The sequence below is a fragment of the Pleuronectes platessa genome, unplaced genomic scaffold, assembly GCF_947347685.1.
Source record: "Pleuronectes platessa unplaced genomic scaffold, fPlePla1.1 scaffold_71, whole genome shotgun sequence".
Lineage (NCBI taxonomy): Eukaryota > Metazoa > Chordata > Actinopteri > Pleuronectiformes > Pleuronectidae > Pleuronectes > Pleuronectes platessa.
The window spans coordinates 8,293-152,471 of NW_026518896.1; positions in this window are offsets into that span (position 1 = coordinate 8,293).

Sequence of the window (144,179 nt, forward strand, 5' to 3'; positions counted from 1 at the left end):
ACAGGAAAAGACAACTTAACTTAATGTCACGCACACAATAGTGAAGATTCTGTTAATTGTTCCGGCGCATTACTTACAAGTATTACTCTTATGACTGAAGATTACAGCGCGCATTTATGCCGACGCTGATACAGTCTCACCCTCACGCACACAGCTGTACGCTGGCTCTAGGGACGGAATAAAGGTTAATATTTGCGGAACGTTTTCTGAGTGATCTCCGTTGACATTAAAGTTACTTTCAGCAAACTCACCGCAACAAACAATTTGTGTCCGCACCTGCTGCGGCCACGCTGCACTTACTCACACACACAGGACCGGCAGTGGAGAGAGAGAGAGGGCGAGAGGGAGCGCTACGGTGTCCCTTAATAGACGTCGCCAAATCCCCGCAGCCTATAGGAATCACTGTCCTGTCGGATGAATTAAAATATCAGCAAAACGGGAAAAATAACACTGCCAAAACTCGAAAACTGTATTAAGAATTGACCCCTTACACTTGTAACGTGTCTTAAGATCTGTTGAGGATGTCCCAGCCAGGTTCGGGGGGTGGGTATCATTTGAGTTGAACCCATTTTTTCTCCTGTTTCTGGAAGAGGAGTCAGGATAGGAACATGTCTTTTGGTTCCATTAATTTCAGTAGTTAAGTTTAGGTTGTTCCCTTCAGGTTTTTGTGTTTGCTGCTTTGATGTTCGACCCTTCCAAATCTAAAGAGTTACCCACAAGGAAATTCTGGGACCGATCCCATCAGCGTCGCTTCCGTCATCGCTTTGCTCGTGTGTTTCCACAGGAGCTGATGTCCTGCGCACATGCAACTTCCGTCATACTCCCCGTAGACCGGCGGCAATGACACCGCGTAAAACCCACAGCGCGAGTGTGATGCGTTCTGTTGGAGTGTAACTCCCGCACTGTAAACAATTGTCATGTAAATTTATTTGTCTGTTTATTATTGTTTTAAATGAAATTCAACATAATTCAGCAGAGCGCGCAGACCGCAGAGAGCGCAGTGGCGCAGAGCGCACAGAGAGCGGGCAGAGCGCACAGGAGATCACTTACAAGAAATGAATAAACTTTCCAAATAAGATCCCAGAGTGGAGGCAAGGATCCACTGATGTGAGGGAAGCGGTCCGATTCTCTAAATGGATAAATACTACCGTGACCCCGGTGGGGGGTTCTGGACGATGTGTGCATGCGAATGGAAGTATGAGGAGGAAGCGAGGGTTCAGCGATTTCTATTCTCACACATTGTGTTATCCACAGCAGCAGCGGCAGAGTATCAGTGTATTTCCTTTATTAGTGACATCACAGCTGTCCCATAAGTCGCTCTTCACCTCCATCTCACTAACAAACACCTCGATGTCAGTGTCTGAAAGTTTTACTTCCTCTTCACATCGCTTGATGCCGTGCCTCCGTCAGGACTCGCGGTGGAAAACCATTGGTCAGCTTCATAATTTAATATTCGTGACGTGCTATGCATTGACCATTTATAGTAGAAATTGAGCGTGTGGAGAGCGGATTTGGAGTTCAGGTTTTGCGTGCGCACGGTTTTATAAATCGGAATTAGCTTTGGCTTACGCCATTTCCTGCTTTTGGGCATAAGCACACTTTTAGTAAGAATCCTACGCACTCTTTTATAAATCCATCCCTGCTCGGCCCACGCAACACTTCCTCACACACACAGGACCGGCAGTGGGGGGAGAGAGAGAGGGGGAGAAGGGAAGAGTTACGGGGTCCCTAAAAAGACTTCGCCGACTCCCTGCAGCCTATAAGAATCACCGTCCTGTCAGGAACATTAAAACATCAGCAGAAGAGGCTGTGATTTCAGAAATATACAATTTATTTAATACGTACCAGTCAACCATATTGCACATTCCCATAGAACAAAATAAAATAAAACAAAAAGCACAATAATCAAACCAATAAATCAGAAAGAAACTAAATTTAAATAAGGTCAAATAAGGCAGCCCTATAAAACAAACTTGTTGTAGTTAGTTCACACAATTTAAACCAGTTTATCAAAATGTTTGAAAACATTGACAATCATAAAACACATCATTATGTCATACCTTTAATTCATTTAAAATAAAGCAGGGATCCACGCCGTCCTTATTGTCTTGAGAGCAATTACTAAAACAGGAAAAGACAACTTAACTTAATGTCACGCACACAATAGTGAAGATTCTGTTAATTGTTCCGGCGCATTACTTACAAGTATTACTCTTATGACTGAAGATTACAGCGCGCATTTATGCCGACGCTGATACAGTCTCACCCTCACGCACACACACACAGCTGTACGCTGGCTCTAGGGACGGAATAAAGGTTAATATTTGCGGAACGTTTTCTGAGTGATCTCCGTTGACATTAAAGTTACTTTCAGCAAACTCACCGCAACAAACAATTTGTGTCCGCACCTGCTGCGGCCACGCTGCACTTACTCACACACACAGGACCGGCAGTGGAGAGAGAGAGAGGGCGAGAGGGAGCGCTACGGTGTCCCTTAATAGACGTCGCCAAATCCCCGCAGCCTATAGGAATCACTGTCCTGTCGGATGAATTAAAATATCAGCAAAACGGGAAAAATAACACTGCCAAAACTCGAAAACTGTATTAAGAATTGACCCCTTACACTTGTAACGTGTCTTAAGATCTGTTGAGGATGTCCCAGCCAGGTTCGGGGGGTGGGTATCATTTGAGTTGAACCCATTTTTTCTCCTGTTTCTGGAAGAGGAGTCAGGATAGGAACATGTCTTTTGGTTCCATTAATTTCAGTAGTTAAGTTTAGGTTGTTCCCTTCAGGTTTTTGTGTTTGCTGCTTTGATGTTCGACCCTTCCAAATCTAAAGAGTTACCCACAAGGAAATTCTGGGACCGATCCCATCAGCGTCGCTTCCGTCATCGCTTTGCTCGTGTGTTTCCACAGGAGCTGATGTCCTGCGCACATGCAACTTCCGTCATACTCCCCGTAGACCGGCGGCAATGACACCGCGTAAAACCCACAGCGCGAGTGTGATGCGTTCTGTTGGAGTGTAACTCCCGCACTGTAAACAATTGTCATGTAAATTTATTTGTCTGTTTATTATTGTTTTAAATGAAATTCAACATAATTCAGCAGAGCGCGCAGACCGCAGAGAGCGCAGTGGCGCAGAGCGCACAGAGAGCGGGCAGAGCGCACAGGAGATCACTTACAAGAAATGAATAAACTTTCCAAATAAGATCCCAGAGTGGAGGCAAGGATCCACTGATGTGAGGGAAGCGGTCCGATTCTCTAAATGGATAAATACTACCGTGACCCCGGTGGGGGGTTCTGGACGATGTGTGCATGCGAATGGAAGGATGAGGAGGAAGCGAGGGTTCAGCGATTTCTATTCTCACACATTGTGTTATCCACAGCAGCAGCGGCAGAGTATCAGTGTATTTCCTTTATTAGTGACATCACAGCTGTCCCATAAGTCGCTCTTCACCTCCATCTCACTAACAAACACCTCGATGTCAGTGTCTGAAAGTTTTACTTCCTCTTCACATCGCTTGATGCCGTGCCTCCGTCAGGACTCGCGGTGGAAAACCATTGGTCAGCTTCATAATTTAATATTCGTGACGTGCTATGCATTGACCATTTATAGTAGAAATTGAGCGTGTGGAGAGCGGATTTGGAGTTCAGGTTTTGCGTGCGCACGGTTTTATAAATCGGAATTAGCTTTGGCTTACGCCATTTCCTGCTTTTTTTGGCGTAAGCACACTTTTAGTAAGAATCCTACGCACTCTTTTATAAATCCATCCCTGCTCGGCCCACGCTACACTTCCTCACACACACAGGACCGGCAGTGGGGGGAGAGAGAGAGGGGGAGAAGGGAAGAGTTACGGGGTCCCTAAAAAGACTTCGCCGACTCCCTGCAGCCTATAAGAATCACCGTCCTGTCAGGAACATTAAAACATCAGCAGAAGAGGCTGTGATTTCAGAAATATACAATTTATTTAATATGTACCAGTCAACCATATTGCACATTCCCATAGAACAAAATAAAATAAAACAAAAAGCACAATAATCAAACCAATAAATCAGAAAGAAACTAAATTTAAATAAGGTCAAATAAGGCAGCCCTATAAAACAAACTTGTTGTAGTTAGTTCACACAATTTAAACCAGTTTATCAAAATGTTTGAAAACATTGACAATCATAAAACACATCATTATGTCATACCTTTAATTCATTTAAAATAAAGCAGGGATCCACGCCGTCCTTATTGTCTTGAGAGCAATTACTAAAACAGGAAAAGACAACTTAACTTAATGTCACGCACACAATAGTGAAGACTCTGTTAATTGTTCCGGCGCATTACTTACAAGTATTACTCTTATGACTGAAGATTACAGCGCGCATTTATGCCGACGCTGATACAGTCTCACCCTCACGCACACACACACAGCTGTACGCTGGCTCTAGGGACGGAATAAAGGTTAATATTTGCGGAACGTTTTCTGAGTGATCTCCGTTGACATTAAAGTTACTTTCAGCAAACTCACCGCAACAAACAGTTTGTGTCCGCACCTGCTGCGGTCACGCTGCACTTACTCACACACACAGGACCGGCAGTGGAGAGAGAGAGAGGGCGAGAGGGAGCGCTACGGTGTCCCTTAATAGACGTCGCCAAATCCCCGCAGCCTATAGGAATCACTGTCCTGTCGGATGAATTAAAATATCAGCAAAACGGGAAAAATAACACTGCCAAAACTCGAAAACTGTATTAAGAATTGACCCCTTACACTTGTAACGTGTCTTAAGATCTGTTGAGGATGTCCCAGCCAGGTTCGGGGGGTGGGTATCATTTGAGTTGAACCCATTTTTTCTCCTGTTTCTGGAAGAGGAGTCAGGATAGGAACATGTCTTTTGGTTCCATTAATTTCAGTAGTTAAGTTTAGGTTGTTCCCTTCAGGTTTTTGTGTTTGCTGCTTTGATGTTCGACCCTTCCAAATCTAAAGAGTTACCCACAAGGAAATTCTGGGACCGATCCCATCAGCGTCGCTTCCGTCATCGCTTTGCTCGTGTGTTTCCACAGGAGCTGATGTCCTGCGCACATGCAACTTCCGTCATACTCCCCGTAGACCGGCGGCAATGACACCGCGTAAAACCCACAGCGCGAGTGTGATGCGTTCTGTTGGAGTGTAACTCCCGCACTGTAAACAATTGTCATGTAAATTTATTTGTCTGTTTATTATTGTTTTAAATGAAATTCAACATAATTCAGCAGAGCGCGCAGACCGCAGAGAGCGCAGTGGCGCAGAGCGCACAGAGAGCGGGCAGAGCGCACAGGAGATCACTTACAAGAAATGAATAAACTTTCCAAATAAGATCCCAGAGTGGAGGCAAGGATCCACTGATGTGAGGGAAGCGGTCCGATTCTCTAAATGGATAAATACTACCGTGACCCCGGTGGGGGGTTCTGGACGATGTGTGCATGCGAATGGAAGGATGAGGAGGAAGCGAGGGTTCAGCGATTTCTATTCTCACACATTGTGTTATCCACAGCAGCAGCGGCAGAGTATCAGTGTATTTCCTTTATTAGTGACATCACAGCTGTCCCATAAGTCGCTCTTCACCTCCATCTCACTAACAAACACCTCGATGTCAGTGTCTGAAAGTTTTACTTCCTCTTCACATCGCTTGATGCCGTGCCTCCGTCAGGACTCGCGGTGGAAAACCATTGGTCAGCTTCATAATTTAATATTCGTGACGTGCTATGCATTGACCATTTATAGTAGAAATTGAGCGTGTGGAGAGCGGATTTGGAGTTCAGGTTTTGCGTGCGCACGGTTTTATAAATCGGAATTAGCTTTGGCTTACGCCATTTCCTGCTTTTGGGCATAAGCACACTTTTAGTAAGAATCCTACGCACTCTTTTATAAATCCATCCCTGCTCGGCCCACGCAACACTTCCTCACACACACAGGACCGGCAGTGGGGGGAGAGAGAGAGGGGGAGAAGGGAAGAGTTAGGGGGTCCCTAAATAGACTTCGCCGACTCCCTGCAGCCTATAAGAATCACCGTCCTGTCAGGAACATTAAAACATCAGCAGAAGAGGCTGTGATTTCAGAAATATACAATTTATTTAATACGTACCAGTCAACCATATTGCACATTCCCATAGAACAAAATAAAATAAAACAAAAAGCACAATAATCAAACCAATAAATCAGAAAGAAACTAAATTTAAATAAGGTCAAATAAGGCAGCCCTATAAAACAAACTTGTTGTAGTTAGTTCACACAATTTAAACCAGTTTATCAAAATGTTTGAAAACATTGACAATCATAAAACACATCATTATGTCATACCTTTAATTCATTTAAAATAAAGCAGGGATCCACGCCGTCCTTATTGTCTTGAGAGCAATTACTAAAACAGGAAAAGACAACTTAACTTAATGTCAGCCACACAATAGTGAAGATTCTGTTAATTGTTCCGGCGCATTACTTACAAGTATTACTCTTATGACTGAAGATTACAGCGCGCATTTATGCCGACGCTGATACAGTCTCACCCTCACGCACACACACACAGCTGTACGCTGGCTCTAGGGACGGAATAAAGGTTAATATTTGCGGAACGTTTTCTGAGTGATCTCCGTTGACATTAAAGTTACTTTCAGCAAACTCACCGCAACAAACAATTTGTGTCCGCACCTGCTGCGGCCACGCTGCACTTACTCACACACACAGGACCGGCAGTGGAGAGAGAGAGAGGGCGAGAGGGAGCGCTACGGTGTCCCTTAATAGACGTCGCCAAATCCCCGCAGCCTATAGGAATCAGTCCTGTCGGATGAATTAAAATATCAGCAAAACGGGAAAAATAACACTGCCAAAACTCGAAAACTGTATTAAGAATTGACCCCTTACACTTGTAACGTGTCTTAAGATCTGTTGAGGATGTCCCAGCCAGGTTCGGGGGGTGGGTATCATTTGAGTTGAACCCATTTTTTCTCCTGTTTCTGGAAGAGGAGTCAGGATAGGAACATGTCTTTTGGTTCCATTAATTTCAGTAGTTAAGTTTAGGTTGTTCCCTTCAGGTTTTTGTGTTTGCTGCTTTGATGTTCGACCCTTCCAAATCTAAAGAGTTACCCACAAGGAAATTCTGGGACCGATCCCATCAGCGTCGCTTCCGTCATCGCTTTGCTCGTGTGTTTCCACAGGAGCTGATGTCCTGCGCACATGCAACTTCCGTCATACTCCCCGTAGACCGGCGGCAATGACACCGCGTAAAACCCACAGCGCGAGTGTGATGCGTTCTGTTGGAGTGTAACTCCCGCACTGTAAACAATTGTCATGTAAATTTATTTGTCTGTTTATTATTGTTTTAAATGAAATTCAACATAATTCAGCAGAGCGCGCAGACCGCAGAGAGCGCAGTGGCGCAGAGCGCACAGAGAGCGGGCAGAGCGCACAGGAGATCACTTACAAGAAATTAATAAACTTTCCAAATAAGATCCCAGAGTGGAGGCAAGGATCCACTGATGTGAGGGAAGCGGTCCGATTCTCTAAATGGATAAATACTACCGTGACCCCGGTGGGGGGTTCTGGACGATGTGTGCATGCGAATGGAAGGATGAGGAGGAAGCGAGGGTTCAGCGATTTCTATTCTCACACATTGTGTTATCCACAGCAGCAGCGGCAGAGTATCAGTGTATTTCCTTTATTAGTGACATCACAGCTGTCCCATAAGTCGCTCTTCACCTCCATCTCACTAACAAACACCTCGATGTCAGTGTCTGAAAGTTTTACTTCCTCTTCACATCGCTTGATGCCGTGCCTCCGTCAGGACTCGCGGTGGAAAACCATTGGTCAGCTTCATAATTTAATATTCGTGACGTGCTATGCATTGACCATTTATAGTAGAAATTGAGCGTGTGGAGAGCGGATTTGGAGTTCAGGTTTTGCGTGCGCACGGTTTTATAAATCGGAATTAGCTTTGGCTTACGCCATTTCCTGCTTTTTTTGGCGTAAGCACACTTTTAGTAAGAATCCTACGCACTCTTTTATAAATCCATCCCTGCTCGGCCCACGCTACACTTCCTCACACACACAGGACCGGCAGTGGGGGGAGAGAGAGAGGGGGAGAAGGGAAGAGTTACGGGGTCCCTAAAAAGACTTCGCCGACTCCCTGCAGCCTATAAGAATCACCGTCCTGTCAGGAACATTAAAACATCAGCAGAAGAGGCTGTGATTTCAGACATATACAATTTATTTAATATGTACCAGTCAACCATATTGCACATTCCCATAGAACAAAATAAAATAAAACAAAAAGCACAATAATCAAACCAATAAATCAGAAAGAAACTAAATTTAAATAAGGTCAAATAAGGCAGCCCTATAAAACAAACTTGTTGTAGTTAGTTCACACAATTTAAACCAGTTTATCAAAATGTTTGAAAACATTGACAATCATAAAACACATCATTATGTCATACCTTTAATTCATTTAAAATAAAGCAGGGATCCACGCCGTCCTTATTGTCTTGAGAGCAATTACTAAAACAGGAAAAGACAACTTAACTTAATGTCACGCACACAATAGTGAAGACTCTGTTAATTGTTCCGGCGCATTACTTACAAGTATTACTCTTATGACTGAAGATTACAGCGCGCATTTATGCCGACGCTGATACAGTCTCACCCTCACGCACACACACACAGCTGTACGCTGGCTCTAGGGACGGAATAAAGGTTAATATTTGCGGAACGTTTTCTGAGTGATCTCCGTTGACATTAAAGTTACTTTCAGCAAACTCACCGCAACAAACAATTTGTGTCCGCACCTGCTGCGGCCACGCTGCACTTACTCACACACACAGGACCGGCAGTGGAGAGAGAGAGAGGGCGAGAGGGAGCGCTACGGTGTCCCTTAATAGACGTCGCCAAATCCCCGCAGCCTATAGGAATCACTGTCCTGTCGGATGAATTAAAATATCAGCAAAACGGGAAAAATAACACTGCCAAAACTCGAAAACTGTATTAAGAATTGACCCCTTACACTTGTAACGTGTCTTAAGATCTGTTGAGGATGTCCCAGCCAGGTTCGGGGGGTGGGTATCATTTGAGTTGAACCCATTTTTTCTCCTGTTTCTGGAAGAGGAGTCAGGATAGGAACATGTCTTTTGGTTCCATTAATTTCAGTAGTTAAGTTTAGGTTGTTCCCTTCAGGTTTTTGTGTTTGCTGCTTTGATGTTCGACCCTTCCAAATCTAAAGAGTTACCCACAAGGAAATTCTGGGACCGATCCCATCAGCGTCGCTTCCGTCATCGCTTTGCTCGTGTGTTTCCACAGGAGCTGATGTCCTGCGCACATGCAACTTCCGTCATACTCCCCGTAGACCGGCGGCAATGACACCGCGTAAAACCCACAGCGCGAGTGTGATGCGTTCTGTTGGAGTGTAACTCCCGCACTGTAAACAATTGTCATGTAAATTTATTTGTCTGTTTATTATTGTTTTAAATGAAATTCAACATAATTCAGCAGAGCGCGCAGACCGCAGAGAGCGCAGTGGCGCAGAGCGCACAGAGAGCGGGCAGAGCGCACAGGAGATCACTTACAAGAAATGAATAAACTTTCCAAATAAGATCCCAGAGTGGAGGCAAGGATCCACTGATGTGAGGGAAGCGGTCCGATTCTCTAAATGGATAAATACTACCGTGACCCCGGTGGGGGGTTCTGGACGATGTGTGCATGCGAATGGAAGGATGAGGAGGAAGCGAGGGTTCAGCGATTTCTATTCTCACACATTGTGTTATCCACAGCAGCAGCGGCAGAGTATCAGTGTATTTCCTTTATTAGTGACATCACAGCTGTCCCATAAGTCGCTCTTCACCTCCATCTCACTAACAAACACCTCGATGTCAGTGTCTGAAAGTTTTACTTCCTCTTCACATCGCTTGATGCCGTGCCTCCGTCAGGACTCGCGGTGGAAAACCATTGGTCAGCTTCATAATTTAATATTCGTGACGTGCTATGCATTGACCATTTATAGTAGAAATTGAGCGTGTGGAGAGCGGATTTGGAGTTCAGGTTTTGCGTGCGCACGGTTTTATAAATCGGAATTAGCTTTGGCTTACGCCATTTCCTGCTTTTGGGCATAAGCACACTTTTAGTAAGAATCCTACGCACTCTTTTATAAATCCATCCCTGCTCGGCCCACGCAACACTTCCTCACACACACAGGACCGGCAGTGGGGGGAGAGAGAGAGGGGGAGAAGGGAAGAGTTAGGGGGTCCCTAAATAGACTTCGCCGACTCCCTGCAGCCTATAAGAATCACCGTCCTGTCAGGAACATTAAAACATCAGCAGAAGAGGCTGTGATTTCAGAAATATACAATTTATTTAATACGTACCAGTCAACCATATTGCACATTCCCATAGAACAAAATAAAATAAAACAAAAAGCACAATAATCAAACCAATAAATCAGAAAGAAACTAAATTTAAATAAGGTCAAATAAGGCAGCCCTATAAAACAAACTTGTTGTAGTTAGTTCACACAATTTAAACCAGTTTATCAAAATGTTTGAAAACATTGACAATCATAAAACACATCATTATGTCATACCTTTAATTCATTTAAAATAAAGCAGGGATCCACGCCGTCCTTATTGTCTTGAGAGCAATTACTAAAACAGGAAAAGACAACTTAACTTAATGTCACGCACACAATAGTGAAGATTCTGTTAATTGTTCCGGCGCATTACTTACAAGTATTACTCTTATGACTGAAGATTACAGCGCGCATTTATGCCGACGCTGATACAGTCTCACCCTCACGCACACAGCTGTACGCTGGCTCTAGGGACGGAATAAAGGTTAATATTTGCGGAACGTTTTCTGAGTGATCTCCGTTGACATTAAAGTTACTTTCAGCAAACTCACCGCAACAAACAATTTGTGTCCGCACCTGCTGCGGCCACGCTGCACTTACTCACACACACAGGACCGGCAGTGGAGAGAGAGAGAGGGCGAGAGGGAGCGCTACGGTGTCCCTTAATAGACGTCGCCAAATCCCCGCAGCCTATAGGAATCACTGTCCTGTCGGATGAATTAAAATATCAGCAAAACGGGAAAAATAACACTGCCAAAACTCGAAAACTGTATTAAGAATATACCCCTTACACTTGTAACGTGTCTTAAGATCTGTTGAGGATGTCCCAGCCAGGTTCGGGGGGTGGGTATCATTTGAGTTGAACCCATTTTTTCTCCTGTTTCTGGAAGAGGAGTCAGGATAGGAACATGTCTTTTGGTTCCATTAATTTCAGTAGTTAAGTTTAGGTTGTTCCCTTCAGGTTTTTGTGTTTGCTGCTTTGATGTTCGACCCTTCCAAATCTAAAGAGTTACCCACAAGGAAATTCTGGGACCGATCCCATCAGCGTCGCTTCCGTCATCGCTTTGCTCGTGTGTTTCCACAGGAGCTGATGTCCTGCGCACATGCAACTTCCGTCATACTCCCCGTAGACCGGCGGCAATGACACCGCGTAAAACCCACAGCGCGAGTGTGATGCGTTCTGTTGGAGTGTAACTCCCGCACTGTAAACAATTGTCATGTAAATTTATTTGTCTGTTTATTATTGTTTTAAATGAAATTCAACATAATTCAGCAGAGCGCGCAGACCGCAGAGAGCGCAGTGGCGCAGAGCGCACAGAGAGCGGGCAGAGCGCACAGGAGATCACTTACAAGAAATGAATAAACTTTCCAAATAAGATCCCAGAGTGGAGGCAAGGATCCACTGATGTGAGGGAAGCGGTCCGATTCTCTAAATGGATAAATACTACCGTGACCCCGGTGGGGGGTTCTGGACGATGTGTGCATGCGAATGGAAGTATGAGGAGGAAGCGAGGGTTCAGCGATTTCTATTCTCACACATTGTGTTATCCACAGCAGCAGCGGCAGAGTATCAGTGTATTTCCTTTATTAGTGACATCACAGCTGTCCCATAAGTCGCTCTTCACCTCCATCTCACTAACAAACACCTCGATGTCAGTGTCTGAAAGTTTTACTTCCTCTTCACATCGCTTGATGCCGTGCCTCCGTCAGGACTCGCGGTGGAAAACCATTGGTCAGCTTCATAATTTAATATTCGTGACGTGCTATGCATTGACCATTTATAGTAGAAATTGAGCGTGTGGAGAGCGGATTTGGAGTTCAGGTTTTGCGTGCGCACGGTTTTATAAATCGGAATTAGCTTTGGCTTACGCCATTTCCTGCTTTTGGGCATAAGCACACTTTTAGTAAGAATCCTACGCACTCTTTTATAAATCCATCCCTGCTCGGCCCACGCAACACTTCCTCACACACACAGGACCGGCAGTGGGGGGAGAGAGAGAGGGGGAGAAGGGAAGAGTTAGGGGGTCCCTAAATAGACTTCGCCGACTCCCTGCAGCCTATAAGAATCACCGTCCTGTCAGGAACATTAAAACATCAGCAGAAGAGGCTGTGATTTCAGAAATATACAATTTATTTAATACGTACCAGTCAACCATATTGCACATTCCCATAGAACAAAATAAAATAAAACAAAAAGCACAATAATCAAACCAATAAATCAGAAAGAAACTAAATTTAAATAAGGTCAAATAAGGCAGCCCTATAAAACAAACTTGTTGTAGTTAGTTCACACAATTTAAACCAGTTTATCAAAATGTTTGAAAACATTGACAATCATAAAACACATCATTATGTCATACCTTTAATTCATTTAAAATAAAGCAGGGATCCACGCCGTCCTTATTGTCTTGAGAGCAATTACTAAAACAGGAAAAGACAACTTAACTTAATGTCACGCACACAATAGTGAAGATTCTGTTAATTGTTCCGGCGCAGTACTTACAAGTATTACTCTTATGACTGAAGATTACAGCGCGCATTTATGCCGACGCTGATACAGTCTCACCCTCACGCACACAGCTGTACGCTGGCTCTAGGGACGGAATAAAGGTTAATATTTGCGGAACGTTTTCTGAGTGATCTCCGTTGACATTAAAGTTACTTTCAGCAAACTCACCGCAACAAACAATTTGTGTCCGCACCTGCTGCGGCCACGCTGCACTTACTCACACACACAGGACCGGCAGTGGAGAGAGAGAGAGGGCGAGAGGGAGCGCTACGGTGTCCCTTAATAGACGTCGCCAAATCCCCGCAGCCTATAGGAATCACTGTCCTGTCGGATGAATTAAAATATCAGCAAAACGGGAAAAATAACACTGCCAAAACTCGAAAACTGTATTAAGAATTGACCCCTTACACTTGTAACGTGTCTTAAGATCTGTTGAGGATGTCCCAGCCAGGTTCGGGGGGTGGGTATCATTTGAGTTGAACCCATTTTTTCTCCTGTTTCTGGAAGAGGAGTCAGGATAGGAACATGTCTTTTGGTTCCATTAATTTCAGTAGTTAAGTTTAGGTTGTTCCCTTCAGGTTTTTGTGTTTGCTGCTTTGATGTTCGACCCTTCCAAATCTAAAGAGTTACCCACAAGGAAATTCTGGGACCGATCCCATCAGCGTCGCTTCCGTCATCGCTTTGCTCGTGTGTTTCCACAGGAGCTGATGTCCTGCGCACATGCAACTTCCGTCATACTCCCCGTAGACCGGCGGCAATGACACCGCGTAAAACCCACAGCGCGAGTGTGATGCGTTCTGTTGGAGTGTAACTCCCGCACTGTAAACAATTGTCATGTAAATTTATTTGTCTGTTTATTATTGTTTTAAATGAAATTCAACATAATTCAGCAGAGCGCGCAGACCGCAGAGAGCGCAGTGGCGCAGAGCGCACAGAGAGCGGGCAGAGCGCACAGGAGATCACTTACAAGAAATGAATAAACTTTCCAAATAAGATCCCAGAGTGGAGGCAAGGATCCACTGATGTGAGGGAAGCGGTCCGATTCTCTAAATGGATAAATACTACCGTGACCCCGGTGGGGGGTTCTGGACGATGTGTGCATGCGAATGGAAGTATGAGGAGGAAGCGAGGGTTCAGCGATTTCTATTCTCACACATTGTGTTATCCACAGCAGCAGCGGCAGAGTATCAGTGTATTTCCTTTATTAGTGACATCACAGCTGTCCCATAAGTCGCTCTTCACCTCCATCTCACTAACAAACACCTCGATGTCAGTGTCTGAAAGTTTTACTTCCTCTTCACATCGCTTGATGCCGTGCCTCCGTCAGGACTCGCGGTGGAAAACCATTGGTCAGCTTCATAATTTAATATTCGTGACGTGCTATGCATTGACCATTTATAGTAGAAATTGAGCGTGTGGAGAGCGGATTTGGAGTTCAGGTTTTGCGTGCGCACGGTTTTATAAATCGGAATTAGCTTTGGCTTACGCCATTTCCTGCTTTTGGGCATAAGCACACTTTTAGTAAGAATCCTACGCACTCTTTTATAAATCCATCCCTGCTCGGCCCACGCAACACTTCCTCACACACACAGGACCGGCAGTGGGGGGAGAGAGAGAGGGGGAGAAGGGAAGAGTTAGGGGGTCCCTAAATAGACTTCGCCGACTCCCTGCAGCCTATAAGAATCACCGTCCTGTCAGGAACATTAAAACATCAGCAGAAGAGGCTGTGATTTCAGAAATATACAATTTATTTAATACGTACCAGTCAACCATATTGCACATTCCCATAGAACAAAATAAAATAAAACAAAAAGCACAATAATCAAACCAATAAATCAGAAAGAAACTAAATTTAAATAAGGTCAAATAAGGCAGCCCTATAAAACAAACTTGTTGTAGTTAGTTCACACAATTTAAACCAGTTTATCAAAATGTTTGAAAACATTGACAATCATAAAACACATCATTATGTCATACCTTTAATTCATTTAAAATAAAGCAGGGATCCACGCCGTCCTTATTGTCTTGAGAGCAATTACTAAAACAGGAAAAGACAACTTAACTTAATGTCACGCACACAATAGTGAAGATTCTGTTAATTGTTCCGGCGCATTACTTACAAGTATTACTCTTATGACTGAAGATTACAGCGCGCATTTATGCCGACGCTGATACAGTCTCACCCTCACGCACACAGCTGTACGCTGGCTCTAGGGACGGAATAAAGGTTAATATTTGCGGAACGTTTTCTGAGTGATCTCCGTTGACATTAAAGTTACTTTCAGCAAACTCACCGCAACAAACAATTTGTGTCCGCACCTGCTGCGGCCACGCTGCACTTACTCACACACACAGGACCGGCAGTGGAGAGAGAGAGAGGGCGAGAGGGAGCGCTACGGTGTCCCTTAATAGACGTCGCCAAATCCCCGCAGCCTATAGGAATCACTGTCCTGTCGGATGAATTAAAATATCAGCAAAACGGGAAAAATAACACTGCCAAAACTCGAAAACTGTATTAAGAATTGACCCCTTACACTTGTAACGTGTCTTAAGATCTGTTGAGGATGTCCCAGCCAGGTTCGGGGGGTGGGTATCATTTGAGTTGAACCCATTTTTTCTCCTGTTTCTGGAAGAGGAGTCAGGATAGGAACATGTCTTTTGGTTCCATTAATTTCAGTAGTTAAGTTTAGGTTGTTCCCTTCAGGTTTTTGTGTTTGCTGCTTTGATGTTCGACCCTTCCAAATCTAAAGAGTTACCCACAAGGAAATTCTGGGACCGATCCCATCAGCGTCGCTTCCGTCATCGCTTTGCTCGTGTGTTTCCACAGGAGCTGATGTCCTGCGCACATGCAACTTCCGTCATACTCCCCGTAGACCGGCGGCAATGACACCGCGTAAAACCCACAGCGCGAGTGTGATGCGTTCTGTTGGAGTGTAACTCCCGCACTGTAAACAATTGTCATGTAAATTTATTTGTCTGTTTATTATTGTTTTAAATGAAATTCAACATAATTCAGCAGAGCGCGCAGACCGCAGAGAGCGCAGTGGCGCAGAGCGCACAGAGAGCGGGCAGAGCGCACAGGAGATCACTTACAAGAAATGAATAAACTTTCCAAATAAGATCCCAGAGTGGAGGCAAGGATCCACTGATGTGAGGGAAGCGGTCCGATTCTCTAAATGGATAAATACTACCGTGACCCCGGTGGGGGGTTCTGGACGATGTGTGCATGCGAATGGAAGTATGAGGAGGAAGCGAGGGTTCAGCGATTTCTATTCTCACACATTGTGTTATCCACAGCAGCAGCGGCAGAGTATCAGTGTATTTCCTTTATTAGTGACATCACAGCTGTCCCATAAGTCGCTCTTCACCTCCATCTCACTAACAAACACCTCGATGTCAGTGTCTGAAAGTTTTACTTCCTCTTCACATCGCTTGATGCCGTGCCTCCGTCAGGACTCGCGGTGGAAAACCATTGGTCAGCTTCATAATTTAATATTCGTGACGTGCTATGCATTGACCATTTATAGTAGAAATTGAGCGTGTGGAGAGCGGATTTGGAGTTCAGGTTTTGCGTGCGCACGGTTTTATAAATCGGAATTAGCTTTGGCTTACGCCATTTCCTGCTTTTGGGCATAAGCACACTTTTAGTAAGAATCCTACGCACTCTTTTATAAATCCATCCCTGCTCGGCCCACGCAACACTTCCTCACACACACAGGACCGGCAGTGGGGGGAGAGAGAGAGGGGGAGAAGGGAAGAGTTAGGGGGTCCCTAAATAGACTTCGCCGACTCCCTGCAGCCTATAAGAATCACCGTCCTGTCAGGAACATTAAAACATCAGCAGAAGAGGCTGTGATTTCAGAAATATACAATTTATTTAATACGTACCAGTCAACCATATTGCACATTCCCATAGAACAAAATAAAATAAAACAAAAAGCACAATAATCAAACCAATAAATCAGAAAGAAACTAAATTTAAATAAGGTCAAATAAGGCAGCCCTATAAAACAAACTTGTTGTAGTTAGTTCACACAATTTAAACCAGTTTATCAAAATGTTTGAAAACATTGACAATCATAAAACACATCATTATGTCATACCTTTAATTCATTTAAAATAAAGCAGGGATCCACGCCGTCCTTATTGTCTTGAGAGCAATTACTAAAACAGGAAAAGACAACTTAACTTAATGTCACGCACACAATAGTGAAGATTCTGTTAATTGTTCCGGCGCATTACTTACAAGTATTACTCTTATGACTGAAGATTACAGCGCGCATTTATGCCGACGCTGATACAGTCTCACCCTCACGCACACAGCTGTACGCTGGCTCTAGGGACGGAATAAAGGTTAATATTTGCGGAACGTTTTCTGAGTGATCTCCGTTGACATTAAAGTTACTTTCAGCAAACTCACCGCAACAAACAATTTGTGTCCGCACCTGCTGCGGCCACGCTGCACTTACTCACACACACAGGACCGGCAGTGGAGAGAGAGAGAGGGCGAGAGGGAGCGCTACGGTGTCCCTTAATAGACGTCGCCAAATCCCCGCAGCCTATAGGAATCACTGTCCTGTCGGATGAATTAAAATATCAGCAAAACGGGAAAAATAACACTGCCAAAACTCGAAAACTGTATTAAGAATTGACCCCTTACACTTGTAACGTGTCTTAAGATCTGTTGAGGATGTCCCAGCCAGGTTCGGGGGGTGGGTATCATTTGAGTTGAACCCATTTTTTCTCCTGTTTCTGGAAGAGGAGTCAGGATAGGAACATGTCTTTTGGTTCCATTAATTTCAGTAGTTAAGTTTAGGTTGTTCCCTTCAGGTTTTTGTGTTTGCTGCTTTGATGTTCGACCCTTCCAAATCTAAAGAGTTACCCACAAGGAAATTCTGGGACCGATCCCATCAGCGTCGCTTCCGTCATCGCTTTGCTCGTGTGTTTCCACAGGAGCTGATGTCCTGCGCACATGCAACTTCCGTCATACTCCCCGTAGACCGGCGGCAATGACACCGCGTAAAACCCACAGCGCGAGTGTGATGCGTTCTGTTGGAGTGTAACTCCCGCACTGTAAACAATTGTCATGTAAATTTATTTGTCTGTTTATTATTGTTTTAAATGAAATTCAACATAATTCAGCAGAGCGCGCAGACCGCAGAGAGCGCAGTGGCGCAGAGCGCACAGAGAGCGGGCAGAGCGCACAGGAGATCACTTACAAGAAATGAATAAACTTTCCAAATAAGATCCCAGAGTGGAGGCAAGGATCCACTGATGTGAGGGAAGCGGTCCGATTCTCTAAATGGATAAATACTACCGTGACCCCGGTGGGGGGTTCTGGACGATGTGTGCATGCGAATGGAAGTATGAGGAGGAAGCGAGGGTTCAGCGATTTCTATTCTCACACATTGTGTTATCCACAGCAGCAGCGGCAGAGTATCAGTGTATTTCCTTTATTAGTGACATCACAGCTGTCCCATAAGTCGCTCTTCACCTCCATCTCACTAACAAACACCTCGATGTCAGTGTCTGAAAGTTTTACTTCCTCTTCACATCGCTTGATGCCGTGCCTCCGTCAGGACTCGCGGTGGAAAACCATTGGTCAGCTTCATAATTTAATATTCGTGACGTGCTATGCATTGACCATTTATAGTAGAAATTGAGCGTGTGGAGAGCGGATTTGGAGTTCAGGTTTTGCGTGCGCACGGTTTTATAAATCGGAATTAGCTTTGGCTTACGCCATTTCCTGCTTTTGGGCATAAGCACACTTTTAGTAAGAATCCTACGCACTCTTTTATAAATCCATCCCTGCTCGGCCCACGCAACACTTCCTCACACACACAGGACCGGCAGTGGGGGGAGAGAGAGAGGGGGAGAAGGGAAGAGTTAGGGGGTCCCTAAATAGACTTCGCCGACTCCCTGCAGCCTATAAGAATCACCGTCCTGTCAGGAACATTAAAACATCAGCAGAAGAGGCTGTGATTTCAGAAATATACAATTTATTTAATACGTACCAGTCAACCATATTGCACATTCCCATAGAACAAAATAAAATAAAACAAAAAGCACAATAATCAAACCAATAAATCAGAAAGAAACTAAATTTAAATAAGGTCAAATAAGGCAGCCCTATAAAACAAACTTGTTGTAGTTAGTTCACACAATTTAAACCAGTTTATCAAAATGTTTGAAAACATTGACAATCATAAAACACATCATTATGTCATACCTTTAATTCATTTAAAATAAAGCAGGGATCCACGCCGTCCTTATTGTCTTGAGAGCAATTACTAAAACAGGAAAAGACAACTTAACTTAATGTCACGCACACAATAGTGAAGATTCTGTTAATTGTTCCGGCGCATTACTTACAAGTATTACTCTTATGACTGAAGATTACAGCGCGCATTTATGCCGACGCTGATACAGTCTCACCCTCACGCACACACACACAGCTGTACGCTGGCTCTAGGGACGGAATAAAGGTTAATATTTGCGGAACGTTTTCTGAGTGATCTCCGTTGACATTAAAGTTACTTTCAGCAAACTCACCGCAACAAACAATTTGTGTCCGCACCTGCTGCGGCCACGCTGCACTTACTCACACACACAGGACCGGCAGTGGAGAGAGAGAGAGGGCGAGAGGGAGCGCTACGGTGTCCCTTAATAGACGTCGCCAAATCCCCGCAGCCTATAGGAATCACTGTCCTGTCGGATGAATTAAAATATCAGCAAAACGGGAAAAATAACACTGCCAAAACTCGAAAACTGTATTAAGAATTGACCCCTTACACTTGTAACGTGTCTTAAGATCTGTTGAGGATGTCCCAGCCAGGTTCGGGGGGTGGGTATCATTTGAGTTGAACCCATTTTTTCTCCTGTTTCTGGAAGAGGAGTCAGGATAGGAACATGTCTTTTGGTTCCATTAATTTCAGTAGTTAAGTTTAGGTTGTTCCCTTCAGGTTTTTGTGTTTGCTGCTTTGATGTTCGACCCTTCCAAATCTAAAGAGTTACCCACAAGGAAATTCTGGGACCGATCCCATCAGCGTCGCTTCCGTCATCGCTTTGCTCGTGTGTTTCCACAGGAGCTGATGTCCTGCGCACATGCAACTTCCGTCATACTCCCCGTAGACCGGCGGCAATGACACCGCGTAAAACCCACAGCGCGAGTGTGATGCGTTCTGTTGGAGTGTAACTCCCGCACTGTAAACAATTGTCATGTAAATTTATTTGTCTGTTTATTATTGTTTTAAATGAAATTCAACATAATTCAGCAGAGCGCGCAGACCGCAGAGAGCGCAGTGGCGCAGAGCGCACAGAGAGCGGGCAGAGCGCACAGGAGATCACTTACAAGAAATGAATAAACTTTCCAAATAAGATCCCAGAGTGGAGGCAAGGATCCACTGATGTGAGGGAAGCGGTCCGATTCTCTAAATGGATAAATACTACCGTGACCCCGGTGGGGGGTTCTGGACGATGTGTGCATGCGAATGGAAGGATGAGGAGGAAGCGAGGGTTCAGCGATTTCTATTCTCACACATTGTGTTATCCACAGCAGCAGCGGCAGAGTATCAGTGTATTTCCTTTATTAGTGACATCACAGCTGTCCCATAAGTCGCTCTTCACCTCCATCTCACTAACAAACACCTCGATGTCAGTGTCTGAAAGTTTTACTTCCTCTTCACATCGCTTGATGCCGTGCCTCCGTCAGGACTCGCGGTGGAAAACCATTGGTCAGCTTCATAATTTAATATTCGTGACGTGCTATGCATTGACCATTTATAGTAGAAATTGAGCGTGTGGAGAGCGGATTTGGAGTTCAGGTTTTGCGTGCGCACGGTTTTATAAATCGGAATTAGCTTTGGCTTACGCCATTTCCTGCTTTTGGGCATAAGCACACTTTTAGTAAGAATCCTACGCACTCTTTTATAAATCCATCCCTGCTCGGCCCACGCAACACTTCCTCACACACACAGGACCGGCAGTGGGGGGAGAGAGAGAGGGGGAGAAGGGAAGAGTTAGGGGGTCCCTAAATAGACTTCGCCGACTCCCTGCAGCCTATAAGAATCACCGTCCTGTCAGGAACATTAAAACATCAGCAGAAGAGGCTGTGATTTCAGAAATATACAATTTATTTAATACGTACCAGTCAACCATATTGCACATTCCCATAGAACAAAATAAAATAAAACAAAAAGCACAATAATCAAACCAATAAATCAGAAAGAAACTAAATTTAAATAAGGTCAAATAAGGCAGCCCTATAAAACAAACTTGTTGTAGTTAGTTCACACAATTTAAACCAGTTTATCAAAATGTTTGAAAACATTGACAATCATAAAACACATCATTATGTCATACCTTTAATTCATTTAAAATAAAGCAGGGATCCACGCCGTCCTTATTGTCTTGAGAGCAATTACTAAAACAGGAAAAGACAACTTAACTTAATGTCACGCACACAATAGTGAAGACTCTGTTAATTGTTCCGGCGCATTACTTACAAGTATTACTCTTATGACTGAAGATTACAGCGCGCATTTATGCCGACGCTGATACAGTCTCACCCTCACGCACACACACACAGCTGTACGCTGGCTCTAGGGACGGAATAAAGGTTAATATTTGCGGAACGTTTTCTGAGTGATCTCCGTTGACATTAAAGTTACTTTCAGCAAACTCACCGCAACAAACAATTTGTGTCCGCACCTGCTGCGGCCACGCTGCACTTACTCACACACACAGGACCGGCAGTGGAGAGAGAGAGAGGGCGAGAGGGAGCGCTACGGTGTCCCTTAATAGACGTCGCCAAATCCCCGCAGCCTATAGGAATCACTGTCCTGTCGGATGAATTAAAATATCAGCAAAACGGGAAAAATAACACTGCCAAAACTCGAAAACTGTATTAAGAATTGACCCCTTACACTTGTAACGTGTCTTAAGATCTGTTGAGGATGTCCCAGCCAGGTTCGGGGGGTGGGTATCATTTGAGTTGAACCCATTTTTTCTCCTGTTTCTGGAAGAGGAGTCAGGATAGGAACATGTCTTTTGGTTCCATTAATTTCAGTAGTTAAGTTTAGGTTGTTCCCTTCAGGTTTTTGTGTTTGCTGCTTTGATGTTCGACCCTTCCAAATCTAAAGAGTTACCCACAAGGAAATTCTGGGACCGATCCCATCAGCGTCGCTTCCGTCATCGCTTTGCTCGTGTGTTTCCACAGGAGCTGATGTCCTGCGCACATGCAACTTCCGTCATACTCCCCGTAGACCGGCGGCAATGACACCGCGTAAAACCCACAGCGCGAGTGTGATGCGTTCTGTTGGAGTGTAACTCCCGCACTGTAAACAATTGTCATGTAAATTTATTTGTCTGTTTATTATTGTTTTAAATGAAATTCAACATAATTCAGCAGAGCGCGCAGACCGCAGAGAGCGCAGTGGCGCAGAGCGCACAGAGAGCGGGCAGAGCGCACAGGAGATCACTTACAAGAAATGAATAAACTTTCCAAATAAGATCCCAGAGTGGAGGCAAGGATCCACTGATGTGAGGGAAGCGGTCCGATTCTCTAAATGGATAAATACTACCGTGACCCCGGTGGGGGGTTCTGGACGATGTGTGCATGCGAATGGAAGGATGAGGAGGAAGCGAGGGTTCAGCGATTTCTATTCTCACACATTGTGTTATCCACAGCAGCAGCGGCAGAGTATCAGTGTATTTCCTTTATTAGTGACATCACAGCTGTCCCATAAGTCGCTCTTCACCTCCATCTCACTAACAAACACCTCGATGTCAGTGTCTGAAAGTTTTACTTCCTCTTCACATCGCTTGATGCCGTGCCTCCGTCAGGACTCGCGGTGGAAAACCATTGGTCAGCTTCATAATTTAATATTCGTGACGTGCTATGCATTGACCATTTATAGTAGAAATTGAGCGTGTGGAGAGCGGATTTGGAGTTCAGGTTTTGCGTGTGCACGGTTTTATAAATCGGAATTAGCTTTGGCTTACGCCATTTCCTGCTTTTGGGCATAAGCACACTTTTAGTAAGAATCCTACGCACTCTTTTATAAATCCATCCCTGCTCGGCCCACGCAACACTTCCTCACACACACAGGACCGGCAGTGGGGGGAGAGAGAGAGGGGGAGAAGGGAAGAGTTAGGGGGTCCCTAAATAGACTTCGCCGACTCCCTGCAGCCTATAAGAATCACCGTCCTGTCAGGAACATTAAAACATCAGCAGAAGAGGCTGTGATTTCAGAAATATACAATTTATTTAATACGTACCAGTCAACCATATTGCACATTCCCATAGAACAAAATAAAATAAAACAAAAAGCACAATAATCAAACCAATAAATCAGAAAGAAACTAAATTTAAATAAGGTCAAATAAGGCAGCCCTATAAAACAAACTTGTTGTAGTTAGTTCACACAATTTAAACCAGTTTATCAAAATGTTTGAAAACATTGACAATCATAAAACACATCATTATGTCATACCTTTAATTCATTTAAAATAAAGCAGGGATCCACGCCGTCCTTATTGTCTTGAGAGCAATTACTAAAACAGGAAAAGACAACTTAACTTAATGTCACGCACACAATAGTGAAGACTCTGTTAATTGTTCCGGCGCATTACTTACAAGTATTACTCTTATGACTGAAGATTACAGCGCGCATTTATGCCGACGCTGATACAGTCTCACCCTCACGCACACACACACAGCTGTACGCTGGCTCTAGGGACGGAATAAAGGTTAATATTTGCGGAACGTTTTCTGAGTGATCTCCGTTGACATTAAAGTTACTTTCAGCAAACTCACCGCAACAAACAATTTGTGTCCGCACCTGCTGCGGCCACGCTGCACTTACTCACACACACAGGACCGGCAGTGGAGAGAGAGAGAGGGCGAGAGGGAGCGCTACGGTGTCCCTTAATAGACGTCGCCAAATCCCCGCAGCCTATAGGAATCACTGTCCTGTCGGATGAATTAAAATATCAGCAAAACGGGAAAAATAACACTGCCAAAACTCGAAAACTGTATTAAGAATTGACCCCTTACACTTGTAACGTGTCTTAAGATCTGTTGAGGATGTCCCAGCCAGGTTCGGGGGGTGGGTATCATTTGAGTTGAACCCATTTTTTCTCCTGTTTCTGGAAGAGGAGTCAGGATAGGAACATGTCTTTTGGTTCCATTAATTTCAGTAGTTAAGTTTAGGTTGTTCCCTTCAGGTTTTTGTGTTTGCTGCTTTGATGTTCGACCCTTCCAAATCTAAAGAGTTACCCACAAGGAAATTCTGGGACCGATCCCATCAGCGTCGCTTCCGTCATCGCTTTGCTCGTGTGTTTCCACAGGAGCTGATGTCCTGCGCACATGCAACTTCCGTCATACTCCCCGTAGACCGGCGGCAATGACACCGCGTAAAACCCACAGCGCGAGTGTGATGCGTTCTGTTGGAGTGTAACTCCCGCACTGTAAACAATTGTCATGTAAATTTATTTGTCTGTTTATTATTGTTTTAAATGAAATTCAACATAATTCAGCAGAGCGCGCAGACCGCAGAGAGCGCAGTGGCGCAGAGCGCACAGAGAGCGGGCAGAGCGCACAGGAGATCACTTACAAGAAATGAATAAACTTTCCAAATAAGATCCCAGAGTGGAGGCAAGGATCCACTGATGTGAGGGAAGCGGTCCGATTCTCTAAATGGATAAATACTACCGTGACCCCGGTGGGGGGTTCTGGACGATGTGTGCATGCGAATGGAAGGATGAGGAGGAAGCGAGGGTTCAGCGATTTCTATTCTCACACATTGTGTTATCCACAGCAGCAGCGGCAGAGTATCAGTGTATTTCCTTTATTAGTGACATCACAGCTGTCCCATAAGTCGCTCTTCACCTCCATCTCACTAACAAACACCTCGATGTCAGTGTCTGAAAGTTTTACTTCCTCTTCACATCGCTTGATGCCGTGCCTCCGTCAGGACTCGCGGTGGAAAACCATTGGTCAGCTTCATAATTTAATATTCGTGACGTGCTATGCATTGACCATTTATAGTAGAAATTGAGCGTGTGGAGAGCGGATTTGGAGTTCAGGTTTTGCGTGCGCACGGTTTTATAAATCGGAATTAGCTTTGGCTTACGCCATTTCCTGCTTTTGGGCATAAGCACACTTTTAGTAAGAATCCTACGCACTCTTTTATAAATCCATCCCTGCTCGGCCCACGCAACACTTCCTCACACACACAGGACCGGCAGTGGGGGGAGAGAGAGAGGGGGAGAAGGGAAGAGTTAGGGGGTCCCTAAATAGACTTCGCCGACTCCCTGCAGCCTATAAGAATCACCGTCCTGTCAGGAACATTAAAACATCAGCAGAAGAGGCTGTGATTTCAGAAATATACAATTTATTTAATACGTACCAGTCAACCATATTGCACATTCCCATAGAACAAAATAAAATAAAACAAAAAGCACAATAATCAAACCAATAAATCAGAAAGAAACTAAATTTAAATAAGGTCAAATAAGGCAGCCCTATAAAACAAACTTGTTGTAGTTAGTTCACACAATTTAAACCAGTTTATCAAAATGTTTGAAAACATTGACAATCATAAAACACATCATTATGTCATACCTTTAATTCATTTAAAATAAAGCAGGGATCCACGCCGTCCTTATTGTCTTGAGAGCAATTACTAAAACAGGAAAAGACAACTTAACTTAATGTCACGCACACAATAGTGAAGACTCTGTTAATTGTTCCGGCGCATTACTTACAAGTATTACTCTTATGACTGAAGATTACAGCGCGCATTTATGCCGACGCTGATACAGTCTCACCCTCACGCACACACACACAGCTGTACGCTGGCTCTAGGGACGGAATAAAGGTTAATATTTGCGGAACGTTTTCTGAGTGATCTCCGTTGACATTAAAGTTACTTTCAGCAAACTCACCGCAACAAACAATTTGTGTCCGCACCTGCTGCGGCCACGCTGCACTTACTCACACACACAGGACCGGCAGTGGAGAGAGAGAGAGGGCGAGAGGGAGCGCTACGGTGTCCCTTAATAGACGTCGCCAAATCCCCGCAGCCTATAGGAATCACTGTCCTGTCGGATGAATTAAAATATCAGCAAAACGGGAAAAATAACACTGCCAAAACTCGAAAACTGTATTAAGAATTGACCCCTTACACTTGTAACGTGTCTTAAGATCTGTTGAGGATGTCCCAGCCAGGTTCGGGGGGTGGGTATCATTTGAGTTGAACCCATTTTTTCTCCTGTTTCTGGAAGAGGAGTCAGGATAGGAACATGTCTTTTGGTTCCATTAATTTCAGTAGTTAAGTTTAGGTTGTTCCCTTCAGGTTTTTGTGTTTGCTGCTTTGATGTTCGACCCTTCCAAATCTAAAGAGTTAACCACAAGGAAATTCTGGGACCGATCCCATCAGCGTCGCTTCCGTCATCGCTTTGCTCGTGTGTTTCCACAGGAGCTGATGTCCTGCGCACATGCAACTTCCGTCATACTCCCCGTAGACCGGCGGCAATGACACCGCGTAAAACCCACAGCGCGAGTGTGATGCGTTCTGTTGGAGTGTAACTCCCGCACTGTAAACAATTGTCATGTAAATTTATTTGTCTGTTTATTATTGTTTTAAATGAAATTCAACATAATTCAGCAGAGCGCGCAGACCGCAGAGAGCGCAGTGGTGCAGAGCGCACAGAGAGCGGGCAGAGCGCACAGGAGATCACTTACAAGAAATGAATAAACTTTCCAAATAAGATCCCAGAGTGGAGGCAAGGATCCACTGATGTGAGGGAAGCGGTCCGATTCTCTAAATGGATAAATACTACCGTGACCCCGGTGGGGGGTTCTGGACGATGTGTGCATGCGAATGGAAGGATGAGGAGGAAGCGAGGGTTCAGCGATTTCTATTCTCACACATTGTGTTATCCACAGCAGCAGTGGCAGAGTATCAGTGTATTTCCTTTATTAGTGACATCACAGCTGTCCCATAAGTCGCTCTTCACCTCCATCTCACTAACAAACACCTCGATGTCAGTGTCTGAAAGTTTTACTTCCTCTTCACATCGCTTGATGCCGTGCCTCCGTCAGGACTCGCGGTGGAAAACCATTGGTCAGCTTCATAATTTAATATTCGTGACGTGCTATGCATTGACCATTTATAGTAGAAATTGAGCGTGTGGAGAGCGGATTTGGAGTTCAGGTTTTGCGTGCGCACGGTTTTATAAATCGGAATTAGCTTTGGCTTACGCCATTTCCTGCTTTTGGGCATAAGCACACTTTTAGTAAGAATCCTACGCACTCTTTTATAAATCCATCCCTGCTCGGCCCACGCAACACTTCCTCACACACACAGGACCGGCAGTGGGGGGAGAGAGAGAGGGGGAGAAGGGAAGAGTTAGGGGGTCCCTAAATAGACTTCGCCGACTCCCTGCAGCCTATAAGAATCACCGTCCTGTCAGGAACATTAAAACATCAGCAGAAGAGGCTGTGATTTCAGAAATATACAATTTATTTAATACGTACCAGTCAACCATATTGCACATTCCCATAGAACAAAATAAAATAAAACAAAAAGCACAATAATCAAACCAATAAATCAGAAAGAAACTAAATTTAAATAAGGTCAAATAAGGCAGCCCTATAAAACAAACTTGTTGTAGTTAGTTCACACAATTTAAACCAGTTTATCAAAATGTTTGAAAACATTGACAATCATAAAACACATCATTATGTCATACCTTTAATTCATTTAAAATAAAGCAGGGATCCACGCCGTCCTTATTGTCTTGAGAGCAATTACTAAAACAGGAAAAGACAACTTAACTTAATGTCACGCACACAATAGTGAAGACTCTGTTAATTGTTCCGGCGCATTACTTACAAGTATTACTCTTATGACTGAAGATTACAGCGCGCATTTATGCCGACGCTGATACAGTCTCACCCTCACGCACACACACACAGCTGTACGCTGGCTCTAGGGACGGAATAAAGGTTAATATTTGCGGAACGTTTTCTGAGTGATCTCCGTTGACATTAAAGTTACTTTCAGCAAACTCACCGCAACAAACAATTTGTGTCCGCACCTGCTGCGGCCACGCTGCACTTACTCACACACACAGGACCGGCAGTGGAGAGAGAGAGAGGGCGAGAGGGAGCGCTACGGTGTCCCTTAATAGACGTCGCCAAATCCCCGCAGCCTATAGGAATCACTGTCCTGTCGGATGAATTAAAATATCAGCAAAACGGGAAAAATAACACTGCCAAAACTCGAAAACTGTATTAAGAATTGACCCCTTACACTTGTAACGTGTCTTAAGATCTGTTGAGGATGTCCCAGCCAGGTTCGGGGGGTGGGTATCATTTGAGTTGAACCCATTTTTTCTCCTGTTTCTGGAAGAGGAGTCAGGATAGGAACATGTCTTTTGGTTCCATTAATTTCAGTAGTTAAGTTTAGGTTGTTCCCTTCAGGTTTTTGTGTTTGCTGCTTTGATGTTCGACCCTTCCAAATCTAAAGAGTTAACCACAAGGAAATTCTGGGACCGATCCCATCAGCGTCGCTTCCGTCATCGCTTTGCTCGTGTGTTTCCACAGGAGCTGATGTCCTGCGCACAGGCAACTTCCGTCATACTCCCCGTAGACCGGCGGCAATGACACCGCGTAAAACCCACAGCGCGAGTGTGATGCGTTCTGTTGGAGTGTAACTCCCGCACTGTAAACAATTGTCATGTAAATTTATTTGTCTGTTTATTATTGTTTTAAATGAAATTCAACATAATTCAGCAGAGCGCGCAGACCGCAGAGAGCGCAGTGGCGCAGAGCGCACAGAGAGCGGGCAGAGCGCACAGGAGATCACTTACAAGAAATGAATAAACTTTCCAAATAAGATCCCAGAGTGGAGGCAAGGATCCACTGATGTGAGGGAAGCGGTCCGATTCTCTAAATGGATAAATACTACCGTGACCCCGGTGGGGGGTTCTGGACGATGTGTGCATGCGAATGGAAGGATGAGGAGGAAGCGAGGGTTCAGCGATTTCTATTCTCACACATTGTGTTATCCACAGCAGCAGTGGCAGAGTATCAGTGTATTTCCTTTATTAGTGACATCACAGCTGTCCCATAAGTCGCTCTTCACCTCCATCTCACTAACAAACACCTCGATGTCAGTGTCTGAAAGTTTTACTTCCTCTTCACATCGCTTGATGCCGTGCCTCCGTCAGGACTCGCGGTGGAAAACCATTGGTCAGCTTCATAATTTAATATTCGTGACGTGCTATGCATTGACCATTTATAGTAGAAATTGAGCGTGTGGAGAGCGGATTTGGAGTTCAGGTTTTGCGTGCGCACGGTTTTATAAATCGGAATTAGCTTTGGCTTACGCCATTTCCTGCTTTTGGGCATAAGCACACTTTTAGTAAGAATCCTACGCACTCTTTTATAAATCCATCCCTGCTCGGCCCACGCAACACTTCCTCACACACACAGGACCGGCAGTGGGGGGAGAGAGAGAGGGGGAGAAGGGAAGAGTTAGGGGGTCCCTAAATAGACTTCGCCGACTCCCTGCAGCCTATAAGAATCACCGTCCTGTCAGGAACATTAAAACATCAGCAGAAGAGGCTGTGATTTCAGAAATATACAATTTATTTAATACGTACCAGTCAACCATATTGCACATTCCCATAGAACAAAATAAAATAAAACAAAAAGCACAATAATCAAACCAATAAATCAGAAAGAAACTAAATTTAAATAAGGTCAAATAAGGCAGCCCTATAAAACAAACTTGTTGTAGTTAGTTCACACAATTTAAACCAGTTTATCAAAATGTTTGAAAACATTGACAATCATAAAACACATCATTATGTCATACCTTTAATTCATTTAAAATAAAGCAGGGATCCACGCCGTCCTTATTGTCTTGAGAGCAATTACTAAAACAGGAAAAGACAACTTAACTTAATGTCACGCACACAATAGTGAAGACTCTGTTAATTGTTCCGGCGCATTACTTACAAGTATTACTCTTATGACTGAAGATTACAGCGCGCATTTATGCCGACGCTGATACAGTCTCACCCTCACGCACACACACACAGCTGTACGCTGGCTCTAGGGACGGAATAAAGGTTAATATTTGCGGAACGTTTTCTGAGTGATCTCCGTTGACATTAAAGTTACTTTCAGCAAACTCACCGCAACAAACAATTTGTGTCCGCACCTGCTGCGGCCACGCTGCACTTACTCACACACACAGGACCGGCAGTGGAGAGAGAGAGAGGGCGAGAGGGAGCGCTACGGTGTCCCTTAATAGACGTCGCCAAATCCCCGCAGCCTATAGGAATCACTGTCCTGTCGGATGAATTAAAATATCAGCAAAACGGGAAAAATAACACTGCCAAAACTCGAAAACTGTATTAAGAATTGACCCCTTACACTTGTAACGTGTCTTAAGATCTGTTGAGGATGTCCCAGCCAGGTTCGGGGGGTGGGTATCATTTGAGTTGAACCCATTTTTTCTCCTGTTTCTGGAAGAGGAGTCAGGATAGGAACATGTCTTTTGGTTCCATTAATTTCAGTAGTTAAGTTTAGGTTGTTCCCTTCAGGTTTTTGTGTTTGCTGCTTTGATGTTCGACCCTTCCAAATCTAAAGAGTTACCCACAAGGAAATTCTGGGACCGATCCCATCAGCGTCGCTTCCGTCATCGCTTTGCTCGTGTGTTTCCACAGGAGCTGATGTCCTGCGCACATGCAACTTCCGTCATACTCCCCGTAGACCGGCGGCAATGACACCGCGTAAAACCCACAGCGCGAGTGTGATGCGTTCTGTTGGAGTGTAACTCCCGCACTGTAAACAATTGTCATGTAAATTTATTTGTCTGTTTATTATTGTTTTAAATGAAATTCAACATAATTCAGCAGAGCGCGCAGACCGCAGAGAGCGCAGTGGCGCAGAGCGCACAGAGAGCGGGCAGAGCGCACAGGAGATCACTTACAAGAAATGAATAAACTTTCCAAATAAGATCCCAGAGTGGAGGCAAGGATCCACTGATGTGAGGGAAGCGGTCCGATTCTCTAAATGGATAAATACTACCGTGACCCCGGTGGGGGGTTCTGGACGATGTGTGCATGCGAATGGAAGGATGAGGAGGAAGCGAGGGTTCAGCGATTTCTATTCTCACACATTGTGTTATCCACAGCAGCAGCGGCAGAGTATCAGTGTATTTCCTTTATTAGTGACATCACAGCTGTCCCATAAGTCGCTCTTCACCTCCATCTCACTAACAAACACCTCGATGTCAGTGTCTGAAAGTTTTACTTCCTCTTCACATCGCTTGATGCCGTGCCTCCGTCAGGACTCGCGGTGGAAAACCATTGGTCAGCTTCATAATTTAATATTCGTGACGTGCTATGCATTGACCATTTATAGTAGAAATTGAGCGTGTGGAGAGCGGATTTGGAGTTCAGGTTTTGCGTGCGCACGGTTTTATAAATCGGAATTAGCTTTGGCTTACGCCATTTCCTGCTTTTGGGCATAAGCACACTTTTAGTAAGAATCCTACGCACTCTTTTATAAATCCATCCCTGCTCGGCCCACGCAACACTTCCTCACACACACAGGACCGGCAGTGGGGGGAGAGAGAGAGGGGGAGAAGGGAAGAGTTAGGGGGTCCCTAAATAGACTTCGCCGACTCCCTGCAGCCTATAAGAATCACCGTCCTGTCAGGAACATTAAAACATCAGCAGAAGAGGCTGTGATTTCAGAAATATACAATTTATTTAATACGTACCAGTCAACCATATTGCACATTCCCATAGAACAAAATAAAATAAAACAAAAAGCACAATAATCAAACCAATAAATCAGAAAGAAACTAAATTTAAATAAGGTCAAATAAGGCAGCCCTATAAAACAAACTTGTTGTAGTTAGTTCACACAATTTAAACCAGTTTATCAAAATGTTTGAAAACATTGACAATCATAAAACACATCATTATGTCATACCTTTAATTCATTTAAAATAAAGCAGGGATCCACGCCGTCCTTATTGTCTTGAGAGCAATTACTAAAACAGGAAAAGACAACTTAACTTAATGTCACGCACACAATAGTGAAGACTCTGTTAATTGTTCCGGCGCATTACTTACAAGTATTACTCTTATGACTGAAGATTACAGCGCGCATTTATGCCGACGCTGATACAGTCTCACCCTCACGCACACACACACAGCTGTACGCTGGCTCTAGGGACGGAATAAAGGTTAATATTTGCGGAACGTTTTCTGAGTGATCTCCGTTGACATTAAAGTTACTTTCAGCAAACTCACCGCAACAAACAATTTGTGTCCGCACCTGCTGCGGCCACGCTGCACTTACTCACACACACAGGACCGGCAGTGGAGAGAGAGAGAGGGCGAGAGGGAGCGCTACGGTGTCCCTTAATAGACGTCGCCAAATCCCCGCAGCCTATAGGAATCACTGTCCTGTCGGATGAATTAAAATATCAGCAAAACGGGAAAAATAACACTGCCAAAACTCGAAAACTGTATTAAGAATTGACCCCTTACACTTGTAACGTGTCTTAAGATCTGTTGAGGATGTCCCAGCCAGGTTCGGGGGGTGGGTATCATTTGAGTTGAACCCATTTTTTCTCCTGTTTCTGGAAGAGGAGTCAGGATAGGAACATGTCTTTTGGTTCCATTAATTTCAGTAGTTAAGTTTAGGTTGTTCCCTTCAGGTTTTTGTGTTTGCTGCTTTGATGTTCGACCCTTCCAAATCTAAAGAGTTACCCACAAGGAAATTCTGGGACCGATCCCATCAGCGTCGCTTCCGTCATCGCTTTGCTCGTGTGTTTCCACAGGAGCTGATGTCCTGCGCACATGCAACTTCCGTCATACTCCCCGTAGACCGGCGGCAATGACACCGCGTAAAACCCACAGCGCGAGTGTGATGCGTTCTGTTGGAGTGTAACTCCCGCACTGTAAACAATTGTCATGTAAATTTATTTGTCTGTTTATTATTGTTTTAAATGAAATTCAACATAATTCAGCAGAGCGCGCAGACCGCAGAGAGCGCAGTGGCGCAGAGCGCACAGAGAGCGGGCAGAGCGCACAGGAGATCACTTACAAGAAATGAATAAACTTTCCAAATAAGATCCCAGAGTGGAGGCAAGGATCCACTGATGTGAGGGAAGCGGTCCGATTCTCTAAATGGATAAATACTACCGTGACCCCGGTGGGGGGTTCTGGACGATGTGTGCATGCGAATGGAAGGATGAGGAGGAAGCGAGGGTTCAGCGATTTCTATTCTCACACATTGTGTTATCCACAGCAGCAGCGGCAGAGTATCAGTGTATTTCCTTTATTAGTGACATCACAGCTGTCCCATAAGTCGCTCTTCACCTCCATCTCACTAACAAACACCGCGATGTCAGTGTCTGAAAGTTTTACTTCCTCTTCACATCGCTTGATGCCGTGCCTCCATCAGGACTCGCGGTGGAAAACCATTGGTCAGCTTCATAATTTAATATTCGTGACGTGCTATGCATTGACCATTTATAGTAGAAATTGAGCGTGTGGAGAGCGGATTTGGAGTTCAGGTTTTGCGTGCGCACGGTTTTATAAATCGGAATTAGCTTTGGCTTACGCCATTTCCTGCTTTTTTTGGCGTAAGCACACTTTTAGTAAGAATCCTACGCACTCTTTTATAAATCCATCCCTGCTCGGCCCACGCTACACTTCCTCACACACACAGGACCGGCAGTGGGGGGAGAGAGAGAGGGGGAGAAGGGAAGAGTTACGGGGTCCCTAAAAAGACTTCGCCGACTCCCTGCAGCCTATAAGAATCACCGTCCTGTCAGGAACATTAAAACATCAGCAGAAGAGGCTGTGATTTCAGAAATATACAATTTATTTAATACGTACCAGTCAACCATATTGCACATTCCCATAGAACAAAATAAAATAAAACAAAAATCACAATAATCAAACCAATAAATCAGAAAGAAACTAAATTTAAATAAGGTCAAATAAGGCAGCCCTATAAAACAAACTTGTTGTAGTTAGTTCACACAATTTAAACCAGTTTATCAAAATGTTTGAAAACATTGACAATCATAAAACACATCATTATGTCATACCTTTAATTCATTTAAAATAAAGCAGGGATCCACGCCGTCCTTATTGTCTTGAGAGCAATTACTAAAACAGGAAAAGACAACTTAACTTAATGTCACGCACACAATAGTGAAGACTCTGTTAATTGTTCCGGCGCATTACTTACAAGTATTACTCTTATGACTGAAGATTACAGCGCGCATTTATGCCGACGCTGATACAGTCTCACCCTCACGCACACAGCTGTACGCTGGCTCTAGGGACGGAATAAAGGTTAATATTTGCGGAACGTTTTCTGAGTGATCTCCGTTGACATTAAAGTTACTTTCAGCAAACTCACCGCAACAAACAATTTGTGTCCGCACCTGCTGCGGCCACGCTGCACTTACTCACACACACAGGACCGGCAGTGGAGAGAGAGAGAGGGCGAGAGGGAGCGCTACGGTGTCCCTTAATAGACGTCGCCAAATCCCCGCAGCCTATAGGAATCACTGTCCTGTCGGATGAATTAAAATATCAGCAAAACGGGAAAAATAACACTGCCAAAACTCGAAAACTGTATTAAGAATTGACCCCTTACACTTGTAACGTGTCTTAAGATCTGTTGAGGATGTCCCAGCCAGGTTCGGGGGGTGGGTATCATTTGAGTTGAACCCATTTTTTCTCCTGTTTCTGGAAGAGGAGTCAGGATAGGAACATGTCTTTTGGTTCCATTAATTTCAGTAGTTAAGTTTAGGTTGTTCCCTTCAGGTTTTTGTGTTTGCTGCTTTGATGTTCGACCCTTCCAAATCTAAAGAGTTACCCACAAGGAAATTCTGGGACCGATCCCATCAGCGTCGCTTCCGTCATCGCTTTGCTCGTGTGTTTCCACAGGAGCTGATGTCCTGCGCACATGCAACTTCCGTCATACTCCCCGTAGACCGGCGGCAATGACACCGCGTAAAACCCACAGCGCGAGTGTGATGCGTTCTGTTGGAGTGTAACTCCCGCACTGTAAACAATTGTCATGTAAATTTATTTGTCTGTTTATTATTGTTTTAAATGAAATTCAACATAATTCAGCAGAGCGCGCAGACCGCAGAGAGCGCAGTGGCGCAGAGCGCACAGAGAGCGGGCAGAGCGCACAGGAGATCACTTACAAGAAATGAATAAACTTTCCAAATAAGATCCCAGAGTGGAGGCAAGGATCCACTGATGTGAGGGAAGCGGTCCGATTCTCTAAATGGATAAATACTACCGTGACCCCGGTGGGGGGTTCTGGACGATGTGTGCATGCAAATGGAAGGATGAGGAGGAAGCGAGGGTTCAGCGATTTCTATTCTCACACATTGTGTTATCCACAGCAGCAGCGGCAGAGTATCAGTGTATTTCCTTTATTAGTGACATCACAGCTGTCCCATAAGTCGCTCTTCACCTCCATCTCACTAACAAACACCTCGATGTCAGTGTCTGAAAGTTTTACTTCCTCTTCACATCGCTTGATGCCGTGCCTCCGTCAGGACTCGCGGTGGAAAACCATTGGTCAGCTTCATAATTTAATATTCGTGACGTGCTATGCATTGACCATTTATAGTAGAAATTGAGCGTGTGGAGAGCGGATTTGGAGTTCAGGTTTTGCGTGCGCACGGTTTTATAAATCGGAATTAGCTTTGGCTTACGCCATTTCCTGCTTTTGGGCATAAGCACACTTTTAGTAAGAATCCTACGCACTCTTTTATAAATCCATCCCTGCTCGGCCCACGCAACACTTCCTCACACACACAGGACCGGCAGTGGGGGGAGAGAGAGAGGGGGAGAAGGGAAGAGTTAGGGGGTCCCTAAATAGACTTCGCCGACTCCCTGCAGCCTATAAGAATCACCGTCCTGTCAGGAACATTAAAACATCAGCAGAAGAGGCTGTGATTTCAGAAATATACAATTTATTTAATACGTACCAGTCAACCATATTGCACATTCCCATAGAACAAAATAAAATAAAACAAAAAGCACAATAATCAAACCAATAAATCAGAAAGAAACTAAATTTAAATAAGGTCAAATAAGGCAGCCCTATAAAACAAACTTGTTGTAGTTAGTTCACACAATTTAAACCAGTTTATCAAAATGTTTGAAAACATTGACAATCATAAAACACATCATTATGTCATACCTTTAATTCATTTAAAATAAAGCAGGGATCCACGCCGTCCTTATTGTCTTGAGAGCAATTACTAAAACAGGAAAAGACAACTTAACTTAATGTCACGCACACAATAGTGAAGATTCTGTTAATTGTTCCGGCGCATTACTTACAAGTATTACTCTTATGACTGAAGATTACAGCGCGCATTTATGCCGACGCTGATACAGTCTCACCCTCACGCACACAGCTGTACGCTGGCTCTAGGGACGGAATAAAGGTTAATATTTGCGGAACGTTTTCTGAGTGATCTCCGTTGACATTAAAGTTACTTTCAGCAAACTCACCGCAACAAACAATTTGTGTCCGCACCTGCTGCGGCCACGCTGCACTTACTCACACACACAGGACCGGCAGTGGAGAGAGAGAGAGGGCGAGAGGGAGCGCTACGGTGTCCCTTAATAGACGTCGCCAAATCCCCGCAGCCTATAGGAATCACTGTCCTGTCGGATGAATTAAAATATCAGCAAAACGGGAAAAATAACACTGCCAAAACTCGAAAACTGTATTAAGAATTGACCCCTTACACTTGTAACGTGTCTTAAGATCTGTTGAGGATGTCCCAGCCAGGTTCGGGGGGTGGGTATCATTTGAGTTGAACCCATTTTTTCTCCTGTTTCTGGAAGAGGAGTCAGGATAGGAACATGTCTTTTGGTTCCATTAATTTCAGTAGTTAAGTTTAGGTTGTTCCCTTCAGGTTTTTGTGTTTGCTGCTTTGATGTTCGACCCTTCCAAATCTAAAGAGTTACCCACAAGGAAATTCTGGGACCGATCCCATCAGCGTCGCTTCCGTCATCGCTTTGCTCGTGTGTTTCCACAGGAGCTGATGTCCTGCGCACATGCAACTTCCGTCATACTCCCCGTAGACCGGCGGCAATGACACCGCGTAAAACCCACAGCGCGAGTGTGATGCGTTCTGTTGGAGTGTAACTCCCGCACTGTAAACAATTGTCATGTAAATTTATTTGTCTGTTTATTATTGTTTTAAATGAAATTCAACATAATTCAGCAGAGCGCGCAGACCGCAGAGAGCGCAGTGGCGCAGAGCGCACAGAGAGCGGGCAGAGCGCACAGGAGATCACTTACAAGAAATGAATAAACTTTCCAAATAAGATCCCAGAGTGGAGGCAAGGATCCACTGATGTGAGGGAAGCGGTCCGATTCTCTAAATGGATAAATACTACCGTGACCCCGGTGGGGGGTTCTGGACGATGTGTGCATGCGAATGGAAGTATGAGGAGGAAGCGAGGGTTCAGCGATTTCTATTCTCACACATTGTGTTATCCACAGCAGCAGCGGCAGAGTATCAGTGTATTTCCTTTATTAGTGACATCACAGCTGTCCCATAAGTCGCTCTTCACCTCCATCTCACTAACAAACACCTCGATGTCAGTGTCTGAAAGTTTTACTTCCTCTTCACATCGCTTGATGCCGTGCCTCCGTCAGGACTCGCGGTGGAAAACCATTGGTCAGCTTCATAATTTAATATTCGTGACGTGCTATGCATTGACCATTTATAGTAGAAATTGAGCGTGTGGAGAGCGGATTTGGAGTTCAGGTTTTGCGTGCGCACGGTTTTATAAATCGGAATTAGCTTTGGCTTACGCCATTTCCTGCTTTTGGGCATAAGCACACTTTTAGTAAGAATCCTACGCACTCTTTTATAAATCCATCCCTGCTCGGCCCACGCAACACTTCCTCACACACACAGGACCGGCAGTGGGGGGAGAGAGAGAGGGGGAGAAGGGAAGAGTTAGGGGGTCCCTAAATAGACTTCGCCGACTCCCTGCAGCCTATAAGAATCACCGTCCTGTCAGGAACATTAAAACATCAGCAGAAGAGGCTGTGATTTCAGAAATATACAATTTATTTAATACGTACCAGTCAACCATATTGCACATTCCCATAGAACAAAATAAAATAAAACAAAAAGCACAATAATCAAACCAATAAATCAGAAAGAAACTAAATTTAAATAAGGTCAAATAAGGCAGCCCTATAAAACAAACTTTTTGTAGTTAGTTCACACAATTTAAACCAGTTTATCAAAATGTTTGAAAACATTGACAATCATAAAACACATCATTATGTCATACCTTTAATTCATTTAAAATAAAGCAGGGATCCACGCCGTCCTTATTGTCTTGAGAGCAATTACTAAAACAGGAAAAGACAACTTAACTTAATGTCACGCACACAATAGTGAAGATTCTGTTAATTGTTCCGGCGCATTACTTACAAGTATTACTCTTATGACTGAAGATTACAGCGCGCATTTATGCCGACGCTGATACAGTCTCACCCTCACGCACACAGCTGTACGCTGGCTCTAGGGACGGAATAAAGGTTAATATTTGCGGAACGTTTTCTGAGTGATCTCCGTTGACATTAAAGTTACTTTCAGCAAACTCACCGCAACAAACAATTTGTGTCCGCACCTGCTGCGGCCACGCTGCACTTACTCACACACACAGGACCGGCAGTGGAGAGAGAGAGAGAGAGGGCGAGAGGGAGCGCTACGGTGTCCCTTAATAGACGTCGCCAAATCCCCGCAGCCTATAGGAATCACTGTCCTGTCGGATGAATTAAAATATCAGCAAAACGGGAAAAATAACACTGCCAAAACTCGAAAACTGTATTAAGAATTGACCCCTTACACTTGTAACGTGTCTTAAGATCTGTTGAGGATGTCCCAGCCAGGTTCGGGGGGTGGGTATCATTTGAGTTGAACCCATTTTTTCTCCTGTTTCTGGAAGAGGAGTCAGGATAGGAACATGTCTTTTGGTTCCATTAATTTCAGTAGTTAAGTTTAGGTTGTTCCCTTCAGGTTTTTGTGTTTGCTGCTTTGATGTTCGACCCTTCCAAATCTAAAGAGTTAACCACAAGGAAATTCTGGGACCGATCCCATCAGCGTCGCTTCCGTCATCGCTTTGCTCGTGTGTTTCCACAGGAGCTGATGTCCTGCGCACATGCAACTTCCGTCATACTCCCCGTAGACCGGCGGCAATGACACCGCGTAAAACCCACAGCGCGAGTGTGATGCGTTCTGTTGGAGTGTAACTCCCGCACTGTAAACAATTGTCATGTAAATTTATTTGTCTGTTTATTATTGTTTTAAATGAAATTCAACATAATTCAGCAGAGCGCGCAGACCGCAGAGAGCGCAGTGGCGCAGAGCGCACAGAGAGCGGGCAGAGCGCACAGGAGATCACTTACAAGAAATGAATAAACTTTCCAAATAAGATCCCAGAGTGGAGGCAAGGATCCACTGATGTGAGGGAAGCGGTCCGATTCTCTAAATGGATAAATACTACCGTGACCCCGGTGGGGGGTTCTGGACGATGTGTGCATGCGAATGGAAGTATGAGGAGGAAGCGAGGGTTCAGCGATTTCTATTCTCACACATTGTGTTATCCACAGCAGCAGCGGCAGAGTATCAGTGTATTTCCTTTATTAGTGACATCACAGCTGTCCCATAAGTCGCTCTTCACCTCCATCTCACTAACAAACACCTCGATGTCAGTGTCTGAAAGTTTTACTTCCTCTTCACATCGCTTGATGCCGTGCCTCCGTCAGGACTCGCGGTGGAAAACCATTGGTCAGCTTCATAATTTAATATTCGTGACGTGCTATGCATTGACCATTTATAGTAGAAATTGAGCGTGTGGAGAGCGGATTTGGAGTTCAGGTTTTGCGTGCGCACGGTTTTATAAATCGGAATTAGCTTTGGCTTACGCCATTTCCTGCTTTTTTTGGCGTAAGCACACTTTTAGTAAGAATCCAACGCACTCTTTTATAAATCCATCCCTGCTCGGCCCACGCTACACTTCCTCACACACACAGGACCGGCAGTGGGGGGAGAGAGAGAGGGGGAGAAGGGAAGAGTTAGGGGGTCCCTAAATAGACTTCGCCGACTCCCTGCAGCCTATAAGAATCACCGTCCTGTCAGGAACATTAAAACATCAGCAGAAGAGGCTGTGATTTCAGAAATATACAATTTATTTAATACGTACCAGTCAACCATATTGCACATTCCCATAGAACAAAATAAAATAAAACAAAAAGCACAATAATCAAACCAATAAATCAGAAAGAAACTAAATTTAAATAAGGTCAAATAAGGCAGCCCTATAAAACAAACTTGTTGTAGTTAGTTCACACAATTTAAACCAGTTTATCAAAATGTTTGAAAACATTGACAATCATAAAACACATCATTATGTCATACCTTTAATTCATTTAAAATAAAGCAGGGATCCACGCCGTCCTTATTGTCTTGAGAGCAATTACTAAAACAGGAAAAGACAACTTAACTTAATGTCACGCACACAATAGTGAAGACTCTGTTAATTGTTCCGGCGCATTACTTACAAGTATTACTCTTATGACTGAAGATTACAGCGCGCATTTATGCCGACGCTGATACAGTCTCACCCTCACGCACACACACACAGCTGTACGCTGGCTCTAGGGACGGAATAAAGGTTAATATTTGCGGAACGTTTTCTGAGTGATCTCCGTTGACATTAAAGTTACTTTCAGCAAACTCACCGCAACAAACAATTTGTGTCCGCACCTGCTGCGGCCACGCTGCACTTACTCACACACACAGGACCGGCAGTGGAGAGAGAGAGAGGGCGAGAGGGAGCGCTACGGTGTCCCTTAATAGACGTCGCCAAATCCCCGCAGCCTATAGGAATCACTGTCCTGTCGGATGAATTAAAATATCAGCAAAACGGGAAAAATAACACTGCCAAAACTCGAAAACTGTATTAAGAATTGACCCCTTACACTTGTAACGTGTCTTAAGATCTGTTGAGGATGTCCCAGCCAGGTTCGGGGGGTGGGTATCATTTGAGTTGAACCCATTTTTTCTCCTGTTTCTGGAAGAGGAGTCAGGATAGGAACATGTCTTTTGGTTCCATTAATTTCAGTAGTTAAGTTTAGGTTGTTCCCTTCAGGTTTTTGTGTTTGCTGCTTTGATGTTCGACCCTTCCAAATCTAAAGAGTTACCCACAAGGAAATTCTGGGACCGATCCCATCAGCGTCGCTTCCGTCATCGCTTTGCTCGTGTGTTTCCACAGGAGCTGATGTCCTGCGCACATGCAACTTCCGTCATACTCCCCGTAGACCGGCGGCAATGACACCGCGTAAAACCCACAGCGCGAGTGTGATGCGTTCTGTTGGAGTGTAACTCCCGCACTGTAAACAATTGTCATGTAAATTTATTTGTCTGTTTATTATTGTTTTAAATGAAATTCAACATAATTCAGCAGAGCGCGCAGACCGCAGAGAGCGCAGTGGCGCAGAGCGCACAGAGAGCGGGCAGAGCGCACAGGAGATCACTTACAAGAAATGAATAAACTTTCCAAATAAGATCCCAGAGTGGAGGCAAGGATCCACTGATGTGAGGGAAGCGGTCCGATTCTCTAAATGGATAAATACTACCGTGACCCCGGTGGGGGGTTCTGGACGATGTGTGCATGCGAATGGAAGTATGAGGAGGAAGCGAGGGTTCAGCGATTTCTATTCTCACACATTGTGTTATCCACAGCAGCAGCGGCAGAGTATCAGTGTATTTCCTTTATTAGTGACATCACAGCTGTCCCATAAGTCGCTCTTCACCTCCATCTCACTAACAAACACCTCGATGTCAGTGTCTGAAAGTTTTACTTCCTCTTCACATCGCTTGATGCCGTGCCTCCGTCAGGACTCGCGGTGGAAAACCATTGGTCAGCTTCATAATTTAATATTCGTGACGTGCTATGCATTGACCATTTATAGTAGAAATTGAGCGTGTGGAGAGCGGATTTGGAGTTCAGGTTTTGCGTGCGCACGGTTTTATAAATCGGAATTAGCTTTGGCTTACGCCATTTCCTGCTTTTGGGCATAAGCACACTTTTAGTAAGAATCCTACGCACTCTTTTATAAATCCATCCCTGCTCGGCCCACGCAACACTTCCTCACACACACAGGACCGGCAGTGGGGGGAGAGAGAGAGGGGGAGAAGGGAAGAGTTAGGGGGTCCCTAAATAGACTTCGCCGACTCCCTGCAGCCTATAAGAATCACCGTCCTGTCAGGAACATTAAAACATCAGCAGAAGAGGCTGTGATTTCAGAAATATACAATTTATTTAATACGTACCAGTCAACCATATTGCACATTCCCATAGAACAAAATAAAATAAAACAAAAAGCACAATAATCAAACCAATAAATCAGAAAGAAACTAAATTTAAATAAGGTCAAATAAGGCAGCCCTATAAAACAAACTTGTTGTAGTTAGTTCACACAATTTAAACCAGTTTATCAAAATGTTTGAAAACATTGACAATCATAAAACACATCATTATGTCATACCTTTAATTCATTTAAAATAAAGCAGGGATCCACGCCGTCCTTATTGTCTTGAGAGCAATTACTAAAACAGGAAAAGACAACTTAACTTAATGTCACGCACACAATAGTGAAGACTCTGTTAATTGTTCCGGCGCATTACTTACAAGTATTACTCTTATGACTGAAGATTACAGCGCGCATTTATGCCGACGCTGATACAGTCTCACCCTCACGCACACACACACAGCTGTACGCTGGCTCTAGGGACGGAATAAAGGTTAATATTTGCGGAACGTTTTCTGAGTGATCTCCGTTGACATTAAAGTTACTTTCAGCAAACTCACCGCAACAAACAATTTGTGTCCGCACCTGCTGCGGCCACGCTGCACTTACTCACACACACAGGACCGGCAGTGGAGAGAGAGAGAGGGCGAGAGGGAGCGCTACGGTGTCCCTTAATAGACGTCGCCAAATCCCCGCAGCCTATAGGAATCACTGTCCTGTCGGATGAATTAAAATATCAGCAAAACGGGAAAAATAACACTGCCAAAACTCGAAAACTGTATTAAGAATTGACCCCTTACACTTGTAACGTGTCTTAAGATCTGTTGAGGATGTCCCAGCCAGGTTCGGGGGGTGGGTATCATTTGAGTTGAACCCATTTTTTCTCCTGTTTCTGGAAGAGGAGTCAGGATAGGAACATGTCTTTTGGTTCCATTAATTTCAGTAGTTAAGTTTAGGTTGTTCCCTTCAGGTTTTTGTGTTTGCTGCTTTGATGTTCGACCCTTCCAAATCTAAAGAGTTACCCACAAGGAAATTCTGGGACCGATCCCATCAGCGTCGCTTCCGTCATCGCTTTGCTCGTGTGTTTCCACAGGAGCTGATGTCCTGCGCACATGCAACTTCCGTCATACTCCCCGTAGACCGGCGGCAATGACACCGCGTAAAACCCACAGCGCGAGTGTGATGCGTTCTGTTGGAGTGTAACTCCCGCACTGTAAACAATTGTCATGTAAATTTATTTGTCTGTTTATTATTGTTTTAAATGAAATTCAACATAATTCAGCAGAGCGCGCAGACCGCAGAGAGCGCAGTGGCGCAGAGCGCACAGAGAGCGGGCAGAGCGCACAGGAGATCACTTACAAGAAATGAATAAACTTTCCAAATAAGATCCCAGAGTGGAGGCAAGGATCCACTGATGTGAGGGAAGCGGTCCGATTCTCTAAATGGATAAATACTACCGTGACCCCGGTGGGGGGTTCTGGACGATGTGTGCATGCGAATGGAAGGATGAGGAGGAAGCGAGGGTTCAGCGATTTCTATTCTCACACATTGTGTTATCCACAGCAGCAGCGGCAGAGTATCAGTGTATTTCCTTTATTAGTGACATCACAGCTGTCCCATAAGTCGCTCTTCACCTCCATCTCACTAACAAACACCGCGATGTCAGTGTCTGAAAGTTTTACTTCCTCTTCACATCGCTTGATGCCGTGCCTCCATCAGGACTCGCGGTGGAAAACCATTGGTCAGCTTCATAATTTAATATTCGTGACGTGCTATGCATTGACCATTTATAGTAGAAATTGAGCGTGTGGAGAGCGGATTTGGAGTTCAGGTTTTGCGTGCGCACGGTTTTATAAATCGGAATTAGCTTTGGCTTACGCCATTTCCTGCTTTTTTTGGCGTAAGCACACTTTTAGTAAGAATCCTACGCACTCTTTTATAAATCCATCCCTGCTCGGCCCACGCTACACTTCCTCACACACACAGGACCGGCAGTGGGGGGAGAGAGAGAGGGGGAGAAGGGAAGAGTTACGGGGTCCCTAAAAAGACTTCGCCGACTCCCTGCAGCCTATAAGAATCACCGTCCTGTCAGGAACATTAAAACATCAGCAGAAGAGGCTGTGATTTCAGAAATATACAATTTATTTAATACGTACCAGTCAACCATATTGCACATTCCCATAGAACAAAATAAAATAAAACAAAAATCACAATAATCAAACCAATAAATCAGAAAGAAACTAAATTTAAATAAGGTCAAATAAGGCAGCCCTATAAAACAAACTTGTTGTAGTTAGTTCACACAATTTAAACCAGTTTATCAAAATGTTTGAAAACATTGACAATCATAAAACACATCATTATGTCATACCTTTAATTCATTTAAAATAAAGCAGGGATCCACGCCGTCCTTATTGTCTTGAGAGCAATTACTAAAACAGGAAAAGACAACTTAACTTAATGTCACGCACACAATAGTGAAGACTCTGTTAATTGTTCCGGCGCATTACTTACAAGTATTACTCTTATGACTGAAGATTACAGCGCGCATTTATGCCGACGCTGATACAGTCTCACCCTCACGCACACAGCTGTACGCTGGCTCTAGGGACGGAATAAAGGTTAATATTTGCGGAACGTTTTCTGAGTGATCTCCGTTGACATTAAAGTTACTTTCAGCAAACTCACCGCAACAAACAATTTGTGTCCGCACCTGCTGCGGCCACGCTGCACTTACTCACACACACAGGACCGGCAGTGGAGAGAGAGAGAGGGCGAGAGGGAGCGCTACGGTGTCCCTTAATAGACGTCGCCAAATCCCCGCAGCCTATAGGAATCACTGTCCTGTCGGATGAATTAAAATATCAGCAAAACGGGAAAAATAACACTGCCAAAACTCGAAAACTGTATTAAGAATTGACCCCTTACACTTGTAACGTGTCTTAAGATCTGTTGAGGATGTCCCAGCCAGGTTCGGGGGGTGGGTATCATTTGAGTTGAACCCATTTTTTCTCCTGTTTCTGGAAGAGGAGTCAGGATAGGAACATGTCTTTTGGTTCCATTAATTTCAGTAGTTAAGTTTAGGTTGTTCCCTTCAGGTTTTTGTGTTTGCTGCTTTGATGTTCGACCCTTCCAAATCTAAAGAGTTACCCACAAGGAAATTCTGGGACCGATCCCATCAGCGTCGCTTCCGTCATCGCTTTGCTCGTGTGTTTCCACAGGAGCTGATGTCCTGCGCACATGCAACTTCCGTCATACTCCCCGTAGACCGGCGGCAATGACACCGCGTAAAACCCACAGCGCGAGTGTGATGCGTTCTGTTGGAGTGTAACTCCCGCACTGTAAACAATTGTCATGTAAATTTATTTGTCTGTTTATTATTGTTTTAAATGAAATTCAACATAATTCAGCAGAGCGCGCAGACCGCAGAGAGCGCAGTGGCGCAGAGCGCACAGAGAGCGGGCAGAGCGCACAGGAGATCACTTACAAGAAATGAATAAACTTTCCAAATAAGATCCCAGAGTGGAGGCAAGGATCCACTGATGTGAGGGAAGCGGTCCGATTCTCTAAATGGATAAATACTACCGTGACCCCGGTGGGGGGTTCTGGACGATGTGTGCATGCAAATGGAAGGATGAGGAGGAAGCGAGGGTTCAGCGATTTCTATTCTCACACATTGTGTTATCCACAGCAGCAGCGGCAGAGTATCAGTGTATTTCCTTTATTAGTGACATCACAGCTGTCCCATAAGTCGCTCTTCACCTCCATCTCACTAACAAACACCTCGATGTCAGTGTCTGAAAGTTTTACTTCCTCTTCACATCGCTTGATGCCGTGCCTCCGTCAGGACTCGCGGTGGAAAACCATTGGTCAGCTTCATAATTTAATATTCGTGACGTGCTATGCATTGACCATTTATAGTAGAAATTGAGCGTGTGGAGAGCGGATTTGGAGTTCAGGTTTTGCGTGCGCACGGTTTTATAAATCGGAATTAGCTTTGGCTTACGCCATTTCCTGCTTTTGGGCATAAGCACACTTTTAGTAAGAATCCTACGCACTCTTTTATAAATCCATCCCTGCTCGGCCCACGCAACACTTCCTCACACACACAGGACCGGCAGTGGGGGGAGAGAGAGAGGGGGAGAAGGGAAGAGTTAGGGGGTCCCTAAATAGACTTCGCCGACTCCCTGCAGCCTATAAGAATCACCGTCCTGTCAGGAACATTAAAACATCAGCAGAAGAGGCTGTGATTTCAGAAATATACAATTTATTTAATACGTACCAGTCAACCATATTGCACATTCCCATAGAACAAAATAAAATAAAACAAAAAGCACAATAATCAAACCAATAAATCAGAAAGAAACTAAATTTAAATAAGGTCAAATAAGGCAGCCCTATAAAACAAACTTGTTGTAGTTAGTTCACACAATTTAAACCAGTTTATCAAAATGTTTGAAAACATTGACAATCATAAAACACATCATTATGTCATACCTTTAATTCATTTAAAATAAAGCAGGGATCCACGCCGTCCTTATTGTCTTGAGAGCAATTACTAAAACAGGAAAAGACAACTTAACTTAATGTCACGCACACAATAGTGAAGATTCTGTTAATTGTTCCGGCGCATTACTTACAAGTATTACTCTTATGACTGAAGATTACAGCGCGCATTTATGCCGACGCTGATACAGTCTCACCCTCACGCACACAGCTGTACGCTGGCTCTAGGGACGGAATAAAGGTTAATATTTGCGGAACGTTTTCTGAGTGATCTCCGTTGACATTAAAGTTACTTTCAGCAAACTCACCGCAACAAACAATTTGTGTCCGCACCTGCTGCGGCCACGCTGCACTTACTCACACACACAGGACCGGCAGTGGAGAGAGAGAGAGGGCGAGAGGGAGCGCTACGGTGTCCCTTAATAGACGTCGCCAAATCCCCGCAGCCTATAGGAATCACTGTCCTGTCGGATGAATTAAAATATCAGCAAAACGGGAAAAATAACACTGCCAAAACTCGAAAACTGTATTAAGAATTGACCCCTTACACTTGTAACGTGTCTTAAGATCTGTTGAGGATGTCCCAGCCAGGTTCGGGGGGTGGGTATCATTTGAGTTGAACCCATTTTTTCTCCTGTTTCTGGAAGAGGAGTCAGGATAGGAACATGTCTTTTGGTTCCATTAATTTCAGTAGTTAAGTTTAGGTTGTTCCCTTCAGGTTTTTGTGTTTGCTGCTTTGATGTTCGACCCTTCCAAATCTAAAGAGTTACCCACAAGGAAATTCTGGGACCGATCCCATCAGCGTCGCTTCCGTCATCGCTTTGCTCGTGTGTTTCCACAGGAGCTGATGTCCTGCGCACATGCAACTTCCGTCATACTCCCCGTAGACCGGCGGCAATGACACCGCGTAAAACCCACAGCGCGAGTGTGATGCGTTCTGTTGGAGTGTAACTCCCGCACTGTAAACAATTGTCATGTAAATTTATTTGTCTGTTTATTATTGTTTTAAATGAAATTCAACATAATTCAGCAGAGCGCGCAGACCGCAGAGAGCGCAGTGGCGCAGAGCGCACAGAGAGCGGGCAGAGCGCACAGGAGATCACTTACAAGAAATGAATAAACTTTCCAAATAAGATCCCAGAGTGGAGGCAAGGATCCACTGATGTGAGGGAAGCGGTCCGATTCTCTAAATGGATAAATACTACCGTGACCCCGGTGGGGGGTTCTGGACGATGTGTGCATGCGAATGGAAGTATGAGGAGGAAGCGAGGGTTCAGCGATTTCTATTCTCACACATTGTGTTATCCACAGCAGCAGCGGCAGAGTATCAGTGTATTTCCTTTATTAGTGACATCACAGCTGTCCCATAAGTCGCTCTTCACCTCCATCTCACTAACAAACACCTCGATGTCAGTGTCTGAAAGTTTTACTTCCTCTTCACATCGCTTGATGCCGTGCCTCCGTCAGGACTCGCGGTGGAAAACCATTGGTCAGCTTCATAATTTAATATTCGTGACGTGCTATGCATTGACCATTTATAGTAGAAATTGAGCGTGTGGAGAGCGGATTTGGAGTTCAGGTTTTGCGTGCGCACGGTTTTATAAATCGGAATTAGCTTTGGCTTACGCCATTTCCTGCTTTTGGGCATAAGCACACTTTTAGTAAGAATCCTACGCACTCTTTTATAAATCCATCCCTGCTCGGCCCACGCAACACTTCCTCACACACACAGGACCGGCAGTGGGGGGAGAGAGAGAGGGGGAGAAGGGAAGAGTTAGGGGGTCCCTAAATAGACTTCGCCGACTCCCTGCAGCCTATAAGAATCACCGTCCTGTCAGGAACATTAAAACATCAGCAGAAGAGGCTGTGATTTCAGAAATATACAATTTATTTAATACGTACCAGTCAACCATATTGCACATTCCCATAGAACAAAATAAAATAAAACAAAAAGCACAATAATCAAACCAATAAATCAGAAAGAAACTAAATTTAAATAAGGTCAAATAAGGCAGCCCTATAAAACAAACTTTTTGTAGTTAGTTCACACAATTTAAACCAGTTTATCAAAATGTTTGAAAACATTGACAATCATAAAACACATCATTATGTCATACCTTTAATTCATTTAAAATAAAGCAGGGATCCACGCCGTCCTTATTGTCTTGAGAGCAATTACTAAAACAGGAAAAGACAACTTAACTTAATGTCACGCACACAATAGTGAAGATTCTGTTAATTGTTCCGGCGCATTACTTACAAGTATTACTCTTATGACTGAAGATTACAGCGCGCATTTATGCCGACGCTGATACAGTCTCACCCTCACGCACACAGCTGTACGCTGGCTCTAGGGACGGAATAAAGGTTAATATTTGCGGAACGTTTTCTGAGTGATCTCCGTTGACATTAAAGTTACTTTCAGCAAACTCACCGCAACAAACAATTTGTGTCCGCACCTGCTGCGGCCACGCTGCACTTACTCACACACACAGGACCGGCAGTGGAGAGAGAGAGAGAGAGGGCGAGAGGGAGCGCTACGGTGTCCCTTAATAGACGTCGCCAAATCCCCGCAGCCTATAGGAATCACTGTCCTGTCGGATGAATTAAAATATCAGCAAAACGGGAAAAATAACACTGCCAAAACTCGAAAACTGTATTAAGAATTGACCCCTTACACTTGTAACGTGTCTTAAGATCTGTTGAGGATGTCCCAGCCAGGTTCGGGGGGTGGGTATCATTTGAGTTGAACCCATTTTTTCTCCTGTTTCTGGAAGAGGAGTCAGGATAGGAACATGTCTTTTGGTTCCATTAATTTCAGTAGTTAAGTTTAGGTTGTTCCCTTCAGGTTTTTGTGTTTGCTGCTTTGATGTTCGACCCTTCCAAATCTAAAGAGTTAACCACAAGGAAATTCTGGGACCGATCCCATCAGCGTCGCTTCCGTCATCGCTTTGCTCGTGTGTTTCCACAGGAGCTGATGTCCTGCGCACATGCAACTTCCGTCATACTCCCCGTAGACCGGCGGCAATGACACCGCGTAAAACCCACAGCGCGAGTGTGATGCGTTCTGTTGGAGTGTAACTCCCGCACTGTAAACAATTGTCATGTAAATTTATTTGTCTGTTTATTATTGTTTTAAATGAAATTCAACATAATTCAGCAGAGCGCGCAGACCGCAGAGAGCGCAGTGGCGCAGAGCGCACAGAGAGCGGGCAGAGCGCACAGGAGATCACTTACAAGAAATGAATAAACTTTCCAAATAAGATCCCAGAGTGGAGGCAAGGATCCACTGATGTGAGGGAAGCGGTCCGATTCTCTAAATGGATAAATACTACCGTGACCCCGGTGGGGGGTTCTGGACGATGTGTGCATGCGAATGGAAGTATGAGGAGGAAGCGAGGGTTCAGCGATTTCTATTCTCACACATTGTGTTATCCACAGCAGCAGCGGCAGAGTATCAGTGTATTTCCTTTATTAGTGACATCACAGCTGTCCCATAAGTCGCTCTTCACCTCCATCTCACTAACAAACACCTCGATGTCAGTGTCTGAAAGTTTTACTTCCTCTTCACATCGCTTGATGCCGTGCCTCCGTCAGGACTCGCGGTGGAAAACCATTGGTCAGCTTCATAATTTAATATTCGTGACGTGCTATGCATTGACCATTTATAGTAGAAATTGAGCGTGTGGAGAGCGGATTTGGAGTTCAGGTTTTGCGTGCGCACGGTTTTATAAATCGGAATTAGCTTTGGCTTACGCCATTTCCTGCTTTTTTTGGCGTAAGCACACTTTTAGTAAGAATCCAACGCACTCTTTTATAAATCCATCCCTGCTCGGCCCACGCTACACTTCCTCACACACACAGGACCGGCAGTGGGGGGAGAGAGAGAGGGGGAGAAGGGAAGAGTTAGGGGGTCCCTAAATAGACTTCGCCGACTCCCTGCAGCCTATAAGAATCACCGTCCTGTCAGGAACATTAAAACATCAGCAGAAGAGGCTGTGATTTCAGAAATATACAATTTATTTAATACGTACCAGTCAACCATATTGCACATTCCCATAGAACAAAATAAAATAAAACAAAAAGCACAATAATCAAACCAATAAATCAGAAAGAAACTAAATTTAAATAAGGTCAAATAAGGCAGCCCTATAAAACAAACTTGTTGTAGTTAGTTCACACAATTTAAACCAGTTTATCAAAATGTTTGAAAACATTGACAATCATAAAACACATCATTATGTCATACCTTTAATTCATTTAAAATAAAGCAGGGATCCACGCCGTCCTTATTGTCTTGAGAGCAATTACTAAAACAGGAAAAGACAACTTAACTTAATGTCACGCACACAATAGTGAAGACTCTGTTAATTGTTCCGGCGCATTACTTACAAGTATTACTCTTATGACTGAAGATTACAGCGCGCATTTATGCCGACGCTGATACAGTCTCACCCTCACGCACACAGCTGTACGCTGGCTCTAGGGACGGAATAAAGGTTAATATTTGCGGAACGTTTTCTGAGTGATCTCCGTTGACATTAAAGTTACTTTCAGCAAACTCACCGCAACAAACAATTTGTGTCCGCACCTGCTGCGGCCACGCTGCACTTACTCACACACACAGGACCGGCAGTGGAGAGAGAGAGAGGGCGAGAGGGAGCGCTACGGTGTCCCTTAATAGACGTCGCCAAATCCCCGCAGCCTATAGGAATCACTGTCCTGTCGGATGAATTAAAATATCAGCAAAACGGGAAAAATAACACTGCCAAAACTCGAAAACTGTATTAAGAATTGACCCCTTACACTTGTAACGTGTCTTAAGATCTGTTGAGGATGTCCCAGCCAGGTTCGGGGGGTGGGTATCATTTGAGTTGAACCCATTTTTTCTCCTGTTTCTGGAAGAGGAGTCAGGATAGGAACATGTCTTTTGGTTCCATTAATTTCAGTAGTTAAGTTTAGGTTGTTCCCTTCAGGTTTTTGTGTTTGCTGCTTTGATGTTCGACCCTTCCAAATCTAAAGAGTTACCCACAAGGAAATTCTGGGACCGATCCCATCAGCGTCGCTTCCGTCATCGCTTTGCTCGTGTGTTTCCACAGGAGCTGATGTCCTGCGCACATGCAACTTCCGTCATACTCCCCGTAGACCGGCGGCAATGACACCGCGTAAAACCCACAGCGCGAGTGTGATGCGTTCTGTTGGAGTGTAACTCCCGCACTGTAAACAATTGTCATGTAAATTTATTTGTCTGTTTATTATTGTTTTAAATGAAATTCAACATAATTCAGCAGAGCGCGCAGACCGCAGAGAGCGCAGTGGCGCAGAGCGCACAGAGAGCGGGCAGAGCGCACAGGAGATCACTTACAAGAAATGAATAAACTTTCCAAATAAGATCCCAGAGTGGAGGCAAGGATCCACTGATGTGAGGGAAGCGGTCCGATTCTCTAAATGGATAAATACTACCGTGACCCCGGTGGGGGGTTCTGGACGATGTGTGCATGCAAATGGAAGGATGAGGAGGAAGCGAGGGTTCAGCGATTTCTATTCTCACACATTGTGTTATCCACAGCAGCAGCGGCAGAGTATCAGTGTATTTCCTTTATTAGTGACATCACAGCTGTCCCATAAGTCGCTCTTCACCTCCATCTCACTAACAAACACCTCGATGTCAGTGTCTGAAAGTTTTACTTCCTCTTCACATCGCTTGATGCCGTGCCTCCGTCAGGACTCGCGGTGGAAAACCATTGGTCAGCTTCATAATTTAATATTCGTGACGTGCTATGCATTGACCATTTATAGTAGAAATTGAGCGTGTGGAGAGCGGATTTGGAGTTCAGGTTTTGCGTGCGCACGGTTTTATAAATCGGAATTAGCTTTGGCTTACGCCATTTCCTGCTTTTGGGCATAAGCACACTTTTAGTAAGAATCCTACGCACTCTTTTATAAATCCATCCCTGCTCGGCCCACGCAACACTTCCTCACACACACAGGACCGGCAGTGGGGGGAGAGAGAGAGGGGGAGAAGGGAAGAGTTAGGGGGTCCCTAAATAGACTTCGCCGACTCCCTGCAGCCTATAAGAATCACCGTCCTGTCAGGAACATTAAAACATCAGCAGAAGAGGCTGTGATTTCAGAAATATACAATTTATTTAATACGTACCAGTCAACCATATTGCACATTCCCATAGAACAAAATAAAATAAAACAAAAAGCACAATAATCAAACCAATAAATCAGAAAGAAACTAAATTTAAATAAGGTCAAATAAGGCAGCCCTATAAAACAAACTTGTTGTAGTTAGTTCACACAATTTAAACCAGTTTATCAAAATGTTTGAAAACATTGACAATCATAAAACACATCATTATGTCATACCTTTAATTCATTTAAAATAAAGCAGGGATCCACGCCGTCCTTATTGTCTTGAGAGCAATTACTAAAACAGGAAAAGACAACTTAACTTAATGTCACGCACACAATAGTGAAGATTCTGTTAATTGTTCCGGCGCATTACTTACAAGTATTACTCTTATGACTGAAGATTACAGCGCGCATTTATGCCGACGCTGATACAGTCTCACCCTCACGCACACAGCTGTACGCTGGCTCTAGGGACGGAATAAAGGTTAATATTTGCGGAACGTTTTCTGAGTGATCTCCGTTGACATTAAAGTTACTTTCAGCAAACTCACCGCAACAAACAATTTGTGTCCGCACCTGCTGCGGCCACGCTGCACTTACTCACACACACAGGACCGGCAGTGGAGAGAGAGAGAGGGCGAGAGGGAGCGCTACGGTGTCCCTTAATAGACGTCGCCAAATCCCCGCAGCCTATAGGAATCACTGTCCTGTCGGATGAATTAAAATATCAGCAAAACGGGAAAAATAACACTGCCAAAACTCGAAAACTGTATTAAGAATTGACCCCTTACACTTGTAACGTGTCTTAAGATCTGTTGAGGATGTCCCAGCCAGGTTCGGGGGGTGGGTATCATTTGAGTTGAACCCATTTTTTCTCCTGTTTCTGGAAGAGGAGTCAGGATAGGAACATGTCTTTTGGTTCCATTAATTTCAGTAGTTAAGTTTAGGTTGTTCCCTTCAGGTTTTTGTGTTTGCTGCTTTGATGTTCGACCCTTCCAAATCTAAAGAGTTACCCACAAGGAAATTCTGGGACCGATCCCATCAGCGTCGCTTCCGTCATCGCTTTGCTCGTGTGTTTCCACAGGAGCTGATGTCCTGCGCACATGCAACTTCCGTCATACTCCCCGTAGACCGGCGGCAATGACACCGCGTAAAACCCACAGCGCGAGTGTGATGCGTTCTGTTGGAGTGTAACTCCCGCACTGTAAACAATTGTCATGTAAATTTATTTGTCTGTTTATTATTGTTTTAAATGAAATTCAACATAATTCAGCAGAGCGCGCAGACCGCAGAGAGCGCAGTGGCGCAGAGCGCACAGAGAGCGGGCAGAGCGCACAGGAGATCACTTACAAGAAATGAATAAACTTTCCAAATAAGATCCCAGAGTGGAGGCAAGGATCCACTGATGTGAGGGAAGCGGTCCGATTCTCTAAATGGATAAATACTACCGTGACCCCGGTGGGGGGTTCTGGACGATGTGTGCATGCGAATGGAAGTATGAGGAGGAAGCGAGGGTTCAGCGATTTCTATTCTCACACATTGTGTTATCCACAGCAGCAGCGGCAGAGTATCAGTGTATTTCCTTTATTAGTGACATCACAGCTGTCCCATAAGTCGCTCTTCACCTCCATCTCACTAACAAACACCTCGATGTCAGTGTCTGAAAGTTTTACTTCCTCTTCACATCGCTTGATGCCGTGCCTCCGTCAGGACTCGCGGTGGAAAACCATTGGTCAGCTTCATAATTTAATATTCGTGACGTGCTATGCATTGACCATTTATAGTAGAAATTGAGCGTGTGGAGAGCGGATTTGGAGTTCAGGTTTTGCGTGCGCACGGTTTTATAAATCGGAATTAGCTTTGGCTTACGCCATTTCCTGCTTTTGGGCATAAGCACACTTTTAGTAAGAATCCTACGCACTCTTTTATAAATCCATCCCTGCTCGGCCCACGCAACACTTCCTCACACACACAGGACCGGCAGTGGGGGGAGAGAGAGAGGGGGAGAAGGGAAGAGTTAGGGGGTCCCTAAATAGACTTCGCCGACTCCCTGCAGCCTATAAGAATCACCGTCCTGTCAGGAACATTAAAACATCAGCAGAAGAGGCTGTGATTTCAGAAATATACAATTTATTTAATACGTACCAGTCAACCATATTGCACATTCCCATAGAACAAAATAAAATAAAACAAAAAGCACAATAATCAAACCAATAAATCAGAAAGAAACTAAATTTAAATAAGGTCAAATAAGGCAGCCCTATAAAACAAACTTTTTGTAGTTAGTTCACACAATTTAAACCAGTTTATCAAAATGTTTGAAAACATTGACAATCATAAAACACATCATTATGTCATACCTTTAATTCATTTAAAATAAAGCAGGGATCCACGCCGTCCTTATTGTCTTGAGAGCAATTACTAAAACAGGAAAAGACAACTTAACTTAATGTCACGCACACAATAGTGAAGATTCTGTTAATTGTTCCGGCGCATTACTTACAAGTATTACTCTTATGACTGAAGATTACAGCGCGCATTTATGCCGACGCTGATACAGTCTCACCCTCACGCACACAGCTGTACGCTGGCTCTAGGGACGGAATAAAGGTTAATATTTGCGGAACGTTTTCTGAGTGATCTCCGTTGACATTAAAGTTACTTTCAGCAAACTCACCGCAACAAACAATTTGTGTCCGCACCTGCTGCGGCCACGCTGCACTTACTCACACACACAGGACCGGCAGTGGAGAGAGAGAGAGAGAGGGCGAGAGGGAGCGCTACGGTGTCCCTTAATAGACGTCGCCAAATCCCCGCAGCCTATAGGAATCACTGTCCTGTCGGATGAATTAAAATATCAGCAAAACGGGAAAAATAACACTGCCAAAACTCGAAAACTGTATTAAGAATTGACCCCTTACACTTGTAACGTGTCTTAAGATCTGTTGAGGATGTCCCAGCCAGGTTCGGGGGGTGGGTATCATTTGAGTTGAACCCATTTTTTCTCCTGTTTCTGGAAGAGGAGTCAGGATAGGAACATGTCTTTTGGTTCCATTAATTTCAGTAGTTAAGTTTAGGTTGTTCCCTTCAGGTTTTTGTGTTTGCTGCTTTGATGTTCGACCCTTCCAAATCTAAAGAGTTAACCACAAGGAAATTCTGGGACCGATCCCATCAGCGTCGCTTCCGTCATCGCTTTGCTCGTGTGTTTCCACAGGAGCTGATGTCCTGCGCACATGCAACTTCCGTCATACTCCCCGTAGACCGGCGGCAATGACACCGCGTAAAACCCACAGCGCGAGTGTGATGCGTTCTGTTGGAGTGTAACTCCCGCACTGTAAACAATTGTCATGTAAATTTATTTGTCTGTTTATTATTGTTTTAAATGAAATTCAACATAATTCAGCAGAGCGCGCAGACCGCAGAGAGCGCAGTGGCGCAGAGCGCACAGAGAGCGGGCAGAGCGCACAGGAGATCACTTACAAGAAATGAATAAACTTTCCAAATAAGATCCCAGAGTGGAGGCAAGGATCCACTGATGTGAGGGAAGCGGTCCGATTCTCTAAATGGATAAATACTACCGTGACCCCGGTGGGGGGTTCTGGACGATGTGTGCATGCGAATGGAAGTATGAGGAGGAAGCGAGGGTTCAGCGATTTCTATTCTCACACATTGTGTTATCCACAGCAGCAGCGGCAGAGTATCAGTGTATTTCCTTTATTAGTGACATCACAGCTGTCCCATAAGTCGCTCTTCACCTCCATCTCACTAACAAACACCTCGATGTCAGTGTCTGAAAGTTTTACTTCCTCTTCACATCGCTTGATGCCGTGCCTCCGTCAGGACTCGCGGTGGAAAACCATTGGTCAGCTTCATAATTTAATATTCGTGACGTGCTATGCATTGACCATTTATAGTAGAAATTGAGCGTGTGGAGAGCGGATTTGGAGTTCAGGTTTTGCGTGCGCACGGTTTTATAAATCGGAATTAGCTTTGGCTTACGCCATTTCCTGCTTTTTTTGGCGTAAGCACACTTTTAGTAAGAATCCAACGCACTCTTTTATAAATCCATCCCTGCTCGGCCCACGCTACACTTCCTCACACACACAGGACCGGCAGTGGGGGGAGAGAGAGAGGGGGAGAAGGGAAGAGTTAGGGGGTCCCTAAATAGACTTCGCCGACTCCCTGCAGCCTATAAGAATCACCGTCCTGTCAGGAACATTAAAACATCAGCAGAAGAGGCTGTGATTTCAGAAATATACAATTTATTTAATACGTACCAGTCAACCATATTGCACATTCCCATAGAACAAAATAAAATAAAACAAAAAGCACAATAATCAAACCAATAAATCAGAAAGAAACTAAATTTAAATAAGGTCAAATAAGGCAGCCCTATAAAACAAACTTGTTGTAGTTAGTTCACACAATTTAAACCAGTTTATCAAAATGTTTGAAAACATTGACAATCATAAAACACATCATTATGTCATACCTTTAATTCATTTAAAATAAAGCAGGGATCCACGCCGTCCTTATTGTCTTGAGAGCAATTACTAAAACAGGAAAAGACAACTTAACTTAATGTCACGCACACAATAGTGAAGACTCTGTTAATTGTTCCGGCGCATTACTTACAAGTATTACTCTTATGACTGAAGATTACAGCGCGCATTTATGCCGACGCTGATACAGTCTCACCCTCACGCACACACACACAGCTGTACGCTGGCTCTAGGGACGGAATAAAGGTTAATATTTGCGGAACGTTTTCTGAGTGATCTCCGTTGACATTAAAGTTACTTTCAGCAAACTCACCGCAACAAACAATTTGTGTCCGCACCTGCTGCGGCCACGCTGCACTTACTCACACACACAGGACCGGCAGTGGAGAGAGAGAGAGGGCGAGAGGGAGCGCTACGGTGTCCCTTAATAGACGTCGCCAAATCCCCGCAGCCTATAGGAATCACTGTCCTGTCGGATGAATTAAAATATCAGCAAAACGGGAAAAATAACACTGCCAAAACTCGAAAACTGTATTAAGAATTGACCCCTTACACTTGTAACGTGTCTTAAGATCTGTTGAGGATGTCCCAGCCAGGTTCGGGGGGTGGGTATCATTTGAGTTGAACCCATTTTTTCTCCTGTTTCTGGAAGAGGAGTCAGGATAGGAACATGTCTTTTGGTTCCATTAATTTCAGTAGTTAAGTTTAGGTTGTTCCCTTCAGGTTTTTGTGTTTGCTGCTTTGATGTTCGACCCTTCCAAATCTAAAGAGTTACCCACAAGGAAATTCTGGGACCGATCCCATCAGCGTCGCTTCCGTCATCGCTTTGCTCGTGTGTTTCCACAGGAGCTGATGTCCTGCGCACATGCAACTTCCGTCATACTCCCCGTAGACCGGCGGCAATGACACCGCGTAAAACCCACAGCGCGAGTGTGATGCGTTCTGTTGGAGTGTAACTCCCGCACTGTAAACAATTGTCATGTAAATTTATTTGTCTGTTTATTATTGTTTTAAATGAAATTCAACATAATTCAGCAGAGCGCGCAGACCGCAGAGAGCGCAGTGGCGCAGAGCGCACAGAGAGCGGGCAGAGCGCACAGGAGATCACTTACAAGAAATGAATAAACTTTCCAAATAAGATCCCAGAGTGGAGGCAAGGATCCACTGATGTGAGGGAAGCGGTCCGATTCTCTAAATGGATAAATACTACCGTGACCCCGGTGGGGGGTTCTGGACGATGTGTGCATGCGAATGGAAGTATGAGGAGGAAGCGAGGGTTCAGCGATTTCTATTCTCACACATTGTGTTATCCACAGCAGCAGCGGCAGAGTATCAGTGTATTTCCTTTATTAGTGACATCACAGCTGTCCCATAAGTCGCTCTTCACCTCCATCTCACTAACAAACACCTCGATGTCAGTGTCTGAAAGTTTTACTTCCTCTTCACATCGCTTGATGCCGTGCCTCCGTCAGGACTCGCGGTGGAAAACCATTGGTCAGCTTCATAATTTAATATTCGTGACGTGCTATGCATTGACCATTTATAGTAGAAATTGAGCGTGTGGAGAGCGGATTTGGAGTTCAGGTTTTGCGTGCGCACGGTTTTATAAATCGGAATTAGCTTTGGCTTACGCCATTTCCTGCTTTTGGGCATAAGCACACTTTTAGTAAGAATCCTACGCACTCTTTTATAAATCCATCCCTGCTCGGCCCACGCAACACTTCCTCACACACACAGGACCGGCAGTGGGGGGAGAGAGAGAGGGGGAGAAGGGAAGAGTTAGGGGGTCCCTAAATAGACTTCGCCGACTCCCTGCAGCCTATAAGAATCACCGTCCTGTCAGGAACATTAAAACATCAGCAGAAGAGGCTGTGATTTCAGAAATATACAATTTATTTAATACGTACCAGTCAACCATATTGCACATTCCCATAGAACAAAATAAAATAAAACAAAAAGCACAATAATCAAACCAATAAATCAGAAAGAAACTAAATTTAAATAAGGTCAAATAAGGCAGCCCTATAAAACAAACTTGTTGTAGTTAGTTCACACAATTTAAACCAGTTTATCAAAATGTTTGAAAACATTGACAATCATAAAACACATCATTATGTCATACCTTTAATTCATTTAAAATAAAGCAGGGATCCACGCCGTCCTTATTGTCTTGAGAGCAATTACTAAAACAGGAAAAGACAACTTAACTTAATGTCACGCACACAATAGTGAAGATTCTGTTAATTGTTCCGGCGCATTACTTACAAGTATTACTCTTATGACTGAAGATTACAGCGCGCATTTATGCCGACGCTGATACAGTCTCACCCTCACGCACACAGCTGTACGCTGGCTCTAGGGACGGAATAAAGGTTAATATTTGCGGAACGTTTTCTGAGTGATCTCCGTTGACATTAAAGTTACTTTCAGCAAACTCACCGCAACAAACAATTTGTGTCCGCACCTGCTGCGGCCACGCTGCACTTACTCACACACACAGGACCGGCAGTGGAGAGAGAGAGAGGGCGAGAGGGAGCGCTACGGTGTCCCTTAATAGACGTCGCCAAATCCCCGCAGCCTATAGGAATCACTGTCCTGTCGGATGAATTAAAATATCAGCAAAACGGGAAAAATAACACTGCCAAAACTCGAAAACTGTATTAAGAATTGACCCCTTACACTTGTAACGTGTCTTAAGATCTGTTGAGGATGTCCCAGCCAGGTTCGGGGGGTGGGTATCATTTGAGTTGAACCCATTTTTTCTCCTGTTTCTGGAAGAGGAGTCAGGATAGGAACATGTCTTTTGGTTCCATTAATTTCAGTAGTTAAGTTTAGGTTGTTCCCTTCAGGTTTTTGTGTTTGCTGCTTTGATGTTCGACCCTTCCAAATCTAAAGAGTTAACCACAAGGAAATTCTGGGACCGATCCCATCAGCGTCGCTTCCGTCATCGCTTTGCTCGTGTGTTTCCACAGGAGCTGATGTCCTGCGCACATGCAACTTCCGTCATACTCCCCGTAGACCGGCGGCAATGACACCGCGTAAAACCCACAGCGCGAGTGTGATGCGTTCTGTTGGAGTGTAACTCCCGCACTGTAAACAATTGTCATGTAAATTTATTTGTCTGTTTATTATTGTTTTAAATGAAATTCAACATAATTCAGCAGAGCGCGCAGACCGCAGAGAGCGCAGTGGCGCAGAGCGCACAGAGAGCGGGCAGAGCGCACAGGAGATCACTTACAAGAAATGAATAAACTTTCCAAATAAGATCCCAGAGTGGAGGCAAGGATCCACTGATGTGAGGGAAGCGGTCCGATTCTCTAAATGGATAAATACTACCGTGACCCCGGTGGGGGGTTCTGGACGATGTGTGCATGCGAATGGAAGTATGAGGAGGAAGCGAGGGTTCAGCGATTTCTATTCTCACACATTGTGTTATCCACAGCAGCAGCGGCAGAGTATCAGTGTATTTCCTTTATTAGTGACATCACAGCTGTCCCATAAGTCGCTCTTCACCTCCATCTCACTAACAAACACCTCGATGTCAGTGTCTGAAAGTTTTACTTCCTCTTCACATCGCTTGATGCCGTGCCTCCGTCAGGACTCGCGGTGGAAAACCATTGGTCAGCTTCATAATTTAATATTCGTGACGTGCTATGCATTGACCATTTATAGTAGAAATTGAGCGTGTGGAGAGCGGATTTGGAGTTCAGGTTTTGCGTGCGCACGGTTTTATAAATCGGAATTAGCTTTGGCTTACGCCATTTCCTGCTTTTGGGCATAAAAACACTTTTAGTAAGAATCCTACGCACTCTTTTATAAATCCATCCCTGCTCGGCCCACGCAACACTTCCTCACACACACAGGACCGGCAGTGGGGGGAGAGAGAGAGGGGGAGAAGGGAAGAGTTAGGGGGTCCCTAAATAGACTTCGCCGACTCCCTGCAGCCTATAAGAATCACCGTCCTGTCAGGAACATTAAAACATCAGCAGAAGAGGCTGTGATTTCAGAAATATACAATTTATTTAATACGTACCAGTCAACCATATTGCACATTCCCATAGAACAAAATAAAATAAAACAAAAAGCACAATAATCAAACCAATAAATCAGAAAGAAACTAAATTTAAATAAGGTCAAATAAGGCAGCCCTATAAAACAAACTTGTTGTAGTTAGTTCACACAATTTAAACCAGTTTATCAAAATGTTTGAAAACATTGACAATCATAAAACACATCATTATGTCATACCTTTAATTCATTTAAAATAAAGCAGGGATCCACGCCGTCCTTATTGTCTTGAGAGCAATTACTAAAACAGGAAAAGACAACTTAACTTAATGTCACGCACACAATAGTGAAGACTCTGTTAATTGTTCCGGCGCATTACTTACAAGTATTACTCTTATGACTGAAGATTACAGCGCGCATTTATGCCGACGCTGATACAGTCTCACCCTCACGCACACACACACAGCTGTACGCTGGCTCTAGGGACGGAATAAAGGTTAATATTTGCGGAACGTTTTCTGAGTGATCTCCGTTGACATTAAAGTTACTTTCAGCAAACTCACCGCAACAAACAATTTGTGTCCGCACCTGCTGCGGCCACGCTGCACTTACTCACACACACAGGACCGGCAGTGGAGAGAGAGAGAGGGCGAGAGGGAGCGCTACGGTGTCCCTTAATAGACGTCGCCAAATCCCCGCAGCCTATAGGAATCACTGTCCTGTCGGATGAATTAAAATATCAGCAAAACGGGAAAAATAACACTGCCAAAACTCGAAAACTGTATTAAGAATTGACCCCTTACACTTGTAACGTGTCTTAAGATCTGTTGAGGATGTCCCAGCCAGGTTCGGGGGGTGGGTATCATTTGAGTTGAACCCATTTTTTCTCCTGTTTCTGGAAGAGGAGTCAGGATAGGAACATGTCTTTTGGTTCCATTAATTTCAGTAGTTAAGTTTAGGTTGTTCCCTTCAGGTTTTTGTGTTTGCTGCTTTGATGTTCGACCCTTCCAAATCTAAAGAGTTAACCACAAGGAAATTCTGGGACCGATCCCATCAGCGTCGCTTCCGTCATCGCTTTGCTCGTGTGTTTCCACAGGAGCTGATGTCCTGCGCACATGCAACTTCCGTCATACTCCCCGTAGACCGGCGGCAATGACACCGCGTAAAACCCACAGCGCGAGTGTGATGCGTTCTGTTGGAGTGTAACTCCCGCACTGTAAACAATTGTCATGTAAATTTATTTGTCTGTTTATTATTGTTTTAAATGAAATTCAACATAATTCAGCAGAGCGCGCAGACCGCAGAGAGCGCAGTGGCGCAGAGCGCACAGAGAGCGGGCAGAGCGCACAGGAGATCACTTACAAGAAATGAATAAACTTTCCAAATAAGATCCCAGAGTGGAGGCAAGGATCCACTGATGTGAGGGAAGCGGTCCGATTCTCTAAATGGATAAATACTACCGTGACCCCGGTGGGGGGTTCTGGACGATGTGTGCATGCGAATGGAAGTATGAGGAGGAAGCGAGGGTTCAGCGATTTCTATTCTCACACATTGTGTTATCCACAGCAGCAGCGGCAGAGTATCAGTGTATTTCCTTTATTAGTGACATCACAGCTGTCCCATAAGTCGCTCTTCACCTCCATCTCACTAACAAACACCTCGATGTCAGTGTCTGAAAGTTTTACTTCCTCTTCACATCGCTTGATGCCGTGCCTCCGTCAGGACTCGCGGTGGAAAACCATTGGTCAGCTTCATAATTTAATATTCGTGACGTGCTATGCATTGACCATTTATAGTAGAAATTGAGCGTGTGGAGAGCGGATTTGGAGTTCAGGTTTTGCGTGCGCACGGTTTTATAAATCGGAATTAGCTTTGGCTTACGCCATTTCCTGCTTTTGGGCATAAGCACACTTTTAGTAAGAATCCTACGCACTCTTTTATAAATCCATCCCTGCTCGGCCCACGCAACACTTCCTCACACACACAGGACCGGCAGTGGGGGGAGAGAGAGAGGGGGAGAAGGGAAGAGTTAGGGGGTCCCTAAATAGACTTCGCCGACTCCCTGCAGCCTATAAGAATCACCGTCCTGTCAGGAACATTAAAACATCAGCAGAAGAGGCTGTGATTTCAGAAATATACAATTTATTTAATACGTACCAGTCAACCATATTGCACATTCCCATAGAACAAAATAAAATAAAACAAAAAGCACAATAATCAAACCAATAAATCAGAAAGAAACTAAATTTAAATAAGGTCAAATAAGGCAGCCCTATAAAACAAACTTGTTGTAGTTAGTTCACACAATTTAAACCAGTTTATCAAAATGTTTGAAAACATTGACAATCATAAAACACATCATTATGTCATACCTTTAATTCATTTAAAATAAAGCAGGGATCCACGCCGTCCTTATTGTCTTGAGAGCAATTACTAAAACAGGAAAAGACAACTTAACTTAATGTCACGCACACAATAGTGAAGATTCTGTTAATTGTTCCGGCGCATTACTTACAAGTATTACTCTTATGACTGAAGATTACAGCGCGCATTTATGCCGACGCTGATACAGTCTCACCCTCACGCACACAGCTGTACGCTGGCTCTAGGGACGGAATAAAGGTTAATATTTGCGGAACGTTTTCTGAGTGATCTCCGTTGACATTAAAGTTACTTTCAGCAAACTCACCGCAACAAACAATTTGTGTCCGCACCTGCTGCGGCCACGCTGCACTTACTCACACACACAGGACCGGCAGTGGAGAGAGAGAGAGGGCGAGAGGGAGCGCTACGGTGTCCCTTAATAGACGTCGCCAAATCCCCGCAGCCTATAGGAATCACTGTCCTGTCGGATGAATTAAAATATCAGCAAAACGGGAAAAATAACACTGCCAAAACTCGAAAACTGTATTAAGAATTGACCCCTTACACTTGTAACGTGTCTTAAGATCTGTTGAGGATGTCCCAGCCAGGTTCGGGGGGTGGGTATCATTTGAGTTGAACCCATTTTTTCTCCTGTTTCTGGAAGAGGAGTCAGGATAGGAACATGTCTTTTGGTTCCATTAATTTCAGTAGTTAAGTTTAGGTTGTTCCCTTCAGGTTTTTGTGTTTGCTGCTTTGATGTTCGACCCTTCCAAATCTAAAGAGTTAACCACAAGGAAATTCTGGGACCGATCCCATCAGCGTCGCTTCCGTCATCGCTTTGCTCGTGTGTTTCCACAGGAGCTGATGTCCTGCGCACATGCAACTTCCGTCATACTCCCCGTAGACCGGCGGCAATGACACCGCGTAAAACCCACAGCGCGAGTGTGATGCGTTCTGTTGGAGTGTAACTCCCGCACTGTAAACAATTGTCATGTAAATTTATTTGTCTGTTTATTATTGTTTTAAATGAAATTCAACATAATTCAGCAGAGCGCGCAGACCGCAGAGAGCGCAGTGGCGCAGAGCGCACAGAGAGCGGGCAGAGCGCACAGGAGATCACTTACAAGAAATGAATAAACTTTCCAAATAAGATCCCAGAGTGGAGGCAAGGATCCACTGATGTGAGGGAAGCGGTCCGATTCTCTAAATGGATAAATACTACCGTGACCCCGGTGGGGGGTTCTGGACGATGTGTGCATGCGAATGGAAGTATGAGGAGGAAGCGAGGGTTCAGCGATTTCTATTCTCACACATTGTGTTATCCACAGCAGCAGCGGCAGAGTATCAGTGTATTTCCTTTATTAGTGACATCACAGCTGTCCCATAAGTCGCTCTTCACCTCCATCTCACTAACAAACACCTCGATGTCAGTGTCTGAAAGTTTTACTTCCTCTTCACATCGCTTGATGCCGTGCCTCCGTCAGGACTCGCGGTGGAAAACCATTGGTCAGCTTCATAATTTAATATTCGTGACGTGCTATGCATTGACCATTTATAGTAGAAATTGAGCGTGTGGAGAGCGGATTTGGAGTTCAGGTTTTGCGTGCGCACGGTTTTATAAATCGGAATTAGCTTTGGCTTACGCCATTTCCTGCTTTTGGGCATAAGCACACTTTTAGTAAGAATCCTACGCACTCTTTTATAAATCCATCCCTGCTCGGCCCACGCAACACTTCCTCACACACACAGGACCGGCAGTGGGGGGAGAGAGAGAGGGGGAGAAGGGAAGAGTTAGGGGGTCCCTAAATAGACTTCGCCGACTCCCTGCAGCCTATAAGAATCACCGTCCTGTCAGGAACATTAAAACATCAGCAGAAGAGGCTGTGATTTCAGAAATATACAATTTATTTAATACGTACCAGTCAACCATATTGCACATTCCCATAGAACAAAATAAAATAAAACAAAAAGCACAATAATCAAACCAATAAATCAGAAAGAAACTAAATTTAAATAAGGTCAAATAAGGCAGCCCTATAAAACAAACTTGTTGTAGTTAGTTCAAACAATTTAAACCAGTTTATCAAAATGTTTGAAAACATTGACAATCATAAAACACATCATTATGTCATACCTTTAATTCATTTAAAATAAAGCAGGGATCCACGCCGTCCTTATTGTCTTGAGAGCAATTACTAAAACAGGAAAAGACAACTTAACTTTATGTCACGCACACAATAGTGAAGATTCTGTTAATTGTTCCGGCGCATTACTTACAAGTATTACTCTTATGACTGAAGATTACAGCGCGCATTTATGCCGACGCTGATACAGTCTCACCCTCACGCACACAGCTGTACGCTGGCTCTAGGGACGGAATAAAGGTTAATATTTGCGGAACGTTTTCTGAGTGATCTCCGTTGACATTAAAGTTACTTTCAGCAAACTCACCGCAACAAACAATTTGTGTCCGCACCTGCTGCGGCCACGCTGCACTTACTCACACACACAGGACCGGCAGTGGAGAGAGAGAGAGGGCGAGAGGGAGCGCTACGGTGTCCCTTAATAGACGTCGCCAAATCCCCGCAGCCTATAGGAATCACTGTCCTGTCGGATGAATTAAAATATCAGCAAAACGGGAAAAATAACACTGCCAAAACTCGAAAACTGTATTAAGAATTGACCCCTTACACTTGTAACGTGTCTTAAGATCTGTTGAGGATGTCCCAGCCAGGTTCGGGGGGTGGGTATCATTTGAGTTGAACCCATTTTTTCTCCTGTTTCTGGAAGAGGAGTCAGGATAGGAACATGTCTTTTGGTTCCATTAATTTCAGTAGTTAAGTTTAGGTTGTTCCCTTCAGGTTTTTGTGTTTGCTGCTTTGATGTTCGACCCTTCCAAATCTAAAGAGTTACCCACAAGGAAATTCTGGGACCGATCCCATCAGCGTCGCTTCCGTCATCGCTTTGCTCGTGTGTTTCCACAGGAGCTGATGTCCTGCGCACATGCAACTTCCGTCATACTCCCCGTAGACCGGCGGCAATGACACCGCGTAAAACCCACAGCGCGAGTGTGATGCGTTCTGTTGGAGTGTAACTCCCGCACTGTAAACAATTGTCATGTAAATTTATTTGTCTGTTTATTATTGTTTTAAATGAAATTCAACATAATTCAGCAGAGCGCGCAGACCGCAGAGAGCGCAGTGGCGCAGAGCGCACAGAGAGCGGGCAGAGCGCACAGGAGATCACTTACAAGAAATGAATAAACTTTCCAAATAAGATCCCAGAGTGGAGGCAAGGATCCACTGATGTGAGGGAAGCGGTCCGATTCTCTAAATGGATAAATACTACCGTGACCCCGGTGGGGGGTTCTGGACGATGTGTGCATGCGAATGGAAGTATGAGGAGGAAGCGAGGGTTCAGCGATTTCTATTCTCACACATTGTGTTATCCACAGCAGCAGCGGCAGAGTATCAGTGTATTTCCTTTATTAGTGACATCACAGCTGTCCCATAAGTCGCTCTTCACCTCCATCTCACTAACAAACACCTCGATGTCAGTGTCTGAAAGTTTTACTTCCTCTTCACATCGCTTGATGCCGTGCCTCCGTCAGGACTCGCGGTGGAAAACCATTGGTCAGCTTCATAATTTAATATTCGTGACGTGCTATGCATTGACCATTTATAGTAGAAATTGAGCGTGTGGAGAGCGGATTTGGAGTTCAGGTTTTGCGTGCGCACGGTTTTATAAATCGGAATTAGCTTTGGCTTACGCCATTTCCTGCTTTTGGGCATAAGCACACTTTTAGTAAGAATCCTACGCACTCTTTTATAAATCCATCCCTGCTCGGCCCACGCAACACTTCCTCACACACACAGGACCGGCAGTGGGGGGAGAGAGAGAGGGGGAGAAGGGAAGAGTTAGGGGGTCCCTAAATAGACTTCGCCGACTCCCTGCAGCCTATAAGAATCACCGTCCTGTCAGGAACATTAAAACATCAGCAGAAGAGGCTGTGATTTCAGAAATATACAATTTATTTAATACGTACCAGTCAACCATATTGCACATTCCCATAGAACAAAATAAAATAAAACAAAAAGCACAATAATCAAACCAATAAATCAGAAAGAAACTAAATTTAAATAAGGTCAAATAAGGCAGCCCTATAAAACAAACTTGTTGTAGTTAGTTCAAACAATTTAAACCAGTTTATCAAAATGTTTGAAAACATTGACAATCATAAAACACATCATTATGTCATACCTTTAATTCATTTAAAATAAAGCAGGGATCCACGCCGTCCTTATTGTCTTGAGAGCAATTACTAAAACAGGAAAAGACAACTTAACTTTATGTCACGCACACAATAGTGAAGATTCTGTTAATTGTTCCGGCGCATTACTTACAAGTATTACTCTTATGACTGAAGATTACAGCGCGCATTTATGCCGACGCTGATACAGTCTCACCCTCACGCACACAGCTGTACGCTGGCTCTAGGGACGGAATAAAGGTTAATATTTGCGGAACGTTTTCTGAGTGATCTCCGTTGACATTAAAGTTACTTTCAGCAAACTCACCGCAACAAACAATTTGTGTCCGCACCTGCTGCGGCCACGCTGCACTTACTCACACACACAGGACCGGCAGTGGAGAGAGAGAGAGGGCGAGAGGGAGCGCTACGGTGTCCCTTAATAGACGTCGCCAAATCCCCGCAGCCTATAGGAATCACTGTCCTGTCGGATGAATTAAAATATCAGCAAAACGGGAAAAATAACACTGCCAAAACTCGAAAACTGTATTAAGAATTGACCCCTTACACTTGTAACGTGTCTTAAGATCTGTTGAGGATGTCCCAGCCAGGTTCGGGGGGTGGGTATCATTTGAGTTGAACCCATTTTTTCTCCTGTTTCTGGAAGAGGAGTCAGGATAGGAACATGTCTTTTGGTTCCATTAATTTCAGTAGTTAAGTTTAGGTTGTTCCCTTCAGGTTTTTGTGTTTGCTGCTTTGATGTTCGACCCTTCCAAATCTAAAGAGTTACCCACAAGGAAATTCTGGGACCGATCCCATCAGCGTCGCTTCCGTCATCGCTTTGCTCGTGTGTTTCCACAGGAGCTGATGTCCTGCGCACATGCAACTTCCGTCATACTCCCCGTAGACCGGCGGCAATGACACCGCGTAAAACCCACAGCGCGAGTGTGATGCGTTCTGTTGGAGTGTAACTCCCGCACTGTAAACAATTGTCATGTAAATTTATTTGTCTGTTTATTATTGTTTTAAATGAAATTCAACATAATTCAGCAGAGCGCGCAGACCGCAGAGAGCGCAGTGGCGCAGAGCGCACAGAGAGCGGGCAGAGCGCACAGGAGATCACTTACAAGAAATGAATAAACTTTCCAAATAAGATCCCAGAGTGGAGGCAAGGATCCACTGATGTGAGGGAAGCGGTCCGATTCTCTAAATGGATAAATACTACCGTGACCCCGGTGGGGGGTTCTGGACGACGTGTGCATGCGAATGGAAGTATGAGGAGGAAGCGAGGGTTCAGCGATTTCTATTCTCACACATTGTGTTATCCACAGCAGCAGCGGCAGAGTATCAGTGTATTTCCTTTATTAGTGACATCACAGCTGTCCCATAAGTCGCTCTTCACCTCCATCTCACTAACAAACACCTCGATGTCAGTGTCTGAAAGTTTTACTTCCTCTTCACATCGCTTGATGCCGTGCCTCCGTCAGGACTCGCGGTGGAAAACCATTGGTCAGCTTCATAATTTAATATTCGTGACGTGCTATGCATTGACCATTTATAGTAGAAATTGAGCGTGTGGAGAGCGGATTTGGAGTTCAGGTTTTGCGTGCGCACGGTTTTATAAATCGGAATTAGCTTTGGCTTACGCCATTTCCTGCTTTTGGGCATAAGCACACTTTTAGTAAGAATCCTACGCACTCTTTTATAAATCCATCCCTGCTCGGCCCACGCAACACTTCCTCACACACACAGGACCGGCAGTGGGGGGAGAGAGAGAGGGGGAGAAGGGAAGAGTTAGGGGGTCCCTAAATAGACTTCGCCGACTCCCTGCAGCCTATAAGAATCACCGTCCTGTCAGGAACATTAAAACATCAGCAGAAGAGGCTGTGATTTCAGAAATATACAATTTATTTAATACGTACCAGTCAACCATATTGCACATTCCCATAGAACAAAATAAAATAAAACAAAAAGCACAATAATCAAACCAATAAATCAGAAAGAAACTAAATTTAAATAAGGTCAAATAAGGCAGCCCTATAAAACAAACTTGTTGTAGTTAGTTCACACAATTTAAACCAGTTTATCAAAATGTTTGAAAACATTGACAATCATAAAACACATCATTATGTCATACCTTTAATTCATTTAAAATAAAGCAGGGATCCACGCCGTCCTTATTGTCTTGAGAGCAATTACTAAAACAGGAAAAGACAACTTAACTTAATGTCACGCACACAATAGTGAAGATTCTGTTAATTGTTCCGGCGCATTACTTACAAGTATTACTCTTATGACTGAAGATTACAGCGCGCATTTATGCCGACGCTGATACAGTCTCACCCTCACGCACACAGCTGTACGCTGGCTCTAGGGACGGAATAAAGGTTAATATTTGCGGAACGTTTTCTGAGTGATCTCCGTTGACATTAAAGTTACTTTCAGCAAACTCACCGCAACAAACAATTTGTGTCCGCACCTGCTGCGGCCACGCTGCACTTACTCACACACACAGGACCGGCAGTGGAGAGAGAGAGAGGGCGAGAGGGAGCGCTACGGTGTCCCTTAATAGACGTCGCCAAATCCCCGCAGCCTATAGGAATCACTGTCCTGTCGGATGAATTAAAATATCAGCAAAACGGGAAAAATAACACTGCCAAAACTCGAAAACTGTATTAAGAATTGACCCCTTACACTTGTAACGTGTCTTAAGATCTGTTGAGGATGTCCCAGCCAGGTTCGGGGGGTGGGTATCATTTGAGTTGAACCCATTTTTTCTCCTGTTTCTGGAAGAGGAGTCAGGATAGGAACATGTCTTTTGGTTCCATTAATTTCAGTAGTTAAGTTTAGGTTGTTCCCTTCAGGTTTTTGTGTTTGCTGCTTTGATGTTCGACCCTTCCAAATCTAAAGAGTTACCCACAAGGAAATTCTGGGACCGATCCCATCAGCGTCGCTTCCGTCATCGCTTTGCTCGTGTGTTTCCACAGGAGCTGATGTCCTGCGCACATGCAACTTCCGTCATACTCCCCGTAGACCGGCGGCAATGACACCGCGTAAAACCCACAGCGCGAGTGTGATGCGTTCTGTTGGAGTGTAACTCCCGCACTGTAAACAATTGTCATGTAAATTTATTTGTCTGTTTATTATTGTTTTAAATGAAATTCAACATAATTCAGCAGAGCGCGCAGACCGCAGAGAGCGCAGTGGCGCAGAGCGCACAGAGAGCGGGCAGAGCGCACAGGAGATCACTTACAAGAAATGAATAAACTTTCCAAATAAGATCCCAGAGTGGAGGCAAGGATCCACTGATGTGAGGGAAGCGGTCCGATTCTCTAAATGGATAAATACTACCGTGACCCCGGTGGGGGGTTCTGGACGATGTGTGCATGCGAATGGAAGTATGAGGAGGAAGCGAGGGTTCAGCGATTTCTATTCTCACACATTGTGTTATCCACAGCAGCAGCGGCAGAGTATCAGTGTATTTCCTTTATTAGTGACATCACAGCTGTCCCATAAGTCGCTCTTCACCTCCATCTCACTAACAAACACCTCGATGTCAGTGTCTGAAAGTTTTACTTCCTCTTCACATCGCTTGATGCCGTGCCTCCGTCAGGACTCGCGGTGGAAAACCATTGGTCAGCTTCATAATTTAATATTCGTGACGTGCTATGCATTGACCATTTATAGTAGAAATTGAGCGTGTGGAGAGCGGATTTGGAGTTCAGGTTTTGCGTGCGCACGGTTTTATAAATCGGAATTAGCTTTGGCTTACGCCATTTCCTGCTTTTGGGCATAAGCACACTTTTAGTAAGAATCCTACGCACTCTTTTATAAATCCATCCCTGCTCGGCCCACGCAACACTTCCTCACACACACAGGACCGGCAGTGGGGGGAGAGAGAGAGGGGGAGAAGGGAAGAGTTAGGGGGTCCCTAAATAGACTTCGCCGACTCCCTGCAGCCTATAAGAATCACCGTCCTGTCAGGAACATTAAAACATCAGCAGAAGAGGCTGTGATTTCAGAAATATACAATTTATTTAATACGTACCAGTCAACCATATTGCACATTCCCATAGAACAAAATAAAATAAAACAAAAAGCACAATAATCAAACCAATAAATCAGAAAGAAACTAAATTTAAATAAGGTCAAATAAGGCAGCCCTATAAAACAAACTTGTTGTAGTTAGTTCACACAATTTAAACCAGTTTATCAAAATGTTTGAAAACATTGACAATCATAAAACACATCATTATGTCATACCTTTAATTCATTTAAAATAAAGCAGGGATCCACGCCGTCCTTATTGTCTTGAGAGCAATTACTAAAACAGGAAAAGACAACTTAACTTAATGTCACGCACACAATAGTGAAGACTCTGTTAATTGTTCCGGCGCATTACTTACAAGTATTACTCTTATGACTGAAGATTACAGCGCGCATTTATGCCGACGCTGATACAGTCTCACCCTCACGCACACACACACAGCTGTACGCTGGCTCTAGGGACGGAATAAAGGTTAATATTTGCGGAACGTTTTCTGAGTGATCTCCGTTGACATTAAAGTTACTTTCAGCAAACTCACCGCAACAAACAATTTGTGTCCGCACCTGCTGCGGCCACGCTGCACTTACTCACACACACAGGACCGGCAGTGGAGAGAGAGAGAGGGCGAGAGGGAGCGCTACGGTGTCCCTTAATAGACGTCGCCAAATCCCCGCAGCCTATAGGAATCACTGTCCTGTCGGATGAATTAAAATATCAGCAAAACGGGAAAAATAACACTGCCAAAACTCGAAAACTGTATTAAGAATTGACCCCTTACACTTGTAACGTGTCTTAAGATCTGTTGAGGATGTCCCAGCCAGGTTCGGGGGGTGGGTATCATTTGAGTTGAACCCATTTTTTCTCCTGTTTCTGGAAGAGGAGTCAGGATAGGAACATGTCTTTTGGTTCCATTAATTTCAGTAGTTAAGTTTAGGTTGTTCCCTTCAGGTTTTTGTGTTTGCTGCTTTGATGTTCGACCCTTCCAAATCTAAAGAGTTAACCACAAGGAAATTCTGGGACCGATCCCATCAGCGTCGCTTCCGTCATCGCTTTGCTCGTGTGTTTCCACAGGAGCTGATGTCCTGCGCACATGCAACTTCCGTCATACTCCCCGTAGACCGGCGGCAATGACACCGCGTAAAACCCACAGCGCGAGTGTGATGCGTTCTGTTGGAGTGTAACTCCCGCACTGTAAACAATTGTCATGTAAATTTATTTGTCTGTTTATTATTGTTTTAAATGAAATTCAACATAATTCAGCAGAGCGCGCAGACCGCAGAGAGCGCAGTGGCGCAGAGCGCACAGAGAGCGGGCAGAGCGCACAGGAGATCACTTACAAGAAATGAATAAACTTTCCAAATAAGATCCCAGAGTGGAGGCAAGGATCCACTGATGTGAGGGAAGCGGTCCGATTCTCTAAATGGATAAATACTACCGTGACCCCGGTGGGGGGTTCTTGACGATGTGTGCATGCGAATGGAAGGATGAGGAGGAAGCGAGGGTTCAGCGATTTCTATTCTCACACATTGTGTTATCCACAGCAGCAGCGGCAGAGTATCAGTGTATTTCCTTTATTAGTGACATCACAGCTGTCCCATAAGTCGCTCTTCACCTCCATCTCACTAACAAACACCTCAATGTCAGTGTCTGAAAGTTTTACTTCCTCTTCACATCGCTTGATGCCGTGCCTCCGTCAGGACTCGCGGTGGAAAACCATTGGTCAGCTTCATAATTTAATATTCGTGACGTGCTATGCATTGACCATTTATAGTAGAAATTGAGCGTGTGGAGAGCGGATTTGGAGTTCAGGTTTTGCGTGCGCACGGTTTTATAAATCGGAATTAGCTTTGGCTTACGCCATTTCCTGCTTTTGGGCATAAGCACACTTTTAGTAAGAATCCTACGCACTCTTTTATAAATCCATCCCTGCTCGGCCCACGCAACACTTCCTCACACACACAGGACCGGCAGTGGGGGGAGAGAGAGAGGGGGAGAAGGGAAGAGTTAGGGGGTCCCTAAATAGACTTCGCCGACTCCCTGCAGCCTATAAGAATCACCGTCCTGTCAGGAACATTAAAACATCAGCAGAAGAGGCTGTGATTTCAGAAATATACAATTTATTTAATACGTACCAGTCAACCATATTGCACATTCCCATAGAACAAAATAAAATAAAACAAAAAGCACAATAATCAAACCAATAAATCAGAAAGAAACTAAATTTAAATAAGGTCAAATAAGGCAGCCCTATAAAACAAACTTGTTGTAGTTAGTTCACACAATTTAAACCAGTTTATCAAAATGTTTGAAAACATTGACAATCATAAAACACATCATTATGTCATACCTTTAATTCATTTAAAATAAAGCAGGGATCCACGCCGTCCTTATTGTCTTGAGAGCAATTACTAAAACAGGAAAAGACAACTTAACTTAATGTCACGCACACAATAGTGAAGACTCTGTTAATTGTTCCGGCGCATTACTTACAAGTATTACTCTTATGACTGAAGATTACAGCGCGCATTTATGCCGACGCTGATACAGTCTCACCCTCACGCACACACACACAGCTGTACGCTGGCTCTAGGGACGGAATAAAGGTTAATATTTGCGGAACGTTTTCTGAGTGATCTCCGTTGACATTAAAGTTACTTTCAGCAAACTCACCGCAACAAACAATTTGTGTCCGCACCTGCTGCGGCCACGCTGCACTTACTCACACACACAGGACCGGCAGTGGAGAGAGAGAGAGGGCGAGAGGGAGCGCTACGGTGTCCCTTAATAGACGTCGCCAAATCCCCGCAGCCTATAGGAATCACTGTCCTGTCGGATGAATTAAAATATCAGCAAAACGGGAAAAATAACACTGCCAAAACTCGAAAACTGTATTAAGAATTGACCCCTTACACTTGTAACGTGTCTTAAGATCTGTTGAGGATGTCCCAGCCAGGTTCGGGGGGTGGGTATCATTTGAGTTGAACCCATTTTTTCTCCTGTTTCTGGAAGAGGAGTCAGGATAGGAACATGTCTTTTGGTTCCATTAATTTCAGTAGTTAAGTTTAGGTTGTTCCCTTCAGGTTTTTGTGTTTGTTGCTTTGATGTTCGACCCTTCCAAATCTAAAGAGTTACCCACAAGGAAATTCTGGGACCGATCCCATCAGCGTCGCTTCCGTCATCGCTTTGCTCGTGTGTTTCCACAGGAGCTGATGTCCTGCGCACATGCAACTTCCGTCATACTCCCCGTAGACCGGCGGCAATGACACCGCGTAAAACCCACAGCGCGAGTGTGATGCGTTCTGTTGGAGTGTAACTCCCGCACTGTAAACAATTGTCATGTAAATTTATTTGTCTGTTTATTATTGTTTTAAATGAAATTCAACATAATTCAGCAGAGCGCGCAGACCGCAGAGAGCGCAGTGGCGCAGAGCGCACAGAGAGCGGGCAGAGCGCACAGGAGATCACTTACAAGAAATGAATAAACTTTCCAAATAAGATCCCAGAGTGGAGGCAAGGATCCACTGATGTGAGGGAAGCGGTCCGATTCTCTAAATGGATAAATACTACCGTGACCCCGGTGGGGGGTTCTGGACGATGTGTGCATGCGAATGGAAGGATGAGGAGGAAGCGAGGGTTCAGCGATTTCTATTCTCACACATTGTGTTATCCACAGCAGCAGCGGCAGAGTATCAGTGTATTTCCTTTATTAGTGACATCACAGCTGTCCCATAAGTCGCTCTTCACCTCCATCTCACTAACAAACACCTCGATGTCAGTGTCTGAAAGTTTTACTTCCTCTTCACATCGCTTGATGCCGTGCCTCCGTCAGGACTCGCGGTGGAAAACCATTGGTCAGCTTCATAATTTAATATTCGTGACGTGCTATGCATTGACCATTTATAGTAGAAATTGAGCGTGTGGAGAGCGGATTTGGAGTTCAGGTTTTGCGTGCGCACGGTTTTATAAATCGGAATTAGCTTTGGCTTTCGCCATTTCCTGCTTTTGGGCATAAGCACACTTTTAGTAAGAATCCTACGCACTCTTTTATAAATCCATCCCTGCTCGGCCCACGCAACACTTCCTCACACACACAGGACCGGCAGTGGGGGGAGAGAGAGAGGGGGAGAAGGGAAGAGTTAGGGGGTCCCTAAATAGACTTCGCCGACTCCCTGCAGCCTATAAGAATCACCGTCCTGTCAGGAACATTAAAACATCAGCAGAAGAGGCTGTGATTTCAGAAATATACAATTTATTTAATACGTACCAGTCAACCATATTGCACATTCCCATAGAACAAAATAAAATAAAACAAAAAGCACAATAATCAAACCAATAAATCAGAAAGAAACTAAATTTAAATAAGGTCAAATAAGGCAGCCCTATAAAACAAACTTGTTGTAGTTAGTTCACACAATTTAAACCAGTTTATCAAAATGTTTGAAAACATTGACAATCATAAAACACATCATTATGTCATACCTTTAATTCATTTAAAATAAAGCAGGGATCCACGCCGTCCTTATTGTCTTGAGAGCAATTACTAAAACAGGAAAAGACAACTTAACTTAATGTCACGCACACAATAGTGAAGATTCTGTTAATTGTTCCGGCGCATTACTTACAAGTATTACTCTTATGACTGAAGATTACAGCGCGCATTTATGCCGACGCTGATACAGTCTCACCCTCACGCACACAGCTGTACGCTGGCTCTAGGGACGGAATAAAGGTTAATATTTGCGGAACGTTTTCTGAGTGATCTCCGTTGACATTAAAGTTACTTTCAGCAAACTCACCGCAACAAACAATTTGTGTCCGCACCTGCTGCGGCCACGCTGCACTTACTCACACACACAGGACCGGCAGTGGAGAGAGAGAGAGGGCGAGAGGGAGCGCTACGGTGTCCCTTAATAGACGTCGCCAAATCCCCGCAGCCTATAGGAATCACTGTCCTGTCGGATGAATTAAAATATCAGCAAAACGGGAAAAATAACACTGCCAAAACTCGAAAACTGTATTAAGAATTGACCCCTTACACTTGTAACGTGTCTTAAGATCTGTTGAGGATGTCCCAGCCAGGTTCGGGGGGTGGGTATCATTTGAGTTGAACCCATTTTTTCTCCTGTTTCTGGAAGAGGAGTCAGGATAGGAACATGTCTTTTGGTTCCATTAATTTCAGTAGTTAAGTTTAGGTTGTTCCCTTCAGGTTTTTGTGTTTGCTGCTTTGATGTTCGACCCTTCCAAATCTAAAGAGTTAACCACAAGGAAATTCTGGGACCGATCCCATCAGCGTCGCTTCCGTCATCGCTTTGCTCGTGTGTTTCCACAGGAGCTGATGTCCTGCGCACATGCAACTTCCGTCATACTCCCCGTAGACCGGCGGCAATGACACCGCGTAAAACCCACAGCGCGAGTGTGATGCGTTCTGTTGGAGTGTAACTCCCGCACTGTAAACAATTGTCATGTAAATTTATTTGTCTGTTTATTATTGTTTTAAATGAAATTCAACATAATTCAGCAGAGCGCGCAGACCGCAGAGAGCGCAGTGGCGCAGAGCGCACAGAGAGCGGGCAGAGCGCACAGGAGATCACTTACAAGAAATGAATAAACTTTCCAAATAAGATCCCAGAGTGGAGGCAAGGATCCACTGATGTGAGGGAAGCGGTCCGATTCTCTAAATGGATAAATACTACCGTGACCCCGGTGGGGGGTTCTGGACGATGTGTGCATGCGAATGGAAGTATGAGGAGGAAGCGAGGGTTCAGCGATTTCTATTCTCACACATTGTGTTATCCACAGCAGCAGCGGCAGAGTATCAGTGTATTTCCTTTATTAGTGACATCACAGCTGTCCCATAAGTCGCTCTTCACCTCCATCTCACTAACAAACACCTCGATGTCAGTGTCTGAAAGTTTTACTTCCTCTTCACATCGCTTGATGCCGTGCCTCCGTCAGGACTCGCGGTGGAAAACCATTGGTCAGCTTCATAATTTAATATTCGTGACGTGCTATGCATTGACCATTTATAGTAGAAATTGAGCGTGTGGAGAGCGGATTTGGAGTTCAGGTTTTGCGTGCGCACGGTTTTATAAATCGGAATTAGCTTTGGCTTACGCCATTTCCTGCTTTTGGGCATAAGCACACTTTTAGTAAGAATCCTACGCACTCTTTTATAAATCCATCCCTGCTCGGCCCACGCAACACTTCCTCACACACACAGGACCGGCAGTGGGGGGAGAGAGAGAGGGGGAGAAGGGAAGAGTTAGGGGGTCCCTAAATAGACTTCGCCGACTCCCTGCAGCCTATAAGAATCACCGTCCTGTCAGGAACATTAAAACATCAGCAGAAGAGGCTGTGATTTCAGAAATATACAATTTATTTAATACGTACCAGTCAACCATATTGCACATTCCCATAGAACAAAATAAAATAAAACAAAAAGCACAATAATCAAACCAATAAATCAGAAAGAAACTAAATTTAAATAAGGTCAAATAAGGCAGCCCTATAAAACAAACTTGTTGTAGTTAGTTCAAACAATTTAAACCAGTTTATCAAAATGTTTGAAAACATTGACAATCATAAAACACATCATTATGTCATACCTTTAATTCATTTAAAATAAAGCAGGGATCCACGCCGTCCTTATTGTCTTGAGAGCAATTACTAAAACAGGAAAAGACAACTTAACTTTATGTCACGCACACAATAGTGAAGATTCTGTTAATTGTTCCGGCGCATTACTTACAAGTATTACTCTTATGACTGAAGATTACAGCGCGCATTTATGCCGACGCTGATACAGTCTCACCCTCACGCACACAGCTGTACGCTGGCTCTAGGGACGGAATAAAGGTTAATATTTGCGGAACGTTTTCTGAGTGATCTCCGTTGACATTAAAGTTACTTTCAGCAAACTCACCGCAACAAACAATTTGTGTCCGCACCTGCTGCGGCCACGCTGCACTTACTCACACACACAGGACCGGCAGTGGAGAGAGAGAGAGGGCGAGAGGGAGCGCTACGGTGTCCCTTAATAGACGTCGCCAAATCCCCGCAGCCTATAGGAATCACTGTCCTGTCGGATGAATTAAAATATCAGCAAAACGGGAAAAATAACACTGCCAAAACTCGAAAACTGTATTAAGAATTGACCCCTTACACTTATAACGTGTCTTAAGATCTGTTGAGGATGTCCCAGCCAGGTTCGGGGGGTGGGTATCATTTGAGTTGAACCCATTTTTTCTCCTGTTTCTGGAAGAGGAGTCAGGATAGGAACATGTCTTTTGGTTCCATTAATTTCAGTAGTTAAGTTTAGGTTGTTCCCTTCAGGTTTTTGTGTTTGCTGCTTTGATGTTCGACCCTTCCAAATCTAAAGAGTTACCCACAAGGAAATTCTGGGACCGATCCCATCAGCGTCGCTTCCGTCATCGCTTTGCTCGTGTGTTTCCACAGGAGCTGATGTCCTGCGCACATGCAACTTCCGTCATACTCCCCGTAGACCGGCGGCAATGACACCGCGTAAAACCCACAGCGCGAGTGTGATGCGTTCTGTTGGAGTGTAACTCCCGCACTGTAAACAATTGTCATGTAAATTTATTTGTCTGTTTATTATTGTTTTAAATGAAATTCAACATAATTCAGCAGAGCGCGCAGACCGCAGAGAGCGCAGTGGCGCAGAGCGCACAGAGAGCGGGCAGAGCGCACAGGAGATCACTTACAAGAAATGAATAAACTTTCCAAATAAGATCCCAGAGTGGAGGCAAGGATCCACTGATGTGAGGGAAGCGGTCCGATTCTCTAAATGGATAAATACTACCGTGACCCCGGTGGGGGGTTCTGGACGATGTGTGCATGCGAATGGAAGTATGAGGAGGAAGCGAGGGTTCAGCGATTTCTATTCTCACACATTGTGTTATCCACAGCAGCAGCGGCAGAGTATCAGTGTATTTCCTTTATTAGTGACATCACAGCTGTCCCATAAGTCGCTCTTCACCTCCATCTCACTAACAAACACCTCGATGTCAGTGTCTGAAAGTTTTACTTCCTCTTCACATCGCTTGATGCCGTGCCTCCGTCAGGACTCGCGGTGGAAAACCATTGGTCAGCTTCATAATTTAATATTCGTGACGTGCTATGCATTGACCATTTATAGTAGAAATTGAGCGTGTGGAGAGCGGATTTGGAGTTCAGGTTTTGCGTGCGCACGGTTTTATAAATCGGAATTAGCTTTGGCTTACGCCATTTCCTGCTTTTGGGCATAAAAACACTTTTAGTAAGAATCCTACGCACTCTTTTATAAATCCATCCCTGCTCGGCCCACGCAACACTTCCTCACACACACAGGACCGGCAGTGGGGGGAGAGAGAGAGGGGGAGAAGGGAAGAGTTAGGGGGTCCCTAAATAGACTTCGCCGACTCCCTGCAGCCTATAAGAATCACCGTCCTGTCAGGAACATTAAAACATCAGTAGAAGAGGCTGTGATTTCAGAAATATACAATTTATTTAATACGTACCAGTCAACCATATTGCACATTCCCATAGAACAAAATAAAATAAAACAAAAAGCACAATAATCAAACCAATAAATCAGAAAGAAACTAAATTTAAATAAGGTCAAATAAGGCAGCCCTATAAAACAAACTTGTTGTAGTTAGTTCACACAATTTAAACCAGTTTATCAAAATGTTTGAAAACATTGACAATCATAAAACACATCATTATGTCATACCTTTAATTCATTTAAAATAAAGCAGGGATCCACGCCGTCCTTATTGTCTTGAGAGCAATTACTAAAACAGGAAAAGACAACTTAACTTAATGTCACGCACACAATAGTGAAGACTCTGTTAATTGTTCCGGCGCATTACTTACAAGTATTACTCTTATGACTGAAGATTACAGCGCGCATTTATGCCGACGCTGATACAGTCTCACCCTCACGCACACACACACAGCTGTACGCTGGCTCTAGGGACGGAATAAAGGTTAATATTTGCGGAACGTTTTCTGAGTGATCTCCGTTGACATTAAAGTTACTTTCAGCAAACTCACCGCAACAAACAATTTGTGTCCGCACCTGCTGCGGCCACGCTGCACTTACTCACACACACAGGACCGGCAGTGGAGAGAGAGAGAGGGCGAGAGGGAGCGCTACGGTGTCCCTTAATAGACGTCGCCAAATCCCCGCAGCCTATAGGAATCACTGTCCTGTCGGATGAATTAAAATATCAGCAAAACGGGAAAAATAACACTGCCAAAACTCGAAAACTGTATTAAGAATTGACCCCTTACACTTGTAACGTGTCTTAAGATCTGTTGAGGATGTCCCAGCCAGGTTCGGGGGGTGGGTATCATTTGAGTTGAACCCATTTTTTCTCCTGTTTCTGGAAGAGGAGTCAGGATAGGAACATGTCTTTTGGTTCCATTAATTTCAGTAGTTAAGTTTAGGTTGTTCCCTTCAGGTTTTTGTGTTTGCTGCTTTGATGTTCGACCCTTCCAAATCTAAAGAGTTACCCACAAGGAAATTCTGGGACCGATCCCATCAGCGTCGCTTCCGTCATCGCTTTGCTCGTGTGTTTCCACAGGAGCTGATGTCCTGCGCACATGCAACTTCCGTCATACTCCCCGTAGACCGGCGGCAATGACACCGCGTAAAACCCACAGCGCGAGTGTGATGCGTTCTGTTGGAGTGTAACTCCCGCACTGTAAACAATTGTCATGTAAATTTATTTGTCTGTTTATTATTGTTTTAAATGAAATTCAACATAATTCAGCAGAGCGCGCAGACCGCAGAGAGCGCAGTGGCGCAGAGCGCACAGAGAGCGGGCAGAGCGCACAGGAGATCACTTACAAGAAATGAATAAACTTTCCAAATAAGATCCCAGAGTGGAGGCAAGGATCCACTGATGTGAGGGAAGCGGTCCGATTCTCTAAATGGATAAATACTACCGTGACCCCGGTGGGGGGTTCTGGACGATGTGTGCATGCGAATGGAAGTATGAGGAGGAAGCGAGGGTTCAGCGATTTCTATTCTCACACATTGTGTTATCCACAGCAGCAGCGGCAGAGTATCAGTGTATTTCCTTTATTAGTGACATCACAGCTGTCCCATAAGTCGCTCTTCACCTCCATCTCACTAACAAACACCTCGATGTCAGTGTCTGAAAGTTTTACTTCCTCTTCACATCGCTTGATGCCGTGCCTCCGTCAGGACTCGCGGTGGAAAACCATTGGTCAGCTTCATAATTTAATATTCGTGACGTGCTATGCATTGACCATTTATAGTAGAAATTGAGCGTGTGGAGAGCGGATTTGGAGTTCAGGTTTTGCGTGCGCACGGTTTTATAAATCGGAATTAGCTTTGGCTTACGCCATTTCCTGCTTTTGGGCATAAAAACACTTTTAGTAAGAATCCTACGCACTCTTTTATAAATCCATCCCTGCTCGGCCCACGCAACACTTCCTCACACACACAGGACCGGCAGTGGGGGGAGAGAGAGAGAGGGGGAGAAGGGAAGAGTTAGGGGGTCCCTAAATAGACTTCGCCGACTCCCTGCAGCCTATAAGAATCACCGTCCTGTCAGGAACATTAAAACATCAGCAGAAGAGGCTGTGATTTCAGAAATATACAATTTATTTAATACGTACCAGTCAACCATATTGCACATTCCCATAGAACAAAATAAAATAAAACAAAAAGCACAATAATCAAACCAATAAATCAGAAAGAAACTAAATTTAAATAAGGTCAAATAAGGCAGCCCTATAAAACAAACTTGTTGTAGTTAGTTCACACAATTTAAACCAGTTTATCAAAATGTTTGAAAACATTGACAATCATAAAACACATCATTATGTCATACCTTTAATTCATTTAAAATAAAGCAGGGATCCACGCCGTCCTTATTGTCTTGAGAGCAATTACTAAAACAGGAAAAGACAACTTAACTTAATGTCACGCACACAATAGTGAAGATTCTGTTAATTGTTCCGGCGCATTACTTACAAGTATTACTCTTATGACTGAAGATTACAGCGCGCATTTATGCCGACGCTGATACAGTCTCACCCTCACGCACACAGCTGTACGCTGGCTCTAGGGACGGAATAAAGGTTAATATTTGCGGAACGTTTTCTGAGTGATCTCCGTTGACATTAAAGTTACTTTCAGCAAACTCACCGCAACAAACAATTTGTGTCCGCACCTGCTGCGGCCACGCTGCACTTACTCACACACACAGGACCGGCAGTGGAGAGAGAGAGAGGGCGAGAGGGAGCGCTACGGTGTCCCTTAATAGACGTCGCCAAATCCCCGCAGCCTATAGGAATCAGTCCTGTCGGATGAATTAAAATATCAGCAAAACGGGAAAAATAACACTGCCAAAACTCGAAAACTGTATTAAGAATTGACCCCTTACACTTGTAACGTGTCTTAAGATCTGTTGAGGATGTCCCAGCCAGGTTCGGGGGGTGGGTATCATTTGAGTTGAACCCATTTTTTCTCCTGTTTCTGGAAGAGGAGTCAGGATAGGAACATGTCTTTTGGTTCCATTCATTTCAGTAGTTAAGTTTAGGTTGTTCCCTTCAGGTTTTTGTGTTTGCTGCTTTGATGTTCGACCCTTCCAAATCTAAAGAGTTACCCACAAGGAAATTCTGGGACCGATCCCATCAGCGTCGCTTCCGTCATCGCTTTGCTCGTGTGTTTCCACAGGAGCTGATGTCCTGCGCACATGCAACTTCCGTCATACTCCCCGTAGACCGGCGGCAATGACACCGCGTAAAACCCACAGTGCGAGTGTGATGCGTTCTGTTGGAGTGTAACTCCCGCACTGTAAACAATTGTCATGTAAATTTATTTGTCTGTTTATTATTGTTTTAAATGAAATTCAACATAATTCAGCAGAGCGCGCAGACCGCAGAGAGCGCAGTGGCGCAGAGCGCACAGAGAGCGGGCAGAGCGCACAGGAGATCACTTACAAGAAATGAATAAACTTTCCAAATAAGATCCCAGAGTGGAGGCAAGGATCCACTGATGTGAGGGAAGCGGTCCGATTCTCTAAATGGATAAATACTACCGTGACCCCGGTGGGGGGTTCTGGACGATGTGTGCATGCGAATGGAAGTATGAGGAGGAAGCGAGGGTTCAGCGATTTCTATTCTCACACATTGTGTTATCCACAGCAGCAGCGGCAGAGTATCAGTGTATTTCCTTTATTAGTGACATCACAGCTGTCCCATAAGTCGCTCTTCACCTCCATCTCACTAACAAACACCTCGATGTCAGTGTCTGAAAGTTTTACTTCCTCTTCACATCGCTTGATGCCGTGCCTCCGTCAGGACTCGCGGTGGAAAACCATTGGTCAGCTTCATAATTTAATATTCGTGACGTGCTATGCATTGACCATTTATAGTAGAAATTGAGCGTGTGGAGAGCGGATTTGGAGTTCAGGTTTTGCGTGCGCACGGTTTTATAAATCGGAATTAGCTTTGGCTTACGCCATTTCCTGCTTTTGGGCATAAGCACACTTTTAGTAAGAATCCTACGCACTCTTTTATAAATCCATCCCTGCTCGGCCCACGCAACACTTCCTCACACACACAGGACCGGCAGTGGGGGGAGAGAGAGAGGGGGAGAAGGGAAGAGTTAGGGGGTCCCTAAATAGACTTCGCCGACTCCCTGCAGCCTATAAGAATCACCGTCCTGTCAGGAACATTAAAACATCAGCAGAAGAGGCTGTGATTTCAGAAATATACAATTTATTTAATACGTACCAGTCAACCATATTGCACATTCCCATAGAACAAAATAAAATAAAACAAAAAGCACAATAATCAAACCAATAAATCAGAAAGAAACTAAATTTAAATAAGGTCAAATAAGGCAGCCCTATAAAACAAACTTGTTGTAGTTAGTTCACACAATTTAAACCAGTTTATCAAAATGTTTGAAAACATTGACAATCATAAAACACATCATTATGTCATACCTTTAATTCATTTAAAATAAAGCAGGGATCCACGCCGTCCTTATTGTCTTGAGAGCAATTACTAAAACAGGAAAAGACAACTTAACTTAATGTCACGCACACAATAGTGAAGATTCTGTTAATTGTTCCGGCGCATTACTTACAAGTATTACTCTTATGACTGAAGATTACAGCGCGCATTTATGCCGACGCTGATACAGTCTCACCCTCACGCACACAGCTGTACGCTGGCTCTAGGGACGGAATAAAGGTTAATATTTGCGGAACGTTTTCTGAGTGATCTCCGTTGACATTAAAGTTACTTTCAGCAAACTCACCGCAACAAACAATTTGTGTCCGCACCTGCTGCGGCCACGCTGCACTTACTCACACACACAGGACCGGCAGTGGAGAGAGAGAGAGGGCGAGAGGGAGCGCTACGGTGTCCCTTAATAGACGTCGCCAAATCCCCGCAGCCTATAGGAATCACTGTCCTGTCGGATGAATTAAAATATCAGCAAAACGGGAAAAATAACACTGCCAAAACTCGAAAACTGTATTAAGAATTGACCCCTTACACTTGTAACGTGTCTTAAGATCTGTTGAGGATGTCCCAGCCAGGTTCGGGGGGTGGGTATCATTTGAGTTGAACCCATTTTTTCTCCTGTTTCTGGAAGAGGAGTCAGGATAGGAACATGTCTTTTGGTTCCATTAATTTCAGTAGTTAAGTTTAGGTTGTTCCGTTCAGGTTTTTGTGTTTGCTGCTTTGATGTTCGACCCTTCCAAATCTAAAGAGTTACCCACAAGGAAATTCTGGGACCGATCCCATCAGCGTCGCTTCCGTCATCGCTTTGCTCGTGTGTTTCCACAGGAGCTGATGTCCTGCGCACATGCAACTTCCGTCATACTCCCCGTAGACCGGCGGCAATGACACCGCGTAAAACCCACAGCGCGAGTGTGATGCGTTCTGTTGGAGTGTAACTCCCGCACTGTAAACAATTGTCATGTACATTTATTTGTCTGTTTATTATTGTTTTAAATGAAATTCAACATAATTCAGCAGAGCGCGCAGACCGCAGAGAGCGCAGTGGCGCAGAGCGCACAGAGAGCGGGCAGAGCGCACAGGAGATCACTTACAAGAAATGAATAAACTTTCCAAATAAGATCCCAGAGTGGAGGCAAGGATCCACTGATGTGAGGGAAGCGGTCCGATTCTCTAAATGGATAAATACTACCGTGACCCCGGTGGGGGGTTCTGGACGATGTGTGCATGTGAATGGAAGTATGAGGAGGAAGCGAGGGTTCAGCGATTTCTATTCTCACACATTGTGTTATCCACAGCAGCAGCGGCAGAGTATCAGTGTATTTCCTTTATTAGTGACATCACAGCTGTCCCATAAGTCGCTCTTCACCTCCATCTCACTAACAAACACCTCGATGTCAGTGTCTGAAAGTTTTACTTCCTCTTCACATCGCTTGATGCCGTGCCTCCGTCAGGACTCGCGGTGGAAAACCATTGGTCAGCTTCATAATTTAATATTCGTGACGTGCTATGCATTGACCATTTATAGTAGAAATTGAGCGTGTGGAGAGCGGATTTGGAGTTCAGGTTTTGCGTGCGCACGGTTTTATAAATCGGAATTAGCTTTGGCTTACGCCATTTCCTGCTTTTTTTGGCGTAAGCACACTTTTAGTAAGAATCCTACGCACTCTTTTATAAATCCATCCCTGCTCGGCCCACGCTACACTTCCTCACACACACAGGACCGGCAGTGGGGGGAGAGAGAGAGGGGGAGAAGGGAAGAGTTACGGGGTCCCTAAAAAGACTTCGCCGACTCCCTGCAGCCTATAAGAATCACCGTCCTGTCAGGAACATTAAAACATCAGCAGAAGAGGCTGTGATTTCAGAAATATACAATTTATTTAATACGTACCAGTCAACCATATTGCACATTCCCATAGAACAAAATAAAATAAAACAAAAAGCACAATAATCAAACCAATAAATCAGAAAGAAACTAAATTTAAATAAGGTCAAATAAGGCAGCCCTATAAAACAAACTTGTTGTAGTTAGTTCACACAATTTAAACCAGTTTATCAAAATGTTTGAAAACATTGACAATCATAAAACACATCATTATGTCATACCTTTAATTCATTTAAAATAAAGCAGGGATCCACGCCGTCCTTATTGTCTTGAGAGCAATTACTAAAACAGGAAAAGACAACTTAACTTAATGTCACGCACACAATAGTGAAGACTCTGTTAATTGTTCCGGCGCATTACTTACAAGTATTACTCTTATGACTGAAGATTACAGCGCGCATTTATGCCGACGCTGATACAGTCTCACCCTCACGCACACACACACAGCTGTACGCTGGCTCTAGGGACGGAATAAAGGTTAATATTTGCGGAACGTTTTCTGAGTGATCTCCGTTGACATTAAAGTTACTTTCAGCAAACTCACCGCAACAAACAATTTGTGTCCGCACCTGCTGCGGCCACGCTGCACTTACTCACACACACAGGACCGGCAGTGGAGAGAGAGAGAGGGCGAGAGGGAGCGCTACGGTGTCCCTTAATAGACGTCGCCAAATCCCCGCAGCCTATAGGAATCAGTCCTGTCGGATGAATTAAAATATCAGCAAAACGGGAAAAATAACACTGCCAAAACTCGAAAACTGTATTAAGAATTGACCCCTTACACTTGTAACGTGTCTTAAGATCTGTTGAGGATGTCCCAGCCAGGTTCGGGGGGTGGGTATCATTTGAGTTGAACCCATTTTTTCTCCTGTTTCTGGAAGAGGAGTCAGGATAGGAACATGTCTTTTGGTTCCATTAATTTCAGTAGTTAAGTTTAGGTTGTTCCCTTCAGGTTTTTGTGTTTGCTGCTTTGATGTTCGACCCTTCCAAATCTAAAGAGTTACCCACAAGGAAATTCTGGGACCGATCCCATCAGCGTCGCTTCCGTCATCGCTTTGCTCGTGTGTTTCCACAGGAGCTGATGTCCTGCGCACATGCAACTTCCGTCATACTCCCCGTAGACCGGCGGCAATGACACCGCGTAAAACCCACAGCGCGAGTGTGATGCGTTCTGTTGGAGTGTAACTCCCGCACTGTAAACAATTGTCATGTACATTTATTTGTCTGTTTATTATTGTTTTAAATGAAATTCAACATAATTCAGCAGAGCGCGCAGACCGCAGAGAGCGCAGTGGCGCAGAGCGCACAGAGAGCGGGCAGAGCGCACAGGAGATCACTTACAAGAAATGAATAAACTTTCCAAATAAGATCCCAGAGTGGAGGCAAGGATCCACTGATGTGAGGGAAGCGGTCCGATTCTCTAAATGGATAAATACTACCGTGACCCCGGTGGGGGGTTCTGGACGATGTGTGCATGCGAATGGAAGTATGAGGAGGAAGCGAGGGTTCAGCGATTTCTATTCTCACACATTGTGTTATCCACAGCAGCAGCGGCAGAGTATCAGTGTATTTCCTTTATTAGTGACATCACAGCTGTCCCATAAGTCGCTCTTCACCTCCATCTCACTAACAAACACCTTGATGTCAGTGTCTGAAAGTTTTACTTCCTCTTCACATCGCTTGATGCCGTGCCTCCGTCAGGACTCGCGGTGGAAAACCATTGGTCAGCTTCATAATTTAATATTCGTGACGTGCTATGCATTGACCATTTATAGTAGAAATTGAGCGTGTGGAGAGCGGATTTGGAGTTCAGGTTTTGCGTGCGCACGGTTTTATAAATCGGAATTAGCTTTGGCTTACGCCATTTCCTGCTTTTGGGCATAAGCACACTTTTAGTAAGAATCCTACGCACTCTTTTATAAATCCATCCCTGCTCGGCCCACGCTACACTTCCTCACACACACAGGACCGGCAGTGGGGGGAGAGAGAGAGGGGGAGAAGGGAAGAGTTACGGGGTCCCTAAAAAGACTTCGCCGACTCCCTGCAGCCTATAAGAATCACCGTCCTGTCAGGAACATTAAAACATCAGCAGAAGAGGCTGTGATTTCAGAAATATACAATTTATTTAATACGTACCAGTCAACCATATTGCACATTCCCATAGAACAAAATAAAATAAAACAAAAAGCACAATAATCAAACCAATAAATCAGAAAGAAACTAAATTTAAATAAGGTCAAATAAGGCAGCCCTATAAAACAAACTTGTTGTAGTTAGTTCACACAATTTAAACCAGTTTATCAAAATGTTTGAAAACATTGACAATCATAAAACACATCATTATGTCATACCTTTAATTCATTTAAAATAAAGCAGGGATCCACGCCGTCCTTATTGTCTTGAGAGCAATTACTAAAACAGGAAAAGACAACTTAACTTAATGTCACGCACAAAATAGTGAAGACTCTGTTAATTGTTCCGGCGCATTACTTACAAGTATTACTCTTATGACTGAAGATTACAGCGCGCATTTATGCCGACGCTGATACAGTCTCACCCTCACGCACACAGCTGTACGCTGGCTCTAGGGACGGAATAAAGGTTAATATTTGCGGAACGTTTTCTGAGTGATCTCCGTTGACATTAAAGTTACTTTCAGCAAACTCACCGCAACAAACAATTTGTGTCCGCACCTGCTGCGGCCACGCTGCACTTACTCACACACACAGGACCGGCAGTGGAGAGAGAGAGAGGGCGAGAGGGAGCGCTACGGTGTCCCTTAATAGACGTCGCCAAATCCCCGCAGCCTATAGGAATCACTGTCCTGTCGGATGAATTAAAATATCAGCAAAACGGGAAAAATAACACTGCCAAAACTCGAAAACTGTATTAAGAATTGACCCCTTACACTTGTAACGTGTCTTAAGATCTGTTGAGGATGTCCCAGCCAGGTTCGGGGGGTGGGTATCATTTGAGTTGAACCCATTTTTTCTCCTGTTTCTGGAAGAGGAGTCAGGATAGGAACATGTCTTTTGGTTCCATTAATTTCAGTAGTTAAGTTTAGGTTGTTCCGTTCAGGTTTTTGTGTTTGCTGCTTTGATGTTCGACCCTTCCAAATCTAAAGAGTTACCCACAAGGAAATTCTGGGACCGATCCCATCAGCGTCGCTTCCGTCATCGCTTTGCTCGTGTGTTTCCACAGGAGCTGATGTCCTGCGCACATGCAACTTCCGTCATACTCCCCGTAGACCGGCGGCAATGACACCGCGTAAAACCCACAGCGCGAGTGTGATGCGTTCTGTTGGAGTGTAACTCCCGCACTGTAAACAATTGTCATGTAAATTTATTTGTCTGTTTATTATTGTTTTAAATGAAATTCAACATAATTCAGCAGAGCGCGCAGACCGCAGAGAGCGCAGTGGCGCAGAGCGCACAGAGAGCGGGCAGAGCGCACAGGAGATCACTTACAAGAAATGAATAAACTTTCCAAATAAGATCCCAGAGTGGAGGCAAGGATCCACTGATGTGAGGGAAGCGGTCCGATTCTCTAAATGGATAAATACTACCGTGACCCCGGTGGGGGGTTCTGGACGATGTGTGCATGTGAATGGAAGTATGAGGAGGAAGCGAGGGTTCAGCGATTTCTATTCTCACACATTGTGTTATCCACAGCAGCAGCGGCAGAGTATCAGTGTATTTCCTTTATTAGTGACATCACAGCTGTCCCATAAGTCGCTCTTCACCTCCATCTCACTAACAAACACCTCGATGTCAGTGTCTGAAAGTTTTACTTCCTCTTCACATCGCTTGATGCCGTGCCTCCGTCAGGACTCGCGGTGGAAAACCATTGGTCAGCTTCATAATTTAATATTCGTGACGTGCTATGCATTGACCATTTATAGTAGAAATTGAGCGTGTGGAGAGCGGATTTGGAGTTCAGGTTTTGCGTGCGCACGGTTTTATAAATCGGAATTAGCTTTGGCTTACGCCATTTCCTGCTTTTTTTGGCGTAAGCACACTTTTAGTAAGAATCCTACGCACTCTTTTATAAATCCATCCCTGCTCGGCCAACGCTACACTTCCTCACACACACAGGACCGGCAGTGGGGGGAGAGAGAGAGGGGGAGAAGGGAAGAGTTACGGGGTCCCTAAAAAGACTTCGCCGACTCCCTGCAGCCTATAAGAATCACCGTCCTGTCAGGAACATTAAAACATCAGCAGAAGAGGCTGTGATTTCAGAAATATACAATTTATTTAATACGTACCAGTCAACCATATTGCACATTCCCATAGAACAAAATAAAATAAAACAAAAAGCACAATAATCAAACCAATAAATCAGAAAGAAACTAAATTTAAATAAGGTCAAATAAGGCAGCCCTATAAAACAAACTTGTTGTAGTTAGTTCACACAATTTAAACCAGTTTATCAAAATGTTTGAAAACATTGACAATCATAAAACACATCATTATGTCATACCTTTAATTCATTTAAAATAAAGCAGGGATCCACGCCGTCCTTATTGTCTTGAGAGCAATTACTAAAACAGGAAAAGACAACTTAACTTAATGTCACGCACACAATAGTGAAGACTCTGTTAATTGTTCCGGCGCATTACTTACAAGTATTACTCTTATGACTGAAGATTACAGCGCGCATTTATGCCGACGCTGATACAGTCTCACCCTCACGCACACACACACAGCTGTACGCTGGCTCTAGGGACGGAATAAAGGTTAATATTTGCGGAACGTTTTCTGAGTGATCTCCGTTGACATTAAAGTTACTTTCAGCAAACTCACCGCAACAAACAATTTGTGTCCGCACCTGCTGCGGCCACGCTGCACTTACTCACACACACAGGACCGGCAGTGGAGAGAGAGAGAGGGCGAGAGGGAGCGCTACGGTGTCCCTTAATAGACGTCGCCAAATCCCCGCAGCCTATAGGAATCACTGTCCTGTCGGATGAATTAAAATATCAGCAAAACGGGAAAAATAACACTGCCAAAACTCGAAAACTGTATTAAGAATTGACCCCTTACACTTGTAACGTGTCTTAAGATCTGTTGAGGATGTCCCAGCCAGGTTCGGGGGGTGGGTATCATTTGAGTTGAACCCATTTTTTCTCCTGTTTCTGGAAGAGGAGTCAGGATAGGAACATGTCTTTTGGTTCCATTAATTTCAGTAGTTAAGTTTAGGTTGTTCCCTTCAGGTTTTTGTGTTTGCTGCTTTGATGTTCGACCCTTCCATATCTAAAGAGTTAACCACAAGGAAATTCTGGGACCGATCCCATCAGCGTCGCTTCCGTCATCGCTTTGCTCGTGTGTTTCCACAGGAGCTGATGTCCTGCGCACATGCAACTTCCGTCATACTCCCCGTAGACCGGCGGCAATGACACCGCGTAAAACCCACAGCGCGAGTGTGATGCGTTCTGTTGGAGTGTAACTCCCGCACTGTAAACAATTGTCATGTAAATTTATTTGTCTGTTTATTATTGTTTTAAATGAAATTCAACATAATTCAGCAGAGCGCGCAGACCGCAGAGAGCGCAGTGGCGCAGAGCGCACAGAGAGCGGGCAGAGCGCACAGGAGATCACTTACAAGAAATGAATAAACTTTCCAAATAAGATCCCAGAGTGGAGGCAAGGATCCACTGATGTGAGGGAAGCGGTCCGATTCTCTAAATGGATAAATACTACCGTGACCCCGGTGGGGGGTTCTGGACGATGTGTGCATGCGAATGGAAGGATGAGGAGGAAGCGAGGGTTCAGCGATTTCTATTCTCACACATTGTGTTATCCACAGCAGCAGCGGCAGAGTATCAGTGTATTTCCTTTATTAGTGACATCACAGCTGTCCCATAAGTCGCTCTTCACCTCCATCTCACTAACAAACACCTCGATGTCAGTGTCTGAAAGTTTTACTTCCTCTTCACATCGCTTGATGCCGTGCCTCCGTCAGGACTCGCGGTGGAAAACCATTGGTCAGCTTCATAATTTAATATTCGTGACGTGCTATGCATTGACCATTTATAGTAGAAATTGAGCGTGTGGAGAGCGGATTTGGAGTTCAGGTTTTGCGTGCGCACGGTTTTATAAATCGGAATTAGCTTTGGCTTACGCCATTTCCTGCTTTTTTTGGCGTAAGCACACTTTTAGTAAGAATCCTACGCACTCTTTTATAAATCCATCCCTGCTCGGCCCACGCTACACTTCCTCACACACACAGGACCGGCAGTGGGGGGAGAGAGAGAGGGGGAGAAGGGAAGAGTTACGGGGTCCCTAAAAAGACTTCGCCGACTCCCTGCAGCCTATAAGAATCACCGTCCTGTCAGGAACATTAAAACATCAGCAGAAGAGGCTGTGATTTCAGAAATATACAATTTATTTAATACGTACCAGTCAACCATATTGCACATTCCCATAGAACAAAATAAAATAAAACAAAAAGCACAATAATCAAACCAATAAATCAGAAAGAAACTAAATTTAAATAAGGTCAAATAAGGCAGCCCTATAAAACAAACTTGTTGTAGTTAGTTCACACAATTTAAACCAGTTTATCAAAATGTTTGAAAACATTGACAATCATAAAACACATCATTATGTCATACCTTTAATTCATTTAAAATAAAGCAGGGATCCACGCCGTCCTTATTGTCTTGAGAGCAATTACTAAAACAGGAAAAGACAACTTAACTTAATGTCACGCACACAATAGTGAAGACTCTGTTAATTGTTCCGGCGCATTACTTACAAGTATTACTCTTATGACTGAAGATTACAGCGCGCATTTATGCCGACGCTGATACAGTCTCACCCTCACGCACACACACACAGCTGTACGCTGGCTCTAGGGACGGAATAAAGGTTAATATTTGCGGAACGTTTTCTGAGTGATCTCCGTTGACATTAAAGTTACTTTCAGCAAACTCACCGCAACAAACAATTTGTGTCCGCACCTGCTGCGGCCACGCTGCACTTACTCACACACACAGGACCGGCAGTGGAGAGAGAGAGAGGGCGAGAGGGAGCGCTACGGTGTCCCTTAATAGACGTCGCCAAATCCCCGCAGCCTATAGGAATCAGTCCTGTCGGATGAATTAAAATATCAGCAAAACGGGAAAAATAACACTGCCAAAACTCGAAAACTGTATTAAGAATTGACCCCTTACACTTGTAACGTGTCTTAAGATCTGTTGAGGATGTCCCAGCCAGGTTCGGGGGGTGGGTATCATTTGAGTTGAACCCATTTTTTCTCCTGTTTCTGGAAGAGGAGTCAGGATAGGAACATGTCTTTTGGTTCCATTAATTTCAGTAGTTAAGTTTAGGTTGTTCCCTTCAGGTTTTTGTGTTTGCTGCTTTGATGTTCGACCCTTCCAAATCTAAAGAGTTACCCACAAGGAAATTCTGGGACCGATCCCATCAGCGTCGCTTCCGTCATCGCTTTGCTCGTGTGTTTCCACAGGAGCTGATGTCCTGCGCACATGCAACTTCCGTCATACTCCCCGTAGACCGGCGGCAATGACACCGCGTAAAACCCACAGCGCGAGTGTGATGCGTTCTGTTGGAGTGTAACTCCCGCACTGTAAACAATTGTCATGTACATTTATTTGTCTGTTTATTATTGTTTTAAATGAAATTCAACATAATTCAGCAGAGCGCGCAGACCGCAGAGAGCGCAGTGGCGCAGAGCGCACAGAGAGCGGGCAGAGCGCACAGGAGATCACTTACAAGAAATGAATAAACTTTCCAAATAAGATCCCAGAGTGGAGGCAAGGATCCACTGATGTGAGGGAAGCGGTCCGATTCTCTAAATGGATAAATACTACCGTGACCCCGGTGGGGGGTTCTGGACGATGTGTGCATGCGAATGGAAGTATGAGGAGGAAGCGAGGGTTCAGCGATTTCTATTCTCACACATTGTGTTATCCACAGCAGCAGCGGCAGAGTATCAGTGTATTTCCTTTATTAGTGACATCACAGCTGTCCCATAAGTCGCTCTTCACCTCCATCTCACTAACAAACACCTCGATGTCAGTGTCTGAAAGTTTTACTTCCTCTTCACATCGCTTGATGCCGTGCCTCCGTCAGGACTCGCGGTGGAAAACCATTGGTCAGCTTCATAATTTAATATTCGTGACGTGCTATGCATTGACCATTTATAGTAGAAATTGAGCGTGTGGAGAGCGGATTTGGAGTTCAGGTTTTGCGTGCGCACGGTTTTATAAATCGGAATTAGCTTTGGCTTACGCCATTTCCTGCTTTTGGGCATAAGCACACTTTTAGTAAGAATCCTACGCACTCTTTTATAAATCCATCCCTGCTCGGCCCACGCAACACTTCCTCACACACACAGGACCGGCAGTGGGGGGAGAGAGAGAGGGGGAGAAGGGAAGAGTTAGGGGGTCCCTAAATAGACTTCGCCGACTCCCTGCAGCCTATAAGAATCACCGTCCTGTCAGGAACATTAAAACATCAGCAGAAGAGGCTGTGATTTCAGAAATATACAATTTATTTAATACGTACCAGTCAACCATATTGCACATTCCCATAGAACAAAATAAAATAAAACAAAAAGCACAATAATCAAACCAATAAATCAGAAAGAAACTAAATTTAAATAAGGTCAAATAAGGCAGCCCTATAAAACAAACTTGTTGTAGTTAGTTCACACAATTTAAACCAGTTTATCAAAATGTTTGAAAACATTGACAATCATAAAACACATCATTATGTCATACCTTTAATTCATTTAAAATAAAGCAGGGATCCACGCCGTCCTTATTGTCTTGAGAGCAATTACTAAAACAGGAAAAGACAACTTAACTTAATGTCACGCACACAATAGTGAAGATTCTGTTAATTGTTCCGGCGCATTACTTACAAGTATTACTCTTATGACTGAAGATTACAGCGCGCATTTATGCCGACGCTGATACAGTCTCACCCTCACGCACACACACACAGCTGTACGCTGGCTCTAGGGACGGAATAAAGGTTAATATTTGCGGAACGTTTTCTGAGTGATCTCCGTTGACATTAAAGTTACTTTCAGCAAACTCACCGCAACAAACAATTTGTGTCCGCACCTGCTGCGGCCACGCTGCACTTACTCACACACACAGGACCGGCAGTGGAGAGAGAGAGAGGGCGAGAGGGAGCGCTACGGTGTCCCTTAATAGACGTCGCCAAATCCCCGCAGCCTATAGGAATCACTGTCCTGTCGGATGAATTAAAATATCAGCAAAACGGGAAAAATAACACTGCCAAAACTCGAAAACTGTATTAAGAATTGACCCCTTACACTTGTAACGTGTCTTAAGATCTGTTGAGGATGTCCCAGCCAGGTTCGGGGGGTGGGTATCATTTGAGTTGAACCCATTTTTTCTCCTGTTTCTGGAAGAGGAGTCAGGATAGGAACATGTCTTTTGGTTCCATTAATTTCAGTAGTTAAGTTTAGGTTGTTCCCTTCAGGTTTTTGTGTTTGCTGCTTTGATGTTCGACCCTTCCAAATCTAAAGAGTTACCCACAAGGAAATTCTGGGACCGATCCCATCAGCGTCGCTTCCGTCATCGCTTTGCTCGTGTGTTTCCACAGGAGCTGATGTCCTGCGCACATGCAACTTCCGTCATACTCCCCGTAGACCGGCGGCAATGACACCGCGTAAAACCCACAGCGCGAGTGTGATGCGTTCTGTTGGAGTGTAACTCCCGCACTGTAAACAATTGTCATGTAAATTTATTTGTCTGTTTATTATTGTTTTAAATGAAATTCAACATAATTCAGCAGAGCGCGCAGACCGCAGAGAGCGCAGTGGCGCAGAGCGCACAGAGAGCGGGCAGAGCGCACAGGAGATCACTTACAAGAAATGAATAAACTTTCCAAATAAGATCCCAGAGTGGAGGCAAGGATCCACTGATGTGAGGGAAGCGGTCCGATTCTCTAAATGGATAAATACTACCGTGACCCCGGTGGGGGGTTCTGGACGATGTGTGCATGCGAATGGAAGGATGAGGAGGAAGCGAGGGTTCAGCGATTTCTATTCTCACACATTGTGTTATCCACAGCAGCAGCGGCAGAGTATCAGTGTATTTCCTTTATTAGTGACATCACAGCTGTCCCATAAGTCGCTCTTCACCTCCATCTCACTAACAAACACCTCGATGTCAGTGTCTGAAAGTTTTACTTCCTCTTCACATCGCTTGATGCCGTGCCTCCGTCAGGACTCGCGGTGGAAAACCATTGGTCAGCTTCATAATTTAATATTCGTGACGTGCTATGCATTGACCATTTATAGTAGAAATTGAGCGTGTGGAGAGCGGATTTGGAGTTCAGGTTTTGCGTGCGCACGGTTTTATAAATCGGAATTAGCTTTGGCTTACTGCTTTTGGGCATAAGCACACTTTTAGTAAGAATCCTACGCACTCTTTTATAAATCCATCCCTGCTCGGCCCACGCAACACTTCCTCACACACACAGGACCGGCAGTGGGGGGAGAGAGAGAGGGGGAGAAGGGAAGAGTTAGGGGGTCCCTAAATAGACTTCGCCGACTCCCTGCACCCTATAAGAATCACCGTCCTGTCAGGAACATTAAAACATCAGCAGAAGAGGCTGTGATTTCAGAAATATACAATTTATTTAATACGTACCAGTCAACCATATTGCACATTCCCATAGAACAAAATAAAATAAAACAAAAAGCACAATAATCAAACCAATAAATCAGAAAGAAACTAAATTTAAATAAGGTCAAATAAGGCAGCCCTATAAAACAAACTTGTTGTAGTTAGTTCACACAATTTAAACCAGTTTATCAAAATGTTTGAAAACATTGACAATCATAAAACACATCATTATGTCATACCTTTAATTCATTTAAAATAAAGCAGGGATCCACGCCGTCCTTATTGTCTTGAGAGCAATTACTAAAACAGGAAAAGACAACTTAACTTAATGTCACGCACACAATAGTGAAGATTCTGTTAATTGTTCCGGCGCATTACTTACAAGTATTACTCTTATGACTGAAGATTACAGCGCGCATTTATGCCGACGCTGATACAGTCTCACCCTCACGCACACAGCTGTACGCTGGCTCTAGGGACGGAATAAAGGTTAATATTTGCGGAACGTTTTCTGAGTGATCTCCGTTGACATTAAAGTTACTTTCAGCAAACTCACCGCAACAAACAATTTGTGTCCGCACCTGCTGCGGCCACGCTGCACTTACTCACACACACAGGACCGGCAGTGGAGAGAGAGAGAGGGCGAGAGGGAGCGCTACGGTGTCCCTTAATAGACGTCGCCAAATCCCCGCAGCCTATAGGAATCACTGTCCTGTCGGATGAATTAAAATATCAGCAAAACGGGAAAAATAACACTGCCAAAACTCGAAAACTGTATTAAGAATTGACCCCTTACACTTGTAACGTGTCTTAAGATCTGTTGAGGATGTCCCAGCCAGGTTCGGGGGGTGGGTATCATTTGAGTTGAACCCATTTTTTCTCCTGTTTCTGGAAGAGGAGTCAGGATAGGAACATGTCTTTTGGTTCCATTAATTTCAGTAGTTAAGTTTAGGTTGTTCCCTTCAGGTTTTTGTGTTTGCTGCTTTGATGTTCGACCCTTCCAAATCTAAAGAGTTAACCACAAGGAAATTCTGGGACCGATCCCATCAGCGTCGCTTCCGTCATCGCTTTGCTCGTGTGTTTCCACAGGAGCTGATGTCCTGCGCACATGCAACTTCCGTCATACTCCCCGTAGACCGGCGGCAATGACACCGCGTAAAACCCACAGCGCGAGTGAGATGCGTTCTGTTGGAGTGTAACTCCCGCACTGTAAACAATTGTCATGTAAATTTATTTGTCTGTTTATTATTGTTTTAAATGAAATTCAACATAATTCAGCAGAGCGCGCAGACCGCAGAGAGCGCAGTGGCGCAGAGCGCACAGAGAGCGGGCAGAGCGCACAGGAGATCACTTACAAGAAATGAATAAACTTTCCAAATAAGATCCCAGAGTGGAGGCAAGGATCCACTGATGTGAGGGAAGCGGTCCGATTCTCTAAATGGATAAATACTACCGTGACCCCGGTGGGGGGTTCTGGACGATGTGTGCATGCGAATGGAAGTATGAGGAGGAAGCGAGGGTTCAGCGATTTCTATTCTCACACATTGTGTTATCCACAGCAGCAGCGGCAGAGTATCAGTGTATTTCCTTTATTAGTGACATCACAGCTGTCCCATAAGTCGCTCTTCACCTCCATCTCACTAACAAACACCTCGATGTCAGTGTCTGAAAGTTTTACTTCCTCTTCACATCGCTTGATGCCGTGCCTCCGTCAGGACTCGCGGTGGAAAACCATTGGTCAGCTTCATAATTTAATATTCGTGACGTGCTATGCATTGACCATTTATAGTAGAAATTGAGCGTGTGGAGAGCGGATTTGGAGTTCAGGTTTTGCGTGCGCACGGTTTTATAAATCGGAATTAGCTTTGGCTTACGCCATTTCCTGCTTTTGTTGGCGTAAGCACACTTTTAGTAAGAATCCAACGCACTCTTTTATAAATCCATCCCTGCTCGGCCCACGCTACACTTCCTCACACACACAGGACCGGCAGTGGGGGGAGAGAGAGAGGGGGAGAAGGGAAGAGTTACGGGGTCCCTAAAAAGACTTCGCCGACTCCCTGCAGCCTATAAGAATCACCGTCCTGTCAGGAACATTAAAACATCAGCAGAAGAGGCTGTGATTTCAGAAATATACAATTTATTTAATACGTACCAGTCAACCATATTGCACATTCCCATAGAACAAAATAAAATAAAACAAAAAGCACAATAATCAAACCAATAAATCAGAAAGAAACTAAATTTAAATAAGGTCAAATAAGGCAGCCCTATAAAACAAACTTGTTGTAGTTAGTTCACACAATTTAAACCAGTTTATCAAAATGTTTGAAAACATTGACAATCATAAAACACATCATTATGTCATACCTTTAATTCATTTAAAATAAAGCAGGGATCCACGCCGTCCTTATTGTCTTGAGAGCAATTACTAAAACAGGAAAAGACAACTTAACTTAATGTCACGCACACAATAGTGAAGACTCTGTTAATTGTTCCGGCGCATTACTTACAAGTATTACTCTTATGACTGAAGATTACAGCGCGCATTTATGCCGACGCTGATACAGTCTCACCCTCACGCACACACACACAGCTGTACGCTGGCTCTAGGGACGGAATAAAGGTTAATATTTGCCGAACGTTTTCTGAGTGATCTCCGTTGACATTAAAGTTACTTTCAGCAAACTCACCGCAACAAACAATTTGTGTCCGCACCTGCTGCGGCCACGCTGCACTTACTCACACACACAGGACCGGCAGTGGAGAGAGAGAGAGGGCGAGAGGGAGCGCTACGGTGTCCCTTAATAGACGTCGCCAAATCCCCGCAGCCTATAGGAATCACTGTCCTGTCGGATGAATTAAAATATCAGCAAAACGGGAAAAATAACACTGCCAAAACTCGAAAACTGTATTAAGAATTGACCCCTTACACTTGTAACGTGTCTTAAGATCTGTTGAGGATGTCCCAGCCAGGTTCGGGGGGTGGGTATCATTTGAGTTGAACCCATTTTTTCTCCTGTTTCTGGAAGAGGAGTCAGGATAGGAACATGTCTTTTGGTTCCATTAATTTCAGTAGTTAAGTTTAGGTTGTTCCCTTCAGGTTTTTGTGTTTGCTGCTTTGATGTTCGACCCTTCCAAATCTAAAGAGTTACCCACAAGGAAATTCTGGGACCGATCCCATCAGCGTCGCTTCCGTCATCGCTTTGCTCGTGTGTTTCCACAGGAGCTGATGTCCTGCGCACATGCAACTTCCGTCATACTCCCCGTAGACCGGCGGCAATGACACCGCGTAAAACCCACAGCGCGAGTGTGATGCGTTCTGTTGGAGTGTAACTCCCGCACTGTAAACAATTGTCATGTAAATTTATTTGTCTGTTTATTATTGTTTTAAATGAAATTCAACATAATTCAGCAGAGCGCGCAGACCGCAGAGAGCGCAGTGGCGCAGAGCGCACAGAGAGCGGGCAGAGCGCACAGGAGATCACTTACAAGAAATGAATAAACTTTCCAAATAAGATCCCAGAGTGGAGGCAAGGATCCACTGATGTGAGGGAAGCGGTCCGATTCTCTAAATGGATAAATACTACCGTGACCCCGGTGGGGGGTTCTGGACGATGTGTGCATGCGAATGGAAGTATGAGGAGGAAGCGAGGGTTCAGCGATTTCTATTCTCACACATTGTGTTATCCACAGCAGCAGCGGCAGAGTATCAGTGTATTTCCTTTATTAGTGACATCACAGCTGTCCCATAAGTCGCTCTTCACCTCCATCTCACTAACAAACACCTCGATGTCAGTGTCTGAAAGTTTTACTTCCTCTTCACATCGCTTGATGCCGTGCCTCCGTCAGGACTCGCGGTGGAAAACCATTGGTCAGCTTCATAATTTAATATTCGTGACGTGCTATGCATTGACCATTTATAGTAGAAATTGAGCGTGTGGAGAGCGGATTTGGAGTTCAGGTTTTGCGTGCGCACGGTTTTATAAATCGGAATTAGCTTTGGCTTACGCCATTTCCTGCTTTTTTTGGCGTAAGCACACTTTTAGTAAGAATCCTACGCACTCTTTTATAAATCCATCCCTGCTCGGCCCACGCTACACTTCCTCACACACACAGGACCGGCAGTGGGGGGAGAGAGAGAGGGGGAGAAGGGAAGAGTTACGGGGTCCCTAAAAAGACTTCGCCGACTCCCTGCAGCCTATAAGAATCACCGTCCTGTCAGGAACATTAAAACATCAGCAGAAGAGGCTGTGATTTCAGAAATATACAATTTATTTAATACGTACCAGTCAACCATATTGCACATTCCCATAGAACAAAATAAAATAAAACAAAAAGCACAATAATCAAACCAATAAATCAGAAAGAAACTAAATTTAAATAAGGTCAAATAAGGCAGCCCTATAAAACAAACTTGTTGTAGTTAGTTCACACAATTTAAACCAGTTTATCAAAATGTTTGAAAACATTGACAATCATAAAACACATCATTATGTCATACCTTTAATTCATTTAAAATAAAGCAGGGATCCACGCCGTCCTTATTGTCTTGAGAGCAATTACTAAAACAGGAAAAGACAACTTAACTTAATGTCACGCACACAATAGTGAAGACTCTGTTAATTGTTCCGGCGCATTACTTACAAGTATTACTCTTATGACTGAAGATTACAGCGCGCATTTATGCCGACGCTGATACAGTCTCACCCTCACGCACACACACACAGCTGTACGCTGGCTCTAGGGACGGAATAAAGGTTAATATTTGCGGAACGTTTTCTGAGTGATCTCCGTTGACATTAAAGTTACTTTCAGCAAACTCACCGCAACAAACAATTTGTGTCCGCACCTGCTGCGGCCACGCTGCACTTACTCACACACACAGGACCGGCAGTGGAGAGAGAGAGAGGGCAAGAGGGAGCGCTACGGTGTCCCTTAATAGACGTCGCCAAATCCCCGCAGCCTATAGGAATCAGTCCTGTCGGATGAATTAAAATATCAGCAAAACGGGAAAAATAACACTGCCAAAACTCGAAAACTGTATTAAGAATTGACCCCTTACACTTGTAACGTGTCTTAAGATCTGTTGAGGATGTCCCAGCCAGGTTCGGGGGGTGGGTATCATTTGAGTTGAACCCATTTTTTCTCCTGTTTCTGGAAGAGGAGTCAGGATAGGAACATGTCTTTTGGTTCCATTAATTTCAGTAGTTAAGTTTAGGTTGTTCCCTTCAAGTTTTTGTGTTTGCTGCTTTGATGTTCGACCCTTCCAAATCTAAAGAGTTACCCACAAGGAAATTCTGGGACCGATCCCATCAGCGTCGCTTCCGTCATCGCTTTGCTCGTGTGTTTCCACAGGAGCTGATGTCCTGCGCACATGCAACTTCCGTCATACTCCCCGTAGACCGGCGGCAATGACACCGCGTAAAACCCACAGCGCGAGTGTGATGCGTTCTGTTGGAGTGTAACTCCCGCACTGTAAACAATTGTCATGTAAATTTATTTGTCTGTTTATTATTGTTTTAAATGAAATTCAACATAATTCAGCAGAGCGCGCAGACCGCAGAGAGCGCAGTGGCGCAGAGCGCACAGAGAGCGGGCAGAGCGCACAGGAGATCACTTACAAGAAATGAATAAACTTTCCAAATAAGATCCCAGAGTGGAGGCAAGGATCCACTGATGTGAGGGAAGCGGTCCGATTCTCTAAATGGATAAATACTACCGTGACCCCGGTGGGGGGTTCTGGACGATGTGTGCATGCGAATGGAAGTATGAGGAGGAAGCGAGGGTTCAGCGATTTCTATTCTCACACATTGTGTTATCCACAGCAGCAGCGGCAGAGTATCAGTGTATTTCCTTTATTAGTGACATCACAGCTGTCCCATAAGTCGCTCTTCACCTCCATCTCACTAACAAACACCTCGATGTCAGTGTCTGAAAGTTTTACTTCCTCTTCACATCGCTTGATGCCGTGCCTCCGTCAGGACTCGCGGTGGAAAACCATTGGTCAGCTTCATAATTTAATATTCGTGACGTGCTATGCATTGACCATTTATAGTAGAAATTGAGCGTGTGGAGAGCGGATTTGGAGTTCAGGTTTTGCGTGCGCACGGTTTTATAAATCGGAATTAGCTTTGGCTTACGCCATTTCCTGCTTTTTTTGGCGTAAGCACACTTTTAGTAAGAATCCTACGCACTCTTTTATAAATCCATCCCTGCTCGGCCCACGCTACACTTCCTCACACACACAGGACCGGCAGTGGGGGGAGAGAGAGAGGGGGAGAAGGGAAGAGTTACGGGGTCCCTAAAAAGACTTCGCCGACTCCCTGCAGCCTATAAGAATCACCGTCCTGTCAGGAACATTAAAACATCAGCAGAAGAGGCTGTGATTTCAGAAATATACAATTTATTTAATACGTACCAGTCAACCATATTGCACATTCCCATAGAACAAAATAAAATAAAACAAAAAGCACAATAATCAAACCAATAAATCAGAAAGAAACTAAATTTAAATAAGGTCAAATAAGGCAGCCCTATAAAACAAACTTGTTGTAGTTAGTTCACACAATTTAAACCAGTTTATCAAAATGTTTGAAAACATTGACAATCATAAAACACATCATTATGTCATACCTTTAATTCATTTAAAATAAAGCAGGGATCCACGCCGTCCTTATTGTCTTGAGAGCAATTACTAAAACAGGAAAAGACAACTTAACTTAATGTCACGCACACAATAGTGAAGACTCTGTTAATTGTTCCGGCGCATTACTTACAAGTATTACTCTTATGACTGAAGATTACAGCGCGCATTTATGCCGACGCTGATACAGTCTCACCCTCACGCACACACACACAGCTGTACGCTGGCTCTAGGGACGGAATAAAGGTTAATATTTGCGGAACGTTTTCTGAGTGATCTCCGTTGACATTAAAGTTACTTTCAGCAAACTCACCGCAACAAACAATTTGTGTCCGCACCTGCTGCGGCCACGCTGCACTTACTCACACACACAGGACCGGCAGTGGAGAGAGAGAGAGGGAGCGCTACGGTGTCCCTTAATAGACGTCGCCAAATCCCCGCAGCCTATAGGAATCACTGTCCTGTCGGATGAATTAAAATATCAGCAAAACGGGAAAAATAACACTGCCAAAACTCGAAAACTGTATTAAGAATTGACCCCTTACACTTGTAACGTGTCTTAAGATCTGTTGAGGATGTCCCAGCCAGGTTCGGGGGGTGGGTATCATTTGAGTTGAACCCATTTTTTCTCCTGTTTCTGGAAGAGGAGTCAGGATAGGAACATGTCTTTTGGTTCCATTAATTTCAGTAGTTAAGTTTAGGTTGTTCCCTTCAGGTTTTTGTGTTTGCTGCTTTGATGTTCGACCCTTCCAAATCTAAAGAGTTACCCACAAGGAAATTCTGGGACCGATCCCATCAGCGTCGCTTCCGTCATCGCTTTGCTCGTGTGTTTCCACAGGAGCTGATGTCCTGCGCACATGCAACTTCCGTCATACTCCCCGTAGACCGGCGGCAATGACACCGCGTAAAACCCACAGCGCGAGTGTGATGCGTTCTGTTGGAGTGTAACTCCCGCACTGTAAACAATTGTCATGTAAATTTATTTGTCTGTTTATTATTGTTTTAAATGAAATTCAACATAATTCAGCAGAGCGCGCAGACCGCAGAGAGCGCAGTGGCGCAGAGCGCACAGAGAGCGGGCAGAGCGCACAGGAGATCACTTACAAGAAATGAATAAACTTTCCAAATAAGATCCCAGAGTGGAGGCAAGGATCCACTGATGTGAGGGAAGCGGTCCGATTCTCTAAATGGATAAATACTACCGTGACCCCGGTGGGGGGTTCTGGACGATGTGTGCATGCGAATGGAAGGATGAGGAGGAAGCGAGGGTTCAGCGATTTCTATTCTCACACATTGTGTTATCCACAGCAGCAGCGGCAGAGTATCAGTGTATTTCCTTTATTAGTGACATCACAGCTGTCCCATAAGTCGCTCTTCACCTCCATCTCACTAACAAACACCTCGATGTCAGTGTCTGAAAGTTTTACTTCCTCTTCACATCGCTTGATGCCGTGCCTCCGTCAGGACTCGCGGTGGAAAACCATTGGTCAGCTTCATAATTTAATATTCGTGACGTGCTATGCATTGACCATTTATAGTAGAAATTGAGCGTGTGGAGAGCGGATTTGGAGTTCAGGTTTTGCGTGCGCACGGTTTTATAAATCGGAATTAGCTTTGGCTTACGCCATTTCCTGCTTTTGGGCATAAGCACACTTTTAGTAAGAATCCTACGCACTCTTTTATAAATCCATCCCTGCTCGGCCCACGCAACACTTCCTCACACACACAGGACCGGCAGTGGGGGGAGAGAGAGAGGGGGAGAAGGGAAGAGTTAGGGGGTCCCTAAATAGACTTCGCCGACTCCCTGCAGCCTATAAGAATCACCGTCCTGTCAGGAACATTAAAACATCAGCAGAAGAGGCTGTGATTTCAGAAATATACAATTTATTTAATACGTACCAGTCAACCATATTGCACATTCCCATAGAACAAAATAAAATAAAACAAAAAGCACAATAATCAAACCAATAAATCAGAAAGAAACTAAATTTAAATAAGGTCAAATAAGGCAGCCCTATAAAACAAACTTGTTGTAGTTAGTTCACACAATTTAAACCAGTTTATCAAAATGTTTGAAAACATTGACAATCATAAAACACATCATTATGTCATACCTTTAATTCATTTAAAATAAAGCAGGGATCCACGCCGTCCTTATTGTCTTGAGAGCAATTACTAAAACAGGAAAAGACAACTTAACTTAATGTCACGCACACAATAGTGAAGACTCTGTTAATTGTTCCGGCGCATTACTTACAAGTATTACTCTTATGACTGAAGATTACAGCGCGCATTTATGCCGACGCTGATACAGTCTCACCCTCACGCACACACACACAGCTGTACGCTGGCTCTAGGGACGGAATAAAGGTTAATATTTGCCGAACGTTTTCTGAGTGATCTCCGTTGACATTAAAGTTACTTTCAGCAAACTCACCGCAACAAACAATTTGTGTCCGCACCTGCTGCGGCCACGCTGCACTTACTCACACACACAGGACCGGCAGTGGAGAGAGAGAGAGGGCGAGAGGGAGCGCTACGGTGTCCCTTAATAGACGTCGCCAAATCCCCGCAGCCTATAGGAATCACTGTCCTGTCGGATGAATTAAAATATCAGCAAAACGGGAAAAATAACACTGCCAAAACTCGAAAACTGTATTAAGAATTGACCCCTTACACTTGTAACGTGTCTTAAGATCTGTTGAGGATGTCCCAGCCAGGTTCGGGGGGTGGGTATCATTTGAGTTGAACCCATTTTTTCTCCTGTTTCTGGAAGAGGAGTCAGGATAGGAACATGTCTTTTGGTTCCATTAATTTCAGTAGTTAAGTTTAGGTTGTTCCCTTCAGGTTTTTGTGTTTGCTGCTTTGATGTTCGACCCTTCCAAATCTAAAGAGTTACCCACAAGGAAATTCTGGGACCGATCCCATCAGCGTCGCTTCCGTCATCGCTTTGCTCGTGTGTTTCCACAGGAGCTGATGTCCTGCGCACATGCAACTTCCGTCATACTCCCCGTAGACCGGCGGCAATGACACCGCGTAAAACCCACAGCGCGAGTGTGATGCGTTCTGTTGGAGTGTAACTCCCGCACTGTAAACAATTGTCATGTAAATTTATTTGTCTGTTTATTATTGTTTTAAATGAAATTCAACATAATTCAGCAGAGCGCGCAGACCGCAGAGAGCGCAGTGGCGCAGAGCGCACAGAGAGCGGGCAGAGCGCACAGGAGATCACTTACAAGAAATGAATAAACTTTCCAAATAAGATCCCAGAGTGGAGGCAAGGATCCACTGATGTGAGGGAAGCGGTCCGATTCTCTAAATGGATAAATACTACCGTGACCCCGGTGGGGGGTTCTGGACGATGTGTGCATGCGAATGGAAGTATGAGGAGGAAGCGAGGGTTCAGCGATTTCTATTCTCACACATTGTGTTATCCACAGCAGCAGCGGCAGAGTATCAGTGTATTTCCTTTATTAGTGACATCACAGCTGTCCCATAAGTCGCTCTTCACCTCCATCTCACTAACAAACACCTCGATGTCAGTGTCTGAAAGTTTTACTTCCTCTTCACATCGCTTGATGCCGTGCCTCCGTCAGGACTCGCGGTGGAAAACCATTGGTCAGCTTCATAATTTAATATTCGTGACGTGCTATGCATTGACCATTTATAGTAGAAATTGAGCGTGTGGAGAGCGGATTTGGAGTTCAGGTTTTGCGTGCGCACGGTTTTATAAATCGGAATTAGCTTTGGCTTACGCCATTTCCTGCTTTTGGGCATAAGCACACTTTTAGTAAGAATCCTACGCACTCTTTTATAAATCCATCCCTGCTCGGCCCACGCAACACTTCCTCACACACACAGGACCGGCAGTGGGGGGAGAGAGAGAGGGGGAGAAGGGAAGAGTTAGGGGGTCCCTAAATAGACTTCGCCGACTCCCTGCAGCCTATAAGAATCACCGTCCTGTCAGGAACATTAAAACATCAGCAGAAGAGGCTGTGATTTCAGAAATATACAATTTATTTAATACGTACCAGTCAACCATATTGCACATTCCCATAGAACAAAATAAAATAAAACAAAAAGCACAATAATCAAACCAATAAATCAGAAAGAAACTAAATTTAAATAAGGTCAAATAAGGCAGCCCTATAAAACAAACTTGTTGTAGTTAGTTCACACAATTTAAACCAGTTTATCAAAATGTTTGAAAACATTGACAATCATAAAACACATCATTATGTCATACCTTTAATTTATTTAAAATAAAGCAGGGATCCACGCCGTCCTTATTGTCTTGAGAGCAATTACTAAAACAGGAAAAGACAACTTAACTTAATGTCACGCACACAATAGTGAAGACTCTGTTAATTGTTCCGGCGCATTACTTACAAGTATTACTCTTATGACTGAAGATTACAGCGCGCATTTATGCCGACGCTGATACAGTCTCACCCTCACGCACACACACACAGCTGTACGCTGGCTCTAGGGACGGAATAAAGGTTAATATTTGCGGAACGTTTTCTGAGTGATCTCCGTTGACATTAAAGTTACTTTCAGCAAACTCACCGCAACAAACAATTTGTGTCCGCACCTGCTGCGGCCACGCTGCACTTACTCACACACACAGGACCGGCAGTGGAGAGAGAGAGAGGGCAAGAGGGAGCGCTACGGTGTCCCTTAATAGACGTCGCCAAATCCCCGCAGCCTATAGGAATCAGTCCTGTCGGATGAATTAAAATATCAGCAAAACGGGAAAAATAACACTGCCAAAACTCGAAAACTGTATTAAGAATTGACCCCTTACACTTGTAACGTGTCTTAAGATCTGTTGAGGATGTCCCAGCCAGGTTCGGGGGGTGGGTATCATTTGAGTTGAACCCATTTTTTCTCCTGTTTCTGGAAGAGGAGTCAGGATAGGAACATGTCTTTTGGTTCCATTAATTTCAGTAGTTAAGTTTAGGTTGTTCCCTTCAGGTTTTTGTGTTTGCTGCTTTGATGTTCGACCCTTCCAAATCTAAAGAGTTACCCACAAGGAAATTCTGGGACCGATCCCATCAGCGTCGCTTCCGTCATCGCTTTGCTCGTGTGTTTCCACAGGAGCTGATGTCCTGCGCACATGCAACTTCCGTCATACTCCCCGTAGACCGGCGGCAATGACACCGCGTAAAACCCACAGCGCGAGTGTGATGCGTTCTGTTGGAGTGTAACTCCCGCACTGTAAACAATTGTCATGTAAATTTATTTGTCTGTTTATTATTGTTTTAAATGAAATTCAACATAATTCAGCAGAGCGCGCAGACCGCAGAGAGCGCAGTGGCGCAGAGCGCACAGAGAGCGGGCAGAGCGCACAGGAGATCACTTACAAGAAATGAATAAACTTTCCAAATAAGATCCCAGAGTGGAGGCAAGGATCCACTGATGTGAGGGAAGCGGTCCGATTCTCTAAATGGATAAATACTACCGTGACCCCGGTGGGGGGTTCTGGACGATGTGTGCATGCGAATGGAAGTATGAGGAGGAAGCGAGGGTTCAGCGATTTCTATTCTCACACATTGTGTTATCCACAGCAGCAGCGGCAGAGTATCAGTGTATTTCCTTTATTAGTGACATCACAGCTGTCCCATAAGTCGCTCTTCACCTCCATCTCACTAACAAACACCTCGATGTCAGTGTCTGAAAGTTTTACTTCCTCTTCACATCGCTTGATGCCGTGCCTCCGTCAGGACTCGCGGTGGAAAACCATTGGTCAGCTTCATAATTTAATATTCGTGACGTGCTATGCATTGACCATTTATAGTAGAAATTGAGCGTGTGGAGAGCGGATTTGGAGTTCAGGTTTTGCGTGCGCACGGTTTTATAAATCGGAATTAGCTTTGGCTTACGCCATTTCCTGCTTTTGGGCATAAGCACACTTTTAGTAAGAATCCTACGCACTCTTTTATAAATCCATCCCTGCTCGGCCCACGCAACACTTCCTCACACACACAGGACCGGCAGTGGGGGGAGAGAGAGAGGGGGAGAAGGGAAGAGTTAGGGGGTCCCTAAATAGACTTCGCCGACTCCCTGCAGCCTATAAGAATCACCGTCCTGTCAGGAACATTAAAACATCAGCAGAAGAGGCTGTGATTTCAGAAATATACAATTTATTTAATACGTACCAGTCAACCATATTGCACATTCCCATAGAACAAAATAAAATAAAACAAAAAGCACAATAATCAAACCAATAAATCAGAAAGAAACTAAATTTAAATAAGGTCAAATAAGGCAGCCCTATAAAACAAACTTGTTGTAGTTAGTTCACACAATTTAAACCAGTTTATCAAAATGTTTGAAAACATTGACAATCATAAAACACATCATTATGTCATACCTTTAATTTATTTAAAATAAAGCAGGGATCCACGCCGTCCTTATTGTCTTGAGAGCAATTACTAAAACAGGAAAAGACAACTTAACTTAATGTCACGCACACAATAGTGAAGACTCTGTTAATTGTTCCGGCGCATTACTTACAAGTATTACTCTTATGACTGAAGATTACAGCGCGCATTTATGCCGACGCTGATACAGTCTCACCCTCACGCACACACACACAGCTGTACGCTGGCTCTAGGGACGGAATAAAGGTTAATATTTGCGGAACGTTTTCTGAGTGATCTCCGTTGACATTAAAGTTACTTTCAGCAAACTCACCGCAACAAACAATTTGTGTCCGCACCTGCTGCGGCCACGCTGCACTTACTCACACACACAGGACCGGCAGTGGAGAGAGAGAGAGGGCAAGAGGGAGCGCTACGGTGTCCCTTAATAGACGTCGCCAAATCCCCGCAGCCTATAGGAATCACTGTCCTGTCGGATGAATTAAAATATCAGCAAAACGGGAAAAATAACACTGCCAAAACTCGAAAACTGTATTAAGAATTGACCCCTTACACTTGTAACGTGTCTTAAGATCTGTTGAGGATGTCCCAGCCAGGTTCGGGGGGTGGGTATCATTTGAGTTGAACCCATTTTTTCTCCTGTTTCTGGAAGAGGAGTCAGGATAGGAACATGTCTTTTGGTTCCATTAATTTCAGTAGTTAAGTTTAGGTTGTTCCCTTCAGGTTTTTGTGTTTGCTGCTTTGATGTTCGACCCTTCCAAATCTAAAGAGTTACCCACAAGGAAATTCTGGGACCGATCCCATCAGCGTCGCTTCCGTCATCGCTTTGCTCGTGTGTTTCCACAGGAGCTGATGTCCTGCGCACATGCAACTTCCGTCATACTCCCCGTAGACCGGCGGCAATGACACCGCGTAAAACCCACAGCGCGAGTGTGATGCGTTCTGTTGGAGTGTAACTCCCGCACTGTAAACAATTGTCATGTAAATTTATTTGTCTGTTTATTATTGTTTTAAATGAAATTCAACATAATTCAGCAGAGCGCGCAGACCGCAGAGAGCGCAGTGGCGCAGAGCGCACAGAGAGCGGGCAGAGCGCACAGGAGATCACTTACAAGAAATGAATAAACTTTCCAAATAAGATCCCAGAGTGGAGGCAAGGATCCACTGATGTGAGGGAAGCGGTCCGATTCTCTAAATGGATAAATACTACCGTGACCCCGGTGGGGGGTTCTGGACGATGTGTGCATGCGAATGGAAGGATGAGGAGGAAGCGAGGGTTCAGCGATTTCTATTCTCACACATTGTGTTATCCACAGCAGCAGCGGCAGAGTATCAGTGTATTTCCTTTATTAGTGACATCACAGCTGTCCCATAAGTCGCTCTTCACCTCCATCTCACTAACAAACACCTCGATGTCAGTGTCTGAAAGTTTTACTTCCTCTTCACATCGCTTGATGCCGTGCCTCCGTCAGGACTCGCGGTGGAAAACCATTGGTCAGCTTCATAATTTAATATTCGTGACGTGCTATGCATTGACCATTTATAGTAGAAATTGAGCGTGTGGAGAGCGGATTTGGAGTTCAGGTTTTGCGTGCGCACGGTTTTATAAATCGGAATTAGCTTTGGCTTACGCCATTTCCTGCTTTTGGGCATAAGCACACTTTTAGTAAGAATCCTACGCACTCTTTTATAAATCCATCCCTGCTCGGCCCACGCAACACTTCCTCACACACACAGGACCGGCAGTGGGGGGAGAGAGAGAGGGGGAGAAGGGAAGAGTTAGGGGGTCCCTAAATAGACTTCGCCGACTCCCTGCAGCCTATAAGAATCACCGTCCTGTCAGGAACATTAAAACATCAGCAGAAGAGGCTGTGATTTCAGAAATATACAATTTATTTAATACGTACCAGTCAACCATATTGCACATTCCCATAGAACAAAATAAAATAAAACAAAAAGCACAATAATCAAACCAATAAATCAGAAAGAAACTAAATTTAAATAAGGTCAAATAAGGCAGCCCTATAAAACAAACTTGTTGTAGTTAGTTCACACAATTTAAACCAGTTTATCAAAATGTTTGAAAACATTGACAATCATAAAACACATCATTATGTCATACCTTTAATTCATTTAAAATAAAGCAGGGATCCACGCCGTCCTTATTGTCTTGAGAGCAATTACTAAAACAGGAAAAGACAACTTAACTTAATGTCACGCACACAATAGTGAAGACTCTGTTAATTGTTCCGGCGCATTACTTACAAGTATTACTCTTATGACTGAAGATTACAGCGCGCATTTATGCCGACGCTGATACAGTCTCACCCTCACGCACACACACACAGCTGTACGCTGGCTCTAGGGACGGAATAAAGGTTAATATTTGCCGAACGTTTTCTGAGTGATCTCCGTTGACATTAAAGTTACTTTCAGCAAACTCACCGCAACAAACAATTTGTGTCCGCACCTGCTGCGGCCACGCTGCACTTACTCACACACACAGGACCGGCAGTGGAGAGAGAGAGAGGGCGAGAGGGAGCGCTACGGTGTCCCTTAATAGACGTCGCCAAATCCCCGCAGCCTATAGGAATCACTGTCCTGTCGGATGAATTAAAATATCAGCAAAACGGGAAAAATAACACTGCCAAAACTCGAAAACTGTATTAAGAATTGACCCCTTACACTTGTAACGTGTCTTAAGATCTGTTGAGGATGTCCCAGCCAGGTTCGGGGGGTGGGTATCATTTGAGTTGAACCCATTTTTTCTCCTGTTTCTGGAAGAGGAGTCAGGATAGGAACATGTCTTTTGGTTCCATTAATTTCAGTAGTTAAGTTTAGGTTGTTCCCTTCAGGTTTTTGTGTTTGCTGCTTTGATGTTCGACCCTTCCAAATCTAAAGAGTTACCCACAAGGAAATTCTGGGACCGATCCCATCAGCGTCGCTTCCGTCATCGCTTTGCTCGTGTGTTTCCACAGGAGCTGATGTCCTGCGCACATGCAACTTCCGTCATACTCCCCGTAGACCGGCGGCAATGACACCGCGTAAAACCCACAGCGCGAGTGTGATGCGTTCTGTTGGAGTGTAACTCCCGCACTGTAAACAATTGTCATGTAAATTTATTTGTCTGTTTATTATTGTTTTAAATGAAATTCAACATAATTCAGCAGAGCGCGCAGACCGCAGAGAGCGCAGTGGCGCAGAGCGCACAGAGAGCGGGCAGAGCGCACAGGAGATCACTTACAAGAAATGAATAAACTTTCCAAATAAGATCCCAGAGTGGAGGCAAGGATCCACTGATGTGAGGGAAGCGGTCCGATTCTCTAAATGGATAAATACTACCGTGACCCCGGTGGGGGGTTCTGGACGATGTGTGCATGCGAATGGAAGTATGAGGAGGAAGCGAGGGTTCAGCGATTTCTATTCTCACACATTGTGTTATCCACAGCAGCAGCGGCAGAGTATCAGTGTATTTCCTTTATTAGTGACATCACAGCTGTCCCATAAGTCGCTCTTCACCTCCATCTCACTAACAAACACCTCGATGTCAGTGTCTGAAAGTTTTACTTCCTCTTCACATCGCTTGATGCCGTGCCTCCGTCAGGACTCGCGGTGGAAAACCATTGGTCAGCTTCATAATTTAATATTCGTGACGTGCTATGCATTGACCATTTATAGTAGAAATTGAGCGTGTGGAGAGCGGATTTGGAGTTCAGGTTTTGCGTGCGCACGGTTTTATAAATCGGAATTAGCTTTGGCTTACGCCATTTCCTGCTTTTGGGCATAAGCACACTTTTAGTAAGAATCCTACGCACTCTTTTATAAATCCATCCCTGCTCGGCCCACGCAACACTTCCTCACACACACAGGACCGGCAGTGGGGGGAGAGAGAGAGGGGGAGAAGGGAAGAGTTAGGGGGTCCCTAAATAGACTTCGCCGACTCCCTGCAGCCTATAAGAATCACCGTCCTGTCAGGAACATTAAAACATCAGCAGAAGAGGCTGTGATTTCAGAAATATACAATTTATTTAATACGTACCAGTCAACCATATTGCACATTCCCATAGAACAAAATAAAATAAAACAAAAAGCACAATAATCAAACCAATAAATCAGAAAGAAACTAAATTTAAATAAGGTCAAATAAGGCAGCCCTATAAAACAAACTTGTTGTAGTTAGTTCACACAATTTAAACCAGTTTATCAAAATGTTTGAAAACATTGACAATCATAAAACACATCATTATGTCATACCTTTAATTTATTTAAAATAAAGCAGGGATCCACGCCGTCCTTATTGTCTTGAGAGCAATTACTAAAACAGGAAAAGACAACTTAACTTAATGTCACGCACACAATAGTGAAGACTCTGTTAATTGTTCCGGCGCATTACTTACAAGTATTACTCTTATGACTGAAGATTACAGCGCGCATTTATGCCGACGCTGATACAGTCTCACCCTCACGCACACACACACAGCTGTACGCTGGCTCTAGGGACGGAATAAAGGTTAATATTTGCGGAACGTTTTCTGAGTGATCTCCGTTGACATTAAAGTTACTTTCAGCAAACTCACCGCAACAAACAATTTGTGTCCGCACCTGCTGCGGCCACGCTGCACTTACTCACACACACAGGACCGGCAGTGGAGAGAGAGAGAGGGCAAGAGGGAGCGCTACGGTGTCCCTTAATAGACGTCGCCAAATCCCCGCAGCCTATAGGAATCAGTCCTGTCGGATGAATTAAAATATCAGCAAAACGGGAAAAATAACACTGCCAAAACTCGAAAACTGTATTAAGAATTGACCCCTTACACTTGTAACGTGTCTTAAGATCTGTTGAGGATGTCCCAGCCAGGTTCGGGGGGTGGGTATCATTTGAGTTGAACCCATTTTTTCTCCTGTTTCTGGAAGAGGAGTCAGGATAGGAACATGTCTTTTGGTTCCATTAATTTCAGTAGTTAAGTTTAGGTTGTTCCCTTCAGGTTTTTGTGTTTGCTGCTTTGATGTTCGACCCTTCCAAATCTAAAGAGTTACCCACAAGGAAATTCTGGGACCGATCCCATCAGCGTCGCTTCCGTCATCGCTTTGCTCGTGTGTTTCCACAGGAGCTGATGTCCTGCGCACATGCAACTTCCGTCATACTCCCCGTAGACCGGCGGCAATGACACCGCGTAAAACCCACAGCGCGAGTGTGATGCGTTCTGTTGGAGTGTAACTCCCGCACTGTAAACAATTGTCATGTAAATTTATTTGTCTGTTTATTATTGTTTTAAATGAAATTCAACATAATTCAGCAGAGCGCGCAGACCGCAGAGAGCGCAGTGGCGCAGAGCGCACAGAGAGCGGGCAGAGCGCACAGGAGATCACTTACAAGAAATGAATAAACTTTCCAAATAAGATCCCAGAGTGGAGGCAAGGATCCACTGATGTGAGGGAAGCGGTCCGATTCTCTAAATGGATAAATACTACCGTGACCCCGGTGGGGGGTTCTGGACGATGTGTGCATGCGAATGGAAGTATGAGGAGGAAGCGAGGGTTCAGCGATTTCTATTCTCACACATTGTGTTATCCACAGCAGCAGCGGCAGAGTATCAGTGTATTTCCTTTATTAGTGACATCACAGCTGTCCCATAAGTCGCTCTTCACCTCCATCTCACTAACAAACACCTCGATGTCAGTGTCTGAAAGTTTTACTTCCTCTTCACATCGCTTGATGCCGTGCCTCCGTCAGGACTCGCGGTGGAAAACCATTGGTCAGCTTCATAATTTAATATTCGTGACGTGCTATGCATTGACCATTTATAGTAGAAATTGAGCGTGTGGAGAGCGGATTTGGAGTTCAGGTTTTGCGTGCGCACGGTTTTATAAATCGGAATTAGCTTTGGCTTACGCCATTTCCTGCTTTTGGGCATAAGCACACTTTTAGTAAGAATCCTACGCACTCTTTTATAAATCCATCCCTGCTCGGCCCACGCAACACTTCCTCACACACACAGGACCGGCAGTGGGGGGAGAGAGAGAGGGGGAGAAGGGAAGAGTTAGGGGGTCCCTAAATAGACTTCGCCGACTCCCTGCAGCCTATAAGAATCACCGTCCTGTCAGGAACATTAAAACATCAGCAGAAGAGGCTGTGATTTCAGAAATATACAATTTATTTAATACGTACCAGTCAACCATATTGCACATTCCCATAGAACAAAATAAAATAAAACAAAAAGCACAATAATCAAACCAATAAATCAGAAAGAAACTAAATTTAAATAAGGTCAAATAAGGCAGCCCTATAAAACAAACTTGTTGTAGTTAGTTCACACAATTTAAACCAGTTTATCAAAATGTTTGAAAACATTGACAATCATAAAACACATCATTATGTCATACCTTTAATTTATTTAAAATAAAGCAGGGATCCACGCCGTCCTTATTGTCTTGAGAGCAATTACTAAAACAGGAAAAGACAACTTAACTTAATGTCACGCACACAATAGTGAAGACTCTGTTAATTGTTCCGGCGCATTACTTACAAGTATTACTCTTATGACTGAAGATTACAGCGCGCATTTATGCCGACGCTGATACAGTCTCACCCTCACGCACACACACACAGCTGTACGCTGGCTCTAGGGACGGAATAAAGGTTAATATTTGCGGAACGTTTTCTGAGTGATCTCCGTTGACATTAAAGTTACTTTCAGCAAACTCACCGCAACAAACAATTTGTGTCCGCACCTGCTGCGGCCACGCTGCACTTACTCACACACACAGGACCGGCAGTGGAGAGAGAGAGAGGGCAAGAGGGAGCGCTACGGTGTCCCTTAATAGACGTCGCCAAATCCCCGCAGCCTATAGGAATCAGTCCTGTCGGATGAATTAAAATATCAGCAAAACGGGAAAAATAACACTGCCAAAACTCGAAAACTGTATTAAGAATTGACCCCTTACACTTGTAACGTGTCTTAAGATCTGTTGAGGATGTCCCAGCCAGGTTCGGGGGGTGGGTATCATTTGAGTTGAACCCATTTTTTCTCCTGTTTCTGGAAGAGGAGTCAGGATAGGAACATGTCTTTTGGTTCCATTAATTTCAGTAGTTAAGTTTAGGTTGTTCCCTTCAGGTTTTTGTGTTTGCTGCTTTGATGTTCGACCCTTCCAAATCTAAAGAGTTACCCACAAGGAAATTCTGGGACCGATCCCATCAGCGTCGCTTCCGTCATCGCTTTGCTCGTGTGTTTCCACAGGAGCTGATGTCCTGCGCACATGCAACTTCCGTCATACTCCCCGTAGACCGGCGGCAATGACACCGCGTAAAACCCACAGCGCGAGTGTGATGCGTTCTGTTGGAGTGTAACTCCCGCACTGTAAACAATTGTCATGTAAATTTATTTGTCTGTTTATTATTGTTTTAAATGAAATTCAACATAATTCAGCAGAGCGCGCAGACCGCAGAGAGCGCAGTGGCGCAGAGCGCACAGAGAGCGGGCAGAGCGCACAGGAGATCACTTACAAGAAATGAATAAACTTTCCAAATAAGATCCCAGAGTGGAGGCAAGGATCCACTGATGTGAGGGAAGCGGTCCGATTCTCTAAATGGATAAATACTACCGTGACCCCGGTGGGGGGTTCTGGACGATGTGTGCATGCGAATGGAAGGATGAGGAGGAAGCGAGGGTTCAGCGATTTCTATTCTCACACATTGTGTTATCCACAGCAGCAGCGGCAGAGTATCAGTGTATTTCCTTTATTAGTGACATCACAGCTGTCCCATAAGTCGCTCTTCACCTCCATCTCACTAACAAACACCTCGATGTCAGTGTCTGAAAGTTTTACTTCCTCTTCACATCGCTTGATGCCGTGCCTCCGTCAGGACTCGCGGTGGAAAACCATTGGTCAGCTTCATAATTTAATATTCGTGACGTGCTATGCATTGACCATTTATAGTAGAAATTGAGCGTGTGGAGAGCGGATTTGGAGTTCAGGTTTTGCGTGCGCACGGTTTTATAAATCGGAATTAGCTTTGGCTTACGCCATTTCCTGCTTTTGGGCATAAGCACACTTTTAGTAAGAATCCTACGCACTCTTTTATAAATCCATCCCTGCTCGGCCCACGCAACACTTCCTCACACACACAGGACCGGCAGTGGGGGGAGAGAGAGAGGGGGAGAAGGGAAGAGTTAGGGGGTCCCTAAATAGACTTCGCCGACTCCCTGCAGCCTATAAGAATCACCGTCCTGTCAGGAACATTAAAACATCAGCAGAAGAGGCTGTGATTTCAGAAATATACAATTTATTTAATACGTACCAGTCAACCATATTGCACATTCCCATAGAACAAAATAAAATAAAACAAAAAGCACAATAATCAAACCAATAAATCAGAAAGAAACTAAATTTAAATAAGGTCAAATAAGGCAGCCCTATAAAACAAACTTGTTGTAGTTAGTTCACACAATTTAAACCAGTTTATCAAAATGTTTGAAAACATTGACAATCATAAAACACATCATTATGTCATACCTTTAATTTATTTAAAATAAAGCAGGGATCCACGCCGTCCTTATTGTCTTGAGAGCAATTACTAAAACAGGAAAAGACAACTTAACTTAATGTCACGCACACAATAGTGAAGACTCTGTTAATTGTTCCGGCGCATTACTTACAAGTATTACTCTTATGACTGAAGATTACAGCGCGCATTTATGCCGACGCTGATACAGTCTCACCCTCACGCACACACACACAGCTGTACGCTGGCTCTAGGGACGGAATAAAGGTTAATATTTGCGGAACGTTTTCTGAGTGATCTCCGTTGACATTAAAGTTACTTTCAGCAAACTCACCGCAACAAACAATTTGTGTCCGCACCTGCTGCGGCCACGCTGCACTTACTCACACACACAGGACCGGCAGTGGAGAGAGAGAGAGGGCAAGAGGGAGCGCTACGGTGTCCCTTAATAGACGTCGCCAAATCCCCGCAGCCTATAGGAATCAGTCCTGTCGGATGAATTAAAATATCAGCAAAACGGGAAAAATAACACTGCCAAAACTCGAAAACTGTATTAAGAATTGACCCCTTACACTTGTAACGTGTCTTAAGATCTGTTGAGGATGTCCCAGCCAGGTTCGGGGGGTGGGTATCATTTGAGTTGAACCCATTTTTTCTCCTGTTTCTGGAAGAGGAGTCAGGATAGGAACATGTCTTTTGGTTCCATTAATTTCAGTAGTTAAGTTTAGGTTGTTCCCTTCAGGTTTTTGTGTTTGCTGCTTTGATGTTCGACCCTTCCAAATCTAAAGAGTTACCCACAAGGAAATTCTGGGACCGATCCCATCAGCGTCGCTTCCGTCATCGCTTTGCTCGTGTGTTTCCACAGGAGCTGATGTCCTGCGCACATGCAACTTCCGTCATACTCCCCGTAGACCGGCGGCAATGACACCGCGTAAAACCCACAGCGCGAGTGTGATGCGTTCTGTTGGAGTGTAACTCCCGCACTGTAAACAATTGTCATGTAAATTTATTTGTCTGTTTATTATTGTTTTAAATGAAATTCAACATAATTCAGCAGAGCGCGCAGACCGCAGAGAGCGCAGTGGCGCAGAGCGCACAGAGAGCGGGCAGAGCGCACAGGAGATCACTTACAAGAAATGAATAAACTTTCCAAATAAGATCCCAGAGTGGAGGCAAGGATCCACTGATGTGAGGGAAGCGGTCCGATTCTCTAAATGGATAAATACTACCGTGACCCCGGTGGGGGGTTCTGGACGATGTGTGCATGCGAATGGAAGGATGAGGAGGAAGCGAGGGTTCAGCGATTTCTATTCTCACACATTGTGTTATCCACAGCAGCAGCGGCAGAGTATCAGTGTATTTCCTTTATTAGTGACATCACAGCTGTCCCATAAGTCGCTCTTCACCTCCATCTCACTAACAAACACCTCGATGTCAGTGTCTGAAAGTTTTACTTCCTCTTCACATCGCTTGATGCCGTGCCTCCGTCAGGACTCGCGGTGGAAAACCATTGGTCAGCTTCATAATTTAATATTCGTGACGTGCTATGCATTGACCATTTATAGTAGAAATTGAGCGTGTGGAGAGCGGATTTGGAGTTCAGGTTTTGCGTGCGCACGGTTTTATAAATCGGAATTAGCTTTGGCTTACGCCATTTCCTGCTTTTGGGCATAAGCACACTTTTAGTAAGAATCCTACGCACTCTTTTATAAATCCATCCCTGCTCGGCCCACGCAACACTTCCTCACACACACAGGACCGGCAGTGGGGGGAGAGAGAGAGGGGGAGAAGGGAAGAGTTAGGGGGTCCCTAAATAGACTTCGCCGACTCCCTGCAGCCTATAAGAATCACCGTCCTGTCAGGAACATTAAAACATCAGCAGAAGAGGCTGTGATTTCAGAAATATACAATTTATTTAATACGTACCAGTCAACCATATTGCACATTCCCATAGAACAAAATAAAATAAAACAAAAAGCACAATAATCAAACCAATAAATCAGAAAGAAACTAAATTTAAATAAGGTCAAATAAGGCAGCCCTATAAAACAAACTTGTTGTAGTTAGTTCACACAATTTAAACCAGTTTATCAAAATGTTTGAAAACATTGACAATCATAAAACACATCATTATGTCATACCTTTAATTTATTTAAAATAAAGCAGGGATCCACGCCGTCCTTATTGTCTTGAGAGCAATTACTAAAACAGGAAAAGACAACTTAACTTAATGTCACGCACACAATAGTGAAGACTCTGTTAATTGTTCCGGCGCATTACTTACAAGTATTACTCTTATGACTGAAGATTACAGCGCGCATTTATGCCGACGCTGATACAGTCTCACCCTCACGCACACACACACAGCTGTACGCTGGCTCTAGGGACGGAATAAAGGTTAATATTTGCGGAACGTTTTCTGAGTGATCTCCGTTGACATTAAAGTTACTTTCAGCAAACTCACCGCAACAAACAATTTGTGTCCGCACCTGCTGCGGCCACGCTGCACTTACTCACACACACAGGACCGGCAGTGGAGAGAGAGAGAGGGCAAGAGGGAGCGCTACGGTGTCCCTTAATAGACGTCGCCAAATCCCCGCAGCCTATAGGAATCAGTCCTGTCGGATGAATTAAAATATCAGCAAAACGGGAAAAATAACACTGCCAAAACTCGAAAACTGTATTAAGAATTGACCCCTTACACTTGTAACGTGTCTTAAGATCTGTTGAGGATGTCCCAGCCAGGTTCGGGGGGTGGGTATCATTTGAGTTGAACCCATTTTTTCTCCTGTTTCTGGAAGAGGAGTCAGGATAGGAACATGTCTTTTGGTTCCATTAATTTCAGTAGTTAAGTTTAGGTTGTTCCCTTCAGGTTTTTGTGTTTGCTGCTTTGATGTTCGACCCTTCCAAATCTAAAGAGTTACCCACAAGGAAATTCTGGGACCGATCCCATCAGCGTCGCTTCCGTCATCGCTTTGCTCGTGTGTTTCCACAGGAGCTGATGTCCTGCGCACATGCAACTTCCGTCATACTCCCCGTAGACCGGCGGCAATGACACCGCGTAAAACCCACAGCGCGAGTGTGATGCGTTCTGTTGGAGTGTAACTCCCGCACTGTAAACAATTGTCATGTAAATTTATTTGTCTGTTTATTATTGTTTTAAATGAAATTCAACATAATTCAGCAGAGCGCGCAGACCGCAGAGAGCGCAGTGGCGCAGAGCGCACAGAGAGCGGGCAGAGCGCACAGGAGATCACTTACAAGAAATGAATAAACTTTCCAAATAAGATCCCAGAGTGGAGGCAAGGATCCACTGATGTGAGGGAAGCGGTCCGATTCTCTAAATGGATAAATACTACCGTGACCCCGGTGGGGGGTTCTGGACGATGTGTGCATGCGAATGGAAGGATGAGGAGGAAGCGAGGGTTCAGCGATTTCTATTCTCACACATTGTGTTATCCACAGCAGCAGCGGCAGAGTATCAGTGTATTTCCTTTATTAGTGACATCACAGCTGTCCCATAAGTCGCTCTTCACCTCCATCTCACTAACAAACACCTCGATGTCAGTGTCTGAAAGTTTTACTTCCTCTTCACATCGCTTGATGCCGTGCCTCCGTCAGGACTCGCGGTGGAAAACCATTGGTCAGCTTCATAATTTAATATTCGTGACGTGCTATGCATTGACCATTTATAGTAGAAATTGAGCGTGTGGAGAGCGGATTTGGAGTTCAGGTTTTGCGTGCGCACGGTTTTATAAATCGGAATTAGCTTTGGCTTACGCCATTTCCTGCTTTTGGGCATAAGCACACTTTTAGTAAGAATCCTACGCACTCTTTTATAAATCCATCCCTGCTCGGCCCACGCAACACTTCCTCACACACACAGGACCGGCAGTGGGGGGAGAGAGAGAGGGGGAGAAGGGAAGAGTTAGGGGGTCCCTAAATAGACTTCGCCGACTCCCTGCAGCCTATAAGAATCACCGTCCTGTCAGGAACATTAAAACATCAGCAGAAGAGGCTGTGATTTCAGAAATATACAATTTATTTAATACGTACCAGTCAACCATATTGCACATTCCCATAGAACAAAATAAAATAAAACAAAAAGCACAATAATCAAACCAATAAATCAGAAAGAAACTAAATTTAAATAAGGTCAAATAAGGCAGCCCTATAAAACAAACTTGTTGTAGTTAGTTCACACAATTTAAACCAGTTTATCAAAATGTTTGAAAACATTGACAATCATAAAACACATCATTATGTCATACCTTTAATTCATTTAAAATAAAGCAGGGATCCACGCCGTCCTTATTGTCTTGAGAGCAATTACTAAAACAGGAAAAGACAACTTAACTTAATGTCACGCACACAATAGTGAAGATTCTGTTAATTGTTCCGGCGCATTACTTACAAGTATTACTCTTATGACTGAAGATTACAGCGCGCATTTATGCCGACGCTGATACAGTCTCACCCTCACGCACACAGCTGTACGCTGGCTCTAGGGACGGAATAAAGGTTAATATTTGCGGAACGTTTTCTGAGTGATCTCCGTTGACATTAAAGTTACTTTCAGCAAACTCACCGCAACAAACAATTTGTGTCCGCACCTGCTGCGGCCACGCTGCACTTACTCACACACACAGGACCGGCAGTGGAGAGAGAGAGAGAGAGGGCGAGAGGGAGCGCTACGGTGTCCCTTAATAGACGTCGCCAAATCCCCGCAGCCTATAGGAATCACTGTCCTGTCGGATGAATTAAAATATCAGCAAAACGGGAAAAATAACACTGCCAAAACTCGAAAACTGTATTAAGAATTGACCCCTTACACTTGTAACGTGTCTTAAGATCTGTTGAGGATGTCCCAGCCAGGTTCGGGGGGTGGGTATCATTTGAGTTGAACCCATTTTTTCTCCTGTTTCTGGAAGAGGAGTCAGGATAGGAACATGTCTTTTGGTTCCATTAATTTCAGTAGTTAAGTTTAGGTTGTTCCCTTCAGGTTTTTGTGTTTGCTGCTTTGATGTTCGACCCTTCCAAATCTAAAGAGTTAACCACAAGGAAATTCTGGGACCGATCCCATCAGCGTCGCTTCCGTCATCGCTTTGCTCGTGTGTTTCCACAGGAGCTGATGTCCTGCGCACATGCAACTTCCGTCATACTCCCCGTAGACCGGCGGCAATGACACCGCGTAAAACCCACAGCGCGAGTGTGATGTGTTCTGTTGGAGTGTAACTCCCGCACTGTAAACAATTGTCATGTAAATTTATTTGTCTGTTTATTATTGTTTTAAATGAAATTCAACATAATTCAGCAGAGCGCGCAGACCGCAGAGAGCGCAGTGGCGCAGAGCGCACAGAGAGCGGGCAGAGCGCACAGGAGATCACTTACAAGAAATGAATAAACTTTCCAAATAAGATCCCAGAGTGGAGGCAAGGATCCACTGATGTGAGGGAAGCGGTCCGATTCTCTAAATGGATAAATACTACCGTGACCCCGGTGGGGGGTTCTGGACGATGTGTGCATGCGAATGGAAGGATGAGGAGGAAGCGAGGGTTCAGCGATTTCTATTCTCACACATTGTGTTATCCACAGCAGCAGCGGCAGAGTATCAGTGTATTTCCTTTATTAGTGACATCACAGCTGTCCCATAAGTCGCTCTTCACCTCCATCTCACTAACAAACACCTCGATGTCAGTGTCTGAAAGTTTTACTTCCTCTTCACATCGCTTGATGCCGTGCCTCCGTCAGGACTCGCGGTGGAAAACCATTGGTCAGCTTCATAATTTAATATTCGTGACGTGCTATGCATTGACCATTTATAGTAGAAATTGAGCGTGTGGAGAGCGGATTTGGAGTTCAGGTTTTGCGTGCGCACGGTTTTATAAATCGGAATTAGCTTTGGCTTACGCCATTTCCTGCTTTTTTTGGCGTAAGCACACTTTTAGTAAGAATCCTACGCACTCTTTTATAAATCCATCCCTGCTCGGCCCACGCTACACTTCCTCACACACACAGGACCGGCAGTGGGGGGAGAGAGAGAGGGGGAGAAGGGAAGAGTTACGGGGTCCCTAAAAAGACTTCGCCGACTCCCTGCAGCCTATAAGAATCACCGTCCTGTCAGGAACATTAAAACATCAGCAGAAGAGGCTGTGATTTCAGAAATATACAATTTATTTAATACGTACCAGTCAACCATATTGCACATTCCCATAGAACAAAATAAAATAAAACAAAAAGCACAATAATCAAACCAATAAATCAGAAAGAAACTAAATTTAAATAAGGTCAAATAAGGCAGCCCTATAAAACAAACTTGTTGTAGTTAGTTCACACAATTTAAACCAGTTTATCAAAATGTTTGAAAACATTGACAATCATAAAACACATCATTATGTCATACCTTTAATTCATTTAAAATAAAGCAGGGATCCACGCCGTCCTTATTGTCTTGAGAGCAATTACTAAAACAGGAAAAGACAACTTAACTTAATGTCACGCACACAATAGTGAAGACTCTGTTAATTGTTCCGGCGCATTACTTACAAGTATTACTCTTATGACTGAAGATTACAGCGCGCATTTATGCCGACGCTGATACAGTCTCACCCTCACGCACACACACACAGCTGTACGCTGGCTCTAGGGACGGAATAAAGGTTAATATTTGCGGAACGTTTTCTGAGTGATCTCCGTTGACATTAAAGTTACTTTCAGCAAACTCACCGCAACAAACAATTTGTGTCCGCACCTGCTGCGGCCACGCTGCACTTACTCACACACACAGGACCGGCAGTGGAGAGAGAGAGAGGGCGAGAGGGAGCGCTACGGTGTCCCTTAATAGACGTCGCCAAATCCCCGCAGCCTATAGGAATCAGTCCTGTCGGATGAATTAAAATATCAGCAAAACGGGAAAAATAACACTGCCAAAACTCGAAAACTGTATTAAGAATTGACCCCTTACACTTGTAACGTGTCTTAAGATCTGTTGAGGATGTCCCAGCCAGGTTCGGGGGGTGGGTATCATTTGAGTTGAACCCATTTTTTCTCCTGTTTCTGGAAGAGGAGTCAGGATAGGAACATGTCTTTTGGTTCCATTAATTTCAGTAGTTAAGTTTAGGTTGTTCCCTTCAGGTTTTTGTGTTTGCTGCTTTGATGTTCGACCCTTCCAAATCTAAAGAGTTACCCACAAGGAAATTCTGGGACCGATCCCATCAGCGTCGCTTCCGTCATCGCTTTGCTCGTGTGTTTCCACAGGAGCTGATGTCCTGCGCACATGCAACTTCCGTCATACTCCCCGTAGACCGGCGGCAATGACACCGCGTAAAACCCACAGCGCGAGTGTGATGCGTTCTGTTGGAGTGTAACTCCCGCACTGTAAACAATTGTCATGTAAATTTATTTGTCTGTTTATTATTGTTTTAAATGAAATTCAACATAATTCAGCAGAGCGCGCAGACCGCAGAGAGCGCAGTGGCGCAGAGCGCACAGAGAGCGGGCAGAGCGCACAGGAGATCACTTACAAGAAATGAATAAACTTTCCAAATAAGATCCCAGAGTGGAGGCAAGGATCCACTGATGTGAGGGAAGCGGTCCGATTCTCTAAATGGATAAATACTACCGTGACCCCGGTGGGGGGTTCTGGACGATGTGTGCATGCGAATGGAAGGATGAGGAGGAAGCGAGGGTTCAGCGATTTCTATTCTCACACATTGTGTTATCCACAGCAGCAGCGGCAGAGTATCAGTGTATTTCCTTTATTAGTGACATCACAGCTGTCCCATAAGTCGCTCTTCACCTCCATCTCACTAACAAACACCTCGATGTCAGTGTCTGAAAGTTTTACTTCCTCTTCACATCGCTTGATGCCGTGCCTCCGTCAGGACTCGCGGTGGAAAACCATTGGTCAGCTTCATAATTTAATATTCGTGACGTGCTATGCATTGACCATTTATAGTAGAAATTGAGCGTGTGGAGAGCGGATTTGGAGTTCAGGTTTTGCGTGCGCACGGTTTTATAAATCGGAATTAGCTTTGGCTTACGCCATTTCCTGCTTTTTTTGGCGTAAGCACACTTTTAGTAAGAATCCTACGCACTCTTTTATAAATCCATCCCTGCTCGGCCCACGCTACACTTCCTCACACACACAGGACCGGCAGTGGGGGGAGAGAGAGAGGGGGAGAAGGGAAGAGTTACGGGGTCCCTAAAAAGACTTCGCCGACTCCCTGCAGCCTATAAGAATCACCGTCCTGTCAGGAACATTAAAACATCAGCAGAAGAGGCTGTGATTTCAGAAATATACAATTTATTTAATACGTACCAGTCAACCATATTGCACATTCCCATAGAACAAAATAAAATAAAACAAAAAGCACAATAATCAAACCAATAAATCAGAAAGAAACTAAATTTAAATAAGGTCAAATAAGGCAGCCCTATAAAACAAACTTGTTGTAGTTAGTTCACACAATTTAAACCAGTTTATCAAAATGTTTGAAAACATTGACAATCATAAAACACATCATTATGTCATACCTTTAATTCATTTAAAATAAAGCAGGGATCCACGCCGTCCTTATTGTCTTGAGAGCAATTACTAAAACAGGAAAAGACAACTTAACTTAATGTCACGCACACAATAGTGAAGACTCTGTTAATTGTTCCGGCGCATTACTTACAAGTATTACTCTTATGACTGAAGATTACAGCGCGCATTTATGCCGACGCTGATACAGTCTCACCCTCACGCACACACACACAGCTGTACGCTGGCTCTAGGGACGGAATAAAGGTTAATATTTGCGGAACGTTTTCTGAGTGATCTCCGTTGACATTAAAGTTACTTTCAGCAAACTCACCGCAACAAACAATTTGTGTCCGCACCTGCTGCGGCCACGCTGCACTTACTCACACACACAGGACCGGCAGTGGAGAGAGAGAGAGGGCGAGAGGGAGCGCTACGGTGTCCCTTAATAGACGTCGCCAAATCCCCGCAGCCTATAGGAATCAGTCCTGTCGGATGAATTAAAATATCAGCAAAACGGGAAAAATAACACTGCCAAAACTCGAAAACTGTATTAAGAATTGACCCCTTACACTTGTAACGTGTCTTAAGATCTGTTGAGGATGTCCCAGCCAGGTTCGGGGGGTGGGTATCATTTGAGTTGAACCCATTTTTTCTCCTGTTTCTGGAAGAGGAGTCAGGATAGGAACATGTCTTTTGGTTCCATTAATTTCAGTAGTTAAGTTTAGGTTGTTCCCTTCAGGTTTTTGTGTTTGCTGCTTTGATGTTCGACCCTTCCAAATCTAAAGAGTTACCCACAAGGAAATTCTGGGACCGATCCCATCAGCGTCGCTTCCGTCATCGCTTTGCTCGTGTGTTTCCACAGGAGCTGATGTCCTGCGCACATGCAACTTCCGTCATACTCCCCGTAGACCGGCGGCAATGACACCGCGTAAAACCCACAGCGCGAGTGTGATGCGTTCTGTTGGAGTGTAACTCCCGCACTGTAAACAATTGTCATGTAAATTTATTTGTCTGTTTATTATTGTTTTAAATGAAATTCAACATAATTCAGCAGAGCGCGCAGACCGCAGAGAGCGCAGTGGCGCAGAGCGCACAGAGAGCGGGCAGAGCGCACAGGAGATCACTTACAAGAAATGAATAAACTTTCCAAATAAGATCCCAGAGTGGAGGCAAGGATCCACTGATGTGAGGGAAGCGGTCCGATTCTCTAAATGGATAAATACTACCGTGACCCCGGTGGGGGGTTCTGGACGATGTGTGCATGCGAATGGAAGGATGAGGAGGAAGCGAGGGTTCAGCGATTTCTATTCTCACACATTGTGTTATCCACAGCAGCAGCGGCAGAGTATCAGTGTATTTCCTTTATTAGTGACATCACAGCTGTCCCATAAGTCGCTCTTCACCTCCATCTCACTAACAAACACCTCGATGTCAGTGTCTGAAAGTTTTACTTCCTCTTCACATCGCTTGATGCCGTGCCTCCGTCAGGACTCGCGGTGGAAAACCATTGGTCAGCTTCATAATTTAATATTCGTGACGTGCTATGCATTGACCATTTATAGTAGAAATTGAGCGTGTGGAGAGCGGATTTGGAGTTCAGGTTTTGCGTGCGCACGGTTTTATAAATCGGAATTAGCTTTGGCTTACGCCATTTCCTGCTTTTTTTGGCGTAAGCACACTTTTAGTAAGAATCCTACGCACTCTTTTATAAATCCATCCCTGCTCGGCCCACGCTACACTTCCTCACACACACAGGACCGGCAGTGGGGGGAGAGAGAGAGGGGGAGAAGGGAAGAGTTACGGGGTCCCTAAAAAGACTTCGCCGACTCCCTGCAGCCTATAAGAATCACCGTCCTGTCAGGAACATTAAAACATCAGCAGAAGAGGCTGTGATTTCAGAAATATACAATTTATTTAATATGTACCAGTCAACCATATTGCACATTCCCATAGAACAAAATAAAATAAAACAAAAAGCACAATAATCAAACCAATAAATCAGAAAGAAACTAAATTTAAATAAGGTCAAATAAGGCAGCCCTATAAAACAAACTTGTTGTAGTTAGTTCACACAATTTAAACCAGTTTATCAAAATGTTTGAAAACATTGACAATCATAAAACACATCATTATGTCATACCTTTAATTCATTTAAAATAAAGCAGGGATCCACGCCGTCCTTATTGTCTTGAGAGCAATTACTAAAACAGGAAAAGACAACTTAACTTAATGTCACGCACACAATAGTGAAGACTCTGTTAATTGTTCCGGCGCATTACTTACAAGTATTACTCTTATGACTGAAGATTACAGCGCGCATTTATGCCGACGCTGATACAGTCTCACCCTCACGCACACACACACAGCTGTACGCTGGCTCTAGGGACGGAATAAAGGTTAATATTTGCGGAACGTTTTCTGAGTGATCTCCGTTGACATTAAAGTTACTTTCAGCAAACTCACCGCAACAAACAATTTGTGTCCGCACCTGCTGCGGCCACGCTGCACTTACTCACACACACAGGACCGGCAGTGGAGAGAGAGAGAGGGCGAGAGGGAGCGCTACGGTGTCCCTTAATAGACGTCGCCAAATCCCCGCAGCCTATAGGAATCACTGTCCTGTCGGATGAATTAAAATATCAGCAAAACGGGAAAAATAACACTGCCAAAACTCGAAAACTGTATTAAGAATTGACCCCTTACACTTGTAACGTGTCTTAAGATCTGTTGAGGATGTCCCAGCCAGGTTCGGGGGGTGGGTATCATTTGAGTTGAACCCATTTTTTCTCCTGTTTCTGGAAGAGGAGTCAGGATAGGAACATGTCTTTTGGTTCCATTAATTTCAGTAGTTAAGTTTAGGTTGTTCCCTTCAGGTTTTTGTGTTTGCTGCTTTGATGTTCGACCCTTCCAAATCTAAAGAGTTACCCACAAGGAAATTCTGGGACCGATCCCATCAGCGTCGCTTCCGTCATCGCTTTGCTCGTGTGTTTCCACAGGAGCTGATGTCCTGCGCACATGCAACTTCCGTCATACTCCCCGTAGACCGGCGGCAATGACACCGCGTAAAACCCACAGCGCGAGTGTGATGCGTTCTGTTGGAGTGTAACTCCCGCACTGTAAACAATTGTCATGTAAATTTATTTGTCTGTTTATTATTGTTTTAAATGAAATTCAACATAATTCAGCAGAGCGCGCAGACCGCAGAGAGCGCAGTGGCGCAGAGCGCACAGAGAGCGGGCAGAGCGCACAGGAGATCACTTACAAGAAATGAATAAACTTTCCAAATAAGATCCCAGAGTGGAGGCAAGGATCCACTGATGTGAGGGAAGCGGTCCGATTCTCTAAATGGATAAATACTACCGTGACCCCGGTGGGGGGTTCTGGACGATGTGTGCATGCGAATGGAAGGATGAGGAGGAAGCGAGGGTTCAGCGATTTCTATTCTCACACATTGTGTTATCCACAGCAGCAGCGGCAGAGTATCAGTGTATTTCCTTTATTAGTGACATCACAGCTGTCCCATAAGTCGCTCTTCACCTCCATCTCACTAACAAACACCTCGATGTCAGTGTCTGAAAGTTTTACTTCCTCTTCACATCGCTTGATGCCGTGCCTCCGTCAGGACTCGCGGTGGAAAACCATTGGTCAGCTTCATAATTTAATATTCGTGACGTGCTATGCATTGACCATTTATAGTAGAAATTGAGCGTGTGGAGAGCGGATTTGGAGTTCAGGTTTTGCGTGCGCACGGTTTTATAAATCGGAATTAGCTTTGGCTTACGCCATTTCCTGCTTTTGGGCATAAGCACACTTTTAGTAAGAATCCTACGCACTCTTTTATAAATCCATCCCTGCTCGGCCCACGCAACACTTCCTCACACACACAGGACCGGCAGTGGGGGGAGAGAGAGAGGGGGAGAAGGGAAGAGTTAGGGGGTCCCTAAATAGACTTCGCCGACTCCCTGCAGCCTATAAGAATCACCGTCCTGTCAGGAACATTAAAACATCAGCAGAAGAGGCTGTGATTTCAGAAATATACAATTTATTTAATACGTACCAGTCAACCATATTGCACATTCCCATAGAACAAAATAAAATAAAACAAAAAGCACAATAATCAAACCAATAAATCAGAAAGAAACTAAATTTAAATAAGGTCAAATAAGGCAGCCCTATAAAACAAACTTGTTGTAGTTAGTTCACACAATTTAAACCAGTTTATCAAAATGTTTGAAAACATTGACAATCATAAAACACATCATTATGTCATACCTTTAATTCATTTAAAATAAAGCAGGGATCCACGCCGTCCTTATTGTCTTGAGAGCAATTACTAAAACAGGAAAAGACAACTTAACTTAATGTCACGCACACAATAGTGAAGATTCTGTTAATTGTTCCGGCGCATTACTTACAAGTATTACTCTTATGACTGAAGATTACAGCGCGCATTTATGCCGACGCTGATACAGTCTCACCCTCACGCACACAGCTGTACGCTGGCTCTAGGGACGGAATAAAGGTTAATATTTGCGGAACGTTTTCTGAGTGATCTCCGTTGACATTAAAGTTACTTTCAGCAAACTCACCGCAACAAACAATTTGTGTCCGCACCTGCTGCGGCCACGCTGCACTTACTCACACACACAGGACCGGCAGTGGAGAGAGAGAGAGGGCGAGAGGGAGCGCTACGGTGTCCCTTAATAGACGTCGCCAAATCCCCGCAGCCTATAGGAATCACTGTCCTGTCGGATGAATTAAAATATCAGCAAAACGGGAAAAATAACACTGCCAAAACTCGAAAACTGTATTAAGAATTGACCCCTTACACTTGTAACGTGTCTTAAGATCTGTTGAGGATGTCCCAGCCAGGTTCGGGGGGTGGGTATCATTTGAGTTGAACCCATTTTTTCTCCTGTTTCTGGAAGAGGAGTCAGGATAGGAACATGTCTTTTGGTTCCATTAATTTCAGTAGTTAAGTTTAGGTTGTTCCCTTCAGGTTTTTGTGTTTGCTGCTTTGATGTTCGACCCTTCCAAATCTAAAGAGTTACCCACAAGGAAATTCTGGGACCGATCCCATCAGCGTCGCTTCCGTCATCGCTTTGCTCGTGTGTTTCCACAGGAGCTGATGTCCTGCGCACATGCAACTTCCGTCATACTCCCCGTAGACCGGCGGCAATGACACCGCGTAAAACCCACAGCGCGAGTGTGATGCGTTCTGTTGGAGTGTAACTCCCGCACTGTAAACAATTGTCATGTAAATTTATTTGTCTGTTTATTATTGTTTTAAATGAAATTCAACATAATTCAGCAGAGCGCGCAGACCGCAGAGAGCGCAGTGGCGCAGAGCGCACAGAGAGCGGGCAGAGCGCACAGGAGATCACTTACAAGAAATGAATAAACTTTCCAAATAAGATCCCAGAGTGGAGGCAAGGATCCACTGATGTGAGGGAAGCGGTCCGATTCTCTAAATGGATAAATACTACCGTGACCCCGGTGGGGGGTTCTGGACGATGTGTGCATGCGAATGGAAGTATGAGGAGGAAGCGAGGGTTCAGCGATTTCTATTCTCACACATTGTGTTATCCACAGCAGCAGCGGCAGAGTATCAGTGTATTTCCTTTATTAGTGACATCACAGCTGTCCCATAAGTCGCTCTTCACCTCCATCTCACTAACAAACACCTCGATGTCAGTGTCTGAAAGTTTTACTTCCTCTTCACATCGCTTGATGCCGTGCCTCCGTCAGGACTCGCGGTGGAAAACCATTGGTCAGCTTCATAATTTAATATTCGTGACGTGCTATGCATTGACCATTTATAGTAGAAATTGAGCGTGTGGAGAGCGGATTTGGAGTTCAGGTTTTGCGTGCGCACGGTTTTATAAATCGGAATTAGCTTTGGCTTACGCCATTTCCTGCTTTTGGGCATAAGCACACTTTTAGTAAGAATCCTACGCACTCTTTTATAAATCCATCCCTGCTCGGCCCACGCAACACTTCCTCACACACACAGGACCGGCAGTGGGGGGAGAGAGAGAGGGGGAGAAGGGAAGAGTTACGGGGTCCCTAAAAAGACTTCGCCGACTCCCTGCAGCCTATAAGAATCACCGTCCTGTCAGGAACATTAAAACATCAGCAGAAGAGGCTGTGATTTCAGAAATATACAATTTATTTAATACGTACCAGTCAACCATATTGCACATTCCCATAGAACAAAATAAAATAAAACAAAAAGCACAATAATCAAACCAATAAATCAGAAAGAAACTAAATTTAAATAAGGTCAAATAAGGCAGCCCTATAAAACAAACTTGTTGTAGTTAGTTCACACAATTTAAACCAGTTTATCAAAATGTTTGAAAACATTGACAATCATAAAACACATCATTATGTCATACCTTTAATTCATTTAAAATAAAGCAGGGATCCACGCCGTCCTTATTGTCTTGAGAGCAATTACTAAAACAGGAAAAGACAACTTAACTTAATGTCACGCACACAATAGTGAAGATTCTGTTAATTGTTCCGGCGCATTACTTACAAGTATTACTCTTATGACTGAAGATTACAGCGCGCATTTATGCCGACGCTGATACAGTCTCACCCTCACGCACACACACACAGCTGTACGCTGGCTCTAGGGACGGAATAAAGGTTAATATTTGCGGAACGTTTTCTGAGTGATCTCCGTTGACATTAAAGTTACTTTCAGCAAACTCACCGCAACAAACAATTTGTGTCCGCACCTGCTGCGGCCACGCTGCACTTACTCACACACACAGGACCGGCAGTGGAGAGAGAGAGAGGGCGAGAGGGAGCGCTACGGTGTCCCTTAATAGACGTCGCCAAATCCCCGCAGCCTATAGGAATCAGTCCTGTCGGATGAATTAAAATATCAGCAAAACGGGAAAAATAACACTGCCAAAACTCGAAAACTGTATTAAGAATTGACCCCTTACACTTGTAACGTGTCTTAAGATCTGTTGAGGATGTCCCAGCCAGGTTCGGGGGGTGGGTATCATTTGAGTTGAACCCATTTTTTCTCCTGTTTCTGGAAGAGGCGTCAGGATAGGAACATGTCTTTTGGTTCCATTAATTTCAGTAGTTAAGTTTAGGTTGTTCCCTTCAGGTTTTTGTGTTTGCTGCTTTGATGTTCGACCCTTCCAAATCTAAAGAGTTACCCACAAGGAAATTCTGGGACCGATCCCATCAGCGTCGCTTCCGTCATCGCTTTGCTCGTGTGTTTCCACAGGAGCTGATGTCCTGCGCACATGCAACTTCCGTCATACTCCCCGTAGACCGGCGGCAATGACACCGCGTAAAACCCACAGCGCGAGTGTGATGCGTTCTGTTGGAGTGTAACTCCCGCACTGTAAACAATTGTCATGTAAATTTATTTGTCTGTTTATTATTGTTTTAAATGAAATTCAACATAATTCAGCAGAGCGCGCAGACCGCAGAGAGCGCAGTGGCGCAGAGCGCACAGAGAGCGGGCAGAGCGCACAGGAGATCACTTACAAGAAATGAATAAACTTTCCAAATAAGATCCCAGAGTGGAGGCAAGGATCCACTGATGTGAGGGAAGCGGTCCGATTCTCTAAATGGATAAATACTACCGTGACCCCGGTGGGGGGTTCTGGACGATGTGTGCATGCGAATGGAAGTATGAGGAGGAAGCGAGGGTTCAGCGATTTCTATTCTCACACATTGTGTTATCCACAGCAGCAGCGGCAGAGTATCAGTGTATTTCCTTTATTAGTGACATCACAGCTGTCCCATAAGTCGCTCTTCACCTCCATCTCACTAACAAACACCTCGATGTCAGTGTCTGAAAGTTTTACTTCCTCTTCACATCGCTTGATGCCGTGCCTCCGTCAGGACTCGCGGTGGAAAACCATTGGTCAGCTTCATAATTTAATATTCGTGACGTGCTATGCATTGACCATTTATAGTAGAAATTGAGCGTGTGGAGAGCGGATTTGGAGTTCAGGTTTTGCGTGCGCACGGTTTTATAAATCGGAATTAGCTTTGGCTTACGCCATTTCCTGCTTTTTTTGGCGTAAGCACACTTTTAGTAAGAATCCTACGCACTCTTTTATAAATCCATCCCTGCTCGGCCCACGCTACACTTCCTCACACACACAGGACCGGCAGTGGGGGGAGAGAGAGAGGGGGAGAAGGGAAGAGTTACGGGGTCCCTAAAAAGACTTCGCCGACTCCCTGCAGCCTATAAGAATCACCGTCCTGTCAGGAACATTAAAACATCAGCAGAAGAGGCTGTGATTTCAGAAATATACAATTTATTTAATATGTACCAGTCAACCATATTGCACATTCCCATAGAACAAAATAAAATAAAACAAAAAGCACAATAATCAAACCAATAAATCAGAAAGAAACTAAATTTAAATAAGGTCAAATAAGGCAGCCCTATAAAACAAACTTGTTGTAGTTAGTTCACACAATTTAAACCAGTTTATCAAAATGTTTGAAAACATTGACAATCATAAAACACATCATTATGTCATACCTTTAATTCATTTAAAATAAAGCAGGGATCCACGCCGTCCTTATTGTCTTGAGAGCAATTACTAAAACAGGAAAAGACAACTTAACTTAATGTCACGCACACAATAGTGAAGACTCTGTTAATTGTTCCGGCGCATTACTTACAAGTATTACTCTTATGACTGAAGATTACAGCGCGCATTTATGCCGACGCTGATACAGTCTCACCCTCACGCACACACACACAGCTGTACGCTGGCTCTAGGGACGGAATAAAGGTTAATATTTGCGGAACGTTTTCTGAGTGATCTCCGTTGACATTAAAGTTACTTTCAGCAAACTCACCGCAACAAACAGTTTGTGTCCGCACCTGCTGCGGCCACGCTGCACTTACTCACACACACAGGACCGGCAGTGGAGAGAGAGAGAGGGCGAGAGGGAGCGCTACGGTGTCCCTTAATAGACGTCGCCAAATCCCCGCAGCCTATAGGAATCACTGTCCTGTCGGATGAATTAAAATATCAGCAAAACGGGAAAAATAACACTGCCAAAACTCGAAAACTGTATTAAGAATTGACCCCTTACACTTGTAACGTGTCTTAAGATCTGTTGAGGATGTCCCAGCCAGGTTCGGGGGGTGGGTATCATTTGAGTTGAACCCATTTTTTCTCCTGTTTCTGGAAGAGGAGTCAGGATAGGAACATGTCTTTTGGTTCCATTAATTTCAGTAGTTAAGTTTAGGTTGTTCCCTTCAGGTTTTTGTGTTTGCTGCTTTGATGTTCGACCCTTCCAAATCTAAAGAGTTACCCACAAGGAAATTCTGGGACCGATCCCATCAGCGTCGCTTCCGTCATCGCTTTGCTCGTGTGTTTCCACAGGAGCTGATGTCCTGCGCACATGCAACTTCCGTCATACTCCCCGTAGACCGGCGGCAATGACACCGCGTAAAACCCACAGCGCGAGTGTGATGCGTTCTGTTGGAGTGTAACTCCCGCACTGTAAACAATTGTCATGTAAATTTATTTGTCTGTTTATTATTGTTTTAAATGAAATTCAACATAATTCAGCAGAGCGCGCAGACCGCAGAGAGCGCAGTGGCGCAGAGCGCACAGAGAGCGGGCAGAGCGCACAGGAGATCACTTACAAGAAATGAATAAACTTTCCAAATAAGATCCCAGAGTGGAGGCAAGGATCCACTGATGTGAGGGAAGCGGTCCGATTCTCTAAATGGATAAATACTACCGTGACCCCGGTGGGGGGTTCTGGACGATGTGTGCATGCGAATGGAAGGATGAGGAGGAAGCGAGGGTTCAGCGATTTCTATTCTCACACATTGTGTTATCCACAGCAGCAGCGGCAGAGTATCAGTGTATTTCCTTTATTAGTGACATCACAGCTGTCCCATAAGTCGCTCTTCACCTCCATCTCACTAACAAACACCTCGATGTCAGTGTCTGAAAGTTTTACTTCCTCTTCACATCGCTTGATGCCGTGCCTCCGTCAGGACTCGCGGTGGAAAACCATTGGTCAGCTTCATAATTTAATATTCGTGACGTGCTATGCATTGACCATTTATAGTAGAAATTGAGCGTGTGGAGAGCGGATTTGGAGTTCAGGTTTTGCGTGCGCACGGTTTTATAAATCGGAATTAGCTTTGGCTTACGCCATTTCCTGCTTTTGGGCATAAGCACACTTTTAGTAAGAATCCTACGCACTCTTTTATAAATCAATCCCTGCTCGGCCCACGCAACACTTCCTCACACACACAGGACCGGCAGTGGGGGGAGAGAGAGAGGGGGAGAAGGGAAGAGTTAGGGGGTCCCTAAATAGACTTCGCCGACTCCCTGCAGCCTATAAGAATCACCGTCCTGTCAGGAACATTAAAACATCAGCAGAAGAGGCTGTGATTTCAGAAATATACAATTTATTTAATACGTACCAGTCAACCATATTGCACATTCCCATAGAACAAAATAAAATAAAACAAAAAGCACAATAATCAAACCAATAAATCAGAAAGAAACTAAATTTAAATAAGGTCAAATAAGGCAGCCCTATAAAACAAACTTGTTGTAGTTAGTTCACACAATTTAAACCAGTTTATCAAAATGTTTGAAAACATTGACAATCATAAAACACATCATTATGTCATACCTTTAATTCATTTAAAATAAAGCAGGGATCCACGCCGTCCTTATTGTCTTGAGAGCAATTACTAAAACAGGAAAAGACAACTTAACTTAATGTCAGCCACACAATAGTGAAGATTCTGTTAATTGTTCCGGCGCATTACTTACAAGTATTACTCTTATGACTGAAGATTACAGCGCGCATTTATGCCGACGCTGATACAGTCTCACCCTCACGCACACACACACAGCTGTACGCTGGCTCTAGGGACGGAATAAAGGTTAATATTTGCGGAACGTTTTCTGAGTGATCTCCGTTGACATTAAAGTTACTTTCAGCAAACTCACCGCAACAAACAATTTGTGTCCGCACCTGCTGCGGCCACGCTGCACTTACTCACACACACAGGACCGGCAGTGGAGAGAGAGAGAGGGCGAGAGGGAGCGCTACGGTGTCCCTTAATAGACGTCGCCAAATCCCCGCAGCCTATAGGAATCAGTCCTGTCGGATGAATTAAAATATCAGCAAAACGGGAAAAATAACACTGCCAAAACTCGAAAACTGTATTAAGAATTGACCCCTTACACTTGTAACGTGTCTTAAGATCTGTTGAGGATGTCCCAGCCAGGTTCGGGGGGTGGGTATCATTTGAGTTGAACCCATTTTTTCTCCTGTTTCTGGAAGAGGAGTCAGGATAGGAACATGTCTTTTGGTTCCATTAATTTCAGTAGTTAAGTTTAGGTTGTTCCCTTCAGGTTTTTGTGTTTGCTGCTTTGATGTTCGACCCTTCCAAATCTAAAGAGTTACCCACAAGGAAATTCTGGGACCGATCCCATCAGCGTCGCTTCCGTCATCGCTTTGCTCGTGTGTTTCCACAGGAGCTGATGTCCTGCGCACATGCAACTTCCGTCATACTCCCCGTAGACCGGCGGCAATGACACCGCGTAAAACCCACAGCGCGAGTGTGATGCGTTCTGTTGGAGTGTAACTCCCGCACTGTAAACAATTGTCATGTAAATTTATTTGTCTGTTTATTATTGTTTTAAATGAAATTCAACATAATTCAGCAGAGCGCGCAGACCGCAGAGAGCGCAGTGGCGCAGAGCGCACAGAGAGCGGGCAGAGCGCACAGGAGATCACTTACAAGAAATTAATAAACTTTCCAAATAAGATCCCAGAGTGGAGGCAAGGATCCACTGATGTGAGGGAAGCGGTCCGATTCTCTAAATGGATAAATACTACCGTGACCCCGGTGGGGGGTTCTGGACGATGTGTGCATGCGAATGGAAGGATGAGGAGGAAGCGAGGGTTCAGCGATTTCTATTCTCACACATTGTGTTATCCACAGCAGCAGCGGCAGAGTATCAGTGTATTTCCTTTATTAGTGACATCACAGCTGTCCCATAAGTCGCTCTTCACCTCCATCTCACTAACAAACACCTCGATGTCAGTGTCTGAAAGTTTTACTTCCTCTTCACATCGCTTGATGCCGTGCCTCCGTCAGGACTCGCGGTGGAAAACCATTGGTCAGCTTCATAATTTAATATTCGTGACGTGCTATGCATTGACCATTTATAGTAGAAATTGAGCGTGTGGAGAGCGGATTTGGAGTTCAGGTTTTGCGTGCGCACGGTTTTATAAATCGGAATTAGCTTTGGCTTACGCCATTTCCTGCTTTTTTTGGCGTAAGCACACTTTTAGTAAGAATCCTACGCACTCTTTTATAAATCCATCCCTGCTCGGCCCACGCTACACTTCCTCACACACACAGGACCGGCAGTGGGGGGAGAGAGAGAGGGGGAGAAGGGAAGAGTTACGGGGTCCCTAAAAAGACTTCGCCGACTCCCTGCAGCCTATAAGAATCACCGTCCTGTCAGGAACATTAAAACATCAGCAGAAGAGGCTGTGATTTCAGAAATATACAATTTATTTAATATGTACCAGTCAACCATATTGCACATTCCCATAGAACAAAATAAAATAAAACAAAAAGCACAATAATCAAACCAATAAATCAGAAAGAAACTAAATTTAAATAAGGTCAAATAAGGCAGCCCTATAAAACAAACTTGTTGTAGTTAGTTCACACAATTTAAACCAGTTTATCAAAATGTTTGAAAACATTGACAATCATAAAACACATCATTATGTCATACCTTTAATTCATTTAAAATAAAGCAGGGATCCACGCCGTCCTTATTGTCTTGAGAGCAATTACTAAAACAGGAAAAGACAACTTAACTTAATGTCACGCACACAATAGTGAAGATTCTGTTAATTGTTCCGGCGCATTACTTACAAGTATTACTCTTATGACTGAAGATTACAGCGCGCATTTATGCCGACGCTGATACAGTCTCACCCTCACGCACACACACACAGCTGTACGCTGGCTCTAGGGACGGAATAAAGGTTAATATTTGCGGAACGTTTTCTGAGTGATCTCCGTTGACATTAAAGTTACTTTCAGCAAACTCACCGCAACAAACAATTTGTGTCCGCACCTGCTGCGGCCACGCTGCACTTACTCACACACACAGGACCGGCAGTGGAGAGAGAGAGAGGGCGAGAGGGAGCGCTACGGTGTCCCTTAATAGACGTCGCCAAATCCCCGCAGCCTATAGGAATCAGTCCTGTCGGATGAATTAAAATATCAGCAAAACGGGAAAAATAACACTGCCAAAACTCGAAAACTGTATTAAGAATTGACCCCTTACACTTGTAACGTGTCTTAAGATCTGTTGAGGATGTCCCAGCCAGGTTCGGGGGGTGGGTATCATTTGAGTTGAACCCATTTTTTCTCCTGTTTCTGGAAGAGGCGTCAGGATAGGAACATGTCTTTTGGTTCCATTAATTTCAGTAGTTAAGTTTAGGTTGTTCCCTTCAGGTTTTTGTGTTTGCTGCTTTGATGTTCGACCCTTCCAAATCTAAAGAGTTACCCACAAGGAAATTCTGGGACCGATCCCATCAGCGTCGCTTCCGTCATCGCTTTGCTCGTGTGTTTCCACAGGAGCTGATGTCCTGCGCACATGCAACTTCCGTCATACTCCCCGTAGACCGGCGGCAATGACACCGCGTAAAACCCACAGCGCGAGTGTGATGCGTTCTGTTGGAGTGTAACTCCCGCACTGTAAACAATTGTCATGTAAATTTATTTGTCTGTTTATTATTGTTTTAAATGAAATTCAACATAATTCAGCAGAGCGCGCAGACCGCAGAGAGCGCAGTGGCGCAGAGCGCACAGAGAGCGGGCAGAGCGCACAGGAGATCACTTACAAGAAATGAATAAACTTTCCAAATAAGATCCCAGAGTGGAGGCAAGGATCCACTGATGTGAGGGAAGCGGTCCGATTCTCTAAATGGATAAATACTACCGTGACCCCGGTGGGGGGTTCTGGACGATGTGTGCATGCGAATGGAAGGATGAGGAGGAAGCGAGGGTTCAGCGATTTCTATTCTCACACATTGTGTTATCCACAGCAGCAGCGGCAGAGTATCAGTGTATTTCCTTTATTAGTGACATCACAGCTGTCCCATAAGTCGCTCTTCACCTCCATCTCACTAACAAACACCTCGATGTCAGTGTCTGAAAGTTTTACTTCCTCTTCACATCGCTTGATGCCGTGCCTCCGTCAGGACTCGCGGTGGAAAACCATTGGTCAGCTTCATAATTTAATATTCGTGACGTGCTATGCATTGACCATTTATAGTAGAAATTGAGCGTGTGGAGAGCGGATTTGGAGTTCAGGTTTTGCGTGCGCACGGTTTTATAAATCGGAATTAGCTTTGGCTTACGCCATTTCCTGCTTTTTTTGGCGTAAGCACACTTTTAGTAAGAATCCTACGCACTCTTTTATAAATCCATCCCTGCTCGGCCCACGCTACACTTCCTCACACACACAGGACCGGCAGTGGGGGGAGAGAGAGAGGGGGAGAAGGGAAGAGTTACGGGGTCCCTAAAAAGACTTCGCCGACTCCCTGCAGCCTATAAGAATCACCGTCCTGTCAGGAACATTAAAACATCAGCAGAAGAGGCTGTGATTTCAGAAATATACAATTTATTTAATATGTACCAGTCAACCATATTGCACATTCCCATAGAACAAAATAAAATAAAACAAAAAGCACAATAATCAAACCAATAAATCAGAAAGAAACTAAATTTAAATAAGGTCAAATAAGGCAGCCCTATAAAACAAACTTGTTGTAGTTAGTTCACACAATTTAAACCAGTTTATCAAAATGTTTGAAAACATTGACAATCATAAAACACATCATTATGTCATACCTTTAATTCATTTAAAATAAAGCAGGGATCCACGCCGTCCTTATTGTCTTGAGAGCAATTACTAAAACAGGAAAAGACAACTTAACTTAATGTCACGCACACAATAGTGAAGACTCTGTTAATTGTTCCGGCGCATTACTTACAAGTATTACTCTTATGACTGAAGATTACAGCGCGCATTTATGCCGACGCTGATACAGTCTCACCCTCACGCACACACACACAGCTGTACGCTGGCTCTAGGGACGGAATAAAGGTTAATATTTGCGGAACGTTTTCTGAGTGATCTCCGTTGACATTAAAGTTACTTTCAGCAAACTCACCGCAACAAACAGTTTGTGTCCGCACCTGCTGCGGCCACGCTGCACTTACTCACACACACAGGACCGGCAGTGGAGAGAGAGAGAGGGCGAGAGGGAGCGCTACGGTGTCCCTTAATAGACGTCGCCAAATCCCCGCAGCCTATAGGAATCACTGTCCTGTCGGATGAATTAAAATATCAGCAAAACGGGAAAAATAACACTGCCAAAACTCGAAAACTGTATTAAGAATTGACCCCTTACACTTGTAACGTGTCTTAAGATCTGTTGAGGATGTCCCAGCCAGGTTCGGGGGGTGGGTATCATTTGAGTTGAACCCATTTTTTCTCCTGTTTCTGGAAGAGGAGTCAGGATAGGAACATGTCTTTTGGTTCCATTAATTTCAGTAGTTAAGTTTAGGTTGTTCCCTTCAGGTTTTTGTGTTTGCTGCTTTGATGTTCGACCCTTCCAAATCTAAAGAGTTACCCACAAGGAAATTCTGGGACCGATCCCATCAGCGTCGCTTCCGTCATCGCTTTGCTCGTGTGTTTCCACAGGAGCTGATGTCCTGCGCACATGCAACTTCCGTCATACTCCCCGTAGACCGGCGGCAATGACACCGCGTAAAACCCACAGCGCGAGTGTGATGCGTTCTGTTGGAGTGTAACTCCCGCACTGTAAACAATTGTCATGTAAATTTATTTGTCTGTTTATTATTGTTTTAAATGAAATTCAACATAATTCAGCAGAGCGCGCAGACCGCAGAGAGCGCAGTGGCGCAGAGCGCACAGAGAGCGGGCAGAGCGCACAGGAGATCACTTACAAGAAATGAATAAACTTTCCAAATAAGATCCCAGAGTGGAGGCAAGGATCCACTGATGTGAGGGAAGCGGTCCGATTCTCTAAATGGATAAATACTACCGTGACCCCGGTGGGGGGTTCTGGACGATGTGTGCATGCGAATGGAAGGATGAGGAGGAAGCGAGGGTTCAGCGATTTCTATTCTCACACATTGTGTTATCCACAGCAGCAGCGGCAGAGTATCAGTGTATTTCCTTTATTAGTGACATCACAGCTGTCCCATAAGTCGCTCTTCACCTCCATCTCACTAACAAACACCTCGATGTCAGTGTCTGAAAGTTTTACTTCCTCTTCACATCGCTTGATGCCGTGCCTCCGTCAGGACTCGCGGTGGAAAACCATTGGTCAGCTTCATAATTTAATATTCGTGACGTGCTATGCATTGACCATTTAT